Below are 144,179 nucleotides of genomic sequence, written 5' to 3'. Positions count from 1 at the left end.
GTTAAGCTGTGCGTGCTCTTGTAGCGTCGGTATAGGTGTTAGACGAGAGAGCGCAGTAATTGCTCTCATGGCACTTCTGTCGATAAGCTGAAGTTTTTCCCACTGTTCAGCAGACATTCGTAGGAACTGCGCTCGACATATAATGCGAGGCTGCAGAACGGAACGCACGAGGCAATGGGCTACGTCAGTGCAAGCTCCACCACTCCGTGGCGAAATTCTGCGAATAAGGTGTACTGGTTCTGGTGGCGTTTTGCGTATTTCTGGATCCATTTCACGCTAGACCCCGACTGGTGTACTTCCAGGGCAAATAACCCGCAGCTCTTCAGTTTCAGAAATCATCGATGGGCCAATTTTGAGATGAAAGTCGCCGTCGCAAGCTGACTTTCTGCCAGGTATGTTGGCAACGTGTACGCAGCGAGATTTCTGTGTCGATATCGGGAGTCCATCGGAGTGCCCGTACTCGTGTAACACGTCAAACCTTTCTACAATTCTTCAGATTGTACTTCAAGGTCTCTGTGTGGGGGGCCACAGTGTGACGTCGTCGGCATAAATGAGAAATCTTAGCAACGTCCTGTAATTTATACGCTAGAGCATAGTTATCTAGGCGGTATGACTAGAGGCATGACGGCAATATTAAATGATAGCGGTGCCAGAACGGAGCCTTGTGGTGCCCCAGGGTTTGTGTAAAAGGACCGAATTCCTGCCCGTCTACACCTATACAAAATGTGCAGAATTTAGTGCATTCATTTCTTAACCCACCGAACTCTCATATACCGCACGCTTCTTCGTCAATACCATGTTGTGGGAATGTGCCATAGTATGGAAATCATTATTATCATCATGGTCCCCACCGCACTACGCGTGCGATGCTCTACCAGGCAGTTACGATGGTGGCCGTTCTCACGTCTACATTCTTCGGTATTTATCATTATCATCACCGGCTTATTTCTTTGTCCACTGCAGGACGGTGACATCTGCCCGCGTCCTCCAATACCCACTCCTTGCCTTAGCTGATTCCAACTTGCGCCTGCAAATTTCATTATTTCATCACTCCATCTAATCTTTCGCATAGTATTTATTATTTCGGGCATTTATGTATGTCCACCGAATAAGACACTAGGAATTTTCAACAGCGCAACTCAAGGACTTGGCATTCAGTGGCACTGCCGTATGCTTCCACAGTTCGGATCACGTCCATAAAAATTGGGATGCTTTGTTTTCCTCAACAGATATGCAGAAAAAAATTATTCGAAGGAAGGAATAGAAAATGGAAGGAGAGAGAACGGGGTCGCATCACGCCTCAACTGAAATCAAAAATGTGCGGATCCCACGAGACGTTAGAGTCAGTTTGAGCGACTCTCATTGGGATTCAGGAACAGCGCATCTCTTGCTTAACGACCAAGTATAGAGCAGCCGACCAAGTTGGTCACATTTTCGACAGGAATCGTGTGGCTCAACATAAGCTTGTTGCGCTTAAACGTATACGCATCACACGCATGACGACGAAGAAATGACTACGGTTAAGAGGAAGCTTTAGCTCGGTTGCTCCAATCTAAATACATGTAAAAGGAGAATTCGTTTTTCTCGGCAACCACGGCACCGAATTTGACAAGGTTTATCGCATTTAAAAGACAAATTTAAAACCTAGTGACTGTTTATTTCTGATTCGTGATTTATATTGTTAATTTTTTATTAAAGATTGGCTCGTGTATCCGGTAGTGCTCAAACCACGAAAAATACAGAAAAAAATTGGCATTTACAATGTAATCATTCCTTTCTTACAAATACGTTATGTCAAGTCAGCCTAAAAATATATTGGACAATACTCTAATAGCACGGGAATATAAAGAGGTAGCTTTCGCTCTCAGTGAGTCATCGTCGCCTGCAGTATTCATCACTTATCACCAGGCAGTTACGATGGTGGCCGTTCTCACGTCTACATTCTTCGGTATTTATCATTATCATCACCGGCTTATTTCTTTGTACACTGCAGGACGGTGACCTCTGCCCGCGTCCTCCAATACCCACCTCTTGCCTTAGCTGATTCCAGCTTGCGCCTGCAAATTTCCTTGTTTCATCACTCCATCTAAACTTTCGCATAGTATTTATTATTTCGGGCATTTATGTATGTCCACCGAATAAGACACTAGGAATTTTCAACAGCGCAACTCAAGGACTTGGCATTCAGTGGCACTGGCGTATGCTTCCACAGTTCGGATCACGTCCATAAAAATTGTGATGCTTTGTTTCAGCACCCGGCTTACGACATGCTCGAGAGCCAGTAAAAAAGGCACGCCCATCTAAACCAGCCGACAAGTCTGTCGTGAACGCTGCAGTCTTAGATACGTTCATCGGCACTAAATTCCTCACCTTAACTTCGGTAGATTTCATTACATGTCAGTCAGTAAGTCCGTCTAACACGTACAGAAACGTTTCAAAATCAACGTTTTTCAATTTAACAAAACCTGTCAATGCCAAACCGCGGATGATTTCGCTAAACATGCAGTTCTCCTTACAAGGTCAGTTCCTATGACGGGCGGCCGAGTGCACCTCGCAAGAAAAAGACCACAGTGAAACATGTGTGCAGCACATCTCTACACTAAGTTGCCACGAGGAGATTAGAGCTGTAAAATGTAGCGCGCGTGACAGTGAACACAAGTAATTAAAGTGACAAAAAATTCTACATGCATACTGCATACGTCGAGCCCCACCTAGGCAACCCGGTCGCCATCGACATCTTGGTAAACAGCAAGAGGTTTTCCTTACAGCTCGTAGATGGCGCAGCAGCAGTTTGCCCACTAAAGTCCCTCAATAATTTCAAAGTATCGACAGGCTTTGATCCAGCCGACGACGCCAGTGATAGGCTGAACGGTGACATGTGACCTTGCTCCGCCCCTTTGCCGCCATGAAAGTTCCTGCGCGCCGGGCGAAGTGCGCGCGTTTTGCCTGTTGTGCTATGCACATTGCTGCGATAATTTCGTTCCGGGAGGGCCGAAATGCCTTGTTGCTGTGCGGTTGGGTGCCGAAACCGGACGAAGGATGGCAAGAAGTTATTTTGCGTCCCGCGCTGCCACCAGAACCTAACCAGAAGAAAAGCATGGTTGCACAGAATTTAACGGAAGGACTTTGAACCGTCGCTAACAGCACGACTATGCGAGGCAAGTAACGTAGAGCGATACGAAGGTGCGATAGAAAGCATACACGTGCGTGTGTCGAGCTGTGATAGTATTTCACTCGCGTGCGTGAATGTTGATGGCCGAAGTTTGTGGTGAATATTTATTTTAGCTTGTTATGGAGCCCGCTGCATAGCTCAGTATGACCTAGGATGCGAAGGAGCGAAATGCCTTGTTGCTGTGCGGGTGGGTGCCGAGATCAGACGGAGGACGGCAAGAGGTTATTTTGCATCCCGCGCGGCAAACAAAACCTAACCAGACGATAAATGTGGTCGCATAGAATTGGAAGGAAAGGCTGAACCGTCGGCAACTGCACGACTGTGCAAGGATAGTAACGTAGAGCTATACGAAGGTGCGAGGGAAACTGTACACGTGGTTGTGCAGAGCTGCGATAGTATTTTATTCGTGCGCATGAATATTGACGGCCGAAGTTTGTGACGATTATTGATTTTAGTGCTTTATGAGCCCGTTGACTTAGCAAGTGCAGCATGACCTAGCATGCAAGTAAATAGTGTGGCAGAAGCGCATTAACTCGCTGACAAATATCCGCATTGCGTTACGTGCGCAATTTCAGCAAATTGCAGCAGCGAATTCTACTTTTATACTTTCCTGTGTTTGTGCGTGCGTTATTAACTGCGCTTCACAATATGACCAAAAAGTAATCCAACTCTGGATATCCTAATCGTATTTGGTGCATTGCATATGTGAATAAATATATTCCTAAGTACCTGCATTACTCTGCTTTTAAAAGAAATTCTGCATAGCCACTGCTATCGGCCGTCAAATCATAAAGTGTAATACAATATATTGCGTTTCGTAAAGCTGCCAGCTCGTTCCTTCCAAGTTTCCCTTACACTCGAAGATGTTTCAATAATCGGCGAAGCCATTTTACTGATAAAAAACACACAACTGCAAATTAACACAAGAAAACCGCCACAGGCGATACACGGATTGCCAGCAAAACACAGTGCAATAATAGCTAGGCCAATCCGCTTGCGTTTCGTATAAGGGCCCTCTAATTCTTACGGGGCTTTAGCGGTGCACGGAGGCGAAAAGGCATAAACACAACAATGCGCTTCGTGATTCAAGTTTACGTGGCGACGTCGCACGTTTCACGAGAACAGTCAACCGCATTCACACACGTGCACACACTACGCTCGATGTTGGTGTGCCGCGAGATTAGATCGCTCTGGCAGCCCGAACACGATCGAGGAGACTCGCTGACACGATACCACCGCTTCAGAATGTCACGACAGTTGCACTGCCTCGTAGCATTGAACCGCAAGACACAACAGTCGTCGTGTAATCGATACACGACAGACACACTCAGCGACAAGAAGACTGTTGGCGCACTCGTTTCCACACACACACACACACACAAGATGTTTAGTTACCGTGAGGGTCGCACGTTTGAGCGACGTTATGTCGAAAATTTTTCGGTCCAAGCGACTGTCAGCCTTCTTTCTTTACACAAATTCTTCGTTCAAAGTAAGCGCTATGTGTACGCAGCACACTTACAAGCAAAATAATTAACAGAGCAAACGGGATTAAGCGCAAGGAATCGCCAAGGCTCGCGCGGTGATTGAGCGCAAACGAACGAAATGTAAACATGCGGAATCGAGGCGATTAAGCCCTCATTCCGATCTCTTAAGCGTTTTTCTTTCAGCGCTCATTTGAAATTAAAGGACTAGATTTAGCAGTTCGGGCCCTTCTTTCGTTTTTCACCACAGTCAGGCACCAGTAGGTTTCATTTCCGCAGGTGTGCAGATATTTTTTCACCTCACGAATGCCGCGGCGCCGCAGTTTAGCGTGGGCGCCATCTGCTACAGGAACTTCCTAGGTGGCGCGCGCGGCAGACGTCGCTACCTTGAAAATTATAAGGGTCGTTGCAGTGGTCACGCTTTGTACGGCTGCGGCGCATGCCCGCCATTGGCTCTCGACAGCCATACTCGGCAATGCTGTCACGAGTCGCGTGCTGTAACCGACTTCCGCTTTCTTCGAGCGGATCAAATGCAAATACAGGACACATATGAGCCAGAAATTATTAGCAACGGACCCGCCGTGGTGTCACAGAGGCCATGGCGTGTGCTGTTGGGCTCGATGTCACGGGTTCGATGTTCGCCGTGGCGGCCGCAATCAAATGAGGGCGGAATGTAAAGATGCAAAGTGCATTGTGTGCAGGTTAGGGTTAAGGTTAAGGCGAATATCCGCAGTTACCAACTGTCACGCGCTTTAATCACTTCGGTTTTGTCTTCGGCACATTAAACCCCAGAATTTAACTTTAAGTTATTATCAGCTGTGAGAGGCTGGGCTCGTTGCATGCAACCGCCTAACGCGGCAAAACTCGGCATTAGAGGAATTCAAGGGACGGCGCGAAGGTGCACGTTAATGTCTATTCAACTGAAACGTGGACTTGTTGCTGTCCACGACTCGTTGCTGTCCACGGCAATTGGCTGCAGGAATTTCACAATCCTTGCTTAAAGATAGCGCAAATAATATATGAACGGGAAGCACAGGACAGGCGCTAACTTCAAGCTCGTTATTTCAAGAAGCCATCACCGCAGTAAACTTCGGATGGATGCGCGTGTACAAAAAAGAACGTGGGCCTTCTCAAGCCATATCATGATTCCGTTATTCCCACGTCGCATTCAGTCATCAGGATGGTTTCCCTTCGCCGCCGGGCTAGTGTTGTAGGGATGAAGCAACGCATACAGCAGTGGTACACTTTCTGGGCGGCAGATGCGAGCACAGATCGCGGGCTGTTGACGACGGCTCGTCGTGCGGTTGTGCCCGTCGTGCGGTCCCGTCCGCCTGCCGCCCAACGTTAATAAACCTCCTTTCAAAACATACAAGTTGCACTTTTCATACCGCCGTTCAGACAGCCGATACCGCTGCCTGTGTGCCTTACCTTGGATCAATAATCAGCTTCTTAAGCAGAACGTATTAGACTTCGCAGTCGTAACTTCAAAGGTAAAATTTGTTCATTTAATGTTCATGTAATGTGCATGTAATGTTCCTGTAATGCTCGTGCAGTGCTAGTATCGCGGCTAGTGTGGCCAAAAGTTACTTTGTTATAGCGAAAACTGCAGGGAACACACTGCAATCCAGCAGTTGGACTTAATCAGAGCTCAATCACGTTGAATCATGGGAACCTGAGTACTAGCATCAATTTGGGAAGTTGGTCTCGTAAAGATGCCAAGTAGTACACAGTAATGCATAGACCTTCCACGCAGTTTTGTTTCGTTGTGCTCAGGGATAGAGAAGGCTTCTCGACAAATTAATGAGTAAGACTGCAACGCGTACCGCTTCGCATTTGCGGGATGCATAACTACATATGGTGCTTATCTCCACAGTTCTGGTAAGCGAACAGCACCTCCGCACAGACTAGGCTCGCTTCCTTGATTACTATATGCTGCCTAAACTGATTACTTAAACGTTACTGACTGAATGTTGATTCCATATGTCACTCAGTGGTGTGTATCACTCAGTGGTGTGTATAATTGAAATTTCAGTTTCAAGGGGAAGGAGTATTTTGCCAGGATATTTACCCTTATCTTTCACAGTCTCTTATTACAAATTTTTCAGCGCTTCTGCAGCCCACCGTACTTTGTATACTTAAACGTATATCTAGCCGACAGCTTCGTCTAACTTTCGTCTGTGTGTGATGACGTCAGGCGTTTCTTTGAGCGGAACCTTCGGCCTGCTAAAACTTGGAACAAAGGCTAAAGGAGTCGCCCTGACACATGCAGCTGCACAATTGGAAACAAAAGCTTGCGGCACGAACAAGGACATATATGCAACTCTAGATTATGTGATATGAAGAGCCGCGATGTCCTTCCATGACAACAGACTTGTAACAATGGAAATATATATGCATTAACTACTCATGTTGGCTAACCAGCATAAATGTGCCAGGGGCAAATTAAGGTCAGATGTTCACCTGGTAATTCTTCTGAGACAAACTGTACAAGGCGTCATACCCGGAATCACAAGCGGCATACATTTTTCAACATAATGAAGCGGTACGCTGCAATAATATAGAGCTCCTAATTTTAAAGGCTTTAATTGAACCAAATTCATCTTTCTTGGCGCGATGAAGTGTCCCGAGGCAATAGTATGTAATTCCTAAAATCAAATACCGTAATGGGACTTCCATTGGAAGGTATGCCTCCATTAAACAAACCGTCTCCTGACGTTCTTTAACATATATATATATATATATATACTCCTAAAAAATCAGGTATGATGTTGCGGCTGCTGTTAGAGCAAGAAGTAGCACTTGCAGCTAGAACAGTGGAGGCACCACAGACTATGGAACATGGCGCGGTGTGAAACAACTCAGCACACCCTCCAAATGTTTGTCAAACATTGACTGTCGTAGGCATCGTGTAAAAAGAAACTGGTTTTTGTTGCAATGTAGTTTTCATAATTGAATAATAGCAGGGATGACGACAAATCTTGCGAGGCGATGTTCCCAAAAGGCAATTGATGCTTTTCGCAAGTGAGAGTCTCTGCCACCATATCGACGGACTAAATACAGGTGACATTCATTCAGTTCCCTAGCCACTGTAAAAGCAAAAAGTTAATTTATGCACGGCGGCCCTGCTCGTCTTCTACCGATAAAGTTCCAACGTGCTACCGTGTATCGCCATGGTTACATAGAACTCTACATCGGTAGAATGACTCGCTTTGTCGTGGACATTTGGCAGAGACAGAGAGATTGCCGCAGCAACAATAAATTACCGCGTCCAAGGCGAATGCGGAAACTAGGCTTACCTCGCGCTGGGAACCTCATCTACACGTAAACCTTTGCCTCCATCCATTAACCAGCCGGCTGTGGATACCTGACTTTTTTATGTTAGTTCTTCCGCAAGAGGAATTTGATTTGGGGATTTTTGAAATGTTCCAGTCTTTTTTTTTTTTTTACACCTGAGCGGCAACAGCTGCTGTGAGGTCTGCGAGTTGCACAGAAGATCGCGAAGATGACCCTGTCTCTTTGCGGTCGCGCGGTGACTGTAGCGGTGACAACCACAAATTCATTTACTATGACTGGACGAGGCAGTGAATCTCAAGCCAAATCACACGCAAGGCTTTGAGACATGCGGAGCTTGATCGGGATGTGCAGTCGTCAGCCTGTAGTACCAAACCTTCTTTAGTATTCGGGAAAGACCGTGAGAGCCGTAGAATATGTTGCATTACAGGTCGTTTTTGAAAAATTATCACACTCTTGCAACACTATAACAAATTTCGTGGTAAACTAACGTGACCGCTCAGACCATAGGCAGTGTTCCAGCAAAATAAACCTGGAAGCAACGTAATGCGACTATAGGGCTGCATTACAACCTGTCGCTGGCCATGTTAGCATGTCAGTTTACTCACATTCACTCACATTCTTCCCATCGACGCAAAACGCAATCGGTATCTGTTTTGTAGCTTTTACGAGACTATGCGTTATAGTTATTAGTCGAGCACTTACAAAAAATTTGCAACTTATCACCTTGGCTGCAAAATGTTCCGAACCCTCTAAACTACAGAAGAAATTTTTACGAGCACCAGAGTGCGCTAAACAATTTTTTAATCTACCTGTTTCTTCTCTACCGGTTTCTCTTTCTGTACGTGCCCCAGTGTTGCATGCGTTATAATGTAACGATACTGTGGCTCGCTTTGTGCCTGTGATTGGTTTCGTTGCCACACTTGAGCGCAACCATCAGAAACAATCGCAACACCAGAACTAGCCTCAATAAATTTTGCTTCATGTCATGACGTCATGTTAATAATACAATAAGCGTAGTCGACGGTTCATTTATCCACAGGGTTCGCAGGCTCCAATTGGAGTATTAAATGAGAGGGGGGGAGAGAAACAAGGTGTGATTAAAGAGAAGCAGTAGCTTGTTAACAGTTTTCGCGGAAAGAAAAGCCGTGTGTTTCTTTGCGCAAAAAACTGTTAACCTGCAATACCAGCTAGCCCACTAGTCTGTTTTGTCGAATCAATATTCATTATACGAAGTGAGTTACAGGTCGATAACAACGACATCATCGGGATAATGCAGAAAACAATACAATGATGAGTGAGGGCTAGTGCAAGGTAAACAAGTTGACAACAACAACAAAAATCATGAAAATGCGGCCCGTCAGTTGTGATCGAAATTTCACCGACTCGCGGATGTTGGGCGTCTTCAGGAAGGCCGTTCCACAGTTCGACAGCATATGGTAGTGCTGATGAAGTAATTATTTTTGTGCGTCTGAAGATGCCTTTCAAACATCGGTAATTGTGCAGGCAGGTGTGAAGTACGAAGTGGTAGCGAAAAGAGGTAGGGAAGACGGGCGATTGCTTAAATTACTTTCATATAATACATTATTATTTAAACACACCCCTCTCCAAACCACTGTACAACCGCTAGATTCATGGCCGTTCGCCCGTAGCGGGAGAGCGCCATTATTTAAGGAACAAACAAGCACGGGAACGTGACGGCGGCCTCCACTGTGAAACAATACTGCTGTCGCAGTAAATGCGTTCAGGGACAAAGAAATCGGTAAGGTCAGCTGTATGTTTACGCGATCATTTGTATGAAACATTGCCAGCTCTTAGTGATAATGAATGTCAGTTTTCCCTACTGAAATAATAAGTAATAACAAATGTTTCACCTTTTTATTACCAACATATAAACTGAATTAAACAGCAAGAAGTATGAGGGTAAGTGTGCCAACTAATTACGAATCATCTGAAGCAATAAATCGACGGACACCGACCAAAAGAAGTACTAAAAATGATTAAATCTAAAAGACGTTTCGCCTTCCCTACGGAAGCCTTGTCCACAATGGGATGAAGGAAAGTTCAGGGAAGCTTATGTATACTTCAAAACGTGACGTAAGCAGCGCGTGTATGACGGGGGGAGGGTTCCCTCATTTCAATTGAGCGTGTGACGTCTTTTTTGGATCTCCAGCGATTCCAGATACAGCCGCGATTTTAGGTTTCTTTCTTGGCCGATAACTCTCGAGCGATCCCAGTCAATCTTGTGGCCCGTTGCATCCGTGTGCTCGGCAAGGGCATTCGAAACCGTAAGTTTCTTTTCAACATCTTTCCGATGCTGCCTCAGTGTCTGTTTGAAGTTGCCCGATTCACTGATGTATGCGTAGTCACAATCTGCACAAGGTATCTTATAGACTACGGCGGGAAACGATTCTCTCGGAAGCCTGTCCTTACCGCCATCGAGTGCTTGCCTCAGCTTACACACGGGTACGTGCGCCACCTCAACGTCATAACTGCGCAGAGTGCGAGACAAGGTTTCGCTTATCCCTGGAACGTAGGGTATGGCAGCACGCTTTCTTCGTCGGAGATTAGCCGGACGGACTGAATTGGACAGGCGGCGCTCCACAGTGCTCAAAAAAGACGTGGGATTGCCGCTTGTCGAGAGATCTCCTCGCACGTGGTCCAAGTCTGTGGAACGACTTTCTGCTGTAGGGTAAATGCGGTTCGCACGGTTGAGCAGAGAGGCAGCAACCGACCTTTTGTGAGCGTCAGGATGAACGGATTGAAAGTTCAGGTAGCGGACAGTGTGAGTGTCCTTAAGGTATACGCTGAGCGAGAGCCGTCCATCGCGTCTGGTGACAAGTACGTCTAAAAAAGAACGAATCATCTGTTCAACTCGACGCGCACTGAATCCTACAGAGTGTAAATGATCGTGCTAACAGGCTATGACGCGAACGGTGGCTGGAAACCATTCGTAATTTACTTGGGAACCAGTCGGTACTTAATTGAAACAACCACAAATATTACGGTGCATCAGTTAATGCGTGACAGGTGCAGGCTCAATAGCTTGTCACATGAGACAATATACTTCGAAACTGCACAATTCGTGAAAATGATTGCCCGTGTGTTCCTCTTTCCTATGCCACATCGTCTAATATTGTAACTTTCACGGTCAAAACCATGTTTCCAATAAAGGTCGTCGTGTATATATTTTTTTAGAATTTTCTCCTTCAGTCAAAACGCACTTAAAACTCGCTACGACCAGCGGTGGCCGGAAAACTCAATTTTTTATGGACCGCTCGCTCTGAAACCGTCTCACGAGGAACGGGCACATGTATTTTTCGCAAAATCGTGCTCAACGCTAGTTCCCATCTATTTCGCTGCACAAGGTCACGGGCGACAAAGCCCTTCGTGAAGTTATCAACAATACGCCTTTGTCATTGTCATGTCCTCTGCTCAGTGCGCGGACATGTCGCGAGAACAATGGCGTGGCCTATTTTCTGTTTCAGGGACGTGCGCGCGCAGATTTGTCTCCCCAAATTCGGCGAACCTGTGCCTTTCCGTCACAAACAGGCATTGGCCAGCTGAGGGCTTCCTCTTACCTGTTTCTTTCATTTCTCCCTCTCACGATATTCGAGAGCGAGGCTTCCTTCCTCCAACGAAGCACAAGACATACCGCGCAAGCACCTGAGCCGTACAGGCCACACCGTAATCATGGGGCCGGCACGTACTGGCCTTTTGATCCTGGGTAAGTTCACGTGAGGCTAACCGCGCACTCAAATTGCGTGCCGACCGTCTTTAACAGTAAAAATGTTTCTAAATGCAATTCTATATGTTACGTAGCGGTTTACGAATTCTCCCCATTTAATATTGCTATGCAAAAGCGTTCAAAACTCATTTCCCTCACAAATGACACCCTTTTTCTCACGGTAATTCCTTTGCGCACGAAATTGATTGTTTTTTTTTTCTACGAGAAATAGAATTGATTTGCTTTGTCACCCTTGCTATCTGGCATACGAGACACTTCAGCGAAAGCGTTGTATGCATACCAGTCTTCATATTAACAGACGTGGTGTTAAAACCCTTAATTCTTCAGGAAAAAGATTATCAAGCTCTTCACGGTCAAATTTTATCAGCCCAACACGCACCTGCATCGTTTACTTTCATTTTATGTCCAAGAAAAGAACTCAACATGAGTGAAAACTCACGAAACACTTGTTCATCCTTCCCTTGCACAGTGGCTATTACATCACATGGAAAGCTATATAAGCATAAAGTTTCTTCATAGTTGCCAGAACACCATTCGAATTCACATTGTTCGTGCAATGAAAATGCCCTTCAAATAACGCTGTAGTGCAATGAGATGCGTGAAGTGGGCTGTCTGAGAAATTGTTGCATTTTGCAGCAGTATCTGAACGGAACCAGTAAAACCGTGCAACACTGCGTCGTACTCCTTAGTATGCGCTGGATATCCGAACACTTGGCTGCGTATCCAGGCTGCCACAATATTAAGCGCTTTCTTCGATGTCGTGGTCCATTAACTTTAGATGCAAACTCCGAGGTAGAAAAGACAGGACTTCCCATTAGCCAACGTATGCTCCAACTGGTTGCGCTGTACGGAGCTGAGGAATTAAAAAATGCTTACAATTGCATAACTCGCACAATGTAACTGTTTCCTTATCTGCCATAGCTGAGCGCTATTCAGTACATTTTTGTGCGCTTTTACGGCTCTGATGGATACGATTTACATGATATCGAAGAAGAAAGCGTACCTTACCAAGCCATGCAGTTTTAAGCACGTATTTGCATTATGTAAGCTTTACACTGATTACGTTATCTATATATCAAACCAACATAGGCCGAGAAGTCTTCTCACCTTCCACTAGTGTACTTACAAAGAGAAATCGAAAGACTAGGTGCATTGCTAAATGAGAACATTTATTCATCAAGCAGGACAAAGATAAGGAGGCAGTTCTTTCCTTGTGAAATTCTGCGCAATGATATGCAGGGCTCTGAAAGAAAAGTTTTTGACCCCTATAACTGCTTATTGTTAAGTTGTTATGTTTTCTGGCGTGCAGGCATATTCGTCACCTGTGGCTCTGCGCAGAATTTCAACTTCGGAAATGGTATGCATTTCTTTATTCTATTAGAGACTGGTTTTCTTTTCTTACGGTTTCATTTTTATTTCCTTTCATATGGTCACGCAGGTTAACAACGCGCAGATGATTCAGTCGTCGCCGGTGCAGATAGGATTACCAAAGAAAAATCGTCAATCGATTCAATCAATTCAATGACTCACGGGAGGTGCTTAAGATAACTGCCAATTAACATTTTCTCTCAGCTAAACATCTTTCGCAACCACTTTTTGGCAAAAGCTGCAATACAAAACTAACTTGCCGAATGCAAGAGAGGAGGCACGATCAGATTAACAAGGCTAGCATTCCCGTTTTGAGGAGGATAGCCTTATTCCTCATTACCCCTGCCCTCGTGCACATCAGCTCTCTCTTTTTCTACCATGGAGTAAGCCGTAGCGGACAATCGAAAAAAATGCTCCCTCAAAGTCGCCGCCAGGTAAAATGGACATAATGACTCAGGTATTCAGTGGCAGTGCCACCTCTCCAGTGCTGTGCAAAAAAAATGCAGTAGCATGGGCCAAAAAGTTTCATCACTGGCGACGACATAAGATGCCTTAGTCTGACGACATGCGTAATCCTTCGAGATGTCTTAATCTAAGGTACAAGCGGGGAAGAAGACGCGGCTGCGAGTTGGTCTTCTTTGTCGGTTTAATCTGAAGCAGCCTTTTCGAGATTTTTACTACCTAAACGAGCTGTCTTCTTCACCTAAGTGGACATGCTGCTGGCTGCTTCTGAACGCAAAGCTATAGAGAACGCAATAACCTCAATGTTCATAATAGCCAAACTATCTATAAACTGCATCACAAATTTAATATGTCGCTTTTATCTGGGCTTTCTTTAGAGGACACGAGCAAATAATAAAAGCTTCTTTATTGCATCTCTAGTATATGTCCGTACTTCATTCTGTGTATCCACTATTTATTTACATCTATAACAAGAATAGATTATTGTTCACTGGTTCGTAGCTGCGTTCCAGCTTAGGGCTACAGTTTTTAGAGGAGCTGTTGCCGTCAAACCTGTACACACCCCGAGTACTCTGGCTTTTGCTTTGGGTGACGTCACCACAGATATCTCGAGCTGCAACTTTATAAGCGCACTGAAGATGAATAATACTGACGATTATGTTGTTGCTGATAGTAATTAACCCCAAAAATGGCACAAGGTAATTGTGGTGGATAAGCCAAGTATACCCGGTCACGCCACAATAACAGGTAAAATAAATGGAACTACAAAAAGAGATCCTCAGTAAAAAAAAAAGAAAGAAGTATTGTGAGCGCAACACATGTCTGACTTTCATCCTCATCCTCTCTATCTATCATTATCATATATCATATATCATTATCATCACCAGCTGCACAGGTTAATCCTCGTACTGATATCACGAGCTCTGATCGAATAAAGCGGTTCCTTATAGTACGTGTCTTATAGTACGTGTCAGCTGTGTCTTACCTGTACTCAACTACGAGGCAGAAACCTTACGAAAATGGTTCCACTTAAACTGAGGACGACGCAACGAGCTATGGAAAGAAGAATGATGGGAGTAACGTTAAGGGGAATAAGAAGAGAGCAAATTGGGTGAGCGAACAAACGCGAGTTAATGACATCTTAGCTGAAATAAAGAAAAAGAAATCGGCATGGGCAGGGCGTGTAATGAGGAGGTAAGATAACCGATATTCATTAAGGGTTACGGACTTCATTCCAGGAGAAGGGAAGCGTAGCAGGGGGCGGCAGAAAGTTAGGTGGACGGATGAGATTAACAAGTTTGCAGGGACAACATGGCCACAATTAGCGCATGACCGTGGTAGTTGGAGAAGTATGGGAGAGGCCTTTTCCCTGCTGTGGGAGTAGCCATGCTGCTGATGATGATGATGGTGATGATGATGATGGTACATGCTAGTAGTTCAAATTCGCTGGTGGTTTAACATAACCTTCGCATAGATATCTACAAATATATCCGCCGAGGTAGCGACCGGTTTCTGACATCTGTTGAGGTGATATGTCCTGTTAAATCTATAAAACCTCTCATTCCGACTCAACAGCACATCGCAGCCTGCAGCCAGACAGCCACGTAAGACCTGGGAAAGTGGGCAAAAAAAATTTCGCTTTACAAGCTCCAAAATAAAAGGATAAACATAGCACGTTGTCTGCTATGCTCAAAGATTTTACAACGTTTCACAAAAAGCGCCAGAAGTACAGGGATAATCAGTGCTTCTAGCACTTTGTAATAGAGCGTCATTCAGAAGCACCCCTTCTACGCGCAGGCACGAATATTAAATTAAATTCTGGGGTTTTACGTGCCAAAACCACTTTCTGATTATGAGGCACGCCGTAGTGGAGGACTCCGGAAATTTCGACCACCTGGGGTTCTTTAACGTGCACCTAAATCTAAGTACACGGGTGTTTTCATCATCATCATCATCATCAGCCTGGTTACGCCCACTGCAGGGCAAAGGCCTCTCCCATATTTCTCCAACAGCCCCGGTCATGTACTAATTGTGGCCATGCCGTCCCTGCAAACTTCTTAATCTCATCCGCCCACCTAACTTTCTGCCGCCCCCTGCTACGCTTCCCTTCCCTTGGAATCCAGTCCGTAACCCTTAATGACCATCGGTTATCTTCCCTCCTCATTACATGTCCTGCCCATACCCATTTATTTTTCTTGATTTCAACTAAGATGTCATTAACTCGCGTATGTTCCCTCACCCAATCTGCTCTTATCTTATCCCTTAACGTTACACCTATCATTCTTCTTTCCATAGCTCGTTGCGTCGTCCTCAATTTGAGTAGAACCTTTTTCGTAAGCCTCCATGTTTCTGCCCCGTAGGTGAGTACTGGTAAGACACAGCTATTATACACTTTTCTCTTGAGGGATAATGGCAACTTGCTGTTCATGATCTGAGAATGCCTGCCAAACGCAGCCCAGCCCATTCTTATTCTTCTGATTATTTCCGTCTCATGATCCGGATCCGCAGTCACTACCTGCCCTAAGTAGATGTATTCCCTTATGACTTCCAGTGCCTCGCTGCCTATTGTAAATTGCTGTTCTCTTCCGAGACTGTTAAACATTACTTTAGTTTTCTGCAGATTAATTTTTAGACCCACTCTTCTGCTTTGCCTCTCCAGGTCAGTGAGCACGCATTGCAGTTGGTCCCCTGAGTTACTAAGTAAGGCAATATCATCAGCGAATCGCAAGTTACTAAGGTATTCTCCATTAACTTTTATCCCCATTTCTTCCCAATCCAGGTCTCTGAATACCTCCTGTAAACATGCTGTGAATAGCATTGGAGAGATCGTATCTCCCTGCCTGACGCCTTTCTTTATTGGGATTTTGTTGCTTTCTTTATGGAGGACTATGGTGGCTGTGGAGCCGCTATAGATATCTTTCAGTATTTTTACATACGGCTCGTCTACACCCTGATTCCGTAATGCCTCCATGACTGCTGAGGTTTCGACAGAATCAAATGCTTTCTCGTAATCAATGAAAGCTATATATAAGGGTTGGTTATATTCCGCACATTTCTCTATCACATGATTGATAGTGTGAATATGATCTATTGTTGAGTAGCCTTTACGGAATCCTGCCTGGTCCTTTGCTTGGCAGAAGTCTAAGGTGTTCCTGATTCTATTTGCGATTACCTTAGTAAATAGTTTGTAGGCAACGGACAGTAAGCTGATCGGTCTATAATTTTTCAAGTCTTTGGCATCCCCTTTCTTATGGATTAGGATTATGTTAGCGTTTTTCCAAGATTCCGGTACGCTCGACGTCATGAGGCATTGCGTATACAGGGTGGCCAGTTTCTCTAGAACAATCTGCCCACCATCTTTCAGCAAATCTGCTGTTACCTGATCCTCCCCAGCTGCCTTCCCCCTTTGCATATCTCCCAAGGCTTTGTTTACTTCTTCCGGCGTTCCTTCTTCCGGGTGTTTTCGCCCCCGTCGAAATGCGGCCGCCGTGGCCGGGATTCGATCCCGCGACCTCGTTCTGAGCAGCCCAACACCATAGCCACTGAGCAACCACGGCGGGTAGGCACGAATATTAAAGGACTAAAATGGAATATCTGAGGTAATTTACCACCCATGAAGGAATTAGCGGCACCGTACACTGGCTTTCTGATTCAGCAATCATAGTGGGTTAAATAGTGGACGTCGGCTTGCATTAACTTGTTTCAAGCGTTTTCTGACGACCACCGCTGCGTTTTAATGCATTCAGCGCGCACCGGTGCCTTACGTCTTGCATAGATAATTTAATCAATACCACAATACCAATGCTGCGACAAGCGCTGGAAGCCTGTCCTACTTATTCACTATTCAGTCTCCCTTTATTGTTAAAGGGCGCCCTTTAGGTTAAGCTGGAAAACGTTTTGCGTTTGCGTGTTCGCCAATGCTTGAGACATTCGTGTGGTTGCGCGACCGAGCTCTGCGAACCGACACAACCACAACGCAATTAGTAACAGGTAAATGCCGCATTTTACCCGGCACTTGGCAGCGCAGTAGAGCTGTTCTAACTTATATTGAGCCGCTGACTTCTAAAACACTCAAGAAACTCGTGCTCGTTACAGCTTGAATCTTTTGAACCACTCGCAGAACTCCAGCTGGGGCACCGAGGCCGCGTGTGCCGTGAACTCTACGAACTAGGACTGGCAGGCGTTCATCCTATTCACCTTGGCGCCGTGACTGGAGGCCGGAAGCTTCAGCGCAGCGGAGTGGAGTCGTCCCGCGTCTGGGCCTGGCTGGGAAATCATGGAGGCCGCGGCTTGTGGGGCGGCACCTTGGGCTCTCATCTTTGGCTTAGCCCAGCGCATGTCAGGCACGGTGGCCGCTGGGGCGTCCTCAGGACTGGTGTTTGGGTCATGCACGGAGGCCGTAGACTGTGGATCGCGCTGCCAATGTATGGATTTGGAAACACCATCGGCTTCTCTTCGGCAGTCCGCATCGACAGACGAGCGACGAGTGGCCTGAGGACCGGAATGCCGCAGGGCCGCGCCGGTCCCATTGGTGGCTTCGAATCTATGGGATCGAGCGTCGATTCTGGTCAAGATGGTCAATGGGGTTTCAGAGGTCGTAGCAGGAGAGGCAGAAGAGGTAGAACAGGACGAAGAGGTCCATGGAGCCAGGAACAAGGAGGCATGGACGGTGATCAGGGGTGGCTCCCTTGGGGACAACAGAACCAACGTGGCGGAGGGCAATGGGGTCGCATAAGCCAAGATGGTAGTGAATTAGGCGGATCAGGTGGCTGGGGAGCTCCTGGGCTCGGTGAAAGCATTGGCGGTGAGTCTTTAAATGTGGGTGAGGGCAGTTCCTTCAACTTAGGAGAACAAGGACTCGGTGGGGCCGTCGGTCAAGGGTCGAGAAACTTAGGAAATGTAGAGCTCGGCATCAGCAGTCTAAGACAGCAGGGTGCACAGGGACGCGATTCGAGCTTAGGAAGACAAAGTAGCTCCTCTGGCAGTGCACGAGGAAGTGGTGGCGAAGCTGGATTGGGCTTTAGTACTGGATCAGTGGGACAAGGAAGCTCATGGGGCCTAAGGGAAGGGAGTGGTATGGGCTTAAGCGGCAGTGACGGAGGAAGTGGTTCTTGGGGTTCTGAAGACGGAGGCGGTGCCTTCGCAAGGCTCGGAGAATCTGGCTCTTGGGGGATACGAGGCCTACAGCAAGGCGGTAGCGGTCGCTTCGGGAATTCGCTAGGGGGAGGAGGCACTATTGGAGGGGCAAGCCTACAGCGAGGTGGTTCTGGTGGCTTCGGGAATGGGCTAGAAGGTAGCAGCTCGTGGGATTCAGGAAACCTATTAGGAGGTGGTTCTGCTGGCTTCGGGAGAGGCTCGGTAGGGACAGGAGGCTTATTAGAAGGTGGTTATGGTGGCTTCAGGAATTTGCGAGGAGGAGGAGGCTCTTTTGGAGCGGAAGGCCTGCAGCAAGGTGGTTCTGGTAACTTCGGCAGTGGTCTCGGAAGCGGCAGCTCATGGGGGGGAAGAGCTCTATTAGGAGGTGAAGAGGGTGGACAATCAGGCGGCGGTATGTTGGGGCGAAGGTTCCAGCTTGGAGGAAGTTTCGGTTCTAGGGGCTCGAGGAGTCAGAGCGGAGGCTTGTCTAGTTCGTTCGAAGGAGACTCTCTTGGCGTCGGAGGCATATCTGAAGACGAAACAAGTGGTAGCAGTGGTGCACTTAGCGGCCTTGGCGACTCTAGCGGAGAGCAGGTAGGAGGTGGCGCAAGTTACGGTGGCCTGTTTTCAGGAATAAGGCGTTCCGGGGGTTTAGGGGGTGGATCAGGATATCGTAGTTTTTGGAGTAGTGAACGAGGAGGAGGAGGCGGCAGCCCCTTCAGTTTCAGAAGAATAAGGCTTATTTTTCCTAGGCTAGGCCGCCCGTTCCGGCGCTGGCTATCTTGGAGCAGCTCACCTACGCAAGACGGAGATGGCTTTAGTGATGGAGACGTCGGCGGATCTTCGGGCTTCTTCGGAGGGTCTGGAGGGGGGCTCTTTGGGGGATCGGACAGCTCATCCAGCTTTAGTGGCTCGAGCGGGTCTTCTCAGCAGAAGATAGCATTTTAGCTCCCAGACCAAAGCCTGTGTCTCAAGGAACAGATGCTATATTAGCAAGTGAGCGGCCCATCATTCGGGGTAATAAAGTCATTCTCTCTTTCTGTTTCAGTTCCTGCTTAAAATTGAATAAATGAAATGCTGACAGCTACATTGCGTCTTTATTCACAAGAGTATTTTCAAATTCTGCTCAATGAAGAAGTCACTTCTACTCATTTTGCCTCTTCCCATCGTAGCACCTTAGACTTTTCTAAATTATTACGACTGCGGGCGCGCAATACGGATGTATTTAAGCACAAGACTTCTCTTACGCATGTTTGTTTCCTCGATGGTACACCAAGTTATGTTGTACACTGGTAGCGAAAGCTCAATAGACACCTATTGGTCCAAAAAATGGCGGCTCATGGGCTACCCAGCGCCCCTGGATGCTGCGGGGCATGCTTACGTATGCGTGACGTAGCATGACGTCAGACTAACGTATGCTTTGGCGCAAATTATAAACCGGTCTTTTTACAGAACCCGCATTTTCTAGCCCGTATTGAAGGTTGCTGCCTTTCAACGCGCCAACCTTTGCCAATCAAGTGTGCTCGAGTCCCTGCTAATTATGTCCTTGTTTATGCGTTTATTTGCAATTGTGAACCAAATGAAAGTGACTGGCAAAGAAGGCAGCATAGAAAGACAGCAACACTTGCAGACACGGGCTAAGCATGCATAATTCGTAGCTCAAACACTCGTGCAAGTACTTTGTCTCTGAGTAGAGCGAGGTACCATCCACAAAGCACTGGCTCAAGCGCAGTGTTCCCGATAGAGTGTACGCCTAGTATAGTTTTCATTTTCATGGTTTATTACATCAACCAAACAAATACAGTGATAAAGCACACCAGAAATTGCATGTGCCAGGCAAACAAACAGTAGCACTGTATAGCTAGCTAATCATCCCGATGGTCACAATATAGATAGGAAAAAGTGCTGAAGTGCCACAAACATCGCCAGGTAGGAAATTTAAATGTACACAAATTAATGCTACGACAGTTTCAATTCAGGTAAAAATGACATAAAATAAATAGGTGTATCAAGATATACCTGGAGCATAGGGCACTGGGGTTACTCTTCAAATTTCATCACTTCATCTGAAAGAATATAGCAGCTATGCTTACACCTGCAAGAAAATGTTAAAGCCAGTTTTAGCATCAACAAACCTGCTCAACCATACTCTGAGCCTGCGTATAACCTCCAGACCTGCTACTGGTCGGCAACCAGAGTATGTTGAAGCAATTCTAATCCAACTAAACCATACATAAGGTACATCTTACAGTGAAACGCAAGGGCATCCACATGGCAATAAAGCATAAATCGCCGCACAGCATGTTTTAATGTAGCCACATAAAGCTCAAGCGCTGTTCCGCCTTTTTTTCTTGTCATCTCATTGTGCTACAAAAAATCCTGCTAAAAACTCGAAGGATACGCAGCAAGTCTGTTTAAAGGTGGCTTTGTAGCCAGTGGTACTGAGCGGTAGTTATGAAGACGTGGTTGATTTAGTTATACACGTCAGAACGAAACCGCAGGGTGCGGGAGGTGGAAAGATTGACCCCAAGATCGTGGAAACCAGTTGAATCCATTGCCAGGAGGGTCTACTTTGGGAAGCATTCTATTTATCGGAATGGAGTTTTATACGACAATACTGCACAGGTACATAAGGGACACAAGAAAAGGTTGTACAGTGCATAAAAGTACCGTAAAAGAGTGACATAGTGGAATGAGGAATGAAAGATGCCGCATTGTTAAACCACTGCTCCTTTGCGCAAACATGTTACGTCCTAGCAAAGCCAAATACACAAGAAAAAAAATAAAATAGAATATCGGGGGCGAGGACTTACGGAGTCGCCATCAATCGGAAGCGCCTCCCTTACTTAGTACGAGGGATCACGCGGCGGTTCTCCTCATAGGTTTCGCTTACGGCGCTCAATAAAAACACCACGCGGCAGCCCTCCTGGACATTTATGTAAGTACTCTCAAAAAGAGGGAAGTTTTTGACTATCGATATAATAATCTTGGGCAAACTGAAAGCACAGAATCGTTTACAGATGCTATCTCATCACCGAATACATACACTGAACGCCAGTGCGCACGGTCGGCGCGATGGAGTCTTCCGAACCGGCTTCTTGCGTGAAATGTAGACAAACGCTGAGAGTAAATTATGTGAAATATGTTCTTGTAGTGGGCTGTTTGTACAACCAAATGGAGCATCACAGAATGAAGCCTCAATGCAGCGATCGCACGGGTTGGCAGCGACCGACAGCGCGCCTGCATGCATGTCCGCGTACAATGTTTTGCTTTCGCTGTGAGCGCGTTTTCGCACCGTGCCGGGAGCTTTAGGCCGCAGCATATGAGCATTTGGCAGTACACTGGCAACCATTGTTGCGTGGACGCTATCAAAAGTGTTAAAAAATAATTTCGTTATACAGACTTAGACGCCTACGGAGCCTGTGATGTGCTGTCGCGACGATTCAATCATCTTTTTTTTTTTCTTCTAAATTGATGGACATTTTAATATTATTTCTCCGGTTGCGTCGTACTGTATGTCTATCGGTTTGTCAGCGCGCGATTTCCCTCTGCTTCTTTTTCGTAATCCAGTGCATTGATTCATGACACAAACATGACCATATGTCATGACTTCTTTAAAGTGCGTCTTAGCACTCCCTTTTCGTTCCAGTGAACTTGCCAGTATCTAGCATCAACAAGTTCACAGACCAGACCGTCATGACATTAGCCGGGCAGCGCGCGCGGGCGAGCATCTCAGTGCGCATTTTCTGCTACTCACCGAACATCGCAGTCCCGGCGATGTAGCAGAAATCTTCCTCGCGTCTGTGCTTGCTGCATACCCGAGTTGTAGCCGATGGCTGTTTGCCGGTCCTAAGTTTCGCGAGCCAACCTTCACGCAGCTCCTTGACCTGCGGCTACGTGTGAATAAGACTGACACCGAGCTCCGTTACGCACCCAGCAGTAGCCTATCATGCTGCACGCCTCAAAAGTCAGCCACTGCCTATTACAGTACTTTCAAATATTGTCAAGCAGTCACCCAATGCGGTAAAGCCTCACCACTTAATCAGAACCGTAGCACAGCTGGGACTTTAAACTTTCGTTTTCAGCTCGCTTCGGCGCTTCCGAAGCAGCCGACGCGGCCGCTGTGTCCACGTGATCCCTCATGTCACGTCATGCCGACGGCGGCGCCAGCTTTTCCAGTGGTGGAGCTCGCCCCCTATAGCCAGAAAAACCATTTGCAGCCCATAAACCAGCCTAAACAGATATGTTACACACACTGTAAAATAGCTTGCGACTTCACAGAACATTCAACTAGTAGCTCGGGAACTGCATCAAATGCGTAGCCCCAGTGTAGCTTCGTAGCTTTCCTTTCACTGGTTTCACTATAGAGTTGAATATTCTTTCCTCGCGCAAGCCAATTCAGCCTCACCCTGACGAACAGGGCAAACAAACCATCAAAAATATCATCACCACACACAGTTAGCGATTTTTCTAGCTTGGCATGAAGCGACAAGCACAGATCATGCCCTACGTGTTCTTTTCCCCGAAAATCGGAGGCATTTCCGATAAAACGCTGCTCGTAAGCATTTACGAATGCTACAAAGGAGGGTTCAGGAACTGACAGGCTCCGAAAGTCTTCTCCAGGTGCTTCCACTCTCAAGTACAAGAGAACTTGGCTCTGATCGGTAAAGGCTACGTTCTCCTGCCTCAACTCACACTTATGCGACCCTGTAACACACCTCTGGCCATTCATAAACGTATACGCAAGGCGTAGTAGTAGTAAGTGATTTTAGAATGAGAAAAAAAGAGATAAGTGCAGTACCGTAACTGTCTCTCGCTTAGGAGGTCACCTCAACAGTACTGCACGGGGAAGGGTAATGGGAATAAAAGAGTGTCAAGAAATAAAGATGGAGGAAGACGAGCGTAAGTCCGCGAAGGGGACAAAATAAAAGAAGAAGCGAAAGATGGGGCCTATGGCCGCGTGTATAGGTTTGAGGTCTCAAAGAACTCTATGAGAGCCGGGAAGGCTCTTTTAAGTAAGCCAGCAAAACCCCTGGGGAACAGGAAGTCCTCTGGACGGGCTGTGGGGAGACCAAGGCGTTTATAGGCGGCGATTAGGTCTTCACGAGCGGAGCTATATGCCGCGCAATCGAGAAGGATGTAGCTCAGAGTTTCGTTCACGCCAGCAGTGCAGTTCTGGCAGACAGGACTAATTACGCCTGAATGGCGGGAGATACGCTCCGCTGTGTTAAAACAACCAACGCGGAGGCGGAGCAAAAGGGCCCTATCGGCGCGAGGAAGTCCGAGTTTCGGTAGCGGCCGGGGTGGATCGCCGGCGGCGACGCGACTGTCAGGGTGTTTGATTCTAACTGCATTTGCTACCAGTTGGCGTGCAGTGTCAAACAGCGAGACGAAGTTGGAGACTGGCGTGACACGAGAGTGAGCCTCTTTGGCGAGGTGATCTGCTTGCTCGTTACCTTCGATTCCGACATGTGAGGGAACCCATTGGAAGATGAGATCACAGCCCATTTCTTGCGCGTAATTAAACTTTAAAGAAAGTCGTTGCGCAATGAGGGGGCCTCTCTCCGCTTTGGCGAGCGTGAGTAGCGCCGCGCGAGAATCCGTGAGTACGGCGACTGACGGGGGGAGCCGTTCCATAAGCAGATCTGCAGCCAGATTAAGGGCGGCGAGTTCGGCGAGGGTTGAAGAGCAGCCGCGGCAGAGGCGGCACGCCCTATGCAGCACGAGTTCAGGAATCACACATGCAGCAGATGAGGAGCCGTCATTAATAACGGAGCCGTCGGTGAAAACTAACACGCGACCAGACAGTCGCTCATCAAAGGTAGCGGCGACCTCCTGAAGAATCGCGCAGGTGGGCGTGCCCCGCTTGCTTTTCACCCCGGGTACTGTCGTGCGGATGTCAAGCGGGCGGTAGCGATAGGGAAGGGGCGGAAGCCAGCCACAGGCGGGAGGGATTTTCACAAGCGAGTGAAATTCCGTTGCTCGCCGTCCCATGCCAGAGTGGGGGAGGGAGTGGAGGCGCGTTACGAGCTTTTGACCCTGCGGCGTGCGTTGAAGGCGCTCGACATGGTTTAGGGCGCGCTTTACCGCTCTGAGTGAGAGGGGGAAGTCTTTGGCTTCAGCCAGAGTGGGACCTATTGGCGAAGTGCGCGGGAGGCCATAAATCTGGCGGATGACGGTTCTGTGTTGCAGGTCGAGCGACCGCCACAGAGCAGGTTTGAGAGAAGCTGAGGGGAGACCGTACAGGATTCTCGAGGACGCGACCGCGTTATACACTCTGAGAGCAAGTTGCGGAGAGCAGCCGCGGCCTCGAGCGAGGAGTGAACGCGCGGCACTGGCAACTTTGGTGGCGCTCTTACGAAGAGCGGTCACGGCCGGCCTAAAGCTAAGGCGGTGGTCAATAAGGACGCCAAGGTATCGAACTCTCCGAGCCCACGGGAGAGAAACGCCGCGCAGACTAAGACGAGGAACCTCGAAGCGCGCTTTAAGACGAGGGTGTACGATTAGGGCCTCGGTTTTGGTTGGCGAAAGATTGAGGCATATGCCGGAAAGGAAGCCTTCGACAGCATTGAGGGCGCATTGAATGCTTTCACGAACCTGCCGGCCGCGGGAAGTGGGTCCGGTGGCGAAAAGGGCAATGTCGTCAGCATAAACTGCGATGCGGACCTCATGAGGAAGAGCGCGCGGAACGAAATCCCTGAGGCGAACGAGAGCCAAATTAAACAAAAAAGGGCTGAGCACGCTGCCCTGGGGGAAACCAGTGGTGACGGGACGGGGCGCACTTAGTGTGCCGCCTATTCGTACACGGAAACTGCGACCTTTCAAAAAAGCGGCAACATAGGAGAGGAGGCGGCCATTGACACTCATTGCGCGAAGGGCATTTGCAATTGAGACTTGCGGCAAGGAGTCGAAAGCGTTCTGCACGTCCAATAAAACAAGATACCCTGCTTCTCCGCGGTGCTTGGCGTCCTCGAGGGTGGCGATGACGTCGGCGAGGCAGTCGGCTGTCGATCGCTGTCGTCGAAAGCCACTGAGTTCAGGAGGTAGGAAATCCAATGCGGCACAAATCCATTCGAGGCGACGGAGGGCCATGGCCTCGAAAACTTTTCCAGCGGCGGATGTAAGTGAGACGGGCCGGTAGGAAGACAGTTCGCGTGAGGGTTTGCCTCTCTTGAGAAGGAGGACCACGACGGCTTCCCTCCATGAGGGTGGTAAGACTCCGGCACGCCAAACTTTGTTGTATTCTTCAAGAAGTTGTGGGAGCTGTGAACGGTCGAGGTTGCGTAACATTTGGTACGTTATGCCATGTCTTCCCGGTGCAGAGCGGCGTTTTCGGCTTTGAAAAACGTGCGTCAGCTCTCCGACGGTGAAATCGGCATTGCACAAAGCACGGATTTCCTCTCTAATGCGTTGCGTCGGGAAGAAACGGAACGGTGCAAAAAGCTCGCACCTGTTGTGTTCAGGCGGAGCCATTTCTGCCAGATTAGAGTGGGGAATAGTTCGTACTGGGGCAAGGAAGCTGTCCGCCAGCAGTTCAGCAGCTTCAACCGCAGTGATGTTGTGAGCAATAGCGAGCGATAGCACAGGGCAGCGTGGCACTTTGGGACGCAGCATGGCGCCAAGAATGCGCCAGCAGCGCGATTGGTTTCGTGGGTCGTCGAGGCTGACGCAGAGACTATCCCAGCTTTCGTTGCGGCGATGTCTGGAGTGTCTGCGGCAAACGGCGTCGATTCGATTGTACACGGTCCAATGTTCAGGATTATCCCTGCGGATAGCTTTTCGCTGAGCTCTTCGTCGGGAAGCGCGCAGGTTGAGTTGTTTGATGTCCGGCACAGGGGTGTTGGCAGGCACCTCAGATGTCACGGACGCACGACTGGCACAATCGGCGATGTGCGCGAAAAGGTCTGACGCGACTGGCACAGCAGCACACAGTTCGCGAAAGCGGGGCCAGTTCACTACACTGTACGATCTCACCTGTCGGCGCACGTTGAGAAGGGGCTCGAGTAAGATGGGAAAATGGTCGGATCCCTGAGTGTCGGGCCTTCGATGCCATTCGTACTGGCAGCGGTCGTAGACGAGAGAGAGGTCTATCACGCTGCGCTTCACTCCTGTTCTTGCGAAAGTCGGCTCCCCTGTGTTTATTAGGAGAAGACCGGCAGCGTTAATGGCGTCGAGGAGATCGCGTCCGTTTGCATCCGTGTGGCTGCTTTCCCACGAGGTGTGATGGGAATTAAAGTCACCGCAAACGACGTGGTCGCCACGAATGTGCTTGCACAGGCGAGTTATGAAGCGAGTGTCCGATCTTCGAGGCGGGTGCACATACACACTGGCCACGGTGGTGTCGACGGAACCAACGCGAACAGTGGCGGCCAGGCATTCCACTCCGGTGCACTGAACACTAGAAGTGGGCACTACGCAAGGCAGCCTGCAAAATACACAATGTTGTTCCCTAGTATCGGAGATGGATAGTCATTAGCCAGAAATTCTGCTGCAACTAGCAAGGATGTCGTAGGTGTACAGAGAGAAGGAGCAAATTTAGAAAAACAAGCTGGGAGAGTGGCCAGAAGACAGACAATGTCTTCAGCACAGTTGCTGCTTTCCGACAGTTTGCAAAGGTTGCTAACTAAAAGATCTCTAAGTGCCGCCTGGAACTGTTGGCAACACGAGTTGCTGTTCGTTCCAGATTGTGACCTAACTATTGCAAAGGTGTTTTCAAGCGTATCCTGTTTCAGGTGTCTGGTAAGGAAGTATGCCAAACCATAGCAAGAGGCCAAGTGGTTCCATAACTGCAGCAAAGCGCTCATAGTTTGGCACAAGCCACGGATGCAAAGTGACCGCCGTGTAGCGCCTAGAACTTTGATGTTCTCGAAAACTGCAGTGCACTCCTCCAAAAACTCTTTATGCACAGATCCTGCACACATGGCAGATGCATACGGAGACTTTCCCCACTTCTGTGAAATATTTAGACTATCAAAGAGCCCGTCCATCTTCTCAATAAATCTGGCCGTGTGGATAGCCTCTGCTGGCAATTGCTTGAATGTTACCTGCGTGCACAATGCAGCAGCGCAATGATTGCTCAATACTTGTGCTGCGAGTTTCACCGACATCTTGGAACCAAAAGTCAAATTAATGTGCCGGGCCTTGAGCTTGGGAATGAAGCGAATTTGCATTTCTCAATCCCTATGATAAGCCTGTCGTATGTACGAGCTTTTAATTGTGTCACTGCCTGCCCTGAAGTCGTACTTCAACAACATATTACGTAAACATCCGAACAAATGTGGTGGATCAAAAATAAAGAAATGTGGTTCACCATTGACACTTAAGTAAGGCTTTTCAAGAATTAGAAGGTCTGAAAAGAAAGAAACGTTTTGCTTCACCTGATCACAAACCACAGCCACACACTGCAATCCAGCTGCAACCAAGATTTTGCGGCATTTGAAAAGGTCGTGCAGAACAGTCACAGGTGCTGCCTTATCAGCAAAGAAATAGCCAAGAGGCTGCTTGAACACTGCTTGAACACATGAACACAAGAGCCTTGTTTGCGAGATTGGGACCTTGTATTGCACTGTACTATTGCAGGAAATCAAATCTGTCGGACAGTGACTTATATGACAGCTCCTATGCTACATGCATCGCATCAAAAAATCTAGTGCAAGCCCTGTCTTGCCTTGGAAAAAACGCTGCTTGTTTGCTGATCGAATTAAAAACTTGATGGTAAAACCCAACCCTCAGCGGTAGGCGGGCAAGCCACAGATGCAGAGACCTAACAGATGGAATTCTTAGTAGTGTCCTACAAAATATTTACCAATAAAGGGAAAAATTAGACATCCGCCCGTTCATAGTAATTGCTACAAAGGAAACCCACACGCGTTCCTCCGAAGAAAAGCCTCGCAATAGAAGAAACATTCGTCTTGGTCTGGGACTGGAACCCGGGACCACTCGCCCTTCCGGAGTCTGGACCAGGACGAATTTTCCTTCAACGGCGAGGCTTTTCTTTCGGGGAACGCGTGTGGGTTTCCTTTGTAGCAATTACTATGAACGGGTGGATGTCTAATTTTTCCCTTTATTAATTACTTCTTTCCACCTTGTGGGTTTCCGCAAAACTATTTCATCAAAATATCTAACCTTTTGGACTATGGAAGTATAAATCTAAAGCAAAGGCTTTCTTTTGGCTGCACCATCTACGGTTAAACCGGCTGACATTACGCCATCTTCAGCTGAGCTTCGACAAAAGCAGCAACAGCTGGAGTTAAATGCTCGCACAGACTCTCTACCAGTTTGGCAGTGGCCTTCATGTGACGACGTTGAAGCAGCAGTACCTGAAGCCTGAGATTGGCTCGAACTTTCTGAAGAGGCCGCCTTTTGTTGATGGGGCTGGTGGAAGATCCTGAAGGGTAGATAATCGACAGAAGACCAATAAGTTGCTGCGCTTGGTTTAGTCATAGGTCCATGTAATCTTGCAGCACCAAAAAGTGCGCAATATTTTGAAAATGTTTCAAAATCACTAACCTCTATAAGAAAAAGGTGAAGTTCTGAGCCCAAGTGGTTCGCCAAGGTGAAGGTGAAGGTTCGCCAAGGCCAAGGTGAAGTGCTCCTGGTGACAGATCAGCACTCGCTGATAATGCTGTGACCCCTCCTGCCGTGTCACGTTCCAGAGATTAAGTGCTTCCTTCCGAGTTTGGTTGTGTGCACGTGTGGTCAGCTGCGACAACAGGATAAAGAAAGCAAAATACAGTGACACCACAGTTCTAAAATTGAAGCCAGAAACCCAACAAATAACTAAGCCCCACAAGCTGAATTAACACTTACACCGAACCATCGTCAAGCCACTGGCGTGGGAACGAGCTTGTTTCGCCGTAGAAGTGGCACCATGTGAATCTGCACAGCGCAGATTCAAGCAATTGTAGCATATTTCTGAGCCATACCAATCGGGCTGTTCCAACATATTCTAAATAACGCTCGCCTTCTTGAAAGAGTTGCAGCGAGTGGCACGACTTGGCAACAGGTTCACGGGAGACAGCAGCTATCACTGGAAGCAGTCCAATTGTAATAATAATAATAATATTTGGGGTTTTACGTGCCAAAACCACTTTCTGATTATGAGGCACGCCGTAGTGGAGGGCTCCGGAAATTTTGACCACCTGGGGTTCTTTAACGTGCACCTAAATCTAAGCACACGGGTGTTTTCGCATTTCGCCCCCATCGAAATGCGGCCGCCGTGGCCGGGATTCGATCCCGCGACCTTGTGCTCAGCAGCCCAACACCATAGCCACTGAGCAACCGCGGCGGGTAACAGTCCAATTGTCTTTCAGTTATCACCGTTTTTGAAAGACGTATGCAAGTATGCATGCAACCTTGCTCACCTGCTTCCCCAGCACGGCACATTGATGCCAAAGTTTCGCTCGAAGATGGTGCACTGTCCCTGTGGCTGCTGCGTTTATCTGTGGTGTCTGAAATGGCAACATTATTGCGAAATAAAAAGAGAGCTTAGTACCTTCATGGGTAATAATTTCCAAACAACTATACCTTCCACAGCATGCGGTTAAGATGTGACATTACTTTTGAAAAAATGCATACCTAATCAATGTAACACTAAGCGCAAAACAATCATGAACATCCACCAACTTGCACCGTTTATTGCATTGCCATTTTCTTTTTTTTTCTCCGGAACATAACCGAAAAGAAAAAATAATGGTTTTCTATACGGATTGGCCACCTTTTCTGGATATTTTCATGCATGCATTGTCTGCCTTTGTGGCTCAGCTATACAAACCATCTTCCCGTGATTTTTAAATGTAGCAGCACAATTAGTGCGGTTTTCAGCATCTTGTATCAGGGAGCAGATAAGGCACTGTGTAAACGCGACAATAGAGAGTTACAGCTGATCGAGCCAGCGGACCCAGCGCGCCTAGCGGGCCAGCGTAGACGCCACTGCACATGCGCGGTACAAGATGCGCTGTGGCGTCTACCCTGGCCCGCTGGCTTCGCTGAGCTGTAACTCCCTTACGTCTGCATCGCATCCAACGCGCGGAGTCACGAGATTGATATGCATGCAACGTGCCTGAGCCCGTGACGCACGCATAGTTGTTGCTTGTCCCCGGTATGACTGTGGACAACTAGCGTTGATCTCTTCGCAAGCGCCAATTAACAATAGGCCGTTCAGTGAAAAAGTGTTACTGGGCCATTGACCCGGCCTATCAATGAAGCGAGCCATAAAGGCTCTCTGAGAATATTTACTTAATACAGGCATAGATTCAAAGCTGTGAACGGGCCCTTCGAACACGACTGCTGTATAACCACCTCCTACTGCCTGTGGTCATCGTTGCTCTTCAGTCACCTATTTTCCTGCTCTTCAATTCGCCCCTTAACACAATAGCAGGCTTCAGACCCTTTCCGCGTTTCCTCAATACATTCTCCTCTCTCTCTCTCTTTCCTTGAACAAAGTTTCGCTTCACATAGATTCCAGTATGGGTGTTGGATCTGCATAATTCTTTTGTAACTACGTGCGGCCGGTAAAACAAACAACAGCCGTAGCCTTTCACTGCAAGTCAGCAGCGGCGTTGAGCATGTGTACGGAATAAGTTTGCGCTGTTTTCTTTCAAATGTTTTTTGGTTATGCAAATGAACTTCAACCGATTCGTACCAGCTTGAACCGTTATTTTCTTCCCTTCGCAATCGAACCGGAACTGAACTGTTTTCGGTGAATTGAAATGAAAATCAGAACGAAAAAGTTTTGGACACTGTGATCCGGCGCACCCGGTTGAAACTGATGCGCGTGGCGACGTGATCATGTGATCTGGCGCAGCCGGTGCAGACCGGCGCGAGCAGAGATATCACGTAACCCGACGTTGCAGAGGAGAGCGATCCGCGCTTCCCTTTCCTTATTCCTTCAGACCATCTCCAGTCTCCATCAGCACACCAGCGGGCACTTGTACTGAGGTGCCCCAGTTCATTGCCAATTTTTTATAAAGTTTACTACTACTACTATTACTACCACTACTACTACTACTACTACTACTAATACTAATACTACTACTACTACTGTTACTGCTACTAACTATTACCTCCTTAATGCGACAAAATCATTTTGCTGACCTTCACTGTTTTGCTGTAAATGCTTTTACATTGAACCAAATAAACGTTAATACGCGTAGAGAGCAGCGTTTCACCAAAAGAGGCTCACACTAAGATGAATAAGTGAATTGACCCGTGAAACATTTTAAATATCTCACCTAAAAAAATGTCAAAAGAGACGTCATTCAATTTGATTATAACATCACTTGATTACAGAGTAACATCGAAGACAAGGCTTTACTGCAAAAAGATCATTTCTTGATAACCCTACGTCTCTGCTTTTGCCTATAGTGGCTCATATCTAGTCTCATTAATGACGTTATGCATTTAGCAGAATTTAGCGTTTAGCAGAATAATTGCCGCCAACAATGGAACTTTACCGCCAAACTTCACGACCATCTCTACCACTGTGGTGCCTGCATCAACTAGCCCCCTTCATTACTGTACTAAATGTTATATAAAGTACATCGGGCTTCAACATCCCTAAGCTTCCTCCGCTTCCTCGTACTTTATATTTCGTCGACAACATCGCGAAGGCCAGGCGCAAAACTCGCACCCTCACGTACGCCCTGAACAACGGTCTGTATTTCCCTGTGTTGGCTGGTCTACTCGGAAACGTCGCCCCTACCGAAAAAACGGCAAGACGCCTCTGCAAGGTTCTTCGAGCAGAAATGTGGCGACAGATCCGTCTCTTCCGAGTCCACATTGCGGCGATAGGCGAAAAAACAATCGACTCAGTAGCTTCAACAGCAATGATCAGGTATTTATACGCATATCCAGCTTTTCTGGACACGTACCAACTAGCGCCCCAAGCGGGCCCGGCACGAAGCTAGCGCGTTATCAATAGAACGAGCAGGTCTTTCGCGAATAACAAAAGCTGCACGTCGACTATTGAAAAAGGTAGGTGACAGACGGTGTTCTGGAAGACAATCCACACGAGCCAAATGCAGTGATCACGCTAGCACGTAAAAATTTTGTTCCCACAGCGGTCAAAAATTTAGCAATAGAAGCCTATTGAAACGACAAAAATTTGTACTCGATTTTCGAGGCAAGAACGACGCCTGTGATAAAACTACAGCGTCTATCGTAATACCCAGTGCAGTGTATGTAGTCCGGAGACTCAGCTTTCGATTGATGCTTATCTCGACTTTCCACACATGGCGTAACACTGTTCCCAAAAGTGATTTCTGTAACACTGTCGTGAAAATTCACGTGGTGTCTATAAAAACATGAGCGTACTGCTTGGCGAGGCCTCGGAAGCCAAAAACGAAAGGGGGCCTTGGGTTGGCCCATTTATTTGTGCGACAAGTTGTGTCGCGCTTTATGTACCTTCGCGATCAGAATGATGTGTTCCTTCACACAGTCATGCAAGTGCTTTTATGTCGTCACCTTCCAGGATTTGTTGTATGCTCGTGTGAAGCAATGCATTGGCCCGTCAAAGGTTGCCTGCGAGAAGTTGTGCTTGCATACAGAATGTTGCATGTGCGGTTTTTTGTCCAGTATCTCGCCAATATTAATAGGAAAAAACTGTATAAGGACCTTATTGACACTATGCTCCCTGTACCGATTTACCGTATGTCAAACCATGGAGGCCTAGGAGATGTCCTCAAAAGAGTTAAAAGAATGCCAGTACACCCTTTGGTAAAAAGATTCTTCTTTATACTACACACTAACACATTATCAGTTAAAACATGGATGTATAGCAGAGGTATTTTTGGCCCGTGGTCCATTAACTGCTTCTTGTGCAAGAAACCTGAAACAATAGAGCATGCGTTTCTAGATTGCTGGGACCCCATATTTTTCTGGGATGTGCTACAAAGGACTTTAAAGAAAGAGTTACCTTTAGATCCACATGGAATAAGATTTTTACCGGTAGAAAGGGAAGCTTTTCCGTATGACGCTATAATGCTCCTGGGCCTCCACAGTTTTTGGAGAGCTAGAGCGCAGTTCAGCAATGCTGATGTCAATTCGCGACCTACCCGTGATCACTTCATTGAATCTGTAGTACGGTTCAGGGATGTCCATCGGGCACTCCTTGAACAAGCAACATGGATTGACATGCCAGATAAGCTTGCAGCATTGAAAAAATTTTAATATGTCGTGCCAGCAAAATCCTTGTTGACATGTTTGCTTTGTTGTGTATTGTTTGTGTATGTCAAAGCCGGCAATAAAGACAAAAAAGGAAGCCGTGGCCGAGTAGTAGAATCGCGCGCACCTTTCGTCCTGCGTCACGGTGGCCGCGGTTCGATTCCCGCTTCGCACTTATTCTTAAGCCGCATAGGACCTAATTTGTAGTCTCTCATCAGATGGCAGAGGCACGAAACTCAAGATTTGCTTTCGGTTCTGGTTTTCCAGTGGTGCTCTTGAAATATTATATTTTCTATTTTACCTTCCTAAAACGTAGCAGTGTCGTGCTCTTTTGTTAAGTCATCGCTTTTATGAAGATTTATTCATTGGACGTAATAACTAGAAGCTTGCGCATGGCTTTGTGTTATGCAAAAAAAAAACTTTCGCGCTCTGTAGCGTGGAACCTGGGAGAACAAAATGGCTATTCTTATTGTGTTCTTTTTGAAGGTCCGTTTTCTTCGACTTTCGGCTGTACTTAATGGCACACACTCCGAGCGAATCAGGTCCACCTGGGCCACAATGCACTCGGTGGTCAGTGCCATTGCTATGCAACATTCGCGTGGAACAAAGGGTCTGCTAGGCTGAGTCGTTGCCCCCCCCCCCCCCCCGAACGGTAATTATTTCTAAATATTCTTCCAAATAAGAAATGCACCAACTAGGAGAAGATGTGCAACGTCTGGATTAATAGCTACTGTTAATGTGTTCTTTACAGGCAAGTGGTATGAATCCGTAGGTGTGGCCGTAAAAAAACCATTTGAATAAATGTCCCGTGCTGCGTCTGCCCTGGTCGCTCTACAGAGAAGCTAGCTTGGCATTTAGGATGAACACATGGCGTCCCTCTTTCGGTGCATTTGCTTTTAATGCGCACCATTCTTTGGGGAGTACCCCAGCAATTTGGTTGCAAAATCGTGTCTGTAACGCCAAAAAACTTGACGCATTTCCCATATAAATAGGTCTTCATAAAAAGGGTTGGGTTCGCCAAATTGAAATTGGAAGTGGCATCAGCATGAATTTGGGCGCGATATGTTCAGGCCAAGCTGAATTTGGTAGTGGTAGGGGAGTGGCCCTAACCTAAATTTGGGGTGAAATGGTAATGAGCCAAGCGGAATTTGAGGCTGAAATGGGGCGGCCCAACTTAAATTTGAGGTGATCTAGGGGTGCGTAAGCCTAAGTTTGGGGCAATATGGGGGGTGGGCCAGCCTGGATTTGGGGATAGTATGGGAGTGGGAGAACCTAAATTTGGGGGTGATATCAGGGGAGGGCCACTCTAACTATGGGGGTGATATGGGGCTAGGCCAAGCTTAATCAGGGGTGATATGGGGGAGGGCCAGCCTAGATTTAGGGATTATATGGGGGTGGGTCAACCTAAATTTGGGGGTGACATCGAGACGGGCTACCCTAACCATGGGGGTGATGCGCGGCTGGGCCAAGCTGAATTGGGAGGTGATACATGGGTGGACTAACCGTAATTGGGGGGTGATTTGCGGTGGGCCATCCTAAATTTGAGGTGATCGAGGGGTGGGCCAGTGTTACTGTGGGGCTGATGTGGGGGTGGGCCAACCTAGAATTGCAATTGGTATTTGAGTGGGCCAATCTAAATTTGGTGGTTTGCGGAAGTGGGGGGCCACTCTGTATTTGGGGACGATATGGGGTTAGTCCTACCTAAATGTAGGGGCAATCTCGGCGTCGGCCAATCTAAATTTGGGGGCGATATGGGGGTGGGAAAACCTAAATTGTGGGGTGCGTCGACTCGAAATTTGGGAGCGATTTATTGAAATTCGTGGGTGGACCAACTTCAAATTTATGGGTTGGCACAATTGAAATTTCGGATTGGGCCTACGTGAAGGTTAAGGCTGGGCGAAATCAAAATCGGACGTGGCCGACTTTAAATTTTGCGAGTGGGCTAATTTAAATTTGAGGGTGTGCCAAGTTGAATATCGGGGGTGGGCTAATTGAAGTTTGGGGGCCTGTTTACGAATAATTAGACAACACCAGTGGTGTTTCTGCATCCGTTTCATCATCGCAAAGTACGCATATTAATAATTGTTAGCCAATACCCCTCAAGGGGAGCTACCACTCGAGTCTTCCCAGCCCACTGGGCTAAAGATGTCACAGGTGTGCTCTCATCGTGATGACTGCCACGTTCAATGTGGAAATCCACAAGAACTTATAGCAGACCGAGCTGACCATTTTCACACAAATATCATCGCTAACACTACTCGCTCGTGCTAGACGCAACAGAAGCTTACAACGATCATAATTCAACTTTCAATCGCACGCTAATCGACACGCTCTCAGCGCACAATTTCGCCAATCATCTGGATAGGAACCTTGCTGGATGTTTTACTGTTATGTTGCGTCGTTTTTCACGTAGGCCTTCAACCGCAAAGAGAATACATTTTTGAGATTGACGAGGCAGGCTAGTATATAATTCAAACGAAGCAAATGTATAAAGGGTTACAGTGATTTTTCAAAAATATATATAAGTAAATAAGATTTCAGATGGTATTTTTTCCACCGGGCATGACAACGATTTCTTCCCGCCTGTCACAGTGCTTTGACCGAAAACCTATTCATTTTGCTCAAACGTGTTGCCCCTATATTACATGGGCTAAATGTACAAAAGTGCGGTGCGTGGTCACATCTTCAAAGCCAGTCTATATTGTGTGCTGTTGTTGATATAGTAGTAATGTGGAGTTTTCCTCTTCATAAGAGCACAGAAAAAAAATATTACAGTTGGCAGCTAAGCGCAAAGTGTACTGGAAGATCTGAAACCAGCGATTTTTTTTTTTATTTGCGGGTTGGTCTTCTCGGCTGGTAGATCACTGTCCGACCACATCAACGAATTTTGTTTGTGTGCAACTGCAGGAAAAACGTCGATATTACCGTTTCCTTCCCAGGACCTTTATGCCCTCTACACACACAAGAAGGACACCAGATGATTCGCACACGCACTTTTATGAACTGATACTGTTTTGCTAATTTCAGTGTAGCGAGGTGTCTTCGAACGGAGCATTTTCTTAGTATCAGTCCAGTGTTAGCAGTGAGAAGCAGTTCGGCATACTAGGCATTGTAGCGCTTTACTGAAATGTGATCTTTGTAATTATTGTAAATGTAACCCATTGCATTGTATATTGCATTTGTACTGCTGCCATGTGAGGGCCTTCAGGCACATTCAAGCTGTATGTCGCAGCTTTTCGCCTGGAGGACCCCCAACAAGTTTGTTGGAAATAAAACATTTGATTTGATTGATTGATTGATTGATTGACAAGCGAAGTGCTAAAAACTTGGTGTGCCTTGCCCTTTCCGCAGGTCGTCCATCCATTGTGTTGTGATGATGATCAATGTTGTGTCCGTCAGACCTCCTCCTCATTTTTAGCTTCACCATCGCGAGAGCGGACAGAGAAAGGAAGCTTTTTTCACAATCAGCTCCAGCGGGATCACACCACTCGTAACTGCTGCAATTTGCATTCAGTGGCTGGGCATGCTAACCACATCCTTAGTTTCACAATCGCTAGAGTGCGCAGGAAAAGGAGAGCTTTGGTCGCTATCACTACCACGAACCCGTGTCAATGCAGATATATGTACGTGCAGGGGCTGGGCATGCTAACTTCTCCGTTACCACCTGTCGCCGCCACCTGAGATTTACGATGCATACCTGCTTCTTGTTTTCATCGCAGACGCATGCAGGACAAACGCGGATTAGAGAAAAATCTCAGTGCCCTTCCACTCTGTCAAGAAGGATGACCAGCAAAGCTTTGTATGTGGGCCCCTTAATGGCGAACTGCACCTCGGCCGCGGGTTGGACCGCCATTGCACTATCTTCGGGATCGGCCCACGTATGGGGAGTGCTTAACACCTGCTTCACCGCCACCGCGAGTCGGGTCGCTATTACACTATCTTCGGGATCGGCCCGCGTATGGGGAGCGCTTAACGCCTGCTTCACTGCCGCCGCAGGTCGGGTCGGTATTGCACTATCTTCGGGATCGGCCCACGTATGGGGAGTACTTAACGCCTGCTTCACCGACGCCGCGGGTCAGTGCGGCATTTTACTATCTTCGGGAGTTTGTTCTACACGCACACTCTTAAGCAATATTACACCCTTTTGCTACACAACAATAATCGTCATCTGTCTTGTCCGCATTTCCTTTCTTTAACGCCGCGAGCCCGGTACTTTCCAGTAACAAATGTCATGCGCGTTATCAGCATGATATAGCATGCCCGACAGGAAAGTAGCTGGCGTGGCGTTTTCAAGAAAGGAAACGCAAGCAAGGCAGATGACGATTATTGTTGTGTGGCAGAGATACACCCCAAAAGGTCTAACTTTGCCTAAGAGTGCAGACACGATAGTGGAGAAAGCAGCCCTTAAGAGGAAGCTTTAGCTCATGTGACTTTATCTAAATATATGTAAAAGGAAAATTCGTTTTTCTCGGCTACCACTGCACTAAATTTCACATGGTTTGTTGCAGTTTAAAGAAAAACGTAAAATTTAGTGACTGTTGGTTTCGAATTTTTTATTTAGCTCATCATTTGTTTATTGAAAAGTGGCAAAAATCGCAAATTTTCGGAAAACTAAATCATCAAGTTTGCAACTCTGTCTTTCGGCAATGAAGAATATCACAATTCTGTGCATTGCCTCTTACAGCACATCTAAACCCGACAAAGTTAATATATTACACACTAATGTCAAAATAAAATTAGTAATCTGGAAAGAGAGCTTTTGAAGAACCCTTGTAGACAACGTAACGAATTCACGTAAGATATAAATCGACATATCGAATTACGATCATCACCGTTATGTTCATCAATTAGAACATAACGATCTAATTGATGCCGTTTAGAGAACCGTTATATTTATTCTTGATGCGAAGCTATTAATTTGTAAACTTCGTGCTTCTCTCTTTTTCGCACTTCCGAATTTCTAAAATTCTTCTAACAACATTGAGGCCCTAAATGGAAAGTCGGCTTGCAAAAGCCACTAGAACTTACTTTTCTCTCTAGATTCCAGCAAATTCCAATAAAATCGGCCCAGGGGTTATCTGAGAAAAGCGTATCGGCATTTTACATCTATTTGAATAGGCCGCGCCGGAGTTGGGCCCGAGTTGGAACTTCCTCTTAACGGGTTCCCTATATAAAAAAAAGAAATAAAGAAAAATGCCTCAGCCGTCAATACCGCCGCCACAGATCTTTCGCCATCGGCACGGCTCCGTGAGCAGCTACCAAGCTGTTCACTTTTGTTATCTTCCTTTCCTCGGCGGCAGCGCATTGTCTTGATGCCAGCGACGCGCTATATCTCCACAATCATTGCGTCAAGCATCGCTTCTGCGACCAAGCTAGCTTTCGGCGGCACACGTTCGCTGCTATACTGACAATAAGAATTTAAACTGCTCGCCTTCTAAACGGCGTGAATAAAAATCGAAAACGGACTTGCCGGCCACAAAGAACATGCTCACGGGGCCATACTATTGATGGCAGCATCACAAAAGGCAAGGTGCGGTCAGGCTGACTTTACAGGTTCGCAAGTAATGACTGACGGGATAGTTGCTTCATTATCACAGACAGAACGGCACTTCAAGTAAGCGCACTTTGTGTGCGGTTCCTCATTTGTGTTCCGTCTTGAAGCGCTGTTCTGTGACTTAACATATGTTTTTTTTTTTTCTGCATGAGTTACGCCTTCCAAGAGCGTTTATTTAGAAAAGTTTTGTTCGCATGCCTATTAAAGAAGTTTGTTTAATCGAAATTTCTTCGCTTGACTGCATAATCTCGAGGACGAGCTCCAAGCTGCTCATTTTCTTTAGCCATTTAAGGTCAATTACTGAAAAGTTTATTAACGTAGCTTTGTCAATTATGCACACAATTTCTCAACTTACTCCGCATCCAAAGGTTACCAAGCTGAACACTCGCATGATGAAATTATGTCACCATTGCTTGTATTGGTTTAATGGTTTTGTTTGGTGCAGTTAGAAGCAGCCGGCATATTGGCGGTGCGGTAAGCTTCTTATAAAGTATGAATGTATGGACAGGTTATCTTGGCGCAAATCAACTTCATGAGCTTAAGGAAGCTTTAGCGTGGGCCAAACTTCGACGCAGCCCATTCATATACTTGTAAAACGCGAAAACGTTTTTTCTGAGATTACCCCTGAACCAACTATAATGAAATTTGTTGCCTTTGAGAGAGTTAGTTGAATTCTAGCGACGGTTCGAAGCGGAAGTTTTATTTAGGGTCTGAATTTTGTGAAAAGAATTTTTAAAAGTCGAAATTTCGAAAATAATAGACGCACGAAGTTTATAAATTAATAGCTCTGCATCAAGAACAGATATCGCGGTTCTGTAAACCGCCTCTATTAGATCATTCAAAGCGCACAAGTTCTCTATGTCAATTTATATCTTACGCGAATTTGTTACGTTGTGAAAGAGGGTTCTGCAAAATCTATATTTTCATATTACTGACTTTTTTGAGACTCATCTGTAACATAACAATTTTGTCCGCTTTAGATCTACTATTAGAGGCAATTCACAGAATTGTGTTATCATATTTCATTGCTGAGTTACGGAGTTGTAAATTGATAGCCTCGTTTTCTGAAAATTCTAACTTTTTGCCAATTTTTAATAAAAAATTGGCGACCTCAATCAAAAATTTCAAACCAACAGTCACTAGATATTAGGTCTTTCTGTTAAATGCAACAGATTTCGTCAAATTTGGCGCAGCTGGTGGTTGGCGAGAAAAACGAATTCTGTTTGTACATATATTTCGATAGGAGCATCCGAGCTAAAAAAGCTTCCTCGTAAGCACATGTGCCCAACCATGCACCTCTGCCTTCACAATGGACTATTCTCAGCGCTACGGTACATCACACAGGGTGTGCGAGAACATTGCCCACGCTCCTGTTTAGATTTCTGAGCGCTGGTGGCGTCAGGCTCGGTTTCGTGCCATCATCAGGAATAAAAACGGCTGCCTGAGGGAAAGCACTGGAAACATTTTCAGTACTTTGTAACATATGGATCAGTGCGGACATGTACGTTAGAACGAAAAGTACTGAAGTATTAGGATGACGGTATCGCTGCATGTATTTTGACTGTCTAATGTTAAGATCTAAAGAAAGAATGCTGTGATTTTGTGACATATAATGCTGACATGAAATATGAGCTCCGATACAGTACCCGTGGTGGAACTGGCCCCTGGACTACGGGGCTACGCTGAATCACGAAATGCTGGTTTGACAAATACCAGTAATTAGAAAGTGTTTAGCTCTTGAATTTTCTGCATGTCGGTGCCGCTGTGCAGTCCTTGGGGGCCCTTTTTACCACGAGCAATATGTTTCAGCTAATATTAAAAGCAACTGTATTCTCTTTCTTGTGGGGGCGCGGGGAGCTTATTTTAGCGTCTTATTACTGTTCCTAAGTTATAGGTTAGCTCAAGACGCACCTGCATGTGTTTCTAATATCACGTACGTTGTCACGGATCCAATAGCGAAAGAGCGTTATCTTGTCAGAGTGCGCGCGTGAAGCGAATGCCGGCGTACAGTCTTCATCAGATTTGAGGACCCGAGATTGCGCTGCAATGTACGGGCATTCCAATCTGATGAACCGATGTGTTGATCCGTAGATCAGATCCAGAGGAAGCACTACTATGCGCGTAGCCATCGTTGTGTTTTGAGTGTTTTCCAGCGCAAGCTAGCCTTTTATATGTTATATTCGTGACTCACTCTTTTGGGAGTGTTTGGTTCTTCACATCACTGCAACAGGTGAGAGTATAGACGTTCTCCATCTTCATTGAGTGAATACTGGGAAACGGACTAGGACTCTTTTTGGCGTCTGCACTTACGCATTTACCGCAACAATTTGTTATTCATAACTCACTTTTTAATTAAGGAGGCTGTAAAAGACAGCAATCTCATATTAACATGAGGTTTTCATAATACAGAAAATGTAAATTCTTATTAGTCGGTTTTCACCTCATGCTAAGGAATTTCAATAAAGATATAATTATGAAAATTAAAAGCCTATCCGCTTGACAACGTTTCATCTGAGTTCCCCTTTGCAAGCAGATACCGACATACAGGTGGTTCATATCGGGGGCCCTTGACATATGTCCAACCGTCAAACAAAGAGTTATTCCGAATGTCTCATTCCAGGAAGGCGCGTTACCCTCCTGCCTTTCGTTCCCGTTCGAAAACAGCCGTAAGACGAAAGTGCTGCATTAAGAGCGTCATTAGTCCAAACCAACGAGCTACCGTAACTCACATCGCCTATATCGCTGTCATTTAGGCTTAGATAAGAAATATATATTTTAAATGGACGCATCGCGAATCCGAAATTAGCTGCCCCCGACTAGACCAGATAGGTTTCTTTCATTTCGCACTGCGTGCTAGTGGCTAATAGTAGCTCACGGAGCAGAGTGTTAAGTGTGGATGTGGCAGAGAAGGCGCTTTATATAGTGTCTCGACACCCACCGAAAATTGGACGCCGCGCTGCTGGCCATTCCTATAAAATTGTATATGTGATGCCGAGCCATTTGCAACACAGCAACATTGTTTTGCGATGGGAGAGTCCAGGTGAGAGACAGGGTAGTTATGGAGATGAAGACATGCTATTTTTTGCAGCAATTTAGGAATGAATGAAAGAATGCCTTCATTTATTGAGAAAAAGGGGCAGCAAGCATCAGTGAAAGCACGTCTCGGCACATTGTGAAAGAAGCGAGGCACAAAGAGGAAAAACTGGAGCCCGGGTGGCAGGCGAAGTCGCCGTTTAGGGTCGATAGAACATAAGCGAGAGTTGGTGAAACCAGTTGAATTCCAGTGTAGATGTGTGATGTGGCGAGTAAAGGATTGGAGTCACCGCCCAGCATCCGTACTTTGCGGTAGTATAAGCACCCGCCGTTCTTGGAAACAAACGTTTACTGAAAACCAACCTTGGCAATTACTTATTCATTAGTCATGCCTCACCGCTGATTCCTTACTGGCAGGGTTTGTTGATTACAACTACGCTGTCGCTTCAAGTTACGACTATAACTTGACGCTTGGGGTTACGCTTGCTATACTCGGGACTCTTGCTATTGCGGGAATACAATAAACATTGGTTTGCTGCACAAGTTAGAGAACGGACATTTTAGAACAGCGTTTCTCGCGTTACATACGCTCAACACAAGCACCATTGCAGCATGATGTTACGGTGCGCGTCTCTTCAAGACAGAGACGCGAACGCAAAGATAAGAACGCGTTAGAAGACTTGGGCGTCGTGCCAATTATATCCAAGACAATAATATATTAGCAATCGTGCTGTCGTTTCTATGCAAATAGGTTATATATTTAAACTTCTGGAGTGACAGTCCGATACGCCGCCTACGGGAGCGCGTGAAGCCGCCGGCGGCCATATTGTTGGAGGAAAAAGGGGGAGGCTAGAGTACGTGGCCGCGGTATACGGCGCGGTGGTTCCTGTGCTTGCGATTCTGCGAGGAAAAATAAAACTGAACCTCTTCAAGAAGTAAATCAGTCCGCCGTTGTGTGTCGCTGTTGTCAAAAAATTTTCATCGTAGTGGGCGCCTGGTGTTCTCTGTCCAATAAATTGCGTGAACTGAAAAACAGTCGTGTTTCCTGTTTTCATCATTCAGTAACCTGTGGCATGCAACGGCAGTGTGATGCCGTTTCGTAGATACGTGGTGCTGGCCCGTATTGGCAGCGACATGGCCTCGAAATATATCATCCTTATGCAATTTCTTTAAAAAATCACTGTTTGTGCGAATGAGTGTTTTTGGTTTAAACTTAGAAAAGCAAAAAAAAATACAACGGTAGGTCTCATTTTTGTCCATCGTTTCAGTTTTATCCGAAAAGAGTCGGAGAAAGCAAATTTACAATAAAGCTAAGGCGACCCACGATCTGCACTTAGCTGCAAGCACATGCGCTCCAGTGAGAGTAACCTGCCAAAGTTAAGGTCATGTGCCAGCTGGCGGCTCAAGCAATCTTCACTTTCTTTTTGTTTCTGCGTCCGTTCTGCCTTCGTCTGCAATGAAAACGAGAACTTGGAAGGCAGATAAACAGCACATTGCGGAGGGAGGTAGTAGCGTAATGGTTTGCGCGCCCAGCTCCCAAATGGAGGATGCTGCGAATACATGGGCTCGAATCCCGGTGGTTTGTTTGTGAAAAAAACTTTCTGTGCTCTCTGGTGAGGGCGCGAAGCTCAGAATGAGGCGGCAGCCTGACGGTCGCCGTCAATGTAACAGAATAAGTGGGCGTTCAAGGTCACACCTAAAGCCGAGAGTATATTCACTGGAAATACAGTATGCTGCTGTCGAGAAAAAAATGTAATGAGTAACGAGCAGTGTTGTTGAGCGAGGCTGTAGACCGATAATGTCCCTATAGACAGGACCACGCTACAATCCCAGTGCTCAGCGGAAAGTAACATCGAAAGCATGTCAGCTAGCGTGTAATTGATACTTCATTAAGGTCGTTGCGTGTTTGTGTTGTATCTAGCAGGAGGGAGTAGTGTAAGAGATGACACTGGAGAGAAGGCGGTGAGCGAAGTCCACGAAAAGTACTTGAGGATAGCCATATTCAACGTCGACGCCGCTTGAAGAAAGCCTGCGACTTCAGCTGCTCAGGTCGCCAGAAAGGCTTTAGTAATAGCATATCGCTGGGCATATTTGGTAACCACAGCGATAGATGCACACTTTGCGGAAGTAAACAGAGGAAAGGGAGCTAGTGAGTTGGTTGGCCTTTTCAAGCTCTGGCATAGTTTGAAAAATGAATGTGGCGAAGTATGATGCATAAAATAGTATATGCCAACCCAAATGAATCAGCGTGGTCTTACTTGCGCGACACGCCATGGTGGCGTGACACCAGGACATCTTGAGTTGCAGCGATGACTGTTTTCATGAGGTGCTTGAGAATAAAAACGAGCACATTAGAGACGTCTGAGGGACGTTTCTACGGTAAAAGAGCACATCGCACCCCCCCCCCAAAAAAAAAAGAAACACACGAAAATAACCTTGCCAAAAGGGGCATCATAAGATCGAGCACTACTGCGCTTGATAATCTTGTTCAGGATGACGTCAGCGTTTCATTCAGCGTTTCTTTCTGAGAAAATGAGTTGAAGTTACATTTATTTGCATCTCAATGGCGGGCGTAATCAGGCAAACATTGACAGCACTTTCTTAGAGGGTGCCTGAATACTCTGTGGAGATTACGTACGACAATGACAACAAAGAACACAGAAAGCTTCGTTTACATCAATTCGCACATACGTGAGATCCGCATAATTTTTGGACTATCAGTCTATCTGCTTAAGAATGGCGCTCATTAATGCAATATTTGCAGTCACAGTGAGCAAAAACGGCTATCGTTTTCACGGTAGAATTGATTTAAACGGCTTTAATGCCATGGACATTGTATCGTTGCCAACTTCCGTGGGATTGCAGTCGTCAAAATGGGATACAAGTGACACGGAAACCCGGAGGTTGATGAACGGCAGGAAGGCAGAAGTTTGCACAAGACCTCAGTAAAATAAATTAACTTTTTGAGCAGCGTGGTCAGGGGGCCACGCAATAAGTTCAACGTCTATTAAAAAACCTCCAAAATATGAACAGAGACCGACAAAAATGCGGGTATTTTAGGAAATGTGAAACCACGGGAAATCTCAGGACACATTAGCCTAAATATAAAAGATGAGCTAAAAATAAGAAACAATTACGTTGAAGGGTGGTCAAATTTTGGCAAAAATAAATGGGCTGTTGAAGCAGTTCAGGTGAAACCCGATGGTGCAAAATAAGGAGAGAATGGCGGTAACTGTTGAAAAGATGTCAAGTAGGTCCTCTGGCCAACGCCAGCACCCGACAACTGTTAGGCGACTGCACTTCTAAGCGAGATGCCTGGTCGTCAGTTACAGGGTGATTCGGGTCTGAAATATTGGACGCGGACTCCATCACATTAAATGCAGTGCATCCTACGGTGTCATTCCTCGACGGCTGGTACCGATTCTCCGGCAATGAGGATGGGAACAAATTGTCTCACGTGCCGACTGCCACCTTCCTCGAACTGCCGACATTCCTTCCCCTCTGTAATTGCTTAGGTTTTATTGGGTTTCGCTGCTAATCACGAAGTCTCGGGATCGAATCCCAGCCACGGCAGCCGTATTTCGATGGGTGTGAAATGCGAAAACACCCGTCTACTTAGGGTTAGGCGCATGTTAAAGAACTCCAAGTGGTGTAAATTATTCCCGAGTTCCCCACTGCGGCGTGCCTCATAATGAGATCGTAGTTTCGGCACGTAAAATCCCATAATGTGTTATGTAACGCTCGTTAAGGATGTCCTTGGCAATCGCACAACTCTTGAATACAAGTAATTCTCAGGAGCTGTGCGCGAGGTTTTTGAGTATGTCGGTAGCCTTTATGGCGTTCGATAAATGCTAGTCTACATTGCGGCTATATTATAGAGGCGGAACGGCAACATGGTAGACAATATGGAGGGCATACAAATCCCGCATATATTACTGCACAATCATTTTAAATAGCGGTGCTCATTCCCGCACGTGGACAAACGTCATATGAGATTACCTTGGAAACTAAATGCAAGTACTGTATATGTCGTACCCAAGGGTGTCCATGGCCTGGTGGCCAGTAAATGTGACGTAATATTGCGAGCAGCTTCGGCCATTGCGTGCTTACCGACGACGACACAGAGACAGTTTGCTCAATTCTTGTGTCGAGACTTTTGCGTCAAGGTGCAAAACCGACAGATCCATGTTATCTCTTAATACTTAAGCACATCTCGATTTGCAGCTGTGGCGGTAGCCCGTGAGTGCGGATCGCTAGCGAAATAATCGGGGCACCTAACGAAATCGATAGATCAACATCAAACGCGTCCACGACGGCGTGTCTCATAGGCGCTCTGCGATGTTCGCACGTTAACAATGTGTGCCGACTAAAGAAAAGCTGCCACGGAGCGCTTCTGACGGTTAGCCTAGCTTGTTTACTCCGTGGCATCAAAAAGAAAAGAAAGAACCTCATCGAAAGGCCAGAATCCATCATCTCTCGTCGCGACTAAACGCTTTTAGGATAAGTCATTTCCAGGCGACGAGCGGCTACGGTTTATCAAGAACACTGATAACGCCGGCGGGACAATCATTGTGGCGAAGTTCAGTGCGCAGGGATAGCTTTTAATTATTTTATTTTCCTTTTGTTGACGTCATCACGCTTCACTGCGGGAAGTTTGAAATGTTTAAGGTCAGTACGCCACGTGGTGGCACTGTTGCGAGCTAACCTCTCGGGTCCAGAAAAGCTGGATATGACTTCGCAGAGTTGCATGCCGAAAGCTTGTGGAAAGGCTCATTGAAGAGCCTCCCTAGAAGAAAGAAGCGTAAGCCTCAAGGAAGCGGTGCCGTCAACCAATCAGGTAGAAAGATCCCCGATTATGTGCAACAGACCCTAAATAAGTAATCGAAACACGCAATTTAACCTCCGGTAACGGCAGTACAGTTTCTGGCCATGGTTCGCTCAGTCGCGAAGAGGACCCCTGAGCCAGAAAAAGTGACTTGCATCAAAGAAGTTTTGACATGAGTGTCGAAAAACAGCCTTGTAGAAAAATCCAAGCCTGCAGGAACAAGCAGAGTGACCAGGTACCTCAAGGAAGAAAATCTAAAACTGCTCCTCTCGGACAAAACAGGCGTGTTTGTCGTGATGAACGTTCCCGAATACGAAAAATCCGCCTAAGAAGTGATCCGCAAGAATTTCGCAAAAAGCGGCATTACCTACAAAGCAATTGCAAAACTGAAAAGCGAAGCCAGCGAAACATGTGAAAGCATGGACGTGACAAGATTGGCAAAGCACGTGAAAGACGGCAAAGAACTCACTCAGAAGCCGTTTTTCACGGTAAGAACCCACAAAGAGATAATTACTTTTAGGACGATTGTTGAAGACCACGGAACCTGGCAAAGATGCATCGCGGCCTACCTTCAGGCATGTTTTAACTCCTTACCTTTCGACGACCTGTTCTTGATCCGTAACTCTGACGAAGTTATTGCAACACTAAAGAGTAGCCCACCAACGCCTTGTTTTTCAATAGACGTGAAGGACCTGTTCTACAGTGTCGCGAGGCCAGCGGTGGTACACGCTGTAGAAGAAGCCATCGACATGTTAGGCTACACCAAATTTCAGGACATATGCAAGTGCAGTATTTCTAGTTTTGTGAACTTTCTAAAACTGTATCTACAGGGTGCATTTATCGAGTATGGTGACAGTGTGTACGAGCAGAAGGATGGTATCGTTATTGGTTCCTGTATAGCTCCCGTGCTTTGCGCTTTATGTTTGAATGTGGGAGACAGAAAACTTCCCGACTTGTTTGAAGAAACTAACATAACTACCTGTTTCGGATATGTTGGCGATTATTTGGTGTGCATTAAAGAAAACCACAGCGAACCAGTTAGCGTAGAAACTGTCACCAGCGTGTTCAAGAAAGCGCATGAAGGTCTAGAATTCTCTTACGAGACTCCTACCAAAGGTCGATTGCAGTACTTTGACATAAACATTAGGCTCAGCGGCTTCCACATGTGCTGGTGCTACAAAACTAGAGGAGAAAAAGAAATCCTGAGTTAAGACTCTTGCCATTCCAAAATCACATAAAAAGGCATCGCCAAGGCTTGCATCAGTCAAGCAGTTGAAAAATCATGCCACCATGCTGTGGGGGAGAGCACCGATTTGCAAGTAAGCCGCTTAAGAAACAGTGGGTACCCGAACAGTATGGTCGTGCAAATCTGTGAAAACATGTTGCCCAAAATCAGAGCCACCAGGAAAAGGCAAAAGAATCACAGGAAAAAGAAAAATTGAAAAAACGCGTGGTGTTGTCCTACATCCATGGGTTGTAAGACAAAAGCTAAAAGGCATGTGCAAGAGGGTGAACGCGGGATCTAAAGAGGGCAGTCCAAGTGCCATGCTCTGTCAGACTAAGCCAGTGGAAAAGTACGTAGAATGTGCTACTTAAGTGGTCTACCATATCCCGCTATATTGCAGGAAAGTGTACCTTGGGCAAACTGGACGTTGTCTAAATGATAGGTTTCGGGAGCACAAATACTCGTGCCAGCTTCTGACAGCACCTAGCAACTTCGCTGCACACCGCAAACAATGCAAATGCTCTCCGCTACTAGAAAGCACCACAGTCATTGGCACATAAAAAACAAAAACGGAGCGAGAAATATGGGAGGCACTTGCGATAGCTAAAGAAAAGGAGATGTGCGTAAGCACTCCGTCCATCGCACTTATCGAAGCTGAGGTCGAGTTTGCCAAGGCGAACGGGGGCATGTGAACGACGTATGCCTGGCCCAAAGTATGATCACATGTCGTCATCTTGTCATATCATTTTATATCCCCCCCCGCGCCTGAGCTCCTTGTGTACAAGCGCGTTCTTTAACAGTATTAAACTGTTGGTAGTTTACGCTACGTACAGTCTTGGTCAAAAAACTTGAACCCGCTGTGAACGGCCGGGGAGCAGCTGCGCTCCGCTATCGCGGCGCTGCCATCGTCGGCGCACGCCGCTGCTCGCTTGCGTCGAGGATAAAGAGGGCGAGGGAAGCATGTCTCTTTCTCTCAAGCGTTGTTTGATAACAGCGCTCGTGAAAAACTAGTGCGGCGAACGCGGCGCGAACGCGACGGTGGCGAAGCGGAAGCCACACGACCGGCTAGCATGCCGTTTGCAGCGTACGCTAGTTGAGCCGGCGGGGGTCTCTGGCGACCGCTGTCAAACGCGATAGGCTCAAATTTCACAATTCCGAGTATTGTAGTCATTAGTTATTGCTTTCAGGGACCAAATAAAGGAACAGCGCTATCAAGAGTCCTGCGCATGGTCGAACACGGGCACTTTGCGAGGATCGTAGCTGAGATCCGACTTAAGCAGCTTAATGGTATATTAAATAGCGTACAATGGCATCTCGTATTTGTGATCATGGATGTCACAAGTAGCAAATTAATCAAGAAAGCATAAGCTTCAGGTGGCACCTGCGTCTCTCGACAAAATCACAGGCGAGAGCATGCCTTCAAGGCATTGTGTGTGGCTTGGCCTGTGGTTGCCCCGAACAATTGCAGCTTGCCCATGTGCTTGACTGTAAACTAGCCAAGGTCTCTGGTTTAAAGGACGCTACGTATATCTCCTTTTTTTAACTGCCTGTGAAGCCCTCTCTCGTAGAGACGAACAATACCTCAGTAAACTATATATAAAATACTTCCAGTGAACCCGCGATAGCGACAGCACCGCCGTTGTGACGCCGTCACTATGAGATAATCCTATATTCTCCTGGCCCTGATCTACATTACGCGATTCAAACGCGTGATGCCCAATGCAAATGGGATGAACTTACACTGGTCTCATGTGTGCATGAAAGTGGGTCCTAACGACAATGAGGCAGTATGCACGAAGATATGAAAAAAGGCGAGGTAGTGGGCACTTTCCAAAATTCCGAGGGAGTGGGTCTAACTCAATCGGCTACCCAGGCAAGGCAAACGTCTTCTAGTCCCGAAAAGTTTTCATAATCTCACTGTGGGCTTAATTAAAAAAATTCAACGGCAAACGCACTCGTTAGGCCGTTCCTTAATGGAGAAGTGTGGTCAACGTATTTGAAATATTACAACGGTGGTTTCAGAACCTTTCTGAAGAGAGTCTTTGCAGTCGAAATTACTGCTTCTTGTCTTTTCTAAACAAACAATGATTGAATTGCCCGCATATTGCAATAAAACCTGGAAGAACGCTAGACAGCAGTGAGAGATGTTAGTTATTTTATTAACTGTTGTTTTCATCGCACTCAGGAACACATTCACAATGTTTATCTAAAGGCATAATGCGACGGCTCTCGCCTTTAAAGTGTAGGATAACATTGTAATAGGTAATTTCGATAATTAGGAAAAATGTGATAGTATAAAGGGCTGCATGGAAGCCGGGCAGTTTCGCCCAGGCCACCGCATTTACTCGCACGAAGCGCCGTACCACGGCGGCCGAAAGACGACCTCGCACCTGGCAGAACGAACGTTGCACTAGTTTTTCATGAGCCCTGTTATCAAAAGATGCTTTAGAGTGAGAGATATGATTCCCTTGCCCTCTTTATCCTCAACGCCAGCGAGCAGCGGCGCACGCCGGCGGCGATAGCGCCGCGAAAGCGGAGCGCAGCCGCTCCCCGGCCGTTCACAGCGGGTTCAAGTTTTTTGACCAAGACTGTACGTCATGGTCCCGTCCTTCACTTAAATCGTCAGTGTAACACTAAGCGCAATGTAATCATGAACGTCCACCAACTAGCCCCCTTCGTTGCTTTACTAGCATGACTTACCTGGCGACATCTTTCGTTCACCGATTGGGGCACACCTTCTTTCTCAATTTTGAAACATGATTTGTAAATGATGACGCTTCAGCAATTCTATACGGCACTGATCCTATAAAAAGTCGGAATCATTCATAACATCTGAGACGGTTAGAAAAAATCCGAACTTCATAGCCCAATGAGAAAAGTTTTCCGGAGCTCGCGTATATGATTCATAACAAGATATTAACCTTATCTTACACTCAAGCCTATAGAGCACAATACGCCTGCCAAGTGTCATTCAGTCGACTAAACCTAAAAATTAGTCGACCTGGTAACATATGCCGTAGATACTATACTCGAAAAGATTGCGACCCATATCAATGCCTCCTTTAGAAGATGCCTGCCGCGTCAGCTGAGAAGGTGGCTCCGGACCCTCTCTTCTTTCCTCCTCTCCACCATGGATCGGCGCGAGCGCTAGTTGTGGCAGCTGCTCCAAACTTGAATCACGTTCCCCTGCCTGCGAGATTTTAGCGGCGCCTGTTGCGATCCCGGAGGCAGGAGTCTCGGTCTCCCTTCAAGCCATTGGTCGAGTGCGCGCTAGCGTAGTAAACGTCACTTCCTCCGCGACGTGAACTAGGGTCGGCAGCGAGCGCCGTCTCTCCGCGACTACCCTGAACTACAGGAACCACCGCTCCTACGGAAAAACTAGCGACGCGGCAGGTATCTAGTAAAGGAGGTATTGTCCATATGCAATTCCTCATCACTTAAATTATTCCAAAGACATGTGAATATGCTATCATAATAAACCAGAAGAAAAGAAAGGACGCTGCAGAACATACATTTTGTGAAGAGCACACGCGCCCATCTTCCCCTGCGTCGTCGTGGTCGCGTCGAGAGCCGGCGTACACACGGGAGAGGCGCACTACGCGCTCTCAATTTTGCCATTTGTTGGGCGTGTTGGTAAACTGAAAGCATATTTAGCGCCAGCAAACAAGGACGGAAACGCATTGTGGTGTCGTCTCCCTTCCGTCCTTGTTTGCTGGCGCTAAATATGCTTACGCCCTCTAAAGCTTCTCCCTCCGTCTCGCGACGCGCGTGCACCCTTCCTCCCCCACTCGCGGAAAGGTAGCTGACGGGCGAAGAGGACATTGCCCTCGACAAGAGTACTTGCCGCAACCCGCGAGCGGCCTCGTTTGTCTGAATATCCCGGGCAACGAGGCCAGCCTATTCGTACTTATTAGAGAGAGGACGCCCCTCTGCCAGTCTTCTTTATTGCTGGTAGCAATAAACGTTGTTACAGTTGACGCTGCTGGTTGCCTTATTCGTTCGAAACCGACGTAGCCGCGATTCCCGCACTACGGGTTGGGGAGTACCACGGAGCGACTGTGTGGGGCTAGATCCGCAGTTCGCCTTGAGCCCTAGCCGCACGCAGAATGGAACCCCCCCCCCCCCCCATTTACTCTGCGTGCGGCTAGGGCTGAAGGCGAGCTCCGAAACTTGCTAAGCGAACTTACGCACAAAGTGTGGCGTAAGAAAAATCTTATGAAAAAGCGCATTCCCGAAGCTAGATGTGCTCATAAGATCAGCAAGCTTGAAATGCCCGCCGCTGCAAGGACGAGCCCTCTAGTCGAAAATGAATGCGAATATGTAAAGGTAGGAAAGGTGTAAACTTCAGTATTTCCGCCGACAGTAAGCGTAAGTCGATTCACAAAACCGAAACAGCCATCGCGGGTGACGAGTTAAGAAATTCCTACAATAGGAGCGTAGCAGCCTTGCGAACATAATTATGTCTATCTGCGCCGCACGATCTGATGCGAGTGAACGAAGGAAGGCGCTGTTGCCGCTGATTGGCACAACTGATAGCTGAGTATGGCGTGTGCTTATATGTTTGCGGTGCGGTCCGATTTGTCATCTCAAAGTGCTTTGAGCTGTTTCAGTGCAGGTATGAGCGTTTCAGTGCAGGTTAATGAGCGTGCGCTGCCGTGGAAGGCAGCAACATTAATGCTGTGCGGCAAACTTCTGCCTAATGTCTGATAGGCTGTGTTTCTGTATGCGCGCAATAGCCTGACTTTTCGTATTCGTCATGACGCTCTTTTGTGTGTTTGAAAATAGAAATCTCCGTCTCTGACAACAGTCAAGTTTGTCATTGATGTGCTATGAGCTGTCTTACCTTATTTTTTTTCTAGTTTACGCTTTCTCTTGCTTATTTTTTATGATTATTATGATTATGATTATTTTTTTAACGCTTTGGGGGCTATTATTCTCCGTACGAGATAAAACAATGAAAAATAGCGTAAACGTTTCTAATTGTCAAATCTTGTTGCCGTTGCACAATTCGCTGTCGTCTTCTGTGCTATTAGCCTCAGTCCTCTATTATATAGCTTATAGTTTCAATTCAGCACTAAGACGAAGTGACGTAGCGTCTATGCCTACGCTTTTGCTCGTTCTGCGGCCTACGGGGTGAACCAACGTATGCGTGCGACGGATGGCAATGCCGTATATGATATGGAGCGGCACGTCTATATAATGACAAAAAAATGGCGAATAATAGCACACACAACCGTTGACACGAAAATCATGTAGGCTGCTTGAACAATTAGTGATGTGAAATAAAATGCACCTCACGAACGAAGCGAAGAATTGTCGCACGAGTCGACACACACACACACGCGCGCGCGCGCCCGAAATGACGTAACTCAGTCTTTCAGTCCCTTCGTGCGATGTTCTTTCTATAGTTTTCTATTTCACTTAAGAAACTCTTCGTAGGCCTTTGTGAATTCAACACAAGGATTTTCTTCCAGCTGGCGACAGTCTTGCGGTGATCCGCAGCCTGTTGCACAGTAGTCAACATGACGGATGAAAACGCCGGACACGGTGGCCTAGTATCGCGAAGTGAACAATGCGAAGCGTGTGCGACACCAAGCGCAGTCACTGAAACGCGCCGTATCAGCAAGATGAGCGTTTACGTCGCTCGAATTATGTTGCCTTGTGCGCTCTCGCGGCGGCGCACAGTTGAATTACTTAATTCAGGGCGTTTGAACGTAATTACGACATTTATATGTAATCAGCGGTGTACGTGCACATCGTATGGATTGTGCTGAAGGATTCAACTAACTTCACATCATGGCCGTGGTGTTTGCAGCATACGGCTCAGAACTCAATAATTATTTCATATTATGTGCAACTTCCGTATATACAAGTTCAGCCAGAACGCACGTATCAGCAACTTCTCAGGCTTGACCCTGCCTCAGTGATCGTTCTGGCTTCACATGTATTAATTACCCGCCAGAAAAGTCGAAAAATACTTATCCAGAAAATGGTCAGGCAAGGAGGCACAATCTCTCCAACTACATTCACTGCATGCTCAGAAGTATTCAAGCTATTAGACTGGGAACAGGGAAGGATCAAGGGCGATGATCAACGCACAATATCTCAACAAGCTTCAGCTTGCCGATGACATTGTAGTATTCAGCAATGCCGGGGCGACACTGCAAAAGTTGATTGAGTACTTTAACAGAGAACGTCTAAGAGTAGGTTAAAAGGTAACATGCAGAAGACAGGCAATGTTCGATAACTTGTAAAGCGAACAATTAATTCATGATTGACAGTCAACCTCTACGGTATGTAAAGGAGTAAAGTTATTTAGGTCAGTTATTCACAGGGAACCCTGATCCTTATAATGAAATTTACAAAAGAATGAAAATGATCAGAAGTGCACACGGCTGGCATTACCAAACAGTGACCAGAAGCTCACCGTTGCCATAGCAAAGAAAAGTGTACAATCAGTCCATTCTCCAACTACTATCTTATGGGGCAGCAACTTCGAGGTTAACAATGAAGATTAAGAATGAGTTATGGACCGCTATACTAAGCGATTCAACGAAAATGTTAGGCCTAATGCTAAAAGAGAGGGAGAGAGCGGCGCGGGTCTTAAAGCAAACGGGGTTAGTCGTAGTTGAAATTAAGATGGAAAATAGGAGCTGGAAAGGCCGCGTAATTCATACGGCAGATAATCGGTAGTGCACTGTAAATGCAGATTGGGCGCTAGGGAAAGAAAGCGCTGTTGAGGATGGCGGAAAATTAGGTGGATTAATGAAATCAGCAAACTTACAGGCATAACTTGGAATCAATTAGCGCAGGTCAGGAGTAACGAGCGATCGCTGGAAGTGTCCTTCGTGCATCAGTGAGCGTAAAAGTGCGCCGATAACATTCTACAACATCCATAATTCGTGTGCAATAATAACGGACTGTTGCTCTTGAGCCGCAGTTCGCTTCGTACTGCGAAGCCGCAATCGCACGTTTACAGAACGGCGTCAGGCGCCGCTTGTATATACCACCGCCCCCACCTTGGCATCGTACATATTCGGAGCAGTGACTGCTCCGAACAAAGTTCGTCAGTGTCGCACGGTCACTGACTTGAACCAATTCGATCCGAAACCAACTATCATGTTGAACAGCTATGTGCTTCGTGTACGGTGGTGTGCAATACTCTAACGTGCACTTGAGTGTGTGTTCTCATGAGACTGGTAGATGCATGGAAACATTGACGCTGAGCATCATGGTGATGTTGATTGATTGTCTTTGATGATGACTGATTAGCTTTATGAGGTGTCACTTGGGCTACAAGGGACAGGATAGTTAGGGGCTACAGTCCCTGACATCACCAACAAATGATTTATTACCGGTATACAAAATTGGTGTGTAGGCGCCTTTGTGCATTTTGCCTCCATCTGAATGCGGCCGCCTGAACCTGCAAAAACAAACTCTTCACCAGGTGCGAGGCATCATCGTGTTTTCTCAGCCGAGGACAAGACAAGAAGAAGCGATGACCGTTGATACCACGTCAAAGTGTTATAGGCAGCAAAACATGCAGGTGTGGATGTTACATATTGTAAAGTTTTCTGTCACAATTTGGGTAATGTCGGTAGCACCGGCTCCTTTCTGTATTTCTCATTTAGCACTACTTTAATAGCTCTCTGTGCCCAAGACAGCGATCTTATGCGAAGGCAGCGGGCGTTCTGTCGTCGGTTGGCATTCGATGGCAGCGTCTACCAGCGCCTTATAGGCGGTATACCAGCTGCCAAGGAAGCAGATATTGAACATATGCGCGGCATTAGAACCGCACTTGCCTCCTCGTTCAGCGCGAACACATACCATACCGGTGAACGAGCGGGTGCTGGGCCCCTTGCCTTGGGGCCGTACGAACAATATATTATGGAGCTTTTTTTTTTTCATTCCCGTAATTAGTGCAGAAATAAAGGCATTTAGTCGCTATGTAATAAGTTAGTGGTGTATACAGGCGGAGGTTAGCCTGGCAGATCTGACCGGCAATTGCTCCGTCTGAGCGTCTCGCCAAGCATGTCACCATGTGTCCATAAGCCCTGTCTCTCGCAGAAATGTGAGAAGAATGCGTAACACTTCCACCACTGCTTCCATGACCTGACAGGACAGCCTGTCTGCTTAAAATAACAGAAATATATCAGGAAAAGGTGAGTTTTGCCTGGTTTCAGCATCGAAAAGTCTGCCGAAAATCGGGCAATAGAGAAATATATATTTTTTTACTAGTGTTTCCAAGTGAGTCGATAAAGCGCGTGCACCTGCCACCCCACGCCTCAGAAGAAAATCGTGCAAAGCCTGTTTCTGTCAGTCTTGTTGACCATATTTAGGGTGGTGAAGGAAAACGGAGATTCTCAAGAACAACACCAAAACTAGTGGGCCACTGTTAGAACCATTTTCAGCCTTAAGCAAAAACAAAGTATTTAGTTTATTCGCTCTATAGTCCCTTGCACACGTATCTGACACGTAGAGAATGCAAATAGCTATTCGTAGCCCCGGGTGCAAAAAAAAAAAAGAAAACGAGAAGGCGCCTAACACGTGTTCGTATTAAGACTAGCGGCTGCTGTGCCAAGCCAACTTGACATCCACTTGACTCCATTGTACATGTTGAACTTTCCCAGACGATACAAAAGAGTAGCCTCTCACAAAAACGGACGCCAAATTAAGGATCCTGTCATGCACGCTTCGAAGTCTCGAAAGCTGCGCAAAGGTATTGCCTACGGCTGTCTGTATATAACGCGCCAAGGACAGCTGTTAAAATGGTCAAGTTTGTCTTCCTCTCTACTCCTGTAATCACAAATTACTTTGTGAAGGCGTTGTGGAATGGGCCACTGTAACCTGGTTTTTCTTGCTGCTCAGAGAACTATTAGAAGCCGACGTGGTGCCCATCTCTCTGAGAGCGCCGCGTCTTGCATTGCTCTCCACATTCCCCGCAACAAAAGAGTTCACTCAGCTGGCAAGCTTGTAACGGCAAACTTTCCCGGTAGCCTTTTCTATGGACACGAAAGAATACGACAAATTTGTACTTGACGAAGCAGAGCATCTTTTCTTTCAACCTGTCTCTGCCTAAAACAATGGCTCGTCAATCTAGAAGTGACGCAGTCCGCTTTGCTATCCGTTCTTCGAAGACTATCTATATCCTCTCTACCGGCTGACATCATGGCTGCCTGTTCAGACGCAAACAGCTGCCATGACCTCGGAGCGTAGCCTCGGCGGCTTCGGCGAAGCGGACAAAAACTGAAGTACCATGGATCCTACAGCAAGAAATGCCCTGGCATTAGCAGGTAATGCTGGGCGCTACCCTTATGAGCCCCATGTTGCACAACGCTTTCTTGTGACTGTCTTACGTCATACTTGTGCCATCGTCGTACTTAGCTTATAGCTTGCTGGTTGTATTTCTCGGACGCTACCACTCTAGCTTTCGTTTTTGTTTTTTTTTTCTTCTGTGCTACCTCGCTTGGTTTCATTCCTTTGATACTAAAGTTAGCGCGTCAAAGCGCGCGCTATCCGATCCCACTGCAAAGTCGTGCCTCGTACAGCCAGTGATCTGTAAATACACAAATTTTTATGCGCTCACAATAACCAGTCAGTGTCAGTAATTATTCAACGCTTTTTATAGTGGGAAGCACGACGTCATCCTTTTTTATTACTGTATCTTACTTCATTAGCTACTACTCTGTTTACTGCGACTAAAGAGAGGTCAGTTGAGAATCGAATAACCTGTGCAACATCACTCTGAAACATAAACGGGAAAAAAAACGTTGTCGTTAAGTATGTCTGGTCCACGAACCCCCCGACCGTGATATGGGCGTTCTACAACTACATTGCACTCGAAGCGGAATATCCTTATTCCCATATGCTGAGGATTATATATCTGAGGATATCATTGTGGAAATTGAATTTCACATGTTTTGCGCTACACCACGCACTCCTTTACGTATCGTAAAAAGAGTCATGCCTCTACATTGTGCCGTTCAGCACTTAAGCACGACCCTCATGGAGCGAACTTCCCCGACGAAGTTCGCGCGTCATAAAATGTAGGGAAGCGCGCCGCCACGCTTTCGCTTCACCGCCACTCAGGTGACGATCCAGGGGCGAATGCCGCCGAGCCGCTATCAATGTGGCGAGCCGTAACGCAGGAGATTACTGTTCCTTAAATGTAACCGACAGTAAACTTTAGCGTATTGTGACACTTAATAACGCCATAACTTAGTGTTTGAAAGTTCTTTCGCAGTTACTTCTCCTACTTTTTACGCCTAGCAATTCGCAGCCTCCAGAAAGCGCAGAGAACAGCTCAGCTCTGGTAACACGCGGCTACAGTGGCTAGTGCGGACAGAGAACACCTACAACGTGCGGACCGCTCACACACATCTGTAGGCAGTCTGGGATCTGTTTAAGTGTCGTGTGCTAGTGTCCGTCCGGGTCATGTCCACACTCGGCGGCCACCCCTTCCCATGCCGTCATCTTCTTGCGCTGGTCCTTGTAGTCGGGTCTGCAGCAGTCCCACAGCACCGGTCGTTCTTGCACCGCGATTAATAGTCTATCATTGAATTCCACGCGTGCGGCCTTCAATTGCTTTCTTTTTTTTTTTTGCGAATGCGCTGGCTGGTCGTGCACTTCTTGCGTGTTCACTACACACGGGAAATGTTGCGGCGCTACGAAAACAAAAAAAAATTACGTGTGGGAACACACGAGCGATGATCGTGGGTACACCGCCGCCATCAATCCCATGATGCAGAAGCCGGAAGTGCTGGCTCCTGATTTACTCGGGCATGTGGCCGCGCGCTGAACACTTCCGGCGGTGGGCGAAAATGTGCGTCCCCTCCAAATCGGTGGCGCGCGTCCTGATTTTTGACGCTGCGCGTCGAGCGGCCGCCGTCGGACGAATAGTAGCTCGGACGCCGGAAATTCATTCTATAAGGGCCGCGCTTTACAGTATCACTTGTAGAGCGCTTGGTGAAGCCAAAATTTCCTATTTTAATTACATACTTTATTTTACTTTCTGGTTTAGAATAACAATATTTAAGTTCAGTGTTGATTTTTGCCCACATCAGAAATATCTTGTGAAAAACGTTATATTTCATTATAGTTTTGCTTAAAGCTCATATAAAGGGGTGTTGAATGTTTACATTTAGAAAGGTACCGCGATAGTTGTTGTTTTTTTTTTTATCTAGAGGCCTTACGATTTGGAAAAACCCATAGCATACGTCCGCGTTTCAGAAGCGCTGGTACTCGAAGGGGATGGAAGTATTTGCTAGTCAGCAGTCGAGTTAAGAAAGATACTCTTTGAATATTAGTGGGAAAAAAAGAAGGAAGGATATCGACAGAATTGGACTCGCTACAGGCGCATTTAACTGTGCCACATATACATAAATGCTTTAACGAAGCATTAAAGGATCAAAGAAAGATAAGCAACGACCTAGGCTGGGATAAATGTAGTAAAACCTGATTAGACACAGCAGGCTGTGTGATAACTTATCGCCACCCTCGTTTAAGAAAGCACCAATCATAATCATGATCCTTTGCAAAGGGTTCCAAAAAAACGTGTAGGTGAACCTGCCAATCCTCATACCTGACCCCTTTGGTGCAGTTTGACACTTTAAAAGCGGCAATCGCGCCACTTTAGATGTGTCGCGCCGAATTAGAATTAAACTTCGTGCATTCAGGGTTAATGATTACCATGTATAGCACCACTCGCTTTTTGTGAAGGCATCGATCGCCTCAGAGATGCGAAGACGAAACCATTGTAAGTCCTGCTGTTTTTTACATCAGTCTGCCTTAATCCTCCTTAATTCATCCTAATCCATCATAACCCTTTAATCCACCTAAACCAACTTAAACAATCATCCTTAATCTTTCTTAATCCATCCTAATACACTCTAACCCTCTTTAATCCAGCTTAAGCCTCTTTAATACACCTTCATCCATTCACTGATAAGTCATAAGTTAACTTTGCTAAATCATCTTTTATACACGGCTGGACATTCTTTGGCTCGCTGCTGGCCTTCCTTGGATCATGTGATATTTTGTGTGCTTCACAACGCGACCTTGAAATAGATATTTAAGGAGTTTGCCTTAAAAATCAGAGCTGATAAACAGGTAAAACAAAACAAGGAGGAAGCTCAGCGACAGCCTTACTACAAGTCAGCAGTGGATTACCACTCTTGTATTTTCTTTTCATCAGTAGATTGCTACTTAGAATCTTTATAATTGCTAGTTTGTAATGAAAACGTAAATTTGTTCATTTTTATGCTACGTCACCTTTATGAACTTTTACTCGATGAAGACTTTCTGTTGAAACTTTGCTGGTTGTATTATTATACACCAAGGCGTGCAATGAACTAGGAATATGCATTTCCGCATACTTATATTATGGCTTCTCGTCTCAACATATAAGTTCAGAAAATGCTGTTTTTTGTGTGTATGTCTAGTTTTGGATGCATAATTCCCAAAGCACGCATCAGATTCTTTATTCTATTTCTTTGCATACCTGCAAACTCAAACTCCAAATACTACAGGATACAGCAATTTGGTTTCAAAAGTACGAATGCACGTATGAGGGTCAAATTTGGCCCCCTTAAAGAGAAACATCGAAATTTAAGACGATTTGAAGCGCTTCAAATGCATTCATAACATTCAAACGGTGATTATACATGGGCCAGCCGTTATATAATTTTATCCGGTAAAATAAAAACATGCGTCTGCACAGTACCGCAAAGCTTAAGACTCACAGTAAACATAGTTTCAAAAGATATGAAATCCCTTTTATCTTAAATTAGGCACGAAAAGTGTTTAAGTGTAGATCGTGTAAGGAACACTTTGCCTCGTTGTTTTCTCTCATTCAATTCACACTGATCAAACTAGCATTCTGTTGTCCGGAAAAAAAAACTAATTTGCGTTGTAACATTAAGCACATATTTATCAAATGGTTCGGACAGGCCGAACTTAATGTAGCATTATAAATATTAACTGCTATATTATTAGTTAATATATGCTAGATATTACTTCAAAACGTACAAAGTGAGCTAGGCGCTGAAGCAAATCTTACAGAAGTGTATTAGCTAATTTCATCGGCTCCGAGATTGGTGATGCCCTGCTCTAGCGTGCACTTATACTCGCGCCCTGGACCGACTTGCCGTACACTTGAAGTGTAGACACACAATATGCCACTGTTCAAGCCGAATATACCGGGCCAAGCGCCGGAGCCACCCAAGGTACAGCTGTACATTGCGTTGTCCAGGTGTACGTCCTTGGAGAGGTTGTTTCTGTCTCTGGGTCTGATGCGCCGGAGGACTAGTGGTTTTACCACACCTGTACGCCCACTTAGTGGATAAGTTTGCCTTCTTCCAGAGGCACAAAATGTCCTTTTATTTTCGTACACAATACATAACTGGATGTTGTGGTGGTGGTGGTGGTGCTGGTGTGTTGTAGCTACAGGTCCGTTTAGCCTGGTGATCGAGACCGGCCATCGCTCCACTTGAGCGTCTCTTTCATTATCACTGAAGTATTCACGATCTGTCGAACTGTCCAGTGTCTCCTAGAGATGTGAGAAGAAAGCGTGAAGCTTTCTTGCCGGCTATGTTACATCGTTTCCGAAACAAAAGGTGATGACCACACGCATGCAGGGAGCCTTTTGTTAATTCTCAAGTAAAGCGTCCGTTTCACAACGGTACCTTGGTCGTGACCAGAGAAAGTGTTCGATGTCTTCTGTCTCATTGTATGAAGTACAAAGCGGAACTCAAATCGATATGGCCCATATTGAATAGCAGTGCAGGGGTATATGCAGATCCTGTCCTTACTCGATGCAGTAGCGAGGATTGCTCCCGACGAAACCACCGGGCTATGCAGGGTGCATGCGACAGAGTCTAAAGTTATAGAAAGTGTACACGGACGTCACATTTAGGGACTTGATTGCTTTTTGTGAGAGTGCCGCGTACGCCAGAGCGTCAACTTCATCATTTCAAGCAATATAACTGTGAGAGGGGATCCACTGAAACTTCATACTGAAACCTTTCTTCTCAGGGTCTTTCAACAATGAACGTGAGTTGCGTGGGAACTCGCCTAATGATAAACGGCCACAGCGTTGCAATACCTCTTTCGAGTCCATGAGCAGTGCGACATCTTGTGCCGGCAGGGTATTTAGCTTTCGTAAGGCTGCAGCTATTGCCGCACCCTCGACAACTCTTGGTGAGACTACATGGTCCAGCTGCCCAGACCATGAAGCTCTCAAAAATGGTATGCAAAATGCAGCTGCACCCGCTTTGATGACCGACCAATATAAAGTTAGAGGTGATTCTCGTAATTAGTAGTCAAGTGCTTCAGAACAACTAACTTTGATCCTGAAGTGTTCTTTCAATGCAGTCTCGGTAAGCTTAAGCTGCAGGTAATATGTCGAAAGGTGCTGGGTGGGTCTATTCTAGAGTGCAGTCCTTAGGCGTTCGTTCCTGTGGCGAGCGTCGGCTTAACCAAGTGAATGGGAACAGAGAAGGATGAAAGAGAGAACGCGAAGTGCAGTGGCGGGTAAAAGAAGGCGATGGCGAAGAAAGCGTGAGGAGGAAAGCGGAAGAGGAGGGCGCAGCGAAACCATGAGGCGGAAAGCGGAAGAGCAGGTTATGCCGAAAACGTGAGAAGAAAAGCGTAAAATCGCCCAAGACGGGCTCTACGGCCACGATGGCTACGCGATGGCGCCAGATTAGCGCGCGTCGTCTTGGAAGCCTGTCTGCAGCGGCTGGTGTCAATCACGCACACGCGTCACCCACGCGCTGACTCTCACAGTCTCCTCATTAGCGAGGCAGTCGCGTCACGCTCGCCCCATTTGGAACATGCCGCACGAGACAGATTGTCCGCGCCAGTCAATATATCGCAATATGAAAACACGTATAGAGCTGCGCTCAAATTTCGCATGAGGGAGTGTCCCAATCGTCGGTGATTTTTCTTCTGTGCCTTTGTCTCGAACAGCGCAATCCTCAAGGTGTGAAGCACGTTCAGCGCTGTATAAAAATGTGTATGTGTCTTGGCACCTATAGGTTGTAGAAGGGCTTTGCCGGGCGAAGATTTATTTAGCCGTAGTAACTAGGCCAAGAGAGCCTGAGACGCCTGAGGATGGAACACACATGATACTGTTTTTACCGCGTCGAGTGACTCGTTTGCCGCCTTACTGAAGCGACAACTGAATGGTACGCCGTCATGGGGCTGTAGAACGTAAAGCTACTCGAATTCCGATTCTGCAATCACCCATTCATGATTGGCCAAAAAATGTCCGGGGCACCCCCACTACCCCTGTATGGCACGCCACGTTACGAAAACCGCGAAAACGCCCCATATGATATTAAATGTGCAAACTGATTATGCATGATTAGACAGAACGAAAGAAAATTTATTATTTTTAATTGAGCGCCTTTTTCACATTAGCCCTCTACTAGTGGTCAAATGCTTTCGAGCTGCGCCCACGTCGCCTGTCTGTCACGTGTCACAAAACCGCGAAATCTCCCCGTATTGTACGATTCGTGCACGCTGATTATACGTGATTAGACCGAACGAAGAAAAAATCATTATTTTTGATTCGACGCCTTTTTTACCATTAGCCCTGTGCTATTGGTCAAACGTCTTCGGGCTGCGCTCACTTCGCCTGTCAGTAACATGCCGTCACAAAATCCCGAAAACTTACCACGTCGAAGTGGCATGTATGCGTTAATTAGGGATTCATATGCCGAACAAAACTGATTTTTTTCTGAATAGCCGAAGACTGCCTCATTCCTAAAGGAGTAGAAGATGGCTGCCTGCCAAATGCTATCGTACTGGCTAGTCAGAGCTGCCGGGGAGCATGGATTTATTTGCGTAAAATATTTTTTCTGCATGTATAACGTTATCGAGCGCTTTTGGTACGTACACGAGTTAATTCTGCCCGCTCTTCTTTGCTGAGAATTGATTGTAGTGGCGTTTTACAGCGAAGCTATATTTGGCTAGCTGATTCGTCCGTCTGTCGCCTGTCCGCCGAAACCTCCTCCGGCGCAACCCCATGCGCGAGAAAATTAGAGAAAGAGAGACACGCGATTGGCTGCACCAGCATTGACATCGTTGCTCTCCATTGCAGCCGAGCGCGCGAGCAGCAGTTTCCCTCCAGCTTCGAAATGCCTAGGTCACGCGTCATACGTACTCCTGAGGAGCAGGCAGCTTTCGATCGATGACGCCGCGAGCAGAACCGGTAACGAGCTCGCCTACGCTGTTCCAATTCTGCAGCACAGAAACAAGAACAGGCTCATGCAGCCGAGCGCAAGCAGTACCTGCGTACGAGGATCCCGCAGCCTACCAAGGCGTCATTTAATGAACCATCGAAATTAACTTAGTCATAAGCACCGGGGCCGCACGTTTCAGCTTCGGTGATTAACCATCTTTACAGAGTGCTTCGGCGGTCATAGTTACCTTCCGTTGCATTCCACCGCGATTTTCTACCTACCACCGCAAGATAAGGGAAAGCGGACTGATCGCAAATACCGGCACCACATACTTCACCAAGCAGCCCAAAAATGGGACACCGATAAGGAGCACATGTGTCGCATGCCACTTTTCTATGACCCGTCTTTGCATTGTTTGCTGAAGTATGTGTTCGTACCAACAAGTCTAGCTTGCCACCATTCTATAGTTCACCGGCACCACCCTCCTCATCCAGTTGTCTACTTTCACTGTGCTTGTACAGCCCCATTCAAACCCTGCCCACATGAGCGTGCACCTCGCCTCTTGTTAGCCAATTAGAAATTCGCTGATGATTACAATACTCCTTAAGGCGAAACTTGAACGCGGCTCTATACGTGTTTTCATTACGTGTGTCATTATTTTGCATTATGATTATTTAGGTACACGGTTTATATTAGGAAGACAATGCTGTGAGTAGCGTAGCTGGCGCGGACAATCTGTCTCGTGTGGCACATTGCAAACGGAGGGAAGTTTGGCGCGAATGCCTCGCTAATCAGGAGGTCGCGAGAGGCAGCGCGTGGGTGACACGTGGGCGGGATTCACAGCAGCCGACACAGACAGACCACCGTTGATGCAGCGCTTTGTTTCCACGCAGACGAAGCGCGCTACTCCGGCGCCATATCGTAGCGATCGTCTCGGCACAACCCGCCTTGCGCGGCACTGTGCTTTTGAAGCGAAGCTTTCTTTGCCTCTGTCTTCGACTTTCTCGCTGCTGCTGCTACTGCTGTGGCTGTCTTGCACGCCGCGTCGGGGGTAGTTCAGAGCGTGTATGTATATGCAAAGAGCGTGGCAGAGAAGAAGGGACACGTGAGAAACTCGTTTAAAGTTTGCAGCGCGTGGAACGCACACAATGCCCTTTGTAGCTTTCTGGGCGTCGCTACATTAGCCTCTTGACAGCTTTAATCGTCCGTGACCGACGCAAAAGCACTGCAGAATATGCAGCGCTTACCTTTTAACTAGTGTGCAAGCCCAGAGGGAAGCTAGCTAGAATAGTAGGGAGGAGGGGGGATAGAACGTAGAGAATGGGCAGAACCGATGAAGTCACGCAGAGTGAATAACAGCCTTGCCACTCTGCGCTCATACTTCCCATAAAAGGAGGGGGCTGATAGAGCACAAACTACGTGAGAAGGCATCAAAACCCTACTATTAGCCACGACAGCGGTTGCGAGGAAACGGGATAAATTTAAGGTCAACATACGGCACGGTAAGTTTCTGCTATTTCTGAAAAATGAACACCACGTAATATGTCAAGCGGACAACTTATGCAAGGCGTGTAGAAAAAGAGCAGCATTAACGAAAGCGCCCGCAGGGTCTAGGCGAGACAAAGGAAGCGGTTACATGGCAAACAACACTTATGTGCCCCTACAGTAGCTTTGCAGCTACGTCGTTGCTCGAGGTGGCGAGTTTGATCCCGACTGCGGCAGCGGCATCTCGACGGGGATGAAATAAAAGAGCGCTCATGCACTTAGATTTAGGGACACGTTAAAGAATGCCATTGTGTCAAAATTAATCCGGAGTCCGCCACTACTGCGTGCCACATTATCTGACTGTGGTTTTGGCACGTACAGTACAATAGTTCAATTAAAGTTTAGTACTTCTGCCACGATGCCATGTGAGGAAATGACAGTGTTCCACCCTCTCAGCTGTTAGGAAATGTGGCACACAACAATGCTTCAAGCAAACACCTGCCCTTGTGTGTTCTGTGTACTATGCAGACAAACAGCACTGGTGCACGCAAGCTAAAATTTACCATGAGGTCACTACTCTTGTTTTGGACTGAACGCTGAAAAAGTTAAACATTCGCCGTCAACACCGATAATTTTTGTCCATGAAAGTATACAACAGAGAAAGCTTCGCTTACATCATTTACATCGGTTCCCACAGAGCTTGGGATCTGCATAATTTTTCTTCTCGCCATTTCGTTCCACAAACGATGAGAGTGGCCCCTCGTCGTGGGGAAGTCATGGCACCAGTGTCAGCGACGACAACACCCAAGATAGCATCACATCGAGCCTCCCTCGCAGGAGAAGTCATCGCCGTCACAAACGCTGGTACCGCGGACTGACCTAAGCAGCACGATCGTAACCCTCCCCACCTCAGCCCAACCTGTCTCCCGCCACCCCCCTCCTTGGAAGCGCTGATGAGATCACCCACGCGGCTGCGGATGCTGTGGCCGCCGGCAGCTCAGTGCATGCACCCTTTTCCCTCGGCTCCTCCGCTTTCCACCTCGTGCTTTCACTGTAGCCTCCTCCTCCGCTTTCCTCCTCGCGTTGCATTCGCGCTCGCCTCCCGCGAAAGCGAAGAGAGCTCTCGCGGAGGCAAGGGGCTACTTCTTTTACCCTTGGCTGCGCTCCGTGTTCGCTCTTTCATTCTTCGCTCTCCTAGTTCGCTCGGGTACAACGCCGACGCCGACGCATATCGACGCTCAACTCAGGAACACGGGTTGAAGAGCTACGCTCTAATAATAAACGTTGCTCAGCGTAGGCGATGCTATTCGCTTTGAAAGCAAAAAAAAAACGTGAACTCCTGTAAACGAGTAGCGCTTTGTTTGGGCTTTTCAAACAACGCAGCGGGCTACCGCAAGGTGCTTTCGTCCGTGGCTATGTAACGGTGACTTCAGGAGACTGGAATAAAAACAGATTGAAATAGTTTTACGTCATAGAGCCCTAAGTATGGAGCTGTTAGGTCAAGGCACTACGCCCAGTGCACCTCTTGCGCCTCTCTACATTGACTGTCATGTAAGATTTTTACCTAAGATACTGTCTTTCCATTTGTGTGTTGCTTGTATAATTTCTCTTGCAACTTTAGTTTGCCTTGCAATGTACCGCTGGTACAATAATTCCCTCTGGGCGCATGTAATGATCTCAAGAAATAAATTACAATATTAGAGCAGCGTGCAGTGCCATTTAAGTGGAGATCAATCTTGAGCACTGATTCCGTAGATATTTGTTCGGCCATGCGGCTGTGCTTCGTGGGTAGTGCGCACTGGCATGGCAGCACAGTTGCTTAGCACAGTCACTGGACCGGGTTTGCAGTGTCACTGATGTTTCAGTGGTAATTTTTAACTCGACATCTTTACTAATTTTTAATTTCAATGTATCCTTCTCATCTGTAATTGCAAAGTAATAGTACGCAACACCGCTTTCTTACTACAAAAATATCAAGCTTCTTCATCGTCCCCACAACCTGCCCACAGCTTAAAGGAAAACTTTTTTTTACTCCCTTCAAATACTTCAGAAAGGCATTTTCGTTGCTATGCAGATGAGGAATTAATGTCAATATGTCCGGTATCTCCCAGTACCATCACAAACCGCGCCGCCGCAGTGATTATCAATGTCCCTGATTTGTAACAAGAAACTGATAACGAGTGTATTCTGTTTCAACTGTAGAGCCAATAAACAGCTCTACTGTTGTTGCCGACCCTAACAGTTCTTTATTTACTACACGCAAAGCGTAGTGTATGTGAATAAAAGAATCACGTTTACTACGGGTAGTGAATCGTGTTTTACTGACTTTTTGCTATAGCACACACGACAGCGTGTCTTTATAAATGTATTTTTGTAGAATATGTCACATATATCTCGTCTGCAATGTTCTTTTTTTTTCAGTTTACGTCTAAATGCGCAATTCGTTGAACCTGAGTATATCGTACAACGTCAGGCTCAAAACAGCTTGTAAGAAAAAGTACCAAAGTCAGATGGGCGGGAATGGTACTGAATCTTCGAGAAGCTGGTGGAAGAGCTTTCGAGTCCCTTTCCCTTGTAGTTATGCCTCCAGTTTCAATTGAAAGTAGTGGTGTTCGATCGTGCTGCAGTAAATGTGGAGCATGTCAAACTTAAGCAGCACGTCAAGCATATCTTCGTCCTAAACTTTAGGTTAACAAATGCTTACATAAATTTATCGCAGTATTTGCATGCTATAATAGCATGATGTCATTACGTGCGCTCGTGCGTTTTAGAAAGCCAAATTTAGGCGCGATAAGCAACGAATTTAAACACGAGAAAAGAGCAACTCGCGCTATTTGGGCTGTAGTAGGCGGATTGGTGGTGAAAAATAAATGGCATATTACTCAGAACAATTGCTGAGTGAGCACTTGACATCATATTATCACTTCAAGCTTCATAACAATATCAAGGGTGGCTGAAAATTTAGGTGCTATGTTTCCCGTTTGTACGAAAATTTTATTCGCAAGCGCCTGTCTACTATCCTTCCTCAGCAGTGGTATCACACACCCCTTACCCGCCGTGGTTGTTCAATGGCTATGGTGTTGGGCTGCTGAGCACGAGGTCGCGGGATCGAATCCCGGCCACGGCGGCCGCATTTCGATGGGGGCGAAATGCGAAAACACCCGTGTGCTTAGATTTAGGTGCACGTTAAAGAACCCCAGGTGGTCAAAATTTCCGGAGTCCTCCACTACGGCGTGCCTCATAATCAGAAAGTGGTTTTGGCACGTAAAACCCCAAATATTATTATTATTACACACCCCTTACCAATAATACCTGCTCGCTTGCAGCAATCTTGCTCCTAGCTTTTCTGGTGTCCAAAGCTGTTTCATGCGCTAGTGCTTCCCGCCCCTTTGTATTACAGAATTCACCGACATTTCAGTGTAACTAAGCATGTATGCTCGTATTTAAGCCTACCTATTGTCTCATTAGTACAGTCGGTGCAAATCTGTCTTATTAATGGATCTTTGAGTTCTTTTTTTTCCTTATGTGTACTTACTTATATTTCGTTAACATCGATATACATATCTATATTAATTTTATTTAATAGAAAGAAAGCACGCAGATAGTTCAAGAAGTAGGATTTTCTCTCTGTTTAATCCTTGCATAAAAGCAACAACATAGACAACTGCCTTTTAAGTTCTGCCCCGATTCAGTGCCCTGTAAGCATAACCAGACTTATTTGTCCTTTATTGCAGCACTCCTCTTCTTACCATTACTTCAAGCTTACTGTCCCCGTCTGGCCCCTGACGTCATAGTAAGTCTGCGCTCATCATGTCGCAAATACGCATTTAAGCAGAAGCACTAACCCCCTCAAATCACATAAAAAAGCAAAATAAAATGGGCAGCAGGATACGCTGGTAGCCATGCAGTAGTTTGAGGTCGCGTCTTCTGCGGTCTTCATTATTTCAGCGCTAGTTTCGAGAGGCCTTGCCGGAAAATCAACATTCATTGCCTTTACAACTGCGTTGCACTGAAGAGTCGGTAACTCAAGCACGCAATGTTCCCATTTGTTTCACCGCAAGGGTACGTCGAGAAGGCAGCCGGAAACAGCAATAATTCTGCTGGCATTTCCTGCTAATGCAAAGTCTGCAGAGTTCTTACTATAATACCCTGTTATGTTATGCCAGCCTGCTAGCATTCGGGCATTCGGAAGGATGTTATCTTCGTGAAATGACCTCCTACTTTACGCCCATGCATAATAGTGCAGCATGAGAGCGTTGATTGCGCGAGATCGTCGATCACCTCATCACCCAGCTTCGTCATCATCAGTGCTGTTCGCAGTGGTTGTGGTCTCGTTATCATAATACCAAATGACGACAAATGAGAATATATAAAGAGTAACTTTCGCCCATACTTTTCTACCCAACTTTAAACATTATCGCCTTGCTTTATAGTGTACAGCCCTTCAGCCACCACGCACACAAAGATTATGCGCATAGTTTAAACATTTCCCCCCTTCCTGGCCAACAGTTTCGCTGTAACAACGCATTGTGTCCACTTCTTTATTCCTTGAGCGCTAGCCAGTTTGTGTGCGCTAGTCTGGAATGGTTTTCTTTTTCATTGGAGTTAATCATCTTCACTACCGTCATCGTGACGCTATTCGGTTGCAACGTCCGACAGAGGCGTATATCGGCGATACCGTGTTCCCCCTACCTTTTACCAGGCGGCTGAATTGGACGCCTGCAAATTCGCTAATACAGTAAGCAAGTTATCGTGGCGTGGAATTATTGAATTCCTAGAGCAGTATCTAGTTTGATAAATAAAAACTACGGCTGCTTGCTTCACCCACTTTGCTGCTAAATCTAAGGCATTTGAGACATTACAGCTTACGAGGCAGAAATTAGTTCTTTTTATTTTTATTTGGAGCTACTTACACTTCCTCTTTCACTCTTTCTGTCTACCTGACTGTGCGTACATTTTCGAGAGCTATCAGATACCGCAGTGCAATTTCAAATGTAATTAGTACCGCAAGTTACCACGTGTACGAAGATGAACTCAATTATACTCACGATGACAAATTTGAGCACCTACAGTGAATTTTGAGTACTGCAATGAAGAAAACTTCCCGTTTCACCCATCATTCCGTGCTAAATAGCATTTTAGACCTGAGATTAGTGCCATATCTTTGTTTCTCATTCTGGTACTCTTCATATCCTTCAACTTCAGGAGTTTTCCTTCCTGTTAGGGCCATTTAACCAGCCCCTGAAAAAACTCTTATCCCTACTTTCCAATCGGAAAAACTTTTTGAAATCGTTCGCGAAATTTTTGGTGCCCTCGTACCTGACTCTATTTGAAGGGAATAAGACACATCAAGAGATATACTGCGGTAGATATTGCAGTTCCGCCTCATCGGCTGAATTATTTGAAGCAGACACTACTTATAAGACAAATTACAGTCACTTTATTTAAGGAAAACTGAATTGTTAGGTGTGTGTTTATTCACTTAGGATCATACATTTCAATTACTGTATTAAAGCCGGGCAGTAAGCAAGCAATATCCATTTCGAAAAAACTCCACACTTTGGCACCACTTTTGAGAAATACGTCTTCAAGATCTGTAACAAAATCGATTTATGTGCAAGGTAACACTGATAAAGACTTCATGCTGTTTCAGTAACTACGCAACAATTCAGTCAGTACAAAAAGTAATGTTCTCGCCAGCTATCTCTTTAGCGTTTCTGCTTGGAAGACGCACTCCTCTGCATGGGGCCTGGGTTCATCAGCACGATCGCACGACAGTAAAGTGGCGCTTGTCTTAGAATTTCTCCTAAATAGATATAACTTTGCATTGCTCTGTTTCAATTTCGCAACTTTAATATGTGCCTAAAATTTAATAAATATATTGCAATGAAATGTGAATATGTGGTTCTTTCTAATTAGCTATAGAGACATTGCTAATTTTCGTGTATGTCCACTCGTTCGGGTTATTCACCAGAATAAGTAGAATTGCGCTATATGCTGCGTGCCAATTTTCTTAACCTGTTTGAACTAAACTAATTAGTCGAATAAGTAAAGAATAAGAAATCAAAGCAGAGAGCTTACCGATGTCTTTCGTTTTCAGAGTGGGAAGGTTATTCCGTGCCGCTACCTATGCATCAAGATCAACTTCTTTGAGATGCCCTCCATCGTCCTGTCAACAGAGAGAGATGGAGTCCTATGTTCGGTGAGGCAGTGAAACTCTAAACATTGAACACTAATATAAGACCATCCTGCTTACATTCCTCATATCTCGCATCACCAAACTGTTAGCGTAACGAAACAAGTCACGTTTGTTTACCATTGCCACCTGGGCCTCCTGCAAACTGTGAGAATGGCTCACATACCAAGTTATAACAATTTCCAACCTCTAAGTTTCACTGTGCGAGGACGCTCGTTGTAAAAATATGCTCCATAAGGAATTCAGTGTGAGGCCTAACTGTTGCATTCATTGCAATGTTTCTAGTGCGAGTTCTTCAGTATTTCCGCATACTCAGAAAAACGCGAGCAAGAGGCTCGGGTAAACTCGAAGAATGAAACAGCAGCCTCGATCCCTCAATGCTAGCAGTCACGTAAAATTAATTCTAAAACACATTTCTCGAGGTTGTTTCAGGGTCCAAGTATTGTAAGATTACGCGCAGTCACGCATCAACTAAGCCGATCAAGATTGCCTAACTAGGCAATTTCGTGCTCCAGAAATAAAAAAAAGACCTTGTCTAATTCTTAGATGCAACTATAGGAAATTTGGAAATGATAATACGTTTAGCACTAATATTTGGTAAGTTTGAAATCATCGTCTTTATGGCAGCGAACATATTTTCTTAGCAACGCATACTCTCGACAGTGACATAACAAAGGACTAGACCCCGCAGATTCTATCACAACATACGCAATAAAAACACGAATAAGCTTAGATTGCATTGCTCGGACGAATACCACGCTTCTTCGAAAGACACAACATGCCTGTTCCAAACATAAAGTTCCCTAATGAGAGGGGAGAGTCTTGCAACCGCATAATATGACAAAAGCACGTGCAGTTTGCGTCGCAGGCAGAATTCTTAAAAATCACCGGGCCAGATACGCATAGCTAGGAAAAGCACGCGGTTTCGTAACTGGCAGTTTCAGCGCGCCAGCACATGTCGCTCTTGTCGTATTACCACAATACAAAGAAACATTCGAAAGCATCAGTGCAGGTGTGGCTTCCTGTTGCTGAGTAACAAGGTACTGACTCAATTGGTTCAGATGGAATTAGGAGTCGATGACAAGCTTTCAGCGTATATTAGCAAGAAAAAGGACGCGAACGAAAGCATAAATAGAGTTTGAAATTCTCTCATTGAACCACGTTGTATAGCTGAGTTCAACCGATTTCTGGTGTGATGGGAGAGGTAGTTATGCCTATATGCTGCAGTAGATGTTCTGTTATGGAGTTCAGTATAACACGGTCATTGTTCTTATTCGTCCTGCCTACGATAAGACTGTTACATAGCGTTTCCAATTCACTACAATTCGACTGGACATAGTATGGTGACTCAACCAGAGCATCTATCTAGTCGACGTTTTGGTTGTCAATACCGGAATGTCCAGGTTAAATTTTTCTAGTTGTCACCGTGAGAATCCCCCAGATGGAACATACTTCAACCACTACGCCCATCGACTGCAATTTCCAAACAGGCGGCAATGCTTTCTGAGGCAAATAATTTTGTACATGTGAAACCACCCGTTCAGATATAGACTACATAGCAGTAGTCTTTCAGACGCACCTACAATAAGCTGCCAAAACAAACAAACCACTTAATAAAAAAGACGGTCACGTGCTTACAAACAGGTGGCGCTGATTTTAGTTTTGTATCTTGACAATGATTGTCGCAACGTCTTTCAAGTACAAGATAACGATGTTGTGGTATGGCAAAACTTTATTGAGGTCCTGCAGATCATGAGTCATCACGAAGCGGGCCACTACCACGTGGGAAGCGGAAGGCCAAGCCTCTCGGCCGCATCTTGGGCCTGCTGGACAGCTAATGGTTGATCAACCAGAAGAGCAGAAGTCCATGCCCGGAAATATATTGTTACGCGTGCGGAAAACGAAGACCGGTGAACGTGCTTGCGGGCCCGAGAGGGAAAAGAAGAGGAGGATGACGCTGAGTTCATCGACCAGCTGGCCGCTCTTGCGCTACCCTTCGCGACCTAAAGAAAACGGCCTCCTTCATCCGTAAGGTTGATGAACAGTCCCCTTCGCGCGTAACAACGTGGTGGAGGTGCGAGGTAGCGCTCACAAGAACGGAACTATCACTGTTGCAGCTCCGTCCAAGCCGTCGACTTGCCGGCCTCCCTACATCAGCCGTGACCGTCTTCGACATATCAGAAAAAGGAGCCACTCCTACGACAGCGCCTAGAAGCCCACTGCCATACTACCGAGTTCCACCCGCCTTCGGTGGCAAAGCGGGGGAAGATGCCGAAGTGTGACTCGTCCACTACAAACGAGTGAGCAAGTCCAACGGGTGGGATGCAACCACTCAGCTCACCAATGTGGTGCTCTTCATGACCGATACCGCACCCGTGTGGTACGAGAACCACGAGGACGCGCTTACGACGTGGGAACTTTTTCTTGATGAGTTAAAGGCGTGTTTTGGGGACTCAGTCGCCAAAAAGAAGCGTACGGAGCAGACACTGTCGCAACGGGCGCAGCTACAAGGTGGGACATACACCACATATACCGAAGAAGTGTTTAAGCTGTGTAATATGCTCAGTGCTCGCATGTCGGAAGAAGATAAAATTGGACGTTCGCTGAAAGCAGCGGCTGAGGATGTGTATAATTTTCTAATTGAAAAAGAAAGCATCAGTCCGGTGTCCGACGTAATTCGGCATTGCAGAACTTTTGAAACGCTCAAGCTGCGCCGGATTACTCCGAAGTGTGGTCTGTTGGCAAACGTTACGGCGGTTGCCAGTGTGGACACGAGCCCTTGCCTCGACCATCCTTCGACTGTCCGACAGATTGTCCGCGAGGAGCTTTCCCGCTGCGAAGAGATGTTACATTCAACTGCTGACCACCATGGCGTGTACACGTCACGTGAGGCTATGACTGCGCCACATTCGGCCCCTTGGCAACCGATGGTTACCGCAGCGGCCGTAGAGTACAGAGCAGCCCCACAGTCGAGGATGACAATACGCCCTCTAACTCCGCGCTATGACACACGAGTTCAGCGCCCGCGTTCTCGACGGCCGATGTATCCTCGTGACACGCCACGAACCAACCCACTACACGAGGGAAAATGATAACATCCGGTTCATCGACGAACAACCAAGTTTTCGACTTCTCCAGGCGTGTTACTCCTGCGGTGTCCCGGGTCATACATCGCGTTTTTGCAACCAGCGTATGACCACGTCGTATGGCCAGCCCTCAAGAGTTTTCACGGCCCTCCGAACAGCCCTACAGTGCCCCGTTGCCAGCTGGTTGATGAACTCAGCGTCGTCCTCCTCCTCTTTCCCCCTCGGGCCCGCAAGCACGTTCACCGGTCTTTGTTTTCCCCACGCGTAACACTTCATGGAATTATCTAGAGGCATATTCCACGAAGACCTTAGACTTCAGTCAACCAAACGACCAAGCAGAATTTTGTAAAGGCTACTCAACAATAGACCATATTCACACTATCAATTAGGTGATAGAGAAACGTGCGCAATATAACCAACCCTTATATACAGCTTTCATTGATTGCGAGAAGGCATTTGATTCAATCGAAACCTCAGCAATCATGGAGGCATTATGGAATCAATGTTGTGGGGACTGCGTAGCCCATTTCGTTGCAGCGCCATAGCGCAGCACGTTTTGGGCATAGGAGCCGCAGCGCGGCGAGGTCGCTTTCGAACTTCGCGCGCGCGGTCCACCGCTTTCCCTCTCTCTCGTTCCTCCGAGGGCACCGAACGGCAGCGGGACCGTAAAACACTTCCTGCTGTCCGCTCCCAAACGGCCCAGGGGCTCACTCGATTGGTCTGTTCGGGTGGAAAACCGCGTTCCCTCTCTCCTGGCGACTCAAGTCGACCGAGGAGCGGCAACGCGGGGAGAAGCTCTCGGACAGCGAAACGGTGCGTAGTGACTTCCGATTCTCCCGGTCATCCCTTTGGTTGGCCGGTCTTACCGAAGGTCCTCGACCCGAGGCGGTTGCGTACCTATTCGCTGCTCCTGTTCTGAAGGCTACGCCAAGGAGACGCGGCTCACTTGTGCGCGGTCGTACTGCGCCGAGTCGCCCTCGGAGGCTACCCCGAGCTGAAAGAACGTTGCCCTGGTAGCACGGTCGTTGGGAGCCATCCTCCCGTATAGCGGCGTGCTACCGTGTTTTTGAGATACTGAGTGTCACCCCTTGACTAGCGGGGGCTTCGGCTCACGAGCCCCGCGCCGATAAGGGTGTAACAGCTATCCTGAACGCCAAGGTGGTCGTATATTAAACGCCTTCCTTGTACTCTGGGCCTTCTCCTTGCGGCGCTCTGTTTCGCTCCCAGAAGAGACCGAACGAGCGCCCGCTTCGGGCACACACTACACACACTACACACACAGCCCCTCAGAGGGACGATCAAACTCTGATAGGCTCGGATCCTCGGACCCGCGCGGTGGTCTAGGCGACTCCCGGCGGAGCACCTCTATAGGCGGAGACCACAGGGTGTAGACGAGCCGTATGTAAAAATACTGAAAGGTATCTATAGCTTCTCCACAGCCACCGTAGTCCTACATAAGGAAACCAACAAAATCCCTATAAAGAAATGCGTCAGGCAGGGAGATACGATCTCTCCAATGCTATCTACAACGTGTTTACAGGAGGTATTCAGAGACCTGGATTGGGATGAATTGGGGATAAGACTTAACAGAGAATACCTTAGTAACTTGCGATTTGCTGATGACATTGCCTTGCTTAGTAACTCAGGGGACCAATTGCAATGCATGCTCACTGACCTGGAGAGGCAAAGCAGAAGGGTGGGTCTAAAATTAATCTGCAGAACACTAAAGTAATGTTTAACAGTCTCGGAAGAGAACAGCACTTTGCGATAGGTAGCGAAGCACTGGAAGTGGTTAGGGAATACATATACTTAGGGCAGGTAGTGGCCGCGGATCCGGATCATGAGACTGAAATAATCAGAAGAATATTAATGGGCTGGGGTGCGTTTGGCAGCATTCTAAGATCATGAACAGCAGGTTGACATTATCCCTCAAGAGAAAAGTGTATGACTGCTGTGTCTTACCAGTACTCACCCTACGGGGCCGAAACCTGGAGGCTTTCGAAAAGGGTTCTACTTAAATTGAGGACGATGCAACGAGCGATGGAAAGAAGAATGCTGAATGTAACGTTAAGGGATAACAAAAGAGCAGACTGGGTGAAGGAACAAACGCGAGTTAATGACATCTTAGTTGAAATCAAGAAAAAGGAATGGGGGGGAGGGGGGGGCATGGGAAGGACATGTAATGAGGAGGGAAGATAACCGATGGTCATTAAGAGTTACGGACTGGATTCCAAGAGAAGGGAAGCGTATCCGAGGGCGGCAGTAAGTTAAGTGGGCGGATGAGATTAAGAAGTTTGCAGGGACAACATGGCCAGAATTAGCACATGAGCGGGGTAGTTGGAGAAGTATGGGATAGGCCTTTGCCCTGCAGTGGGCGTAGCCAGGCTGATTATGATGATGATGGTGATGATGATGATGATGATGATATTACAGATAGAACTGGAGCCGTATTTTGGATAAATTTCAAGACGAACGCTGATTGACTATGAGGCCCCTAGAAAGAAGCCCCGTCGTTCTAGTAGCGCATTCAGGCGGACGCTAAGTAACGAAAAAGGGAAGTTAACCCCGAAAGTGATCTCCGCCGGACACTACCGTCCTCTTAAAGTAAACCTTCAAATTAACATTGCTATAAATGTAGCAGTCCGTACATGACACCAGTGTATTGCAATTGCGGGCACATCGCGATGGTCTACCACCCGTTATTAGTAACGCCACTGCGCGTCCTTCATCTATCGCCAACATTTTGCTACGAACTATACGATATGAGAACCATAAGAATGAATGCAATACGCATATTTACTCGCGTAGTTTTTTCTTATGTCGCTTTTCTTGGCGTCTTCATTCCTTTCTCTATACTCCAAGTGCACTGCTACTCATGTGATCGAATGTTGCATAATGACGTAGATATCGAGCAACACTTAATTAACGTTAACATGATTTACATAGTATAAATTGATAGGCGTGCACAACTAATTCAATAGGCGGACGACAATAGCATATTCTTGACATCAGACAATGTCACCTTTCTCTACAAGTAGCAAATTATGTCGTGTAAGAGCTCCAAAGTTGCTTTGAAAGAAAGAGAAAGAGAAAGAAAGATAAAAAAATGATCACTTTGAAATGAAAGTCGGTTCTTTTTTACCGCGAGGAGGAATTTATCTGCTCACGAAAGGGTGAGGCCGGGCTGCGCCCATATTGACATAGTTAAAGAACACAAAGTCCTAGGCCTAGTTACATCTAATCGAATGACTTCGAGCTCTCATATTTACCATTTGTCCAGAAAGTTGTCCAAAGGAGCTTGTGAACTCTACCGAAGCCGCCACTTCTTCTGTTTAAAGATAAACTCCAAATAGCACATTTTATTTTCCGATCCAATTTAAATTACTCTGCATTACAATGGACGACAGCAACCAAACAAAATATTTAAAGCCTAATAATCTTCGAAAATATAACTACTTGCTACGTGAACAGTGTTCCCTCAACATGTCACAATACAGTTACAACAGCATAAAATTACAACTATAAGACAGCTGCATGCCTGCCGTCGCCTATGTGCATTATACGCTTTCCAGATAGGCTCTTTCGAGAGTTCTTGAATAATGACTTACATTTAAAGTAATCTCCGCACTTGTTTCACACTCGGAGACTACAGGTAAGGCCGGTACAGGGTTGTTGAACAGAGTATTTCTTTTACAATTGCTAGCCTACTTAGTTCCAATGTCCTTCAATAACATGGCAGTTCAGTAGTGATGACAGGCTGTCTTCATAGAGACTAAGACATGTTTCTATATTAGGATACAACTTGAGGAAACAGCAGTTTGTGTCCAAAGCACGCGGACTGCGCGGCGTTGTTACTTCGCTAGCCAATCACAGAAGCAAACAAAGTCGTCGTCATGCGACGTTTTCAAAATGGTGTGGTACTTGATAACTCCGGAGCGTCTGCTTTTCTTGAAGTCTTTTCATCACCGAAAACGATGGGGTGTGCAACAGACATAGACAAAGTGTATTAAGTCTGAACATTTCACTTTTCAAATGTCCGCGGTACAGTTCATTTCACTGCTGACACCGTTTTACTCGTTAAACTTCACTGCCAACTGAAGTGAAACTTGACAATAAATACTTGCAGCGAAGCCAGCATTTTATTTCAGTTCATTAAAGAATTAGGCTTTCGCCTTTTTACTATAATGGACGAATGTACACGTATAAAATACGCACTGCTAATTTTATTTTTGTGGTTACCGCCTTACTTAGGTAATAGGGAAAGTTTGAAGTAGGAAATATTTGCAGCCTCGCGGAGGAACAGTGGCTGGAGGTTATGAGGGCGTGGGCGGGGCGTCACTGGAGGCTTAAGTTGTATCCGGCTATAAAGAATGTTTGAAGTTTTTCACCCATGAATAATAGCACAGCATACACCGTTTGTTGAAACCATAACCTTGCGTTACCTTGTGTTACCTGGTATTAACATATTTTACATATGTATTCGTTTTATGTATCTAATATGTAATGAGTCCTAATCAGTTCCTTTGGTTGAGTTGTGTAACAGTAGAAGTACACTTATCCTTTCGTGTAATATCGCATATGTTGTCGTAGTATCAATAGGCTGTTTGGTTTACCTGCACGGCTAGATTGTATACTACATTTTGTACGTCCTCTCAAGTTCCAGCGGCGCCCTGGCGCCGCTTGAAGTTAGAGAAATGCTTTCTTGTCAACGCAGGAATCGTCATTTCGTAAATCTTGTAATATAAATATGATGACGATGATGACTGCCATATCCATGTGCTGGCACAGCGGTAGACTTACTGACGGAGACACATAATAGGATACCGACAGATCTATCCAGTAATGACAGCACCGATGGTCCCATCAGGTGGCTTTGTGACAAACAGCAGTCAGTCAAGAGCTCAAGAAACGCTGCGGTAATATAAACGTACAATATATTCCTGATTACTCGCCACTGGCGACCTGCTGATGTAGATTAATCAAAACCAGATTTCATTTCAATAAAACACAGCCATTTCGCAGTACGCATCCACTAGTGTGACACTTAGCGACATCACTGTACAGTGTTAATTTTCTACTGATCCACAAAACAGCAGTTGAACAATTGCCGTTGTCTTGTAGAGGACCAAACTTCTTGTTGCTCCATTCTTGCGACGCTATGTACTTTAAGCGCTGCTTCCCTCATCACTTAGTTTCTAATCCCTGTGTATGAAAATCCGAACAACGCAATACGCGGCTGTAACCCGATGCTAGTTGTAAATGTGTTGTAGCAGCACTACTGTACATGAAGCGGCGATAAAGCGTATAGACATCATTTCAACAAAGAAGCACGACTGCAGAAACAATTTGTAGCTTCTGGTTCGGCGATAGTAATAAAATGATCGCATGTTGAACGTTACGTTACCTTTAATAACTACTCACAGAGTTGTGTATTCTTAGCCGGGCTTAAGGTGAATTTACTTAGCGATTGGTGGCATCTTCATAATTATGGAGTGGAAAGAAGATTGACATTACGCAAAGTGAGTGAGTGAGTGAGTGAGTGAGTGAGTGAGTGAGTGAGTGAGTGAGTGAGTGAGTGAGTGAGTGAGTGAGTGAGTGAGTGAGTGAGTGAGTGAGTGAGTGAGTGAGTGAGTGAGTGAGTGAGTGAGTGAGTGAGTGAGTGAGTGAGTGAGTGAGTGAGTGAGTGAGTGAGTGAGTGAGTGAGTGAGTGAGTGAGTGAGTGAGTGAGTGAGTGAGTGAGTGAGTGAGTGAGTGGGACAAAGCAACTTTCTTGGAATTCTCACTTTAAAGCCCTCAAAGAACAAATAAACTCAATAATAAATCTTCTCCTCCGCGTAGCAGGCACGACATGGGGAGGGTTGTTTTCATCCCCACTAAAAGCACACAATGCACTTATAAAGAAGAAGATAAGAATATTCTTCACCTGTTCTTTGTGGAATCTCCCGTTCATCTGAAAAGCGACTTCAACGATTAATAGCTAGGAGCCACAGAGTATGCTTAGGCGTTCCTCGAGCAACCACAAGTTCCTTGGTAATTGCAGAGGCACGTCATCCTCCATTTTCTATTATGAGGGCGATTGAAACGTATCGACACTACTTTCGCATTTCAGAGCAGTCCCAAAGGCACCCACTAGCAATCGCACTTATTGAGAGAGGGCGAGTGTCAATACAGTGATCCAGTTGCACAAAAATTTACAACCACACGACGAATTTTCCCTCTCAGATATCTCCTACCCTCCATGGTGACTGCTCGCTCCAAAAATTGAACTTTCGATTGAAGGAATTATTCGCAAACGAGACATGTTTATGCTAGCAGCACAGCAACTAGCGTTACTTTCAACACAGATTATATTCAAGCGTTTACAGATGGTTCTTGCCAAACAAATTCTACAGCTACCTATATCGTTCCACAATGCAACCTTAGACAGGCGTTTAAGCTGTCTCACACGACATCATCAACTACAGCAGAGCCTTTTGCAATATAACCTTTGCTACGATACAAAAATTAAATGCAGAAATGGAAACAATTGGTCAACCTTTGTGATTCGCAATCACCTTTTCCATCACTTCATGGTGACATCATCAATACGAAGAACAAGGCGTTAGTTAACGAAACACTAAAGGAACTCATAAAATCAAGCGAATAGAATGCACAATAATGTTCCAATGAACACCTGGGCATTGCAATATTACTGGTAATGTTGCAGCAGACAAGGCAGCTGGAAAAACGCATCTTGACAACGCCACATATAGTCTTCCTCTAACACAAGGCGCATTCCGGCACATACTAAGACATATGACCCATGGTTGCAAAGCGACATGGTTTGGTCAGAACTTGAAATCTTCAGATTTATTTCACATTGACTCTTCGCTTCTATTTGAAATTCTGTCCGCATTAGATACGACGGAAGCCTTTGAAACGCTCATTCACTGATTGCGGCCTCGTTACGGCGTACGCAAAGCCCATCTACAAAAAACTTCAAGAGCTGATCGTGCGGAATGCAGTTGTAAGGATGTACAGCATCTTCTGTTTGATTGTCCGAGATATGAAACACACAGACAACGTTCAGCATGTGATTTAGTGGCATTAGGCCGCAGGCCCTTCAGCCTCATAAAGAGCCTAGGTCCTTGGCCAACATATTCACTGCAAAGACTAGCGTTACTAGCCCTTCAACGATTTCTACAAGCGAACCCTATTCTCGGAAACTATTGAGTAGATTGCTTATATGTGATAAGCTCATTCTATTGCATTTATTACCCGACCTCTGCCAATTGAATGCCTGGATTCACGTACCTTCATTTGAATCTAATCCGTGCTTTCTTATGTGGCTGATTTTGGTGTAGTTTTGTGATCGGACTTTGTGCTTGCTTTAGTGCACCTATGTGACTGGACGTTATGTTGATATGATTTGGAATTGGATTTTAGTTTTAATGCGTTTAAGGTCATTCTTTTTGTAATCTCTTTGTGAAAATGAGCAGCCGGCGCCATTGAAAGGAGACAACATCATCCAAATACCATGTACTAAAATATTAGGGCTGTTAACCAGTCGAAAGTCCGATTGGCTACCCTACCATGAGGTACGAGAAAAGGGGAATACAAATGAGAGAGGAAGACAGAGCGGAACGCTATGTATGTGAGCAGATGTACGGACAGCACTATGCAGTCATGCAATAGTTCTCAGAAATTACAAAACTGTCTTCACTGCCTTTTGAGCGCATGATCGGTGGGGACGGTATTCCAGTATTGTTTGTTCACTCAGTCGACAAAGAAGTCGTACATAGATTGTCGTTGTGTTCTATATTGAGGGTAGTGCCACAATAGCAGAGAGAATAAGAATTCATTTGCGCATACATCAATAATACTATAGCCCGCAAATGGCAGTTTATCAAAAGTCAGCCGACGTTTAGTTGCGTCAGTGATACGCCGGAAGCCATTGGCTTGAGTTACGCTGGCACTTCCAAACGGCTTCATCGAGGAATAAAATAAAAAAAAACAGATAAGTGTCATGCCCCTTACGCAGTCTTTCGTTTTACGTAACCATGCAACGTTAGCTACAAATTTAAGGGGCTTCTCGTCTCTGTATTGAGACACCGAGACTATGGTACAAAAAAACGAAACTATTCGGAGCTCTTTACACTGAGAAGCATTAATTTTACTGATAAAACAGTGGACCTACTATTGCTTAACATAGAGACTAGGCATTGCTACAAGGAAGCCCGTCCAGCTCTGATGTGCCTTGTCGACACTGAACATCGCTCGGTAAATCAACGACGCCCCAGCGCATCCGTTGCGCAAATAAATCGCACCGCGGGGAGGTATGACGCCCCCACTGGCAGCATTAAGGCCAGAATACATGGAGCGAATATGCGACGAATAGTCGGCGTTCGACGCCCGGCGGCGTACGCGCGACGCGCGGCGGCGGAGAAAACGTCGTTCGCCGCCGATCCAGCTGGCGCAGAAAAGTTCGTCGGGCGGCGGCGATACCGGAAGCGGCAAACGAGCGGCGCCCCAAAGCGAGCCAATCAGGTCTCACTATCCGCCCCGACTTCCGACTAGGCTTCCCCGCTTGTCCGTGTGTCCCGATCCCGCTCTATCGTTCACGCCGGTCTCCCGCTTTTCGTATTCATGGCATCCAAAGCGGCGCGGCTGGAATTTAACAAGATAATAACAGCCATGGTTAGACAAGCTCACGTGCGCTACTTTCGTCTGCTTGCTTCGGCCACGCGCGCGTTGAGCCACAGAACAGAGCCGCGGAGTTGGACGAGCCGAAAGTTGTTTACCCGCCCAGTGTTGCCACAACGCATAGCATCGCCGCTTTCTTTAAACTGCATCGGCACATGAATGTCTCAAACACATAAAAAAGACTAGAAATCATTTCTGAACAAAATTGTACGCGTTTTTAGAGTGTTCCGTAATTCAAAAGCGATAATAATTGTCGTTAAAGTTTTTTTTTTTTGTCATGTGTTTCACGACAGCGCATTTGCCTCGTCTAGCCACACTGATAACAACGCAACGACTCGCCGGCGGCGGCCGGCCTGTCTTCGCGCCATGTAGCGCAGCCCGACGAACATACGGCGTCGCGCCGCGGCAGATTTTCTGCCGCGCGAACTTCATCGTGAAAGTTCGCTCCATGTATTCTGGCCTTTAGGGACATTTAGAATAGGGGTCCCAAACGTTTGGGGCCCCAAAGAAATAGCGTCGAAGCCACTCCGCATGCGCGAGACGCAAACTGCGTTTGGGTTTTGCGTCGGGCACACTTTTTCGCTGATTTAGTCGGAGCCCCCAAAAACTGCCCCAAAAGCTTTGCGTCAACAAACATGGCTGCCCCCATAGAAGCCATGGCTCTAACCTAGCACTAAAGTGGGCTCGATTTGTGGTAACGCGGGAAGTTGGCAAGCTAGGAGAAGTGACTGCGGTTATTGCTTTCTCGCAACTGTCATGCGTTATGATGATTGATTTATTACATGCCGCGGATTCCGAATCGGTTTGTTGATTTCATGGCTGGTAGGCCTAAGACGGTTACCTTGGCTGGTGACGGCATGTGAATTTGGTTACTCAAAACTAAGTGCAACTAATTGCTTGATGCTAATAGAATAACCTCTAAGTTGTAATTAAACGCGGAAACACGAATGTCAAAATTACTCTTCTTATTATAAAATTGTATATTTGATTTATTTATTTATATTAGCTTTTCCATGGCGCCATAGTGGCGCTGCAAGCGAAACACGCTATCCATATTAATGCAAAGCCCTATTATAATTCTAGAACTCATCCCTCCTGCGTGCCCCAACGCTAACACTCGGAAAGCTCATTGAGGCCCCAAAATTTTTGCGCCTCTAATCTAAAACCCTCTATTGTTGACGGCAGAAGGCACATTTGTGCAGACGTGCGCTTTTGCACCCAGGTGGAATTTTTTCACCTATTTCCTGCTGCTGTGCCTGTATTCGCAACACCGACCACGCGGACGCACCAGCCGAAATGTGGCGTGACCTCTCCAGAGCGCATGGGCAGCGCCGAGCGAAAGTTCCTATTCATGCAGCGACAGCTGTGGCACATCAAAGTTTGACTCAAAATCTCGTACCGATGTTCAATCAATGGGCGGCCGATGCACCGGCCGAAAACTAGGCCCTCCACCCTTTTCATTTCGCTGTATCACATGTCGGCATGAAAGCAGCCAACTTTACTAGTTACAAGCATTATGCATATCGGAACTCACGAAAGCAGACAGCAAGCACGCAACATGATTATCCTGCTCTTTCCAGACGCTCCTGCTACGCAGGCGCGGAGTCTGCAAAAACGGGGGCTGCGTCCCTTTCGAAACTGGCGAGTTCAAGGGGGCTTTCGGCAAGGCAGTCGCAGCGGTCGACACGTTCGCCTCGGGAACTTTCATGAAGACAGCTGCACAACCGGGCGCACTCTCCGGGCCAGCCGTGGACACGAGTGGTTCTCCATACAGCACAAGCTCAAACACCGGCGCTGGCCCTGTAGTGCCGGTCGGCAGTGCGGCCACTACTCTACCTGTCGCAGGAGACGAGACGGGTGTCTCGGCCCCCTCCACTGGCCTACCGCTCACGCGCAAGACCGAGCTTCCCAGCATTCCTTCTGAAGGCGGCTCGAACTTTCCGAAGCCGATGCTCAACGGAGAAACAGCAGGTGTCCCCCCCGGAGCGACTGCCGTCAACATTGGTGGAGGTCCTCTTTCTCTAGTAGCACGTGCCAAAAGCCAAAGCCTAGCTTCGCCGACACCACCTAGGTCTTTGCCAAAAGCAGGGCCAGCTGGCGGGTCCGGACACATTTTTCCTATCGGTGGCGCGCCGTCAGGACAAGGCAGTACTTCACTGAGTACCAGTTTACCTGGAACTGGAAGCGTAGGAGGAAGCACAGAAGGAAGCGCAGGAGCAGCGAGCGGAGGAGTGTCTGGAGCAGAAGGCGGAACGTCGCGGGAACCAACGACGAACACAGAAACTACGCTCGCCAGCATATACGGTACTTCACCGTAAGAGTAGTAAGGAAGTAACACGTTCTTCGAGCTCACCAGCGAAGCCTGAAACTTCCGGAACAGATGGAATTTTTCTGCTGTCAGTATTACCAAAAAAATAAGCTCACAAAGTACTAGCGGCTTTTCCTCTCACGTGGCTTCTACGCAGTTTGACAGAATTGTGTTATTGTTGCGCCAAAATATTCATAAAGGTTTCTGAAATAAAATCAGCTGAATGAGACGGCTTGTTCTGACAAAAGCTACAAGCTGGACATTTCGTCATTCCTGAGACGGTTACAAAGAAACGTTTCTGAGCAGCATACGTTGCAACTCCACAAGGCTGGTCGAAATTACCACTCTGTGCGTGACACGAACGAGGAAGCTTAAAGCACCGCCACAAGTACTTTAATGAAGGGAAGCATATATTTGCAAGCAGAAAAAAGGGGAATAAACCGCGCATGTGTGTCAAAGAACAAAGGTTGAAGCATACAAAGGCATAACTGAAAATTAAAGTTGGTCTATCTATCAATAAAATCAAATTCTTTATACGCCGCATGACTGAAGGGTGACTGATGCATTTACCCTTCTTTTTCGCATATGGTAGAGTTCTGCTATTTCACGGATCAGCTGGTAGTTGCGCTTGTAGATATACTCAGTTTCTTTCAAAACAGGGTGACAATCGCCGTATCTACAGTGGGCGGCAAGATGTGACGCTCCAGATGACTTGATTGAAGCCAGGTTCTTTCATATTAAAACAGCGCCAAAAAACACGGACAAGGCCATAGGCCATTCTTGGCCATTCCAATGTGCCGGGATACTGAACGTAAATGTCTTCTCCCCCCTCACCCCCCCCCCCGACACAAACTTGGATTTTACGTAAAAACTCAGCAAGTCTAAAAATCTTGAACCGAAGTTCTACTTTTGAGATTAAAAGAAAGTTCATCATTATCCACCGTAACACATTCTTTCACGCAAGCCATTAATCCATCATGAGGTATAGAACAGTATAAATCTTCCATATCGACGCTAAAATGTTTGGTTTTGTATTCTCTCTTCATTGTAGTCTTTCGTGCGATAAAACATTTTCTAAGGCGCAAGCAAACCAGCTAGCCCAGTTGTTAATTCTACTACACAAATAGGCAGGCAATGCAAAGCAATGGGCACGCTTTAAGCGAAGCGCTACACCAAACGGAGATTATGTTGCGGAGCCACCTGCAGTTTTCTCGGGCTCATAGACCATTGTTAACTGTATATTTAGTGGCAGGATGTGGCTTTCACAAAGGGGACGTTCACTTCACACATTCAGTTGTGCTCATAGCTGGAATTACGCTCTTATCTGAAGGCTATCGCTAATTAATTTTAGCCTATTTTGATATTGTCCTTTTAGCGTGCACATTTTTGTCTCTTTGATTATTATAATTAGCCAGAAAAGTATAAAACAAAGTATGTATTCCAAGACTCGTTCACGTCGCACCCTCTTACAATGAATTGAAGAGTAGTGTTAAAGCGCAGGTGCACTTTCAGTGAAACTTGAAACTTGAAACTTGGTGCATTCATGAAAGCATGCATGCACCCTTCCCGGGCGCATCCATGCTTTCCCGAAAAGTTGACTGACGCTGCACCTTAACAGTCTGTCAAAGAGCTTCTCCGGCCCATCTATGAAATGATTCCGAGTAATTTAACAATATCGAGTCGTGTAGTGCTCACTGTTTAATCTGCACGCCATCTATCACAATGGGTCAATAACCGCCGCTTTAGATCAGTTCGCTCGGCTGTAATTATTCCAAAACTGACTGCATCAAGACAAAATGTAAACAATTGTTCTCATGGGATTGACAAAATTTTACAAAGAATTTCACAGAGTAATCACCCTCAAATATGGGGAAACTTAGACAAGACGTAAGTGTAACGAGCTTGATATTTTAGCTTTATGCCGTCCAGAGTACAATGAGTAATGCAACCTGTACAAATTTATGCATTCTATACTGCCGTCAATAATTTACTGCCAAACGCTTCACTGCAAACGCGCCAGGCGCGAGAGGAACTGCAATTTAATCTGGCTGCCTAAAACATTTATTTCAGCGAAGCTGTTAGCCTCTCGTTGGTCGGCAATTTGAAAAAAATTAAATTATGAGGTTTTACGTGCCAAAACCACTTTCTGATTATGAGGCACGCCGTCGTGGAGGACTCCGGAAATTTCGAGCACCTGGGTTCTCTAACGTGCACCTAAATCTAAGTGCACGGGTGTGTTCGCACTTCGCCTCCATCTAAATGCGGCCGCCATGGCGGGGATTCGATCCTGCGACCTCGTGCTCAGCAGCCCAACACCATAGCCACTGAGCAACCACGGCGGTTGTCAGCAATTTGAGTGAGACCCGCCGTCGTTGCTCAGTGGCTATGGTGTTGGGCTGCTGAGCACGAGGTCGCGGGATCGAATCCCGGCCACGGTGGCCGAATTTGGATGGGAGCGAAATGCGAAAACACCCGTGTACTTAGATTTAGGTGCACGTTAAAAAACCCCAGGTGGTCGAAATTTCCGGAGTCCTTCACTACGACGTGCCTCATAATCAGAAAGTGGTTTTGGCACGTAAAACCCCATAATTTAATGTTAATTTGAGTAAGCATGTCCGTGGGCAAAAACGTGGGCCGATCCTGGAGGTATAGCGCAATATCGGGCCGACCCATGGCGGAGGTGAAGCAGGCTTCAAACACCCAGCAAAGTGAAGCGAAAAGTGCTTATATTCTTTGGAATCGCGCGTACAATATAGAACAGCATTCGTTTCAATAAAGAACAAGCACAAAACAAGCATCCGAACCACATAGTTGGTGATAAGCCGCTGCTGATAACAATGCGAAGCACGTAGCGCTCCCTCCATACGTTTCCCGGTAAAGATTACTGTCGCACAAGCTGTCACGTCGACGCAGTTTGCTACGTGGGGAGTTAGGCCACTAGCATTTAGTATATAAAAGAACCAGCCTAGCAACTGATTTCATTGCTGTAGCATCACCGCTATGGGTAGGCAACGCATGGTTAGCACTCCCGAATAGCAGCGTCAATACGAGGATCGGCAAAGGGAAAAAGAAACAGCAATACAACAAGCGACCGCGCACTGTTAAAATTACCATTGCTCCTACTGCTACCATTACTCTAAATTACCATTATTGCCATTATCACCATGATTACTATAAAGCAACAAATTATTGCATACTCCCTTCAGCAGTTGTAGTGGTGGTTTTCAGTAGCTTCGCTGGGCATCCCCTTTCGCAGGGCCAGGATGGCGAGTCAATTTTTTTTGGTGTAAACCATCTTAATGAAGGATGCGCAAGAAGCTGAGCATGCTTTTTTTTCACTCAGAGCAATGTCTTCAATGGGACCATCCGTCTTCCTACACGACCCCACATTCAGTCTCCACTGACATTCGCTCATCGATAGATTTTGCTCTACCTTGACGGCGACAGCAGCTACGTTCACTTTCACGGAAATTGCATCGATGAACACAACCATTGGACTCCCGCCTACCAAACATGGCCGTTTCCATAGCGGTTCACATTTGACAGTACCACATGCAACCTAATGTCGAACATAACGACTTGCCATTCTATACTTTCGTATTTCATTAATGTCAGTTTAAAGTGCTTACGGCTTTTTTGTTTCGAGAAAACTATTTTCATACACAAATCGTAAATTTTTATTGTAACATAAGCCAAAATATACTTTGCCGAGAGTGTTACTGCTGAATTTTTACAGTATAACTGCCGCCAGCCATTGTTTTTAGCCACATGCGCGATGTACAACACTTGCGCGAATATTATGCGAACTTTCTATGGTCTCATAGCGCAACGCTTTTTCCCATAAATTTAACGCAAAAGCAATCTGCCGTGCAGGTCTGTAACCACATGTCAGTTAATTGCTCAACAAAGCTGCCCGAACATGTTAAGATCAAAAGGTCAACAAGCTCCTTTTGCATCTTCGGGCATTGAGTGCCAGCAAACGACGCCACATAGACACACGAGAGGTTTGAGTGAGCGCTGCATCAGTCTTCAGAACTTCACAAGAATGTCGCACGAGACGAGTCGAGCGAAGAACCTTCAGCGTTCCACAGTGTGCAGATTGGGCATTTGTAGGCTGGGCAAAGGACCCGTTAGGTAGACGTCACAGTGCTCGGCATCAAACGGCGATATCTTGGGCTCGCTCCCAGGTATGCATGCCCTGAGTCTCTCACGTCCCGCCGTGCCATGCTGCTTGCTCATTACTGCTGTTCTCAGTAAAATTACCCGCAACACACAGGCATCACTCCAGATTCGCTAGATTTGCAAAATTACAAAAAGAAACAGGCAGTCTCGCAGTCATGAGTCGAGCATAAATATGAGAAAATTCGGAAGAGTTGATTCCGGTCATCCGCCTATGTTCCATGAAAAATTATTATTTATTTATTTATTTATTTATTTATTTATTTATTTATTTATTTATTTATTTATTTACAATACTGCCAGGCTCTATGAGACCATAGCAGGTGGGCACTATATATGTGCACATATACAGAGAACGCTCGTCACGTTAAGGATCAAGCAATACATGTATAGCATCAGCTTTGCACTTAACACATAGACAATTTACACTATATAATGAATACACCAAATACAAGGACCCACATGCTAATTTTCAATATAGAATAAAATGGCGATTTAGGCATTCTATGCTGCATACACGACTACTTGTACAGGGCACAAGTACATGCTGGTTTGACTGATCTGATAATAGCACTGGCAATTCTAACCGGCTAGGAATTTTTTTTTTCAATTTTTCATTTAAACTGAGACAGCGACTCAGCGTTAGTGGTGAGAGGCGTTAACATATTCCATTCACGGAAAACAACCGGAAAAAAGGAATATTTAAAGACATGATTATTGCATTTGTACTCTACTAAGGTTCTTGTGTGTTTGTGCCTGATAGGTCGTGTTTGTGAATAATAAATGTAGTTCGAAATGTCAATTTTTAAATAATTATGCAGGCGTTGATAAAGAAATTTTGAACGTGCCTGTTTCGCTCGTGCTTCGAGCGTAAGGAACTCAGAAATAGCTAGAAGGTTAGAAGGAGAGTCTTCCGGTCTAAATTTGTTATGTATAAATCGAATGGCTTTTCCTTGTACTGTACCTATTTCATTTATGTTAGTCTGGGTTTGAAGAAACCATACAGTGTTTCCGTATCCTAGGAGCGGCCTAACGAATGTTTTTTTTTATGTTAGCAGTTCTTTTGACTAGGGTGCGAGTTGAAGTCATCTGCGAAGAAAAAATAACTTTTGCTTAGCAGATGCAATAATGTGGTGAATATGCTCGTCTCACCACGGGTCTGACGTTATTTTTGAGCCTAGATATTTATATTTCTGTACTTTAGTCAAAGCTGTACCATTTATGGTGTAGCAAAAGTCTGAAGGTTCCCTTTTCCTCGTTATAGTCATACATGCTGATTTTTTTACATTTATTATCACCTGCCAGTCTGAGCACCATTCTGTGATAGTACTAAGTGATTTGTAAGGGAGTAGTGATCTTGATCATTTTTAATTTCTCTATAAATGATAGAGTCATCCGCGATTAACTTTATTTTACAGTCTATGTTAGTGGTTATATCATTAATATACACGAGAAATAACAAGGGCCCGAGCACGTAGCCCTGGGGCACTCCTGATGTTACTGGTACTAAATCTGATGTATGTTCGAAAATGACCAACTGACACCTATTAAAAACCCACGAACCCAAGCAACAACATCTATGTCTCCGATAATGTATTTTTAGTTTAGCTATTAGCTTGGTGTTACAAACACAATCAAACGCCATAGAAGAAGCAAGTAGGATTATGTTCGTTTAACCGTGATTGTCAATACCCTGCGCGAGATCGTGTATTACATCGGTTAATTGAGTTTTGGTCGATAAACCCTTGCGAAAACCATACTGGTTAGGGGACAGGATGCCTTCATTTATAAAAATAGTTAAATGTTTTAGAATTATATGTTCAAGTACTTTGCATGCCGTGCTCGTTAACAATATTGGTCTGAAATTTGATTCAACGGATTTATCTCCCGATTAGTAGATCGGAGTAATTTTAGCTATTTTCCAATCTTTGGGTAGTTTTGATATTGAAAGGGATTTACGGAAAATGCGGCCGAGGTATCTGCGGCACCACTGTGCGTACCTTTTAAGAAATTCGTTGGGAATATTGTCCAGACCCCATGCTTTTTTAGTGTCTTGGGCAAGGAGAAGGTAAAGAACGCCAGCGTCTGTTATAATGAGTGGGTCGATAGTGGAAACAGTCCGTGGAAATAATTCCGGCAAGACACCATTATCTTTTGTGAAGCCCGAACAAAAGAATTGGTTATATTTATTGGCTTTATCGCCTTTTTCGCTTGACGAGAGCTGAGTTGAGAGTGTGCTTTCTCGGCGAAAGGGGTTCCAGTATCTATGTGGGTTGTTCTTTATCAAGCTGGGGAGTAGAGTGTTGAAGTAGTGGTATGTCGCTTCTTTGGATCTCTGTTTGAAAATTTTTGCTGCAATCGCTAGCCTAGGGGTCTTAGATGGGGCCTGTTGCCTTGCTAACTTTGCGCAACCTTTTGAGTGGGCGCTTTGCATATATTACTTCCCGAGTAATCCACTGGTTATTTCTCAATGTTTTTTTTTCGATGTACAGGAATAAAATTTATTACACAGTGGGACGCTACGTCTTTAAAACGCATCCAGACAAATTTACATCAGTCAAAGGATCTGAGGTCAATGACGAAAACTCTCGGAATTCGTGAGCTAAATAGTTTTGTATGTGGGCGTCGTCTGCTTTGTCAAAATTGATTATAGTTTGGGCAGCCGTTTGCACTGATATTTTGTAATATAGAGGTAAGATACACATCGGAATATTGTAATCGGATATACCTTCTATGACTTCTGCCTTCACTTGTTCTAAGAGAAAGTTACTACTTAGCAAGATCAGGTCAAGTTTACTCCGAGAATCGTTTTGCACCCTTGTGGGCCATTCAACAAATTGGCGAAAATTAAAATTTAACATCATATTGAGAAGGGCTTCTGAAGCCTTTGTTGTGTGCTGCATGGTGGACCAGTCAAGGTCGGGAAGGTTAAAATCACCCATAATAACAACACGACAATTTCGAGCATGTTGCTGCAAATATTCTAGTATGGTACTTATGCATTCGTGTCCACATACGGGGCTTCGATATAGGAAGCCAACAACTATACTTGTGGCTTCAGGGTTAATCTTGCAAAACATTGCCTCAGCATCAGCTACTTCTGGAAGAATGACCAGTGGGATTGATTTCTTTATTGCTAACGCAACGCCTCCACCCCGTGATTGCTTATCTTTCCGAACCGCTACGTAGTTTGGGGGAGTGACTTCATAACTTGAGACAGAAGATGATAACTGTTTTTCGGTGACTACCACTATATCTGGTTCATGATCGAGCAATAAGTTTTCAAATGGCTGCACCTTACTTAAGATACCTCGAACGTTTACTTTTAACAACGTTATTTTTTCTTGCGCTGGTATTGGCGTGTGGCCGGGCGGTCTACTTCGGTTTTTGTTTCCTTTTTCCACGTTCGCGTTCTTTTTTTGCTCCATTTTGTCGTGCTTCTTTATTTCTACCCTTTCATTCTTTTCGCCATCCCAGATGAAAACACGGTTGTTAATGAATAGCTTGTTGTACGCTAACGACACCTTGTCTGCCCAAGAGTTTTTTTTTTTTTTCAGGTCTCAAAGTTTTCGCGAAAAATCTTCCCCTATTGAGAGGTCTGAGTTCTGTAGTTTAAAGCCATTTTTAGTATGGCACTGTTATCTCTTTCGTCTGGTAATTTAAATATGAATGGCCTCGTCTTGTCGGGTCCTCGTCTTCCTAAGCGATGTATGCGCTCAATGGCCACAGGTTCGAGTTCAAGGATTTTTCCAATTATTTCCCCGTTTACGGCCTCTTCTAGCGCTTCGCTTGTTTCTTCTTCCATTTCTAGTAGGCCATAAATAATTATGTTTGACCTCCTCCTGTGGTTTTCTAGGACATCTATTTTTTCATCAAGTCTCTTAATTACCTTATTCATACAAGCCATTTCTGTATGACATGCTGTGACTACAGCTTCAAGTTTCCTTATGACGTCAAGCTTGCTATATATATCCGGTAGTTGCTTTTAATTGATATGTGCAATGTCGGAAGCAATTTCGGTAAGTTGTTTGGCGATTTCCTCGAGGTCAGGGCCGGGCTTGCTTTCACTATCTCCGCTCATCAACAATAGCTTCTTAAAATATGCCATGCACGATTCGCACACAGCAATATACTGCCATGGGCCCGGCAACACCAGCAACAAACGGTCCCTTGAACGGATGCATTTTCCAAACTGCTTTCTCCCCTGCAAAATGAAGACGAACGGGCTATTTGTGAACCGCATGTCGACAGTGCCACCGTGCCCAATGAAAGGGGGTCCCTTGTGGAACGCATATCTAGTCGCGAAATGTGCAGACTCCGGGTGGCACTCTACAGCAGATGGGTAGGCGCACGTGCCGGTAAGCTGATGAAGCTGATAGTCGAAGATCCGTGTTGGCAGCGTCGGTGCGTAGTCAGTCCTTGCACGCCGGTCCAGCGCAGTCGCAGTGGTCCCGGTAGCACCGAGACGCACATCGCATGCGTCGAGCAGCAGGCCGAAGACGAAATGCAAAATGAAGACGAACAGGCAATTTGTGAACCGCATGTCGACGGTGCCACCGTGTCCGTCGACATGCGGTTTCTAATGAACACAATCAGCACCAAATAGGTAGGCGTGAAAAAAAAAGAGTGCCTCAGACTTCAGTGGCTCTTTTATTTCCTTCACCCAGTTAGCGTGAGAAGCATTCAGAAACTCGCCACATGTATACAACATGTATACATTCTATAGGGAGTATGCGTTGACGTCATCGAGGTCGCCACACTCTAGTCTTTGGTTGATGACTCCGTGGCATGAGTTCTTACACCGCAATTAGCAGGCACACGCCTCCACCCGAGCGCATGCACACCGGTAGCCTCGAGAAGGTCACGCCGAGCAGTTTCACCTCGAGCCCATACCATTAACCTACACGCACATCCTACAACACTTTGTCTTTCACGAAGAACACTACAACCACCTCATAACGTAGTGGTGCATGACGGAGCCGTAATATAGGGAAAACTCCGGACAAACACATATCGACACTTGAGTCCTTACCGCGCCGCAACACCTTACGCTGTATTCCTATAGATTCCCACACAGCGATCAATGCGCAACGCTTTACCACATGGTATAGGCTTGCGCAAGCACACCTGCCCTCGCACCCATAACACACCCCACCACGCGGCAATGGGAGGCAACGCTGTCGAGCTCCGACTCGACGGACCAGCTCAGCCTGGTCAACCTAGCGAGAAAGGCAGCTAAGGCGGCTGGACTCCTGGACTGAAGGTACCACCCAGTGCAGAGCGGAGGAGCTACATACGCTCGTGCGCTCTTTTATATAAAGTTTATTCTCTTTTTCTCTCTCTCTCTCTCTCTCTCTCTCTTTCTCTCGAACATTGGTGGGTAGTTGGTGTAGTCGCCGTCACAAATGCTTCGGGGCATTGATTTATGTGTGCTCCCATTGACTTACCTTCATAGGATGGCGATATAGTGGGCGTAAGTTTGCGTGTGAGTTGGGGTGGATGTGTGTAGATAAAGTGCGAGAAACTTACTATGCCAGGAAGTGGCGCTACTCCCTTTGTCACTGTGTAACGAGCGGTATTAACTCTTGCCGAAGTTCCGTGGCTTAAGTCTTTTCTTTCGAGGTAAGCGATACAACGCTCGCGTATGAGCGAACTTTCTTTTTTTATCCTCGAGGAAAGCCATGCACCGCGGAAGTCAGGCGACACAGGCAGTCCGTAGCAGCTGCCTGTGAATTTGGCCACACAGATTCACTTCATTCCTTAAGATGCCAGTGACTATTTTTGAGCCAACCGCTGCACACGCGTCTTCCCTCTACCATTGCGCACTTTTCAGCATGGATGGAGCATAGTGCGTTAGCAGACACCCAGTTGCATTTCCGATAGCTGATTTCGCAGTAGCAGGGCAGAAGTGGTAACGGTTAAGTATTCCTCCGCTTTCGATGAGGCAACGTGCGGCACACCGCCGCAAGCGCCATCTCGTTCATCTGGAATGCACTGGTCCATGAAAAGGGTCTATAAATGCTCAGTCATCCGCTCGTACTGACAACCTCCCAAAATCCGCAGGACACTTCTGCAGACTTCAAGACTGACAAAGCGAGGGCGCTTCCATCCCAAATCCTAGCTTATAATTGTTGCTTCCTTACGGGCACCTTCGACTTCACCATCGTCTGCAGATGCCTCCGAGATCTGTCGGCACGCAATGCGTCGCGCAAGCTCGAATGCCATGATCTGCCTGGCGTTTCCTAATAGCACGCATGCGCTCCGGGTCGGCTCAACATTACCTCACGCACCCCTCTGTGGCATAGCCCTTCCTTCCTCCTTTCAGCAACTGAACATCGTTTCGGACATCCCTAAAAATCGCCCATCCTCCCCTGTTTTAGCCTTCACTGCATAGCGCGCTTTGATGCAGGAAAGACGCTGCTCAAAGCAATGCAGGAATAATTGAATTTCACCCTCTGCGTCGCAAACCACAAGAGCGCTAGTAGCGCTGCCGAACAGGTACTCCTAACCTGCGTGACTGTTATCACCAAGGAACGTATGGTTAAAACGGCTTGTTGTGATCGGACGAGTGAATGAATAAAACTGTGTATCTCAATTCTTTAGCCCATAGTTGCACTTACCAGTAATAACACCACCTGTAATCAGGTAAGTAAATGTTTTGTAGGATGCCGTCGGTGAATACACTGAACTTATTCCCCGCTGCCGTTACAGCCATTATGTGGTCGCCGTGTAAGTGACACGCAGTTTCAGTGGAAATGATTATGTAGCAAGGAGGGGCGAGGCGCGGCGGCTGTGATATTCAGGAGTATCTGATCCAGCAGTGGCACGATAATCACGATAGCGTACGATTTGTGAGATAAGAAGTCTAGCATTGTCAAAGTAGCCCCAGGTATCAGAATAGTGCCACCATAACCATGAGTCGAGGCAAGAGAATGTGCCTCCTTGTTGCTTATGGCACTAACCAACATACGATAGGATCCACTAGTAATTGAGACTCATCGGTAATGGTAATCTCATGGTACTCATAGTACTCATGATGCTAATAGTACTCATAGAACTCATTGAACTCGCGGTAATGGAGAAGCATTTCACTAGCGCGGGCTGCAACGCGGAAGACAATAGGAGAGCCGTTCGTTATTTTCGAGAGGCAGCTGATATTCCCACTTCTGGAATGCTGTTTGTAGCAATGTAAGTTGCAAACTGTTCTTTTGTAGTGCGCTGACTGAGTAAAGTAATTGTAATATTGAGCACAAAGCTCAATAGGAGCGCCTCGCTCTTCTTGCTCATAAAAAGAGAACCCTTAGTGAGAGCTGTATATATAAAGTATAGCAGAGCGAAATTCTTTACTCGCTACTCAGGATCATTACAATGAAACAGTAAATAAAAGCACAAGGAAAATTTCTGCTCATTTTTTTCGTAAGTGAGCACTCGGGCAAAGGCAGAGTAGCTTTCCGAAATCAGTGAATTGCGCAGATGGATAAGCGCTGATACAGAACGCTTTATTTTCTTTCGTACAGCAGCACATTGAGGAACTGTAAAGAAAACCCATCTATACTGTCTCGAAGCTGGCACGGGTGTAATATGTGTTGCATAATGACAAACTTTTTAAAGTCAGCTTTGCCTCTATACAACTGTGTTTTGCAACTAAGCTTACGCAAATTATTGCGGTGAATCATACCAAGAGTGGAAAGGGGATAGTGTCACCGGACGTACTACGCGTTGCTTAAATATCCAAGAGCGCATGCGCCGTCTCCAGGTACTGCCCGAATGCCGAGACGTCTAACTGTACTGGCAGTCATGCAGAGCTGTTTCTGACGTTGCTGTTGCAATTTGAGGCTCTTTCTTAGAGCCATGGCCACAACCCTTTAGAGAGCGTGTACAGGGAGGAATCACGGTTAGAAAGCATGGCCCCAAGCTAGCTAATGTGTTCCCCAAATTGAGCCGTTGTAAAAAAAGAAAGAACCTATTGGCAGTGCTAACACTTAAGATGTCTTCATATGGGGCGCCTCCGTCAACTGGCTTCTAGACGCTGAACCTACACATCACCGCATCATAACTACAATCTTTCATCAAACATCAGCAGATCCACGTGAGTTGTGACTCCAGTAGCAGCTTCCGGGACTTTCTGACCACTTCACACAAGACGGCGTTTCATTTTCTGCCAACAGCTTTCAATATTACGGGTGTGAAAGTCCGTAAAAGAGTCCACGACATTCTCAGAGTTGCTAAATGAGTTGCTCCCTCAGCTCGTCGCGAAATGGAGAAACGTTCGACGCTCCCAATACCAGGCGCGCCGTATCGGTGCTCATACTGTGGCCGAAGAAGGCGCGGACGCGTGTGTGTAATTGAGAAACGCATACTGGGGTCCCGGTGCGCTTTCATATAGAGGGCGCGCGAGGTGGACGAAAGCAGGGCTCAGGTCACCACAGCCACGTCAGAAGCAGCTCTGAAGACCTGCAAGTAGGCTTAAATGGCGTATCGGTTCTCTTATTATGTCTCTGCAAGTGCTAATTATGAAACACGTACTGTGGCTGGTGACAGTGGCCCCGTCACACTTCTTAATATGCTTCACCGCAATACATTGCGTATGCTTCAATGCATACGCAATGGTTCCTCAAAGTCAGCCAAGCTGACTTGGAGGAACCGGTCATTATCCAACGCATATTAGACCCTTGCCTTGGTGCCTTGACTGAAGCGGAGCTTCCGGCCTAATGACATGCCAAAGCAATGTTCTCCATCTACAAATAACGGCAGAGAACTAGACATTCTGAGAGATGGTGTCTGTCTAGCTATAGCTCTTTTGCGTATACGCATGTAACACAGACAAAAATGACGTCCAAATTTCTCGCCGCATCTTTTTTTACATATGCGCAAAACGGTGACAAAGAACGGAAAGAGCTATACCAAACAGATCATTTTATCATAGTGTGGATGTGAAATAGCGGCAATTTTAACTCTGCTTTCACAATGCAATTTTCTGACGGTGAGTGTTGTTCTAACTGCGTTTGATATTTGAGGCACCTCTTCGGCAGTAGTATAGAAATGCCTGGAGAATTAAAATTAACTTTTCGTGAGAAAAAAGCATGGGGCACTTCAGTGTCATGCTTCAAGCGTATATTTGAGTTTTGATCGCACTTAGTATAGCTGAATCCTCCTGGCTACCTTAATAAAATCGAAGAAGCTTGGCATGACTTAGCGTGTCCCTGAGGAACGATATCTATGGGCCTGATAACTCGAAGCAGATATGCACCAGAGCTTTACACTTGTTGTTTTGTTTGACATATGAACAACTTACGTCCCTGCAGTGATACCTACAGCACCCATTTTGCGAAGAAAGTCACGGTTAATTCTTTAGCTTTCGTTAACTTATTGAAGCATACTTGTATACCTGTGAATCAGCGTCCAGTGGATAAAACCAGCATGTGCGCACTTAAGATCACAAAGAGCCACCTCTCCCTTCCATCCCTTTCCGCTATTTTTATAGTTTAGATGAAAAAACAGCCAAAGGAACTGAAGATATCATTGAATGCAACAGTACTATCGTTCATTGACTAACAAGGACATAAGGTTTTGGTTTGTTTTTTTCCTTCCTGCATGCAGAGTAGGAAGCAACAGGTTACCTAATCACGTAAGCATGACGTGCGGAGGAAAGGGCGAAAAGCAACGATAGCTAAATAATGGCCCTGATATGTAATTCATATTCGTCTATTACTCATCGCTCAGAACGGCCCGGTCAACATGCTGAAGTAAATAGCTTTAGGCTCACGGCAAGGAACTGCTCAAGTCGGTGCGCGTTCATGAATGCAGAGCAAAACGTCACCAAGACCCAGAAAACAATAGGCAACCGCAGAGTGCCGTGTGTTTGCTCTCTGGAATATTAAAGCAGCGTAACTATCGGCCCATTTGCACATCCTTTAGCTTTGTGAACCAGTGTTTGTACGCAGCATTATTGGAGCACTGAGGTCTAGTTGGCTTCACTGGAATCTCAGCTTGTGCTTGTGTTCGGTAAATACGAAAACGGTACTCGCAAGTCAGACCAGCTAGTTGATACCACTGACTGCTCCTCTCGCGCCTGGGCGGCACCTTCTGTGTCCATTTTGCGTTGTAGACATCCACATCACTCTCCAAATCGCATACACGAGTAGTGATTGTTGGACGAATGTGTCCAATGCATACCGCTACCACTAAGTGAAACACTTGACCAAGCGACTCTTCTGGCTGCCCACAGTAGGACTCGAACCCCGGTGTAAACAGTCCACGAATACATTACGCACAATGTACCAAAAGCTAGTGCTTCGATGTTTTCATTCCAGTGTTCTACATTTCTGTGTAAATCAAGCAGCCAGCTTTATTGGTCGCTACTACTATGCCGACCGAAACACATCAAAGCAGTGCGGGGATGAAAATATTCACGTTTCTGTGTGCAGACGCTGCTGCTACGCCGGCGTGGAGTCTGCAAGAACGGAGGCTGCGTCCCTTTTGAATCTGAGGACCAAAAGCCCAAAGGAATGTTCAAAAGAGTGATCACAGCCATCGACAAGTTCGCCTCTGGTTCCTTCAGAAAAACCATCCCTGGACCGGACGCACAGTTTGGGCCAATCGTGACCGTCAGCCCTTCTCCAATGGGCGGTGGTTCTAAGGACACCGCCGGGGGAACGTCGGAGCGTGCAAGTGGCCTCTCCTCCAGCTCGCTAGCCGCAGGTACCGGGGCGAGTCCCTTGGTCAAAGCTGTGGGCTCAACACTTACGAATATCTGGACGCAGGCGTTTCCACTTAATCTCAAAGCACCGCTTCCGACTCGGCCCTTTGCGGCCGGTAAAGCACCTGCAAACGTCCCTGGTCAGACGTTAGGCGGAGTGGCACCCGGTAGCAGTGATAGAGCAAGTGTTGTAGATTTGGGTGGAAGTCCACCAACTGCCCCACCAGTGCTAACAGGGGGCAGCAACAACGAAAGCCCGCCATCAGGAACGTCCCAACGATCGAAGCTTTTTGGGCCAATGCCAGGACTAGCGTCATCATTATCCTTACACAGGGCAATAACGAAACTGAGAGGCAGAAACTCAGCATCAGGCATCACTTCAGGGAGTCCGAGCTCCTCCGTCGGTGCAATAAATCTGGTAAGTGCAGCGCGTGTCAAGGAAGTAGTGTCTACAGCAGTGGGAGGAACACCGCGATCAAATGCCGTTAACGTTGCGGGACGTCCACCGACGGTTCCACCACTGGTGGAAACGGGCAGCAAGAATGAAGGGCCTGCCTCCGAGACGCCGCGAGGAAAGGAGTCCTCTGGAATATTGTCAGGACTTACATCTACAATAGGATTAGGTGGCATACTTAGCACATCGCACACCAAGAAATTTGGAACAGGTCTAGCCGTAGGGACTCCGAGCCCTTTTGCAGCGGGAACAAACCCAGGAAGCGCAACGGTTGTAAGCGAAGGAGGATCTGGAACAGTAGAAGAAACTCCGAGACCAAATCCGAACTTAGGAGTTGGGCTACCAAATGTCGCACCCATCACGCCACAGGCCAGTGGTAATGAAAACATGTTTCCAGAAACTCCCCGAGAATCCGGATTACTTGGAGGGATGTCAAGGCTTCGGTCGCGATTAGCGGTAAATCGTGCTCTAAATAAATGGAAAAATAAAAAACATGAACCAGGTGTTGCTCCTGCAAATCCAAGCTCTCCCGCAGGGGGAACAAAGGAGGGAAGTGCAGTGGTAATCGATAGAGCAGCGTCTGGGCCTGTTGGCGGAACGTCGCAAGGAAATGATGTGAACATTAGCGTAGGTCTGTCGGTCTCGCCACTGAGTACAACAGAGAGCAACAACATAAAGCCGGCCTCAGATACACCTCAAGGAGCGGAGTCACCTGTACCAAATCCAGGACTCATGTCAACAATCGGCTTGGCACTGAAAACATCGCCAGGCAAGGATTCAGGACCAGGTGTCGCACTCAGAAGTCCTGCCTCATCCACAGATGTAAGAAATGTGGGAATTGCGGGGGCCATGAATCAAGCAGCCCCTGGAGCAATTGATAAAACGATGAGAGCAAATGAGAACTTTACAGAAGGTCTACCAACTGGAGCACCATTGACGACACCGAGCAGCCGTAACAGAAGCGTGGCCTCAGAGGGGCCCCGACAGGCGCAATCCTCTGGAGCTATATCAACACTCCTCGCAAATGAAACGTTAGATGGTGCTCGAAAGAAAGTGCAAGATGAAAAGTCTGTATCCAATATTGTTTCAGTGAGTCTGAATTCACCCGCAGTTGGCACGACTGGTTCAATGGCAACGGTAGCGACTGCAGGAGCGTCCGCACCTTCGGTAGCAGCAAGTGGGACTTCACTAGCGCCTGTCGTCGAGTCCACTGGACGTCCGCCAACAGTTTCGGTTTTGACAGAGAAGAAAGCACGCCAAGTACCGGAGGTGCCCTCAGAGAAAACGGAAGGGTCTCATTTGCCCCCTGAGATACTCGGAGGGCCGGAGACAGCAACGCCTCCAGTTACGCGGACCTCTGGTTTAGCCGTGTTGGATGAAGCGGCCAGACCGCCACTAATCGCAACGGAGCAAGGGACGCCGCTTTCCAGCTTAGGAGGCGCATCACCTCATGCACCGAGTCTAAGCGTACCAGCACGACGCATCTTTGGAGGAATTGCGGGCGCAGCGAGTACTCTAGTACGTCGTAAAGAAGGCCGAAGAATTCCAGGAACAAGCACGAACGGGGCCTCTCTGCCAGATGCAACATTGCCAACTTCTGAGCACATTCACACGCGTACAGAAAGCAGCCAAGCAGACGAAAATTCATCTAACTCATCATTAAAACCTGAAACTTCCTCCGCACTTCTCGTTGGCCCAACGAGCGGTGGTTACTTAGGGCCTAAGAGATTCATTAGCAATTTCCTTGGTAGGAGGCGCCGACGCAGTCTCAGTGCGTAATGTTTTCTCGCAACTTACATGGAAACAAGGACACAATAACGCTTATACAGTGAAGCTGTGTGTATTCAATAAATGTACTAGTCGGAGCACCTTTCCTGCCTACCCCATTCGTTTTAGAACCAAACAGATCTTTCAAAAGTAGCCCACGGCGCAAAGGTCAATTTGTTCATTTCAACTAGACAATCTCGAAAGGCACAGTTAGCTTCCACGAACAATAAACGGAGATTTATATATAAATGCCCGTGTGTCTTGTGCACCTACATCATCTTATTTTGCGTAGTTTTTCTTTAGTCGTGGGCATGCATAAAACAACGCCCTAACTATCGCAAAAAATCACCGAAGCGATTGATAAGCAATTTGTACTGTCTTGGTAGAATCGTTACGACATACTGCACCTGGTATCATTGTTTCATATTTGAAGACAACAAATCATCACGGCATTATCATTTAATTATTCCAAGATCAGCACACTATAAACCTCCATTCTTACATTACGCGACAAAGAAACGTAATACGATATATATATATATATATATATATATATATATATATATATATATATATATATATATATATATATATATATATATATATATATATATACATACACAATTCTGGGGTGTTACGTGCCCAAATCTCAATCTGATTGAGAGGTGTATTGTTGTGGAATGCACAGTCAGGATCCATTTTAACTACCTGCAGTTCTTAACGTGCACTTTCGTGCATGGTCTCGTGTAAATACACGAGTGTTTTCGCCCATTAACCCCATTGAAACGAGGCCGCCGTGGCTGGAACCAAACCTGTGACCTCGAGCTCAGCAATGCAGCGCCATAGCCACTGGGTTGCCGCGGTAAGTGTGCTACGAAAGGTGCCCACGTTGAAAGTGGCAAAGCCTTGCAAAGCGTGATGAAGAATTTTCGCGAAAGAACAATGAACTGAACTGCAGTGTAATTAGACAAACACTTCGCGAAGAGATTAGGGCAGGAATGACCGAAGATTATTTGTCAACGTGAGCCGTAACTTTCTCGTGTAAGCAGCAGCGTATCGCCGCGTCATCTAGGGTTGCCAACTCGCGAGCGGACTAAGTCGGTAAAAAAAGAAGGAAGGGGGGAGGGGGAGGCTGACGACGACCGACCCCTTCAGTGCCAGGAGCCTCCAGTCCGGACATGCAACCAAGTTGGACAATTTTTTTAGTTTTACCATGCTGCGACTTCACAAGAAAGAGGTAGTAGTATCTGCGTGGCTAATACAGCTGCCAATACAGATGAAGGTGCTGTAAACGGTTGCGGCCTAAAGCACAACTAGGACCACTTCAAAAACGAGCTCGCCTGTGTGTTTATGACAACACAAAACAAAAGAGAAGCAAGTGCAAGTGAGATGTCAGGCATTACAGAAAGAAAATCGTGTTTATTCATAGTTACTTCCACCAACCAACCACCCAACCAGATCAACCAAATATATTTCACATCCATACATGATGTAGGCAGGGCAAGCAAAACGCCCAACTCAATTTGGCTTGACAGGGACACGCGCCCCTTGCAAAGCTTGTGTACAAAGTAAAGAAAACAAGAATTAGCAACAGCAACCGGCCGTTCTTAGGTTAAATTGAATTCTGGGCTTCTATGTGCCAAAACCACGGTTTGATTATGAGTCGCGCGCTAGTGGTGGACTCCGAATTCATTTTGGCCACCTGGGGATCTTTAACATGGCCTCAATTCACGGGGCACGGGCTCTTTACATTAAGCCCCCAAAGAGATGCGGTCGCCGGGGTCTGCATTTCATCCTGTGACCACGACGTTGTTAGGTAGCATTACACAACGGCAAGAGAGGAATTTAAATATAATCAATGAAGGAGTGTAATTCAAGCAAAGTAATACAAAGGCAATCAACATTATTATAGAAAGAAAACAAGAAAATAACAAAGAATTATCACCGCAGTCGGAAATTCTTAGGCAACCTTATACAAAGGAAAAAGAGGAACCTAAACATACGCAATGAAGAAGTGTAGTTGAAGCAATGCAATACAAAAAAGTCATCATTGTTGCGCAAGCATAAGGAACGAAGTAAGTAATCAGAAACCAAGTGAATTTACAAAAGACGGTAATGAGTAGGAAAGTTGTTCCATTCCATAATTTATGCATGCGCAGGGTATAAACCAGGTCCCATTATGTTGAGTGTTGTAATTGTTATGTTTTTTGGATATCTTCGACAGGTGTTCAATAAATTGACTTCCTCGCTTATTTTTCTGATAGGTGCCGTTCTAAGGGTAAATTATTTAATGGTAAGATTGCAGCACAAACCTGAAGTTCCTTAAGAATGGGTTCACTGTGTGTGTCTTAGGCCGAGTTGAAGATAGGACGCACTGTCTTTTTCTGTGGTACAGAAAGTTTAGTAATGTTTGACCCAGTAGTGTTAACCAAGACAAGGTGACAGTATTCTAAGCGTGACAAAAAAGAGCGTTATAGACTAACAATTTCACGGAAAGAGGCTGAGAAAGCCGTACCTTTGCAAGGGCACCCCCGACGCCTGCAAGTTTACCGCTCAGCATGTCAAAACGTTTATTGCAGTTGAAATGTTTCATAAATATTTCGTAGAAAAAAAAACTAAAGTCGGGACATTTAGCCATCCCGACAGGGTACAGTTGGGACCCATCATAATTATTCAAAAGTTGGGACTGCCTCGCTAAACTCGGGATGGTAGGCAAACCTAACGTTATCCGTGAACCACTAATCCTTACGGACACATCAGCAATCCACATACTCACGAAGTGGCAATCTAGCTTGCAGCCGCAATACCCAGTCATACCACGACGCAATATATCTTGTAATCGCAACACTCCAGTTGAAACTCCGTAAGAATCCCCACTAGTATTGTGCAGCTGCAACATCGTGGCAATGACTATCTATCAAGCTCAATGCTGAGGTGCCTTTTGCAGATGGGGCGCTATCGCTTTAATATATTTACTACCTACCCCTTACGTCACCTTGGCACTTCCATTCTGAGGTATTCACCGAGAATGGGCACATAGCAATATCACATACGCAGTGCCCAAATTGTCTGTCCTGACAACTACCCTATGGTACTTACACACTGGGGTGCGTACCCAGTGGGCGTGCAGCAGGAGTGCAGGATCCTTCAACCATTCAAAGTGACTGAAGTAGCTAAACAAACTTAAATTATTGGTTAATCACTGGATCCGCACTCAAAAATAGCCAATCATTTCTCGCCTCACCGAGGCAGTTACAACTTACGCCCGAATATAATGTCCTCATATAACTATGTGTCGAATCATGCAAATTAGCCTCCACCCACGTATGTTTTCTGGCCTACTAATGCTAACCTTAATAAATTGTGTAAAAATGGTTAACCGACAGCTTCAGAGAATCATGTTGCACGTACACACATTGAGAGCGGGAGCAGACGAATGAAAACACTATAATTCGAGCTCATTCATTGCAGACGGCAGAGGTGTGTCCTCTCAGCCACGTAACCGAGGCGCCACTGTCACTACTGTCATTAGTCATACACAAGTGCTCGCTGTTGGCGGCTACATAGACGGATAGGCAGCGGCCATTTTAAACCACGTCCTTATTCCCACGAACCCAGCCAAACAGCCCTTAGCTGGGCGAAAATACTATCGAAGTCAATAAGTGAAGCTGCAGGTACTGATGTAGGCTGTACAGCGTCGCCCAAACAATATAGCAGCTAAGCAACCTGCCTAAGAGCTGGACGGGAATATCGCTTGCTCAATACCTTGCAATAGAGGACTTGATTACGCTGTGTATTTTTCGTAGTTGCACAAGTGGAGTGGTAAAATGCACCAACTGTTTTCCTTCTCTTACAGCTTTTATGCCGTTGCAAGGAAGCGTCAAGTCACGGAGGCTATGAAAAGATGCGTTAAAGTACTTCGACTGTCAGCTGTCTTCTTAACTGTCAAAGTAGAGCGGCTTCAATGCTGGAAATAACTTGGAACTCAGCTTTTCTTTATCAATTACAGGTGCTGCCACACGTGCAACTGCTGCGCATTGTTGTGCTACATGTTCATAAAGGGAAGACCCATTACACAGCGCCCGTCTGTCTAAGCTCCCTGAATAAAGCTAAAAGGTAGTGACTTTCCTCCTCATCCGATCTCTCCTTCTCCTGGCATTCTCTCAGCTCGCTCTTTCTCTCGTAGCCCGCCCTCACAGTTTGGTCGTTCGCTCGGAAACCACCTATAAAGTTACATGAGTTGAGAAATTAAAATTGTTTGGTGTTTCCGCATGAATTGTTACCGTATTTAAGGCTTCATTATTGTGTGCTGTGCTAGGAGCGATGATGGAACGCTCTGAAAGTGGCAGAAGTAGATGTTTTTTGGGCTCTTTCAGGCGCGTAACTGCACGCTTGTTTTGTGGCTTCGGGTTGGCTGCCTGCTTCCAGTTAGACGAAGGCTTTTGAGGCTAGGTTGTGGACAGATTCCCTTTAGTGTCGAGTACTAGCACAAAAATCAGAATTATTTGTTTCGCCAATAATGTATACATAACGTGCACGATGTTTATATATACATGCCAGAGCTTGGTCTGAGTGTTATGGCGTCCACGGCCATGCCTTGTACTCGCAGGTAAAAACACTGTCGCGGCTTGGACAGATCGACCCGCTTCGCGAGTTATTTCTAATGCATTGATCAGATTCTTTATTTGGCTTTCTAAAGGTAATTACCCAGCGTGACAGGGCGGCGATGAAGGTTTCGCCGGTACACAACAAAGGCGATCCGCTTGCGCGTGTGCAGCACTATGTAGCTGCCGATTCAACAACTCGGATACGTTTGCGCTGCTCGAAGTGCGTACGTGTGTACTTGCGTGTACCCAGTCGACTGCCGTGTGTCCAGCTTGTGCAGCTTCATAATTTAATCATCTTAGCACCATGATCACGAAACGCAACGTGCGTGACATATTCGCCTGAATAACGCGAGCGTCATGCCGTCGGTTCTCAAGCGCAAACAACACAGTGGAACCTGTACTTCATTTGTGAACAAAGGGTATGGAAGGACGAAAGTTATACATAGATATGGTTTCCACCAATGAGCACTTTCTCCTTTTGCGCAGTTCCAGGTCAATATGACGCGAAAAAACTCGTGCACCACTTTGTCCTGCCGAGATAACGAAGCGGAGAAAGCCTACTCACAATACTCACAAATTTTTTTATGAGCGGAAAGTAGCCAAAAGCATAGCCAACACGTTTGACGATGTCCTGCAGGTGCCTTATATATGGTGTAAATGTTGTCAAAATTTCACCGCGTATTTCCGGTTCCAAAATTATCTCCACCGCATGCAACCAGGACAACACTGGCCTCAAGATCTGCGTAAAGAATTCTAGGGAGAGTTGACACTCAGACGTGGACTTGGACACAACTTATTGTTGCAATGAACCAAGGAAGTTTGTTTTCGATTTACTCATGACGTTGTTGGTATTTACTGAGCCTCGTTCTTAGTTACTTCACGGCTCGTTATACCGGAGGCCTTTTTCTATAAGAGTCGGACAAAATGTTGCCAGCTCCAACCTCGAGGATCAGCTTCGGCTGTTGACGATTGTGTGGCCAAGAGGCGGTCCGAACTCAAGGCATTAAATGAGGGATGCCTCTCCTACACTTCATTCATAAAATAAATATGTATCTCTCTTTCTGTTTGAAGTTACTCGAAAGCAGCTGGACGCTGAGTTAGCGAATGCTGCCGCTTGGAGGCACACTGGACCCCGAAGAACACTTGAATCCTTCACGCCTTTTCCTCGTGCGAAGAAGCGGAAGTTGTGACTGAAATTCGCCTTTGAGTGGGAACAAAGAGAACGGCCTGCTGACCTATAACAGAAGGGGTGAAATATAGTTTATGGTTTCAGTTGCCACCTCTATTACGGCGCTGGCAATAATCCAGGTGGTATTAGTATCAAAAAGGGAATAACGACGCCACATTTGAACAGGCATTCGCTGGCAAGATTCGTGCAACATGAAAACTCGTACGTAAGTTTCTGTGAATGCAGGCACGAATGTGTGTGTTGCCTAATTTCCGCAGAAGACTGTGCACCTTACTTTCAGTGCGATTTGAAAAAATAAAGACATATAATTTCACTAGGGAACACAAGATCGATTGATATGGGTTGCACGCGGATGTCATGTAGGTAAGTACAAAGCAAACCCCTTTGTCTAACAAATTCAAGCACTATACATGAGAATACGAAGTCAGTACAACAATATATATATATATATATATATATATATATATATATATATATATATATATATATATATATATATATATATATATATATATACATTGGCAACAATTACTTGTAAAGCCACCACGGTGATGCGTACTAAAATAATAAAATAGGGCGTAACAGTACCGCAAGCACTTGTTATGTATATCAAACGCAGGTCGTTTTTCTCGGCACAGCTGGAAAATACGCGTGAGCAAAGTACAGTGTGGTGATTTAAGGCGAACGAAAAGGAATTACAGTGATTATAAAGTACGTGCATACATATAAGTAAGCCATAATCGCAATTACTCGTACGCACAAAGTTCCAAGGAAAAAAAATGTCGCAGAAGTATGGTATGAAAAGCGGCGAGTTATCATCCTGACGTTGGCAAGGCAATCACTCACCGACTTGTCGTAGTTCTTGAACGATGCATATTATTACAATAATAAGCTCTATACGTGATGATGGCAAGGCACTTGCTCACCGACTTACAATAATAAGCTCTAGAAGTGATGATGGCAAGGTAATTGCTCACCGACTTACAATAATAAGCTCTATGAGTGATGATGGCAAGGTAATTGCTCACCGACTTACAATAATAAGCTAAGTGATGATGGCAAGGCAATCACTCACCAACTTTTGGCGAGCAATTGCCTTGCCATCATCACTTATAGAGCTTATTATTGTTAATAATATGCATCGTTCAAGAACTACCATGAAACAATCTCAAATTTCAGATAATACATAGCTGCTTCACTAAAACGAAGAACGAAAAGAAAAACATAGCGCAGAGTCCCATTTGATACTTCTCACACTGAGGATTTACGGCAATGGATTAAATATACAATCTAGCCACATTTGAAATAATTTCTATGCCCCATGGGCCATATAGAACTACAGAGTTGAAATGTGACAGAAACTGTTCATCGGGCTGAAAATCTTTTCAGTAGTCCGCACTCTCTGCCAGACCAAAATTAAGATGAAACTTAACTTACTTGCAGTGTATCATCCGACATTCGATTTCTCAAATCATTCTTTGTCAATGAAACCTGGCTGAACACGCGTTGGACTGGTGCATTCGAAAGAGGCTGCGCAAGTAGCTGCAAAGGAACCTCAGACAGCGGAAGGAACATTGGATTTCCGGCAATCTTTTTTGCATTCCTGATGCGTGTTGATGCTTGGTGATACTAGAGCAGAATATTTCGTTTTGATCGACAGTCGAGGCTACTGCGCTTCGCTGAGCATGTACATAAAGGCTCGAGCCGTCGTGTTTCGCGTTTTAGCGACTTAAATCTACTGGGTAAATAAATAGCGCGGTGATTTGTGGGAAAACCAAGCAATAGGATTCGAGGAACCCTTAATCAACATTGAAGGACCAGGGGCGAAAATGACTCGCTACGACAGGGGACGACGACGAAGAAGAAGCGCTCGTCCCTAGTCAGAGATCGGCTCCGTGATTGCTAGCCAATTACGCAGTGCTAATTATCTCGTACCAAATTTTTGCTTGCACAAATGTGTCCGTGAAGGCGAGCGGCATCGACCGATACCAGCTGACCCCAGAGGTGCGTTTTTGTTTGCCACATTTCGTGACTGCTTCTACTGCCGCCGTGCGGAGGATTGCTAGGCTTAGGCGTGTTCCGCGGACACTCGGCCCAACAACACCATCGCACCGACAGCGGCCTGCCGTACACCCCGGCGGCCGCCGCTCGTCAGCTCCGAGATGGAGGAGCCCTCTGAAACAACAATGATCGTGGACAATCACATGTGCGTTCAAGTTCAAGGCGCTCGAAAGGCACGGACCCAGCAAGCCGGCAACGGCGAGCGGAGACCCGCGCCGGGTAACGGCATCTTCGAGGATGAAGTAGGCCCTCGTCGGGGCGCGCGAGCGCCCAACTGCAGGCATAAATAAAGTTTCTCCAATCCAATCCAATCGCTACGACATGCGTGCGAATACTTGAGCTGTTGTGTTAAGTAGACATAATAGGCTGCTGTATAGCAGCCGGCATAGAACATGAACTCTACAGCTGCCAGCCCGACCGTTTCTCTTACTGAACCACACGTGAACCGACAGCAGATGGCTCCGAAACCAAAACAAAAAGAAGATAGCTTAGCGCTGTAATGAGGTATAAATATGGCAGCCAAGACTCAACGCCATCCTCCCTGCGTCGGCATTCTTTTAAAAACGAAAGCCTTCGCTATTACCTACATATATTTGTAGCAGCAATAAGCTTTGGATTTTACAGCGGCCTTCCTAAATTTTGTCAATGTGGACTTGTGCTCAGGTCTCGGAAGTCCTCAAGACAAAAATAGACCAAATATAGCCATGTAGCCAACTCGGAATTTTTGACGTCAACCCACATAAACCGTAGCCCAATTTGACTAATAATAGCTCTGGTGGCAACTCGGGTAAATGCGCAGAGACGCACAAAAGAAGGAAAAATAAAGAAGAGGGCTTGAAAAATACCACGTCACAGCGCTCAACCAAGTGGGAGGCGCAGACCTACTCTCCTACCTCCTCGCATGCTCCTCGCCGCAGCTGCGCAGGGAAGATAAAGGTGTGCCGCTACCTTTTAGTTTTATTCAGGGACCTTATGTCTGTCAGGCTCTTACCGCCATCTTTCGTTATGAATAGGAAACGCTGCAGCACGCGAAATCCCTGCACGTTATCCAGACTCCAGACCACTTGCGACCTCGCTGGCTGTTATTAGACCGCAGCTGCGCACGCGGCACATTGCAGCAAACTCTACAGCCGCGCGCATATAGTGGATTTATTATAATAAAATATCTTTTAGGCCCTGCTTATTAACGTGTCTTAGTATTCTAGACACATAAGTATTGGCAACACTCCCAGTGTGTACAGCTGCTGCAGAACGCAGTTTCTCGACGCTGCAAAGACTAAAAACATATTTGAGGAACCGCACTGCTGAACCATGAGAGCCAGGCTTAATGGCCTGGCTCTCATGTCCATTCCCCGGATGCAGGTCAATGTCGAAGAAGTTATCACTGCGTTTATGGAGAAACCGCGATGTATGAAAACCGCTCGGCCAAGCTAGGTGTTCGGTTTTTTTTTTTCTTTTCCATTGAATTTTACTATGTTGTAAGATCATTCGGGATGCAATTCTTTAAAATTGCTTGCTGTAGAAACAAATGTTAGCGTTCTGCATCTTTTGTGTCGTGAAAGCATCTGTGCGTTGGTTCTTTGTTGTTCAATAAATTGTTTTTATCAAATATGCCTGTTTTTTGTTTAAGAATTGCTGTCACAAAATGGCTCACATTCTTCTCGCAGGCCTGTTGTTGAGACAGAGAGTCAGAAGTTGGGTAGAGAAAGCGTCTGACAATTTCTTTTATTTCCCACACATCTCCGTAAGTGGACACCTGATTCCTTTGCATTCCCCCTCCCATTTTGTTTGTCACTCCTCTTTTCGCCACTGACGCTGTATGGCCCTATTTGCAGATATAATTTGGTTGGAAAGTACTCGTTCTGGTGCACACGCAATAGCTTTAATGTAGTGTTAAAAACTTGCTTTCCATCTCGGATTACCTCGCCTCTTGTGCTGCATTCCCCTTTGTTCTCTTTCTCTTCTAATAATTAAGCGCCTTCTTTATTCCCAGGCAATCCTCTTTTTCTCCTTTTTTGGCCATGAAAACAGTCTTTCGAACAATTAGGCCTTGCCCCCCTCCCCCCCGCAAAAGAAAAAAAAGAAGCCTGGCTACGTGCCTGAAAGGGACATAAGCTAGCTTGGTAGATTGCATGCATCTCCAGAAGTCAATGGCCTGAAGTTCGTGGTGATGCGAGGCATGGTCGCACAGAAATGAGGCGAACGAACCAGTAGCTTCTTTGGAGATGCAATGTTTTGGCAACAATGGTTCTTCTTTATATATAATTTGTACAATTTGCCACTACTGAAACATCTTTCTTTTTTCTTGGCCATTTCCGACTGTTATGCTATAGTCGAAACTTCAAGCAGGGTCTGGTGACAGATCCTTTAACAAACTATCACAGTGGAATCTTTTTCTCGGTTGTTAGGTCTCCCATGCAAAACGTAACAGTCGTCCTGACGGGTTCACGTAGCTGTGAGGTTTTCGATCAAAAAAGAAAGCGAATTAAAGCATGGCGTCAAAGGCTCATTTTCTGAAGTGGTCGCTTCGTGAGTGACATCTGCGGCCTTCAGCTGGCGAGATTGACTTCCCGCCAACGAATCAATGGCCATGATATATCATGATGATTGCTGATGACAAACCCTTTGAATCGGGCCGACGAGAAACACAGCTGCATGAGCTAAGTAGTGTCACTAAATCTATTGCCATCTACGCCATTCTGTGTATCTCTGCTTTATCTGGTAAGCTTAATCACGGCCTGTAACAAACCACGTATTTCCCGTGTCTTCCCTGGTTTTAGTTTTTACGCCCATATTGCGACCTTTGTGTTGCTGACCTTATCCGTCGTGCTTGCAGCGCCACACACTGCAGTGCCACACACTTCGCTGGTCACCGTCACCGCAAGCCAGTGCTGCGCCATCACCATCCCCTTCAAGGAAGCGCTCTTCGCGCACCGCATCGTATGAGCGACGACGCATATGGGCCACAGTGGCGACCACTATAGTCTGGTTATGGCAAATCAGTTCTGCGCAAGCCCGCAAGGGGTGGGGAGAAAAGTTCGTGAAAGGGAAAATTGTCATCCATCCGAATGTATAGCATGAAGCTACAAAGGAAATTAAACCCGTGCGGTTATGTCTTGCTGAAATAAAATGATAACATTTTTCGTTTTTCTGTTTGGAATGCTTGTAACGGAATTTCCGATCGGCGGTAGAAAGAGTGCTTCGCTTGACTGCACAGGGAAAACCTGACACCAGTGCGATGTCTTGGTGGGCGAGCGATTGCTGGAACCCCATGTACCGCATGGTCTGTTGGAGTGGAGCGGCACAAGACTTCCCCTGGCCCATGGTCATCGTGCACAGCGCCGTCCAGGTCATCGCGCGCATCGTCTAGGTGTGCTCCTCGTGACAGAAGTAAAAGGCGCAGCGTAGCCTATAATCGTTGTGCGACTTTTTCACTCCCTAAATGTTTCCGAGAAAACTGCGAAAAGCTTTGACGCTTCTTCTTCTTCCCTCGAGGTTTCACACGCAACTTTCTCATACAAAAAAAAATTGAGCTCTATTCTTTGTAATTGTTGTTTATCAACTTCACATCGAATGAAAGGTAGGCAACATTAAAGCCGGTTTCAGACACACAGTCGAGAAATGCGCATGTACATGCCACAAACACACAAACTAAATCTGCAAAAGAAAAATAATCGTAAACACCAGAAAACATACTAAACCAGAAAAAGCGACCTATAGGCCCCCTCGTTAATAAGAGTTAACATACACGGTACAATGAAAACATTATGCGCATATCTCACGAATTATGATGCTCAATAAAAACATCGAATAAAACTTCCTGTTTTCATAAAGGCGGTTTGTCTCGCAATACGTAAACGTTTTCAGCAATATTGACACAATGATGTGGAACTCCCGCACCACGGGACGGCGAGCGCAACGACCGGTGCCATGAAAGACGATGAAGTACGTAAGCTGCACGCTCTTCTTCTGCCCAGGCATTAAACAGAAGCGCCTATTTTGTAAGACTCGTCTTCAATCTACGTTACATTTTTCTGATGGAGGTGCTGGGTACATGCTACCACTCCCAGATCGAATGCCATTTACAAGCCCAGTATGAAAACCGGTCGAGCTGACTCCCGTTCACGTACGGACAAGCCGACGACTTCTAGGACTGCCACCTGAGCACGAGCCTCTACCCAATCGAGTCGGAAAGATGAGTACATCAGTTCCGTCTTCTTCCTCAACGGCACCGACCGAGGTCGTCTTTAGCCAGCCGCGAATCCCCACATCCTTTCATGGGGACACTTTCGAGGATGTTGAGGACTGGCTCGATCACTTTGAGCGTGTCGCAGAATTCAACGGCTGGACTCCAGAGCGCAAGCTACGAAACGCCTACTTTGCCCTCGAGTGCTATGCGCAGACATGGTTTGAGAACCGTGAGGCGGCCTTATCGACATGGGACGAATTCCGTCGCCAGCTAATCAGCACATACGCAAGCCTCGATCGCTAGGAGCGCGCTCAATCTGCAATTGAGGTGAGAGTACAGCGGCCGAACGAAAACGTCGCAATGTTCGTAGAAGATATATGCCGACTTTTCCGACGCATGGATCCATCCAAGCCGGAAGAAAAGAAGGTCAGGAACTTGATGCGTGGTGTCAAGCAAGAGTTATTCGGTGGCCTAATACGCAACCCACCAAAGACCGTTGCAGAGTTTCTCGCGGAAGCCATATCAATGGAAAAGGCACTTCAGCAACGAACAAGGCAGTACAACCACGACGTGTCGACCCTATCGCGGGACCCTCTCGCTATACCCTCGGACAATACTGACGCCTTGCGGGAGCTCATTAAGCTTGTCCGAGAAGAGCCCCAAAAGCTTCAGGTGGCTCCGGTATCGGTACCGCGACTTGCTCTGGCTCAGGTCGTCCGGGAAGAAATCAGGCAGGCAGTACAAGTCCCGAAGCGAAGCGAGGCACCACAGCCCGAGGTACAGCAGCCACAACTTCGCATGCCTTATGCGGAAGCTGCGCAAGGTTCGTTGTCTCCGACTTTTCATGATGCGCGCGATGTCCCGGACTTTTAAGGTGTGCGCGCCGTTGAACAAGCAACTGCCGACTTCAGGACTCGCCGCACGCCATTCATGGCTGAAACACGACCACCCGCAAGAACGACGTATGGTGCACTGCAGACCGGAAACCCTTGTGTTTTCATTACGGTGAAGCCGACCACCTCTACAGGATGTATCCTTACCGCCTAGCTGGGCTCCGTGGATTATCACTGAATGCGCCGTGCCCGCGCAATGGTGAACGCCCCCTCGAGATTGAAGCCTACCTCGCGGACACCAGGAGCTCGTTTGGCCCATGATTCCGTGACCCCCGATCACCGCCACCTGCCCGATACAGGTCTTCCAACCCCATCTTCACGCCGAGCGCAACCAGGCGTCGCTCCCCCAGCCCTGCCTCCCGGGCAACTGAGTCCAGCGACCTGCGGAGGTGAGGTCGCTGACGTTGCGAACGCTGAAGATCCTCCACTACGACGACCGCGAAATTACTTAATTGAGACGCAGAGAAAGCAGTGTAGTTCGGTGTCAGTATCTTGCAACGTACCAGTTACCATAGATGACCACGAAGTCACGGCGCTAATCGACACGGGGGCGGACACGTCTGTTATGAGACAGAAACTCGCGTGCGCACTGAACAAAGTTTCGACGCAATGGACCGGAACTCAGATTCGTACTGCAGGAGGGCACCTCATAACTCCAATGGGCCGGTGCACGGCACAAGTCAACATTCGGGGCTTCACGTACATCGGCGACTTCGTCATTCTTCCTGAATGTTCAAAGGACCTTACAATCGGCATGGATTTACTTCAGGCGAACGGTGCCATCATCGACCTGCAAGAGTCCAGAGTTAGCTTCGCTACTACGCAAGCCATAGCGAACAGTAATGACAACGACTGTGACATCGCGCTTCGCGTAGCTGATGATAACGGCACGTTGCCACCCAAGAGCAGCGTGCTTACCCTTGTCCGATGCGACATGGTAGACGACGCCGAAGGAATTGCTGAGGCCAATATCACCCTGCTTCTTGAGCGCCACATTTGCATAGGCAGAGGGCTTCTTCAGGTGCGAAACAAATGTTCAGTCGTTTTGCTAACAAACTTTTGCAACGAGTATCGGCAACTACCGCGAGGAACGACTATCGCATTTCTTCGCGAAAAAACTGATGTTACTGACATTGCCACATTGCAAATCGTATCATCTCAGCAATCTGAGTTACCCAGCCTAAAAGAACTGATTCACGTTAACGCTCCTCTGTTGGACCATCAGAAAGACCGTCTACTGAGTCTCGTGAATGAATTTGCGGAATGTTTTTCAATGTCTAGTGGAAAGGGAAGCCATCAAGCATCAGGTGAAAGAGATGCTTCAAGACGGCGTGATCCAGCCGTCCACAAGCCCGTGGGCCTCCCCTGCAGTGTTAGTCAGAAAGAAAGATAACACACTACGGTTCTGTGCAGATTACACAAAGTTGAAGTGTCACCAAGCGCGATGTTTATCCATTGCCCCGCATCGACGACACATTGGCTCGTCTACAACATGCCAAATTTTTTTCTTCGTTGGACCTTAAATCAGGGTATTGGCAAATCGAAGTTCATGAACAGGATCGTGAAAAAACGGGCTTTATGAGTTCAGAGTTCTCCCCTTCGGTCTCTGCTCCGCACCTGCCACCTTTCAGCGGATGTTGGATACCGTGCTTGCTGAACTGAAATAGCTAACCTGCGTCGTATACTTGGAGGACGTCGTCGTGTTCTCGAGCACGTTTCACGAACATCTCGCACGACTCGAGAGTGTCCTCGCTTCTATCCGTACGGCCGGGCTCACCATCAAGCTTGAAAAATGCTACTTCGGGTCCCAAGAGCTCGAATTCCTTGGCCATAGGCGTGCGACCAGACCCCGACAAATTGGCTGCCGTAGCCGAGTTTTCGCCACCCACAGACAACAAGGCTGTCCAACGCTTCCTTGGTTTGTGCGCATATTATAGGCGTTTCGTCGAGGGATTCTAGAGAATTGCTGAGCCTCTGACACGGCTCACACACGGCGATGTGCCTTTCATTTGGTCGGAGGAACAGCAGCAGTCGTTCAATTAATTCCGCAAGCGCTTGCAAGCGGCCGCAATACTTGCTCATTTCGACGAAGACGCTGACATTGAAATTCATACTGACGCCAGCAATACGGGTCTCGGCGCAGTTCTTGTGCAGTGGCAAGCTGGTGCGTAACGCCGCATTGCTTATGCAAGCCGCAGTCTCCCCAAGTTAGAGAAAAACTACTCAACCACAGAAAAAGAATGCTTAGCGGTTGTGTGCGCAATTGGTAAATTCCGACTCTACTTGTACGGTAGAGCCTTTAAGGCTGTCAGCGATCACCATGCCCTGTGGTGGCTAGCCAACCTCAAAGATCCTTCAGGCAGACTAGCCCGTTGGAGCATGCGCTTACAAGAGTACGACATTACAGTTGTCTACCGATCTGGAAGGAAGTACTGCGACGCAGACTGTTTGTCACGCGCACCACTCCCTAAGACGTCCTCGGACCCTGACCATGACTTGCCATTTGTCGGCGTTATCGACGCCATAAAGATGGCTGAGCACCAGTGCGCCGACCCTGAGCTGCTGCCGCTGATCGAGCACCTTCAAGGAGCTGAGGGTGTCTTACCTCGGTCGCTCGTGCGCGGCTTATCATCGTACTCTTTGCACAACAACGTCATTTACAAGAAAAACTCCGGAAGCAGTCCAAATACGTACCTGCTTGTTGTACCGTCAGCGCTGCGCCAAGATATTTTGCAAGCCTGCCATGATGAGCCATGTGCGGGACACCTGGGATTCGCTAAGACATTAGCAAGGATACGACAGAAGTATTACTGGTCCCGGCTTTATTCTTCTGTGCAACGGTACCTGAAGACCTGCCGCGATTGTCAGCGCCGCAAGAGACCGCCAGTTAAACCAGCTGGCTTTCTCCACCCTGTGGACCCTCCTCAAGCACCGTTTCAACAAATAGGAATGGATATACTTGGGCCATTCCCAGTGACCTCTTCGAGCAACAAACGGATAGTCGTCACTACCGACTACTTAACCCGATACGCCGAAACCGAAGCTATTCCGCAAGCAAACTCGTATGAAATGGCCAAGTTCTTTGTACTCCACATCGTCCTACGACGTGGTGCACCGTCTGTTGTCATCACCGACCACGGTAAAGCATTTACAGCCCAACTTAAGAAGGACGTTCTCCAGCTGACGCATTGCTCTCACCGCAAGAGCACTGCATATCACCCTCAAACCAATGGTTTAAAGGAACGTCTGAACAGAACGCTGGCTGATATGCTCTCCATGTATATCGACGTAGAGCACAAGACGTGGGACGAGATTTTACCTTACCTGACCTTCGCGTGTAACATTGCTGTACAGGAGACTACATAGTATACGCCGTTCGAGCTTCTATTCGGTCGCCACGTCACGTCCACACTTGACGCCATGCCACCTCTGGCTGATAATAGCCCCGACCAGCGAACACGTAGAAGAGTTCGTACAAAGAGCTGAAGAAGCCCGCGAGGTTGCTCGGCATCGTATCCGGAGCCAACAGCGTGCAGACACCGTTCGGTACAGTCAGGGTCGACGCGACGTCCATTACAATACCGGCGCCTTCGTGTGGATCTGGACGCCCATCAGACGCCGTGGACTCTCGGAAAAGTTGCTCCGCCGGTATGTTGGTCCCTACAAGGCTACACACCGCCTCTGTGACGTGACCTACGAAGTCGTCCCCTGCAGTTCTGACCTCGGATCGCCCCGTCGTCGTCCTCGCGCTAAAGTTGTTCATGTAGTGCGCATGAAACCCTACTATGCGCGTACGTGAACGCCGAGATGCACCTGAGGAGCTCCATTTCTTGTCTTCGCTGAAAGAACTTTTTCATGCGACCGAGCCGTTGGTTTCGCATGGGGAGCAATTGACACAATGATGTGGAGCTCCCGCACCGCGGGATGGCGTGCGCAGCGGCCGGCGCCATGAAAGACGACGAACTGCGTAAGCTGCACGCTCTTCTTCTGGCGCGCCATTAAAGAGAAGCGTCTATTTTGTAAGACTCATCTTCAATCTACGTTACAATATTCTCTCAACGCGTAACACCATAAACCAATGCAAACTGCAAAATAATGTGCACGGGCGCCCAAACTTCCCAGCATATGCCATGGTATGATATGATGCGCGTGACGCATTCACGGAGACTGAAGCAGTGAAAAGAACGCATGGCCTGCACGAGGAGGACATCGCGCCCTTGGCAATATCGGCCCCACTTAGCAGGACGATCGAGTAAGCTTCGTGTTTTGGGGGCTTAAACGTTTGGTTAACGAAATTTGTCAGAATTTATGCCCTCGATCGATCCTGTTTTCCTTTAGCTCTACTTCTCAGTTGCAGCGTTTCAGCTGTTATACATCGTCGCAGCCCAATAATTGATTGCAAGCTCCGCCCGAAAAACCGCACTGCAACTGCTCTTCGTGACTGCGCACAGTTCTCGACGGTCACCGGCATGGAAAGAAATTCGCCTCGGACGTGACGTTACGAAAATGAGCAGACGTAATGTGCTGGAGAACCTGTATACAAGTTAGGTCTTACTTGAACAGCTAGTAAATTTCCCGCTGCATTCTTGGGTTGTTGCCGATATAGGCACGCACCTTTACCGGAATGAGTTTATGGAGCCTACATAGAGACACGCTCAGTGGCTGGCTGGGTGTGGGTGTGACGGAGCGCTTCTCGTACTTTCGGACGCACTTGTGGCACGCAGCAATGTCTAAAACTTCTCCATCGACGCGCCACTGCCACTTTTGTTTTAGTTTAGCGCCCACCTTTAATGGGGCCAAGTGGGAGGGGGGGCGCCGCTCCCTGAAACGTCGACACCTGTGATTATTCTGTAAGAGTCCACCCAGTGGACTTGCCCATTTCGTCGGCTGCTGAAGTGCTGATTGGCTGTGGTGCCTCGCTGCTGGGGATGCGCAGCCTACCAACCTTACAAAAATTTTCAGAAAGTCCATAGACAGTCTATGAAGTCTATAGACTGTCTATAGACATTTATTTAGACTAGTCTATAGACAGTCTATAGACTTATGGCCATACTTCTTATAGACTAGTCTATAAAAAGTCTGAGTCTATAGACTGTCTAGAGTTATGGGCATACACTTTTTATACACTAGTCTATAAACGTCTGAGTCTGTAGACTGTCTCTAGAGTGTCTACGGATTAATTAAAATTCATGTTTGTAGACAGTTGTCTTCAGAATGTTCGTGGACAAGTGTATAGGCCTACAGTTCTACTTTTGTATAGTGAAGTCTATAGAATGTCTATAAACAAATGTCTATAGACTGTCTATAGACTATTCCTATAGCCCAGTCTATAGACAGTCTATGGACTTATGGCTATACACTTTTTATAGACTAGTCTATAAAATGTCTGAGTCTATGGATTGTCAGTAGACTGTCTATAGATTAATGAAAATTTATGTTTCATACAAACTTCTGCAGAATGTTTATAGACAAAAGCATATAGGGTTATACAGTTCTACTTTTGTAGACTGTCTATAAAATGTCTATAGAGAGTCTATAGACATTCTATAGACTTCAGTCTACAAAAACAGAACTATATAATCCCATACACTTTATTCTTTGATATTTTGCAGACATTCGCGGGATCGAATCCCGGCCACGGCGGCCGCATTTCGATGGGGGCGAAACGCGGAAACACCCGTGTGCTTAGATTTAGGTTCACGTTAAAGAACCCCAGGTGGTCAAAATTTCCGGAGTCCTCCACTACGGCGTGCCTCATAATCAGAAAGTGGTTTTGGCACGTAAAACCCCAAATATTATAATTATTATTATCTGCAGACATTTGTCAACTAACATAAATTTTCATTAATCTATAGACAGACATTTTATAGACAAGTCTACGATGATTGTATAAGGCCATAAGTCCATAGTTATCTGCTATTTACAAGTTAGTTTACATTCTTGTTTACATGTAGTAGCAACAAAATTTTGAATGTGTTATGCATGTGTGCCTGTTGCTTTTATTCTGCACTTATGCATTAAAGTTGGTAGATTAATAGTGCTCCTGAACCAGCTGTACTCTCATATACGCTGCATAAACAGAAAGAATTGAGTGCTGAATCATGCAGTGCAAAAAAGAAAACAAATGAACCGGCAATGAATTAACTGTTTTTATTGCGCGATATAATAGATCAATTTCTTAAAATACATGTCTTATGCTATTATGGAAAAAGACTAAATAATTACACTACATCTCCTTGGCAAGCATGGTCGCCAGGCTGGCCTTGACCTTTGTGTCATTAGACCCAAAGGTGATGCAGGTGTATGCTGCAAATAAGTAGATGCAGCATTATGACACAACAATAACAAGTGTGCATTCTTTGTATGCTCATTAAGCAGCTTAATATATTTGCGCAAACCATATAAGTCAATACTTCATGCGGTTTAACTATGACTAATGGCTGCTTGTCAATACAAATCAGTGCCATTATACAATGTTTTATTTTATGGTATGCTGAACAATTATACAGTCACAACTGCTGTTCGTGCCAGCAACAGTATGTTCCCTTTCAAGACAAGTTCATATATGATGCTTTAACGTACTTATCCCAAATGATATATATATTTATTGCTGAAACATTACCCAGTTGGACTGTCTGTACATTTTTTGTCTGGTAATTAGGTATGCCCGTGCAGAGGGATATACTCAGAAGACGTGACTGGAGTATTAACAGTATCATACCAAAGATTGTAATTTATTTTGCTTAATACACATTTAAATGTCTTTCTCCTCCTCTTGAATGAATGTGTTTTTGGCTATAACTTCAACAGAAGTCAGATGGATTGATTGTATTGATATGGTCACTTAGTTCCTTACAGGTAATCAGGCCTCTTGGGCATGCTAACAGGTTTCCAAGTGAGGTATACCACATGAGCACCCGAAATACCACGTGAGCACTTTGTGTCATGGCACGACAGGCATGCACCTCCTAGGAAACAGAACTGATACTATGGTTAAAATGAATTCTATTACAGTAAATTATTTAAGGTGCTTTCAAAGATGAAAATGTTTTCCAGGGTTTCGAGGTTGAGGACTTTTAGTTAACGCAAAAAAAGATAAATTCAGTAAGAAATGCCATGTCAGTCTGGTTGACTTTCATTTTTTTCTGAATAAATGGGCAAATTTCTCTGAGCTTTTTATGAGGTGAAACGTTTTAAAAATATATTTACCAGAGAGATTCTCTAGAAATATTGTATGACATATAACAAGACAGCATACCTATGTGGTCATTTTAAAACTTCACGATCTTTTTCCAAGCCTTCCCTGGCTGTTTTCATGAAAATTTTCTGGCAATCTATGACGCCCACGGCTTAGGTTCAATAATAAATTATTGTGATTTAATGCTTGCCAAGTACTGCCAGTCCATAATATTTAGATAAAACGAATAACACGTCAGTCACTTGACATGCAGTATTAGATCCAACTGACTTGAATCCCTTGTTTAATAATGCTGACAAGGGCTTGGGCAAGTTCGTAATTGATGGCCACACGAGTACAGCACGGAAGACAAGGACACAGAGACACACGTAAAGCAAATGCAACAAGTTGACGGAAAATTATTCAATGAGTTATTTTTACGGTTCAATAGTAGTTTTCAATATAATTTGCTCTCATCACTTTTGCTTCTAGTTAACTTTGTTTACCTCTGAATAAAGACTGCATGGCAATATGAATCAGTACCATTATGACCTTTCGTTATATTACAGTATGATAAGCAGTTAGACAACCGTAATGGTCGCCGGTGCCAGCAACGGTATGTTTCCTTTCAAGACAGGTTCATGTGACACACAGTGTACTTATAAAAATAAAAGAAATGCGAGATTCCCAGGCGATTCCTATAATAATAATTGTTGGACCAAGGATACCCGGCTGGACTGTGCACATTTTTCAGGTGTTGATGCAATATGCCCGTGCCGAACGAACATGCTCAGCATAGTGACTGCAGTTATGAACAATCAAGTTAAGAATCGCAATTTATTTCCGCTTTGAACAGTCTACAATATCTCTTTTCCCATACTTCGAGATGAATACATTTGCCATACTTTCGCTAGAATGCACATGAATGGGGACGTATTGATAAGGTTACTTACCCACTAAAACATGTTACGATATTCTTAGGTGTGTTGATAAGGGTAGAACAAATGTAATGTCCACTAAATTATTTGAATAATCTGTGCGTTATCTACTAAGAAAACACCACCAAATGGATAATCTGGCTCTTTTTCTTTTGTAAAGCGCATATACAAGACGACGGCACTACATGCAACAGTAATGAAAACCGCAACACTTAGTACGCACGACTAGCCCTTACAAAAATTTTTATAGAAAGTCCATAGACAGTCTATAGACATTTGTCTATGAAGTCTATAGACTGTCTATAGACATTTCTTTAGACTAGTCTATAGACAGTCTATAGACTTATGGCCATACACTTTTTATAGACTAGTCTATAAAAAGTCTGAGTCTACAGACTGTCTAAACACAGTCTATCGACAGTCTATAGACTTATGGCCATACTTTTTATAGACTAGTCTATAAAAAGTCTGAGTCTATAGACTGTCTATAGACTGTCTATAGACTTATGGCCATACACTTTTTATAGACTAGTCTATAAGAAGTCTGAGTCTATAGACTGTCTATAGACGGTCTATGGACTTATGGCCATACACTTTTTATAGACTAGTCTATAAAAAGTCTGAGTCTATAGACTGTCTATACACTGCCTATAAACAGTCTAGAGACTTATGGCCATACACTTTTTATAGACTAGTCTATAAGAAGTCTGAGTCTATAGACTGTCTATAGACTGTCTATGGACAAGTGTATAGGCTTACAGTTCTACTTTTGTAGACTGAAGTCTATAGAATGTCTACAGATGAGATTTGTCTGTAGACATTTTATACACTTCAGTCTACAAAAGTAGAACTATATATACAGTTCTACTTTTGTAGACTGAAGTCTATGGAATGTCTATATACAAATGTATATAGATAGTATATAGACATTCTATAGACTTCAGTCTACAAAAACAGAACTTTATAGTCCGATACACTTTTTTCTATGACATTCTGCAGACATTTGTTAACAAATATGAATTTGTTTAATCTATAGACACTCTATATACACAGACATCTTATAGACAAGTCTACAAAGAGTGTATAAGGCCATAACTCCATAGCGGCTATCTACAAGTTAGTTTACATTTTTGTTTACATGCGGTAGCAAGAAGTTTTGAATGTATTTATGCATGTGCACCTGTTCCTTTTCATCTGCACTTATGCATTACCGTTAGTAGATTAATAATGCTTCTGAACCAGCTGTACTTTCATATATGTTGCATAAACAGAAAGAATTTATATAGTGCTGAATCATGCAGTGCGAAAAATAAAACAAATGCACCAGCAATGCATTCACCGTTTTTATTGCTCGATATAATAGATAAATTCCTTAAATTCATGTCGTATGCTATTATGGAAACAGATTAAATATTTACACTACTCCTTAGCAGGCATGGTCGACAGGCTGGCCTTGACCTTTGTGTCATTAGTCCCAAAGGAGCTGCAGGTGTATGCTGCAAATAAGTAGATGCAGCAATATGAGGCAAAAATAACAAGTGTATATTCTTTGTGTGTTCATTAAGCAGCTTAATATATTTGCTCAAACCATCAAAGTCAATACGTAATGCGGTTTAACTATGACTAATGGCTGCTTGTCAATACAAATCAGCACCTTTATACAATGTGTTATTCCATGGTATGGTGAACAATTAAACAGTCACAACTGCTGCTCGTGCCAGCAACAGTATGTTACCTTCTATGACAATTTCATATATGATGCATTATTGTACTTATCCCAAATGGTCTCTATATTTATTGCTGAAACGTTACCCAGTTGGGCTGTCTGTACATTTTTTTTGGCTGGTAGTTAAGTATGCCCGTGCAGAGGGATATTTTCAGAAGACGTGACTGGAATATTCACAGTATCATGCCTAAGATTGTAATTTATTTTGCTTAATACACATTTAAATGTCTTTCTCATACTTTGAAATGAATGGGTGATTGGCCATAACTTCAACGGAAGGCAGATGGGCTGATTGTATCGATATGGTCACTTAATTTGTTACAGGTAATAAGGCCTCTTGGGCGTGCTAACAGGTTTCCAAGTTAGGTATACCACATGAGCACCCGAAATACCACACGAGCACTTTGTGTCATGGCACGACAGATATGCACCTCCTAGGAAACAGAACTGATAGTATAGTTCGAGTGCATTCTATTACAGTAAATTATTTAAGGTGCTTTGAAAGATGAAAATTTTTTCTAGGCTATCGAGGTTCAGGACGCTTAGTTAACGCAAAAAAAAACACATATTGAGTAAGAAATGCCTTGTCTGTATGCTTGACTTTCTTTTATTTTTCAATAAATGGAACCAATTTCCTTCAATTTTTATCAGGTGAAACGTTTTAAAAATATATTTACCTCAGAGATTCTCTGGAAACTTTGTATGACATATAACAAAACAGCATACCTATGTGGCCATTTTAAAATTTCCCGATCTTTTTCCAAGCCTTCCCTGGCTGTTTTCATAAAAATTTTCCGGCAATCTATGGCGCCTGCAGCTTAAGTGTAATAAAAAAAATATTGTGGTTTAATGCTTGCCAAGTACTGCCAGTCCATAATATTTAGATAAAACGAATAACACGTCAGTCACTTGACATGCAGTATTAGATTCAACTCACTTGAATCCCTTGATTAATAAAGCTGACAAGGGCATCGGCAAGTTCGTAATTGATGGCCACACGAGTACAGCACGGAAGACACAGAGACACACGTAAAGCAAATGCAACAATGTGAGGAAAATCTATACAATGAGTTATGCAATTAGTTATTTTTACGGTTCAATAGTAGTTTTCAATATAATGCCTCTAGTTAACTTTGTTTACCTCTAACTAAAGACTACATGGCAATATTAATCAGTACCATTATGATGTTTCGTTATACTACAGTATGATAAGCAGTTAGACAACCATAATGGTCGCCGGTGTCAGCAACGGTACGTTTCGTTTTAAGACAGGTTCATGTGACACACAGTGTACTTATAAAAATAAAAGAAATGCGAGAATCCCAAACAATTCCTATAATAATACTTGTTGAAACAAAGATACCCGGCTGGACTGTGCACATTTTTCAGGCGTTAATGCAATATGCCCGTGCCGAACGAACATGCTCAGCATACTGACTGCAGTTTTGAACAATCACGTTAAGATTTGTAATTTATTTCCGCTTAGAACAGTCTGCAATGTCTCTTTTCTCATACTTCGAGATGAATACATTTGCCACACTTTCAGTAGAATGCACATGAATGGGGGCGTACTGATCAGGTTACTTATCAACTAAAACATGTTACGATCTCTTAGGTGTTTTGATAAGGGTAGAACAAATGCAATGTCCACTGAATTATTTGAATAATCTGTGCGTTATCTACTTAGAAAAGACCACCAAATTGATAATCTGTCTCTTTTTTCTTTTGTACAGCGCATATTGTATGCAGTCTGTCCAAGACGACGGCACTACATGCAACAGTAATGAAAACCGGAACACTTATTACGCACGACAATGGCTTCATACCATGCACGATTAGCACAATGCGAATCTGCACCAGCAGCTACCTTGTGGTTAAGAGCACGTAAACTGCAGAACGCCGAAGCATAGGAAGCCGCTTAACGCTTTTCATATAGCTCGAAAGATAACTTCTGCTGCTAAATTGTTTAAAAAAGAGACAAAAGGCAAATCTTCCAACTACCATCAAACGCAATGCCTTCAGTTTGAAACGTGTAAAGGCGTTCCCGGAGCGACTAATTTATTGTTCTCTAATTTTTTCGGCTAAGTTGCGAAGCTGCAAGTGACTGAGCTTATCGCAGGTTTCATGCTCCAAAAGCGTTTGTGGTTGCATATAAATAGATTGGGTGAATCTAGAGATTTCTACTAGATATTTCTTCAAGTCTCGTGTTTTGCTTGCTGCAACTTCCCAAAATTATTTAGATTGGTTGCCAGGAACCTTAAAAATACTGCTACTTTTAAACTATGCGAAAACGGCAGCGCACACACTGCTGATGCATGCCCCGCAAACACGGCCTTTCATCCGAGTACGCTAGCAGTTATTCAACTACGCCTGTCTGTTTGAAAATTCTTGATGCTAACACAATTTCGAGATATATACGTAAAGCGTGTCACAAGAATTTCACTACACATACGGTGCAGCATTCATCGCGGCCGGAACAAGCACCACGAAATGAGATCTACCACACTGGCTGCCCAACACACACAATCCGCTTAGTGGTAGCTCAGTATCAAGTTAAAACATGGTGTACTTCCTTTTTTACGCACCTAAACTATAATGATAAAATCAATAAGCCCGAGCGATCGCTCGCCGTAAAACATTCCGTATAAGAACAAGAGCGCGTTATCAAACCATGTCAACGACAAACCGACACTATACCCGAGTCGCCTGCGCTACATGCAGCCGGTTCGCGCTACGAAATGCGCTCACATAATCGTGAGGTATTGACGCAAAACGTCTTTGATAAAGCTTACCATTCAGTGTAGTTGACGTGTGATGCCACAAAGAAGACATGCATACACAGACACCAACGTTCAGGTAGACACCGCATACCGGCACAACCGTTTACGTGCCTGGCGCACTCGTTGAGACGGCGCACCGCCGCGCATGCGCAAGAGCTCCGAGCATGCGCAGGAGCTCCGCGCGGGAGGGCGTGCGCGCTCGGAGGAGTGTGAGCGCCTTTTCTCCTTCATTTTTTTCTTCGTCTCTGTCTCACTCCCTGCGCGCCATGCGCGCCGGAACGGGTGGCTTTTCTTTTCCGTTATGCATTTTTTTCGTGGACGAAGGATATGCGCTGCCAGGTTGTATGACAAACGCTGTGGGCTATCGTATGAGACTGGAACGCTAACATGAATGCGCTGTTTGTAAAAGCCGTTACGGGGCCCTTCAGACGTTTTAGACGCATTATTGCTAGCGTCGATGAGTAATACAGCGTATTTGTAGCATATCTTCCAGCGTACCGCCAAATGTGATGCCCGCACGTATGTTAGTGCTAATTTTCTGTTCCGATGATAGGTCAAAGCAATCAGTACAGCATTGAGGTACTCATATGCGTGGCTGCGCAGGCATACCGCCGGCGAAATACTGGGTGAGCTCAGAGAATTGTCACCTATTTTAAGTACATGAGAAACTTTGATGAGTTTATAGTGCAGGATATTAGGCAAGAAAAGTCGCCCGATGTTAGTGACGCAGCCGAGATATGAAGACAATGTGAAAAGTATCCTAGAATCGGACGACACACAACGCGAACACCACATGCGCGACATCGGTTCATGGCACATTCACAAAGTCCGCGTTGTAAGCTACAAACATTACGAGTATCTTTGCTGTTAGCTTGATGCCTGTTTCGAATCCACTTGTATCTGAAGCTGGCGTTCATAACATATATTTTAACAATTGGATCGGCGTTTTGCTTCCGTTATTCTACTGCCGCAAAAGTGATGCGACAACTGTGAAGACTGTCTTGGGATTGCCGAGAATGACTACGTAGATCATATGTGGTCGACAAATGCGGAGGTATACACTATGTGTATACTAAAGTCTACAAATAGGCTCTACAGCAATCTCAGCAGTATACAACTTTAGTGGCTTATATCAAATGCAGCTATGTATTATCCACCGGTACCTACGCTTGGTTACAGCGTACACGGGTTGGGCCCAGATTAACGATGTTTGTCTATTGTTAATCTATAGACATGCAAGACCACGACAACTCAGAGGTGGTGAATTCACCACCTGGTCTGCGGGCTTTCGCCACTTATTCACCACCTTTGCCACATCTTCACCATCTGACCTTCACCACCTGGTCTTCGCGAAGTGTACGTCCGGGAAGCAGCCAGGTTTAGGGCCTTCGGGTGCCTGGAAGACCTTGGTGACTCGGACGGTGCCTGCTCCGCCGCGATCCTCGTTCGGTGCAGCTGCACCGAACGCAGACTAGCAGTCTGCACGGTTTGCCCGCCGCGCCGGGGTTGCGGTGCCGTCGTGCATGAACCAGTGTCATATCATCGCGTTCGCAGAGGGCGGGGGGTATGGGAACTCGGAATTACATATTATCGACTTTCTTCTATAGACATTCAATACACCAGGACTAGAGGAAAAAATAGAAACCTTGTCGACTATTGTCCATAATATAGAGAGTCAACAGACAAAGTATGGACAAAAATAAATAGAAACTGTATCGGCTTTCGTCTACAGGTAGTCCATATAGAGGGGAAGTAGACAATTAAAGAAGAAACAAACTCCTTATCGAATTTTTTCTATAGACCGTCTATAGACTGCGAGTAGACAAAAAGAAATAGAAACCTTATCAACTTTCGTCTACAGAAAGTCTATATACAAAGTATATGGACAAAAATAAATAGACACTGTATCGACGTTCGTCTAAAAGTAGTCCATAGAGGGGAAATAGACAAAAAGAAACAAACACCTTATCGAATTTTTCTATAGACCGTCTATAGACAGCGAGTAGACAAAAAGAAATAGAAACCTTATCGACTTTCGTCTATAGAAAGTCTATAGACAAAGTATGGAGAAAAATAGATAGAGACTGTATCCACTTTCGTCTGTGGGTATTCTATAGAGGGGAAGCAGATAAAAAGGAAACAAACACCTTATCGACTTTTTTCTATAGACCGTCTATAGACTGCGAATAGACAAAAATAAATAGAAACCCTATCGACTTTCGTCTATAGAAAGTTTATAGACAAAGTATGGACAAAAATAGATAGAGACTGTGTCGACTTTCGTCTGTAGGTATTCTATAGAAGGGAAGCAGACAAAAACGAAACAAACACCTTATCGACTTTTTTCTATAGACCGTCTATAGACTGCGAGTAGACGAAAAGAAATAGAAACCCTATCGACTTTCGTCTATAGAAAGTCTATAGACAAAGTATGGACAAAAATAGATAGAGACTGTACCCACTTTCGTCTGTAGGTATTCTATAGAGGGGAAGCAGATAAAAAGGAAACAAACACCTTATCGACTTTTTTCTATAGACCGTCTATAGACTGCGAATAGACAAAAAGAAATAGAAATCCTATCGACTTTCGTCTATAGAAAGTCTAAAGACAAAGTATGGACAAAAATAGATAGAGACTGTGTCGACTTTCGTCTGTAGGTATTCTTAGAGGGGAAGCAGACAAAAAGGAAACAAACACCTTATCGACTTTTTTCTATAGACCGTCTATAGACTGCGAATAGACAAAAAGAAATAGAAACTTTATCGACTTTCGTCTATAGACAGTCTATAGACTATATCAACAAAAGTCCAAATCTATAGAAAGGAAACGTCGTCTATGAAAAGTCTATAGACTTTCTATAGACAGTCTAAAGTCATTTTTGTAAGGGAGGGCTTCATACCATGCACGACTGGCACAATGCGAATCTGCGCCAGCAGCTGCCTGGTGATTAACAGCACGTAAACTGCATAACGCCAAAGCATCGAAAGGCGCTTAAGGCTTTTCATAAAGTCCGAAAGATAACTTCTGCTGCTAAACTGTTTATAAAAGAGACAAAAAGGAAATCTTCAAACTATGCAATGCCTTCAGTTTGAAACGTGTAAAGGTGCTTCCCAGAGTGACTAATTTATTTTTCTCTAATTTTTTCGGCTAAGTTGCGAAGCTGCGAGTCACTGAGCTTATTGCAGGTTTTATGTTCCAAAAGCGTTTGTGGTTGCATATAAATAGATTGGGTGAATCTAGATATTTCTGCTAGATATTTCAAGTCTCGTGTTTTGCTTGCTGCAACTTCCCAAAATTATTTATATTGGTTGCCAGGAACCTTAAATATACTGCTAATTTTAAACTATGCGAAAACGGCAGCGCACACACTGCTGATGCATGCCCCGCAAACACGGCCTTTCATCCGAGTACGCTAGCAGTTATTCAACTACGCCTCTCTGTTTGAAAATTCTTGATGCTAACACAATTTCGAGATATATACGTAAAGCGTGTCCCGAGAATTTCACTACACATGCGGCGCAGCATTCATCGCGGCCGGATCGAGCGCCACGAAATGAAATCTACCACATTGGCTGCCCAACACATACATTCTGCTTAGTGGCAGCTCAGTATCAAGTTAAAACATGGTGTACTTCCTTTTTTACGCACCTAAACTATAACGCTAAAATCAACAAGCCCGAGCGATCGCTCGCCGTAAAACATTCCGTATAGTAGACGCGAGAACAAGAGTGCGTTATCAAATCATGTCAACTACAAACCGACACTATACCCGAGTCGCCTGCGCTACACAGCCGGTTCGCACTACGAAATGCGCTCACCTATCCATGAGCTATTGACGCAAAACAACTTTGCTAGAGCTTACCGTTCAGTGTAGTTGACGCGCGATGCCACAAAGAAGACACGCATACATAGACACCAACGTGCAGGCAGACATCGCACACCGCTACAGGCGTTTACCTGCCTGGCGCACTCGTTGAGAATTCAAATTGACGCGGACAGACGCGCACCGCCGCGCACGCGTAAGAGCTCCGCGCATGCGCAGAAGCTCTGCGCGCGGGGCGTGCGCGCTCCGAGGAGTATGAGCACCTTTTTCTTTTCTTTTTTTCTTTTTGTCTGTTTCTCTCTGCGCGCCATGCGCGCCGGAACGGGCTGCTTTTCTTTTCCATTTTTCTTTTTTCATGGATGAAGGAAATGCGCTGGCAGGTTGTATTACAAACGCTGTGGCTATCGTGTGTATGGACGAATGCGCTGTTTGTAAAAACCGTTACAGGGCCCTTAAGACGCATCAGCCGCATTATCGCCAGCGACGATGAGTTATACAGCGCATTTGTAGCATATCTTACAGCGTACCGTCAAATGCGATGCCCGCACGTATGTTAGTGCTAATTTTCCGTTCCGATGATAAGTCAAAGCAATCAGTACAGCATTGAGGTACACATATGCGTGGCTGCGCAGGAATACCGCCGGCGAAATACTGGGTGGGCTCAGAGAATTTGGCCCCTTTTTTTAGTGGGTGAGAAATTTTGATGAGTTTATAGTGCAGGATATCAGTCAACAGAAAACCGCCCGATGTTAGTGATGCAGCCGAGATATGAAGACAACGTCAAAAGTATCTGAGAATCGGACCACACACAACGCGCACACCACATGCGCGACATCGGTTCATCGCACACTCACAAAGTCCGCGTTGTCAGCTACAAACATTACGAGTGTCTGCGCTGTTCGCTTGATGCCTCTTTGGAATCCACTCGTAGCTGAAGTTGGCGTTCATAACATCTATTATCATAACTGGATCGGCGTTTTGCTTTCTTTATTCGACTGCCGCAAAAGAGATTCTATGACAACTGTGAAGACTGTCTTGGGATTGCCGAGATCGACTACGCAGATCATATCATGTGGTCAACAAATGCGGAAGTATACACTATGCCTATACTAAAGTCTACAAATAGGCTCTACAGCAATCTCAGCTGTATACAACTTCAGCGGCTTATATCAAACGCAGCTCCGTATTATCCACCGGTACCTGCACGCGCTTGGTTACAGCGTACACGGGTTGGGCCCAGATTTCCGATGTTTGTCTGTTGTCAATCTATGGACGCCTTGCAAACCTGAAGCAATAAGAATTTTACAGTATCGGCTGTTTTATACTTCATCTTACGCCTTACAACAAAGGGTATACGGGCTGTTCGCGGAAGGTAACATAACCTTTGGTGACATCCCACCCATTGGCCTTCACCGGCGGTGATATAGGAAACCGTGGAAAATAATTCGAATTGCAAAGAAGTATACGGGGTGTTTCACTTAATTTAAGCCAGGTTTTAACATATGCAAATGCTACGTAGCTGGAGAGAACCATGGTAATGTTGTTTGCCATCGCTTGGAGACAGAATATTTTTTTGCATTCCCCTGATTAGGTAATTAGTGTTAAATAATTTCTCAATTATTTTACTTAGATCGAAATTCTCAATGGTAAAATTGTAAAGCAACATTACAAACTCCCGATACAGTTTTCTGTTCAACGCGTGCTCCATAGAAGTGTTTTTCCGAGCGCGAAGAAGCCCGCTATTACACGCAATGTGACTCGAGCGGCCAGTCGCGCAGCGATACATATATATATATATATATATATATATATATATATATATATATATATATATATATATATATATATATATATATATATATATATATGTGTGTGTGTGTGTGTGTGTGTGTGTGTGTGTGTGTGTGTGTGTGTGTGTGTTTGAATGTGCGTGTTTGAAGAACTACGCAGAGTGGGAATAGACAAAAAGAAATATACACCTTATCGACTTTCGTCTATAGAAAGTCTATCGACAAATAACAGAAAAAAATAAATAGAGGCTGTATCGACTTTCGTCTATAGGTAGTCTATAGAGAGGAAGTAGACAAAAAGGAAACAAACACCTTATCAACTTTTTTCTATAGACTGCGAATAGACAGAAAGAAATAGAAATCTTATCGACTTTCGTCTATAGAAAGTCTATAGATAAATAACAGAGAAAAATAAATAGAGCCCGTATCGACTTTTGTCTATAGGTAGTTACAGAGTGGAAGTAGAGAGAGAAGAAACAAACACCTTATCGACTTTTTTTCTATAAACTGCGCATAGACAAATAGAAATAGAATTCTTACCGACTTTCGTCTATAGAAAGTCTATAGACAAATAACAGAAAAATAAATAGCGGCTGTATAGACTTTCGTCTATATGTAGTGTATAGAGAGGAAGTAGACAAAGAAGAAACAAACACAGTATCAACTTTTTCTATACACTGTCTATAGACTGCAAATAAACAAAAGGAAAAAGAAATCTTATCGACCTTTGTCTATAGAAAATCTACAGACAAATTATAGAGAAAAATAAATAGAGGCAGTATCGACTTTTGTCTATAGGTGTCTGTTGTGGGAAAGTAGACAAAAAAGAAACGAACACCAGATCGACTGTCTATAGACTGCGAATAGACAAAAAGAAATAGAAACTTTATCGACTTTTGTCTATAGAAAGTCTATAGACTTTGTATGAACAAAAGTCCAAATCTATAGAAAGGCAAAGTCGTCTATAAAAAGTCTATAGACTTTCAATAAACAGTCTAAAGTCATTTTTGTAAGGGTGTATTCTCAGCAGAACTGTCTTATCACCTCAAAACCATAGGGAAAGCTGGCACGCGCACAGCTGCTCTGGCTATTATAAATAAATCGTTCATATGCGCGCCATCTGCGGTGCTACACCAAGGGTCTCAAAGCGCTAGCTAGCCACATTGGAGCCGTAACTTTGACCATTGTCGTTGGCATAGCAGTCATTCGAACGCTCGAGGTATTCAGAGCTCGTGCCGTCCACATATAGACAGCGCTTGCGCATCCCGAGCACGGAGAATTACAAGGACTTCAGAAGTCTGCAAGACCCAAGGCCTCCAAAAGGCCGCTATGCGTCGAGCATTCTTGCTACGCCGTTTTCTATAAACCTACCACGAGATGCCTGGTTAAGAGGCAAAAAATGCGGGGGAACCTGCGACTCAGCGCTGTCACTGTGTACGTTTTTGCAAGCCGATGCTATAGAGGGCGACAGCGCAATCCGTGCCCGCATTCTCACCATAGGCTATCTTTTTTTTTTGCACGGAAACACGCAACCTACTCAGGCTCGATGAGCGGTTTGACAATGATCTCGGCCGAGAATTCTATATTTGCCCCAGGAGCCAATACCTATAAGCACACAGCGCTGTGTGGATCTATACTTGAGTCAATCCTATATGCTTCGCACTGTACACACAGAACTACAACCACCTCGCAGCGACCATAGGGCACTACGACGGGCACCCCAGTGTCACTGACACTGGCGGCTAGGGATGTGAAGAAAATGAGACGTCGTTAAAGAGGCCCTGAATCCTTTTTTATCGATGCATTTGAATTTAAATTAGATTTTTGAGAAATACTTTTCCTCATAAAGTACTTCAACGCGTTCGAAGTTACTAGTAATCAAGCATACTGTTCACGGTCCTTCCGCGCCTTCTTCAATGATTTGGACTGCGAAGGCAACGGTGGATCGGGGTGTGGACACAACACTCCACCCTAATGAACGTCACCGTGGCGCGCAGTTCAAGTTTGATTTTGATTGTGTACGAAGATTACACTATTTCCGATTTTGGCGCCTAAAACGCGCCAAGGGCTGTTGTCCTCCGCGGGCTGCAGTGTATTGAGCCATTGTACTCGTCGCGGCACCCCGCGGCGGCCGCGGTATCTACCACTACGTAGCAGAACGCAGCTACATGCGACTGCAGCTCTTGCTTTGTGCACATGGCTAGAGTGCGCGCACGGGCTCATGTGTTCCTGTCTGGCTGTGCTACGAGCTACAGGTCGGCTTTGTCCTTCACCAGCTTAGCCGACGGATAGTAGCCACGTGCAACTTGCGCATTTCGAGGCGCAATCAATTTGCCTGATTACGAAGCGATGTCTGCCCAGACGTCTAACCAACAGCCGCCGGAAGTGAACGCGCTGTCAAACGTGCTCGTGGCGGGATCTTCAATTTCGCGTCGTTCGAGGCTGGGTGAATGTTCAAAACTAGTCGAAAGTAGCGAGACCCGACGGTTACGACGTCGATAAGCAGGGATCCTACGTGGTCGGCCGCTGCCGAGCGTGAGCAGATGATAGTCGGCTTCTACCGGTAGTGCGTAATTATTATCGAAATTTTCAGATTTTCGCTTACTTCAGTCTGTTGATTAAACTGCATCAACAAATATACACAGTAACAGTAGGAAGACGCGCACAGGTCCAAACACACTTCTTTATTGATGTTAGCTTTTGACCGACAGCAGCCGCGTATGGGAATCTGCCATATTACGAAATGAAGCATTCCGGAAAGAGAAAGGAGCAGGGGCGCTACAAGGTAAAGCTATTCCAAACTTTTCTATTCCAATTCTGCAATCAGCCCACCGCGACTGGTAAAAAAACTTTTGTACCTGTGCCACTTCACCTGCCTGTCACCCAATGTCACGAAAACAGCGATAGCTCCCCATCTGATATGGCGAGTACACACTGATTATGCATAATTTGACCGAACAAAACAAAAATAGTTATTTCTGATTCGACGCCTTTTTGCCATTAGCCCGCGGTTATTGGTAAAAACTTTTCGGGCTGCACCCACTTCAACTGCCTGTCACGCGACCTCACAAAACCTCAAAAGCTTACCGCGTCAATATGGCGCGTATGCGTAAAGATGCATTAATATGCCGAACAACACCGAATTTTCTTCTGAATAGCCGGAGGCTGCCCCCGTTCCGAAAGGAATAAAAGATGGCTGCCGCCGATCGCTCCGGCACTGGCTACTCGCCCCTGCCGGAGATCATGAGTTTATTTGCGTGTAATAAAACTTTTTCCGTGGCCATGTAACGTTTTAGAGAACTTTCGGCGCGTTTACGACCTCGTTCTGCCAACTCTTCTTTGCTGAGGATCCATTTTAGCGTCATTCTTAAGCTTCCGTTGCATGCCGCCGCGATTGTCGATGAGCCACCGCAAGCTAAGTAAGCGAAAGCGGACCAACCGCAGACGACGGCACCACCCTCTTCATCCGGTTAACAATATTCAGTAGAGTGGCTCGGCCCCATCGAATCCCTCTCCACTTGAGCATGATCCTCGCCTCTTGTGAGCCAATTAGATAAGACAAGCCGCTCAGGGCAGGCAATGTTATTCGTTTTTCAAGCAAGCAAAAGTGACCTCCTATGAAAGAGGGGAGCATTTGATTGGTTTGTTCAGGCAACTCTGCGAGTAACCGCCCGATGCTTGCGTCGGCGGTTACGCAAGTTTGACGTCAGGAGATTGGAATAAAAACATATTGGAATAGTTTTACGTTATACGGCCCCAGGTTTGTGTTGAAAAGAGAGTGTTTAAGATAAAGGTGACTTCGCGCACGAGGGATGGTTCAGGGCCCCCTTAAAGTCAACAAGGAACCACGCTTCACCACCCGTCTGTATATTCCACACCGAGCTTTGCCGAGGTGAAGCTCGGAAAGGTTTGCGCTTCTATTCTCGATCGCTAGTATGCTAATTTAGGTGCAGCATGCGTTCTTGTACATCATCAGATCTCGAACACTCTTCTTTTTTGACAACTTTTGTATTCCACGAGCGTACAGTAAGTGCAAACAAGGTTTGTATTCACCACTACTGGCTTTTCTCCTGCTCTGGAGAAATCAGAGCTTCTCCTTCTAAAACACTGTACATACTAGCATTCCCACAACGGCCTCATTTGCCTCCATCTTTGTGGCTCTCCCGTTTCTATCATCCCCCAATGCAAAGTTCTTTGCTTCCCTTTGCATGCAGCCAAAAACCTGCAAGCCCTCTACCATGTTGTCACGACCTGCCACTCGGTGACTCACCTCCTGCGGCGCGTGTTCGCGAGGCTCATGCGTGCAGAGTTGTCCACAGGCTTACCCTCAACAAGTTCCTTTACTCTGTACCTTACATTTCATTCACCCACACTCAAAACATCGTCGAAACCGCTCTTGAGGGCGTGTGCAAAGCAGCTCTCAACCTCGCTATCACTACCTCTACCCATGAGCTCTTTGCCACAGACCTCTTCCATCCTCTCCGTTCTCTTCTCTCTCCCGGCTCACACGGCTTTCCCTTACTCGTCAGGGTCAGTGGTTACTGGTGCAGGCTGGTATCTCTCCCAATTACGTTTCCACCTTTACCTGTACCGTATACTCCCCGGCTCCCAACCTTCAAATCCTGCCCCTCCCGTCCAATATGCCGCCCCCCCCCATCCTGCATGCCGCGCAATACCATTCCCCTCATTTTTACTGCCCAGGGAGCAGCTTACACGGATGCCTCTTTCATGGCTGCTCGAGGTTTCTGCGGCTACGCTGTCGACCATCCCCATGTCCCGGCAACTGAAACCCACACCAGTGGACCATACGTACACCTCCCTGAATGCACTCTCTCTCGAGGTCCTTGCCATTTCCCATGCTCTACAATCATTTCCCTCCCTTCCCTCTCTCCCAGAGTATACGATATACACCGATTCCTAAGCCGCCATCCACCACATACAGAACCACACACTGCTTTATTTACTCCAACAGCAGGTTGAACGAGCGGTCTCCGCACTGCAACCTTGCACCGTTTTCCTCCGTTGGGTCTCTGAGCATTCGTGGATGGACGGAATGAGTTGGCCCATCAGCTCTATCGCGTCCATATTTACCTGCCACCACTGGAGTACTGTGGGAGGATCTCCCTGCGCCGCCCCATCAAGAAAGTTTACCTCGAGCTCAGTCTCGACAAGCGCCTCTACCCTCCCCCTCATGCATCAATCACTGTACCGGAGGCTCACCTTCTGCGGCACATCCAAATGAACGCATTGATTACCCCCTCCCATCTCTTTCTCTATCGATGTCGATCCGACTCCTCCTGTCTTAAGTGTCCCTCTACATATGCGGACCTATCCATGTGCCTCTTCTACTTCCCGGCTGCTCAGCCATCGGCTTGTATCCTTTCCTTCCCTTTCCATCACTGCCTGGCTCGACTGGCTTGGTACTGAAGGGGAAGAACAGCGTCGAATTGCCGCCCAGAGGGTCCAGATGCTCGGCCTGTAATGTGGGCTGAATAAACGTCTTGTATCACTATTCATTTTTCTCAAATGTGCTCAAAATAAGGTTAAAGGAGATCCAAGTTATCTCTTTTACTTTATTTTCATCAAATAATAGTTCTTACGCATTTGTGCACGTCGGAAACATCGAGCTACTAAGCGTAGACGTTTTCGAAGCATTTCGATTGTCTGTCCTCATCAGTACGTAGAGAAGCTCTTTAAAAAATCTCGAGGGTACCCAGAAACACTCTGCCCTCCTTTCATTGTAAATTGGTTCATCCCGCGCATGTTTGAAGAACAAAGCTGGGGCACTATTTATGGAGTTTTCATAGCGTTATGCCATCGCACCATAATGAAGTTGGGTAGATCTGACTCTGATATCGCACTGCTGTAGATTCCACTGTCTTCATGTTGAGCATCGACAGTCCGTTCTGCATTTGTGAGCCCAATGACCACCTTCGAATCGAGATGTGTAATCTGCATGTGCATCTCTGACCTTCTCACAACTCAGTACACTGCACACTCAGCCGATGTTCTAGATGGCATTACAAGAACTAAAATGGAGCTGGGCAGGACATGTAATGCATACAGCAGATAACCGGAGGACCATTAGAGTTACAGAATGGCTGCCAAGGTATTGGAAGTGCAGTCGAGGACGGCATAAAATTAGGTGGGGAGATGAAATGGAGAAAATTTCAGGCCTAAGCTTGAATAAGCTAGCGTAAGACAGATGCAATTGTAGATCGCTGGGAGACGCCGCTGTCCTGCAGTGGACATAAAATAGGCTGATGATGATGATGATGACCCTATTGTGTTCTTAAGATTCGAGGAAGGAGTGAGTTGGGCAGAAATGTGTAATGCGTAAAATAGATAACCGGAGCTTTGTTATATTTGTGCAATGGGTGTAAAGGGCAGGAAAACAATCTATGACGGCAGATATTCTCGATGTGTAATGGAACTAGGAGACTTGCAGAAATATTTATTGTCAGTGAAGGCAAAGCATCAATAATTGTAGGCAGCTCGAAGAGGCCTCCGACCTACAATGGGCACAAATTAGGATTATGATGACATAAGCCTAACGTTGCCTTCTTTGAGGCCTATGGAATATACAAAATAATGCTTTTCAAGTCGTTCTTGTCATCATCATCATCAGCCTGGTTACGCCCACAGCAGGGCAAAGGTCTTTCCCCACACTTCTCCAACTACCCCAGTCATGTACTAATTGTGGCCATGTTGTCCCTGCAAACTTCTTAATCTCATCCGCCCACCTAACATTATGCCATCCCCTGCTACGCTTGCCTTCCCTTGGAATCCAGTCCTTAACCCTTAATGACCATGGGTTATCTTCCCTCCTCATTACATGTACTGCCCGTGCCCATTTCTTTTTCTTGATTTAAACTAAGATGTTATTAACTCACGTTTGTTCCCTCACCCAATCTGCTCTTTTCTGATCCCTTAACGTTACACCTACCATTCTTCTTTCCATAGCTCGTTGCATCGCCCTCAATTTATGAAGTACGCTTTTCGTAAGCCTTCAGGTTTCTGCCCCGTACGTGAGTACTGGTAAGACACAGCTGTTATACACTTTTCTCTTGAGGGATAATGGCAGCCTGCTGTTCATGATCTGAGAATGCCTGCCAAACACACCCCAGTCAATTGTTATTCTTCTGATTATTTCAGTCTCATGATCTGGATTTGCGGTTACTACCTGTCTTAAGTCGATGTATTTTCTTACCACTTCCAGTGCCTCGCTTCCTATCGTAAGCTGCTGTTCTCTTCCGAGACTGTTAGACCTTACTTTAGTTTTCTGCAGATAAATTTTTAGAGAAACCCTTCTGCTTTGTCTCTGCAGGTCAGTGAGCATGCATTGCAATTGGTCCACTGAGTTACCAAGCAAGCCAATATCATCAGCGAATCGCAAGTTACTTAGGTATTCTCCATTAACTTTATCTCCAATTCTTCCCAATCCAGGTTTCTGAATACCTCCTATAAACACGCTGTGCATAGCATTTGAGAGATCATCTCTCGCTGCCTGAGGCCTTTCTTTATTGGGATTTTGTTGCTTTCTTTATGGAGGACTACGGTGGCTGTGGAGCCGCTATACATATCTTTCAGTATTTTTACATACGGATCGTCTACACCCTGATTCCGTAATGCCTCCATGATTGCTGAAGTTTCGACTGAATCAAACGCTTTCTCGTTATCAATGAAAGCTATATATAAGGGTTGGTTATATTCCGCACAATTCTCTATCACGTGATTGACAGTGTCAATATGGTCTATTGTTGAGTAGCCTTTACGGAATCCTACCTGGTTTTTTGGTTGTGGCTGTGGCAGGCACAGCAACACAAGACGTTAGTTGAAAACAAGGAACACGCCACAAATGAAGCGCAACTGTCAAATGAGTTTTATTGAAAACGAAAGAAAATTTTGTACCCGTAACCGCAATCAGCAGCTGCGGGTTACATGCACACAAAAATTCCATATTCTTCCATATCTTCCATATTCTTCCATATTCCATGTTCCAAAAATCTTCCATATTCCTCATTCTTTCTCCATAATCAATTTTACTGTGAGCTTCCCTCACTTCGAAACTAGTCCAGCCGCTCCAGCCCTAGGCGCGCCCTCTGGCAGTGAGCTCCCGAACGTGCCCCCTGCCTGATACCGGACGGCGAAGGCTCGACTTAGAACAGCTCCGCTGTTAGAAAAACATTACAGTAGAAGTCAAAGGGGTAAATCCGTACAGGGTTGCAGCAGTGCCGCTGCCATTGTTAGCATGGCGTCGGCGCTGATAGGGTAGCGATGCCAGTGGGTGCTCGAGGGCGTGTACGTCCCTTAAAAATCACTTCCCATCCAAAAAAGTGGGGCCACATTAGATTTATCGCAGATTGTTGTGGGCGTGACTAGATAAGTTTCGCGTTCTATCCAGAGCTTCCTGTAGGTCATTTCGTCCTAATAAGTAGTCGCAAGCTAAATAAATAGTAAAAGGAAACAATGAAACCGAAAGTTCATTTGCCATATTACTTGACAGGCCTTATGGGTTTGCCTCTGCACTCAGGGGGCGCTCATGACAACCAATGAATGGTACCTAGTTGCTCGATGGGTATTGTAACTACAATTAATGGGTATACCATTGCCTTGACCCAGCTGTCCACATCGATCCGTCAGACTGTTAATCATGTATTCCGGCACCGTCAGCGAACCACTATGATTCTTTTGGTTTTGCGAGTAAATGTCTCGCTTCTGGGCTCACCTTGAACGTTAACGTACAAGTTGTGTAAGCTTCCCCCTGCGATCATGGAATGCTCTCTAAATGTTATGTTCGGCATGCCGCATCCACAATTGTAACAAACTCGTCAACTGGAACGCTTTTAATCAACGCGAGCCAAACTGTTCAATGTATCTTTACGCAACGATGACTTAGCTCATGCAGTATAAGAATATTTTTTTATATATCACAGCTGCTCTTGCTGCCACTTTTGACAGTTCTTGTGCTGATTTCTTCGGGTGGTTACAACAGGAGGCAGTGATTAAGCAAGATAATTATTTTTGTTTGATTGTTCTCAATGGGCATTGCACAGGAGAAAATATTAATGAGCTTGAACATTTGATTTCGTCCTGTGCTCCTAGTTCCACACTCTTGATATTGTTTTCCTCTACTTCGATACTTTCACTTGGATACGCCCGATGACGGAACTCGGTCCGTAGAAACCTGAAAGAGCCTGCTGCGCCCAAGACAGCAAATGCTGGGTCGTAGGTGCTGAACCATGGATGCGTAGGATATTCAGGTAAAGACCCCCAGGGCCTGGAAAAGCTTTACCTCCTGACAAGCTTGGGCAATTGACCTCGCCCCAGTCGTCAGTGAAACACTGGATTTGGTATGCTTGCTTCCCCTCTTCCAAAATGAGCTTGGGGGCGGCGTATGGGTTTTGTGCCAGCCTTCTCCTCCTCCGAGGTGGTGTGCTGGGCCGATACGAACCACCAGACTGGTTGATTTGGACACTACCCATTTCCATAGACAGTGAGCTAGCAA

The 144,179-nt window shown here is 45.9% G+C and overlaps 2 protein-coding genes and 1 pseudogene across 6 annotated transcripts; 2 read left to right on the top strand and 1 right to left on the bottom strand.

Moving 5' to 3' along the window:
• Positions 1-11,478: 11,478 nt before the first annotated feature.
• LOC142576339 (uncharacterized) lies at positions 11,479-19,745 on the top strand. The gene is made up of 3 exons (XM_075686436.1): positions 11,479-11,671; positions 13,002-13,049; positions 17,643-19,745. The coding sequence occupies exons 1-3, from the start codon at positions 11,638-11,640 to the stop codon at positions 19,604-19,606; spliced, it is 2,046 nt and encodes a 681-aa protein (XP_075542551.1). The 5' UTR covers positions 11,479-11,637; the 3' UTR covers positions 19,607-19,745.
• Positions 19,746-27,069: 7,324 nt separating this feature from the next.
• LOC142574789 (uncharacterized) lies at positions 27,070-51,167 on the bottom strand (annotated as a pseudogene).
• A 6,431-nt stretch (positions 51,168-57,598) lies between these two features.
• LOC142576338 (uncharacterized) lies at positions 57,599-114,485 on the top strand. Of its 5 annotated transcripts, XR_012826829.1 has the most exons (5): positions 57,599-57,750; positions 69,861-69,919; positions 72,227-72,328; positions 113,022-113,098; positions 114,191-114,485. XR_012826829.1 is itself a non-coding variant. In XM_075686432.1 (4 exons), exons 1-4 carry the CDS (start codon positions 57,714-57,716, stop codon positions 103,507-103,509), a joined length of 2,703 nt encoding a protein of 900 aa, XP_075542547.1. In that variant the 5' UTR covers positions 57,599-57,713; the 3' UTR covers positions 103,510-103,595. The 5 variants fall into 5 exon arrangements, 4 of the variants coding, with proteins under 4 accessions (XP_075542547.1, XP_075542549.1, XP_075542548.1 ...); XM_075686432.1 differs by lacking the exons at positions 113,022-113,098; positions 114,191-114,485 and adding an exon at positions 101,005-103,595; XM_075686434.1 differs by lacking the exons at positions 113,022-113,098; positions 114,191-114,485 and adding an exon at positions 85,671-86,627 and having other exon boundaries at positions 57,603-57,750.
• The last annotated feature ends 29,694 nt before the right edge of the window (positions 114,486-144,179 follow it).

This window comes from Dermacentor variabilis, chromosome 3 (assembly GCF_050947875.1).
Source record: "Dermacentor variabilis isolate Ectoservices chromosome 3, ASM5094787v1, whole genome shotgun sequence".
Taxonomy (NCBI): domain Eukaryota; kingdom Metazoa; phylum Arthropoda; class Arachnida; order Ixodida; family Ixodidae; genus Dermacentor; species Dermacentor variabilis.
Note: the sequence above shows the minus strand (reverse complement) of the source record. Positions and strands in the feature narration are given on the sequence as shown.

Coding starts and splice junctions, on each gene's coding strand:
- LOC142576339 (XM_075686436.1), top strand. CDS start 11,638: ATGGGGCCGGCACGTACTGGCCTTTTGATCCTGG. Junction 11,672..13,001: donor TACTGGCCTTTTGATCCTGG/GTAAGTTCACGT, acceptor TCTGGCGTGCAG/GCATATTCGTCACCTGTGGC. Junction 13,050..17,642: donor GAATTTCAACTTCGGAAATG/GTATGCATTTCT, acceptor AACCACTCGCAG/AACTCCAGCTGGGGCACCGA.
- LOC142576338 (XM_075686432.1), top strand. CDS start 57,714: ATGGATCCTACAGCAAGAAATGCCCTGGCATTAGCAG. Junction 57,751..69,860: donor AAATGCCCTGGCATTAGCAG/GTAATGCTGGGC, acceptor CCTTTATTGCAG/CACTCCTCTTCTTACCATTA. Junction 69,920..72,226: donor GTCTGGCCCCTGACGTCATA/GTAAGTCTGCGC, acceptor TTTCGTTTTCAG/AGTGGGAAGGTTATTCCGTG.